The sequence below is a fragment of the Eublepharis macularius genome, chromosome 1, assembly GCF_028583425.1.
Source record: "Eublepharis macularius isolate TG4126 chromosome 1, MPM_Emac_v1.0, whole genome shotgun sequence".
NCBI lineage: Eukaryota > Metazoa > Chordata > Lepidosauria > Squamata > Eublepharidae > Eublepharis > Eublepharis macularius.
In genome coordinates, this window is record NC_072790.1 from 87666392 (window position 1) to 87810570 (window position 144179).

At 40.2% G+C, this 144179-nt stretch overlaps 1 protein-coding gene across 1 annotated transcript; it reads left to right on the forward strand.

The window, feature by feature from the left end:
• The first annotated feature begins 33392 nt into the window (after positions 1-33392).
• Positions 33393-107847, forward strand: FUT9 (fucosyltransferase 9). The gene is made up of 2 exons (XM_054992535.1): positions 33393-33534; positions 106763-107847. Exons 1-2 carry the CDS (start codon positions 33393-33395, stop codon positions 107845-107847), a joined length of 1227 nt encoding a protein of 408 aa, XP_054848510.1.
• Positions 107848-144179: the final 36332 nt, after the last annotated feature.

Below are 144179 nucleotides of genomic sequence, written 5' to 3' on the forward strand. Positions count from 1 at the left end.
GCCTTGAGAACCAGATAATTTAGGAATTTAACAAAATTAAACAAATATGCTTGAAAAAAAGATGTGCAGTGTGGAAATTTTGATGCACTTCTTAATTTTTAAAAATTTATTTATTTATGTCATTTATAGTCTGCTTTTCTCGCTGAGAATCAAGGTGGATTACATAGTGTGAGATTAGTATAATCAGTAGCAAACACAAGGGCAGGCATTTTCATACAGTGTCAAGAACATTTCAATAAACAATGTCAAAGGGTAAATGAATACAAGTTTACAAAGATATAGCATTAGCAAGGATTCAATATGGGGTTGAAGAATTGCTGAAACAAAACATAATCAAGTCTAGGACTGACATTAAACAACATGAAGCACAGGTAGTATATAGGAGTACATATTTGTTAAAAAAATTTATTGGTGAGTACATAGTTATTTCATACATTCCCCATCATACCTAATTTATTTCAACCCCCACCCTTTCCCTCCCCCCTCCTTATAGACTTCCAACAGCTTTCCAACCCTTAACCTATCTTATTACTTAACTTATTTTCCATTAAATTCTTCTAAATCATATATGTATTATATCTCTTACTCTAAGCATATTCAAATTCTCTTATATATACTCTATCAAATCCGCTAATATATCCATTCTCTACATCACTATTTAAACTGTATATTTTTGATAAAGTCTCTTAATAGTAATACTAGCTTAGGTTAATTAATAGCTAAATTTTCCCATTAGTGGTAAAGTTACTTCTCTCTTCTATTTAAGAAATCACAAATTAATAGTTCTCAAACTGCCACAGTCATCCTTTCACATCCCATTTTTTTTCTAGATATTGTTTCAATTTCCCCCAGTCTGCAATATATTCTCCTGGATCAAGGTCTTTGAGTTTTCTTGTCATTTTATCCATCTCAGCCATGTACAGCAATTTGTAAATCCAATCTTCTGCAGTTGGTATTTCTTGTACTTTCCATTTCTGCGCATATAAAAGTCTTGCTGCTGTAGTCATGTAAAATAACAATGTTCTGTACTGCATTGGAACATCTTCCATTCCCAAGTTCAGTAGCAGCAATTCGGGGTTCTTATTTATTTGGGTTTGCAAAACCTCATTAATTACTTTAATTATATCTCTCCAGTATTGCTTAGCTACCTCACAAGTCCACCACATATGGTATAATGATCCTTTATGCTTTTTACATTTCCAGTATCTGTCTGACATATTAGCATTTCCTCGCGCAATTTTCTTTGGTGTTAGATACCACCTGTACATCATTTTATATACATTCTCTTTAATATTTGTACAAGTTGAAATCTTCAGTGTATTTTTCCACAAATGCTCCCAAGCTTCCATTGTTATTTCTTTATGAAAATTTATTGCCCATTTCACCATCTGGACTTTAACTGTTTCATCTTCCGTGTGCCATTTTAGAAGTATTTTATAAATTTTTGAGATTTCTTTTTTACCTTCTTGTAAAATCACTTCTTCTAATTCCGACTTTTCCAATCTTATTCCTCCTTTTGAACAGTCCGAGTTGTAAAGATCTCTGATTTGCCTATATTGAAACCATCCATAATGAGGAGATAACTCTTCTTGCGTTTTTATTTTTAACCTTTTATGTTCCATTATTGTTATCTCTTTATAGGTTAAACATTGTTGTTCATTATAAACAGCTCTCGGATCTATTACTTCGTATGGTACCACCCATGAGGGGATACCATCTTCCATATAGTCCTTGTATTTCTTCCAGATTGTGAAAAGGCTTCTTCTAATATAATGATGCAAAAACATAGAGTCCGCTTTTACTTTGTCATACCACAGATATGCATGCCATCCAAACAGTTTTTTATGTCCCCCCAAAGCCAGCAATTTACGGTCTTTTAGCATTATCCAATCTTTTAACCATACCAAACATATTGCTTCGATATAGGAGTACATATTTAAAGCAACAGATAATATGTAAGGCAGCATAATGGTGAAGTCTATGGTTCCTAACTCATTAGCAAAACATCTGAGACCCCCTCCCTACAATACTGCCCTCCTATCCGGGGAAAAAGCCTTTTTGAATAATTTAGTTTTGCATTGTTTGCAGAAAGCCAGGAGCATGAGGGCTCTCCTGACCTCCTCAGGCTGTCCACAGGATAGGGGCCACCACAGAGAAAGCCCATGTATGGGCTGCTGTTGATTTCACCCATGTGCAGGCTAGCATCTGCAAGAGACCCTGTTCAGATGAGCGAAGCTACCGTGGAGGAACATAGGGAGGGAGGCGGTCCTGTAGGTATGCCAGGCCAAGGCCATGAAGAGCTTTGTATGTAATAATCAATACCTTGAACTGAGCATGGTAACTGATAGGAGTGGAGTGACTGTAGGATGGAAGTGATGCTCCTGCTCCTGTTCACTCCTGCTAACAGTCGAGCTGCAGCATTTTGCACTAATTGGAGCCTCCTAGTTAACTTAGATGGGAGACCAATGTATAGGGCATTACAATAGTAAAGTTTTGATGTTACCATAGCATGGATCCAGATGGCCAGATTGGCTGAGTCGAGATAAGAAGCCATCTTCCAGGCTAGAGTGAGATTGTAGTAAGCATTTTTTGCAGCTGTCATTTTTATCCAAGCTAAGGGGACTTAAACAGTATCTGAAAAACCTTTTCTCTATTAGTCGTACTTCCATTATTTTGTCTTACGTGCTCTGATTGTACTGTGACTTTTGTACTGGGAAGATGCCTCCTACAGCTTTAAGCACAAATGATCAGCACCATGAAGACAAGTTTTTAACCCATATCTTTTAAGTGTGACTGCATCTCAGTTTTCTCATCTGGTTAGTTAAGAGAGAGCAGAGCACCACCAGAAACGGTGACTGACTGAGAAAAGAAACTTAACTGGCTTTTGTGTGTTTAATAGCAGCTTCCATAGCCATTATCAACAACTAAAGCCCAAATAAAAAGCCACTTATGAAGGCAGACACAGCTACAGAAACCAACTAAAAGTTAGCTACCCTAATCATCAGGAAACACTTTGAAATCATTTTCTGAACTATGGAAAGGATGCAAGTTCTTAAATATATGTCTTTTAGTATGGAATTAATGCGGATTTACTATATATCACTTAAACTATTCCAGACAACAGAAGAATCCACTTGTGCCACTTTATTTTACATCACATCAAAAGTGCATAGCTAGAAATAACAGGTTAATATTGCAACCTTGGCATCACGAGCCTTTTGCACAAGTGGAACCAACTGAATTCTTGTATTTATCTTGCACACAACCCAGAGGACTGTACACAGCACAATAGCAGCAGATATGAATGTGAAATGATGCTTATCAGGAGGAAGTTATATTGCAATGTAAATGCAGTGGGATGAACCACAAAACCAAACCACTGTCTACAGCTGCAGTAGTCAACATTTCAGTCACAGAATAGTCACGCAAAACTACTTTCAGGTAGCTATGCCAGACACTTCCTCTTACATGTGGACATCCTGCAACAGAGAGAAAGTGGTGGTGATGGAAAATTATCTCCTTTGAAGACATTTTTGTAACTGTACAGATATCCCTTTAGTGCCAGACCTCTTGTACTGATGGAATGAGTTCAATGCCTTGCTGCACTGATGTGGAAGAGTAAAAAAGAGGCATTGAAACAAGGGGAAAGTGGATACAGGAATGGGAGATCTTTTTATTAGCAAGTGTAACAGAACAAAATGCTTCAGTGGGTACAATTGAATTTCCCAGTAGGTGGCAGTGAAAGTGGCAAATTCTTAGCCATTCAGCAAGTGATCCTTCTTCAAATTGTACAAAGTTTCATAGCATTACATACTGGAAAGATCTTTTTTCTTTTTAAAATGTATTTATTGCAAGGAGGAGGAGTATAGGACTTCTAAAAATGAAAGATGAGTCATCAGACATTTGCCTGTAGAAAATGGAAAAAGTCTTTTTAACATTTGGCCTAATATCCCTACTTCCCTTCTTCTAAGGGAACGGCTACCCTAACCTAAATGTTCCAAACTAACCCAATCTTGTCAGATCTCAGAAGCTAAGCAGGGTCAGCCCTGGTTAGTACTTGACTGGGAGACCATCAAGGAAGTTCAGGGTCACTAAGCAGAGCCAGACAATGGCAAACTCTCTCTTTTGTGTGTTTAATAGCAGCTTTGACTCTTGCCTTGAAATCCTTCTGAAGATTGCCATATGCTGATGGCACTTCACACACAAGGGACCTGCTGATTTTAAAGGGCCTGTGATAAATTTAGGCTACATTATGTAGTCCTGTGAAAATGCCCAGTCTGGATGGATGGAATGGATAAAAGGGAAAAGGTGCCTCCAGCTTAGTGGACATCCTGATTGGTATGCTGTAGTTCCATTTTCATTCTGAACCTTCTGTATTCTATCAAGACAGTATTATCATTCTGAACCTTCTGCTTTCAAGGGGTCAATACTACTGGGACAGAGACTGTACCTTCACAGGTATGAGTTCTAAGTATTAAGAGCAGTGAAAACCAAAAGAAAGAGGGACAATGAGGAAATTCTTGTGGGATATCTACTGCCCCTGGAACTCCACATACCCTAATGCTTTATTTCTCTTGTTCTCTTAGTGCCAGCAAAAATAATAGTCCTCTTTTTAATAATACAGAAGGGGATAAATTGTTGACTACTATATTGCTTTCTAAATCATTGCCTTCTTTCAATATTTGTCTACTGTATGCTTGAAAATATACTGAATGCTAAAAAAAAAAAACCCATTCGCTGCTACAATCCAATCTGGGGAAGCTTCATCATTCACCATTTGCACTTCAGAATTTTTTTCTATGTTTATTCTTTTTTATTTTTAAGTCTATGCAAATCCACAGGACAAGACATTGCCCAAATAAACCACTGGTCAGAGCCTGGACATCTTCCAGATGGACTTACTGCCATGATTGGGATGCCTATCTTAATTGAATTATTTTAGAGCTTCCTTGTAATTTTGTTTCTTGTCTTGCTGTCCTGGGTTTCCCCCAATGTTTTTCAAAGCTCCTTTGTGCCAATGTTCCCTCTGATATGAATCTAAGTCACTTTTGTCCCCTTTCTGTCTAATCCATTTTGAAAGGAGCTGCCCACCATTAGGGGAAGGTGCCAAGGCAAACTTTTTTTAAAAAAAATATTGTGATATATGAGTATAACAGTATGCTGTAGTAAAGTACTTAAGTGGTTGGGCTGTGAATCAGCACTCTTCTGATTTGAATCCCACTACTGCCATGAGCTGATCAGGTAGCCTTGAGTAATACAGCTCCCCCGCCGTATTACTCAGCTGTTTTTCCTCCTGTTTTTCCCCTTCAGCTGAGTTTACTTCTGGGTATAAAGCTTGGGTGAGAGAACAACAATGGTTAAATATGGTTGGAGGTGGAAAAACTAGTCAACAATGAATTAGTAAGAATCCCAACCCAGCGCTAGAGATGGGCACGATCCAAAAAAAATTAACGATCCAGCTGATTGTGGATCGGCGCCAGCGACGATCCCGAATTAATGATCCACACTGAGCATCTCCCGTTCCCAATCCATGGATCGTGGATCATGGAGGCCAAGGCAGGCCGCGCTGCTATTCCTAGCTATGTGGGAAGGTGGGTGGTGGCGGCGGCGGCCGGGCCTGGCGGGCACGGGGAGGCGGTGATGAGCCGCCTCCCCTCAGGTTCCATTCAGCAACACAGGGGGTCTGTGTTTGGCCGTCAGAGCTGCCTATCAGGGTTTGCAGGGATGAGATTGAAGTGCCCATGGCTACAGAACACCCCCTTCCCCCTCCCTCCCCTGGGTGTCTTCTCTCAAGTTGTGATTGCTTTGTTGCTCTGTGGTTGGAAGGAAGCCCTGCTGATCAAGGAAAGCTGGGCTTCCATTCGGGTTTCCAGGATGACAGAAGGAGGGCAAACAGAGCTCAGGCTTTCCCCTGGCTCCATTGCCAGGGGTATAGATTGCTGGTGCCTGAGTGTCTGGATTCCCGATCCTAGCCCGAACGCAATGACCCAGGCCTCTCCCGATCGCTGGATCGTTGGCCATGGACGATTACAATCCTCTGGGTCACGATCGCACGATCACCATTACCGTGGGTTTTTTCCGATCATAATGCGGATCGTGCCCATCTCTACCAGTGCCCCCCCCACTGACTCACCAATGCACTCCTACAAATGTCTCCATCTCCCTACTTTACCCTTATAAAGATTGGGAAACCCACAGTTTACTCATAATACATATTTCCATCATAGACGTGCATTGGGAGGGAGAAATGGTGGGAAAGGACAGTTTCAACACCTTACCAAGAGAGGTCAATCTCTGCCTAATTACACCCTTCTGGAATTTAGCAGAAGGAAAAGTGGCATGGAGAAAACAGAAGCAGACAAGTGATGAGCAAAGAAAGGTTAAGCCGGCAGATGGTTGTCCGGCCCTAATGGTCTCTCTTGAAGATGCTTTACTCTGTTTAAAAAATAGAGTTCTTATACATATTTCCATGTAATGAATTATTTGCCTCCATGTAACATTTCGCTCAATAATACTTCAAAAGAATTTGGGCAGGTAATATTTTAATGCAGTGACTTTTAAACTGAGCCCTGTTGTGGGGGGGATGTAATATTTATTTTTTCTTCATCACTGTTTGCTGTTAGAAACTCTGGTAATGTAAAACGAAAATAAATGGTTGCCAGCTTTATTTTCCTCAAAACTACAAAAACCACCAGAATTATGATTTAATTTTAATTATGAAAATACGAAAGTGCTGTGCAAAAATGCAATACTGGTGAAATAACTTAATAACTACATAAATAGGTGTTCATATACAAAAAGTGAGTCCAAAAAGTGAGACTCACTTTTTGTATATGAACACCTATTTATGTAGTAAGTTATTTCACTAGTATTGCATTTTTGCACAGCACTTTCGTATTTTCATAATTAAAATTAAATCATAATTCTGGTGGTTTTTGTAGTTTTGACCTTTTGGTCCACCAGACTTGCCTGTTTTTGTGGTAGCTTTATTTTCCTGGCAAGAATTCAGCGCCTTCAACATATAAATGACTGGACAGGAAAGAAAACTTTGACTTGCTAAATGTATGCCTCTCTTGCAGAATGAACAGTACAAGAACTATTTCTGGATAGAAGTGGACCGCAGAATGGAAAAGCGGGCTGTAAACCTCTATGAATGTATGCTCATGACTGACACTCTATGGAAAGGGTTTAAACATACTCTACGGAGCTCATTTCTACAAAATAACTGGGAAGGTGTTAATTATCATTATGTGTTCTTCTATCTCTTCAGTTCATTTTTATTCTGTCCTTCTTTCAAGGAGCTCAGGGCAGCAAAAGTGGTTCTCTCTTCCAGCATACGTGGTTCTCTTTTACCTTCACAAACTGTGCAAGAAAGGTTACATTGAGAGAGTGTATGACTTTCCCAAGGCCACCTAACAAGCTTCATAGCAGAGTACAGAGCTGAACTTAGGTTTCCCAGATCCTAGTCCTTCCTGATCTGTTAGGTCTTTACTCACCTGTGATATCTATAATAACTCCATCAAATGGTTATCTAAGAACTGCCACAGCACTTCAAAGAACTCTACTGAGAAGTCCCCCAAAAAACTCATGCTCAGAGTAAAGCCACTATTAATTTCAACATTGCAGACAGACACTCTCCAATCCTAGAGATAACAGTGGTGATTCAGGTGACTCTTACAACTTTTTGTTGAATCTTTCCACAATTTCCCATATCATAATGAACCAAATTAAAGCTACTTATTTCCAGTAAAACATTTCTGAAGCCTATCCTTAAGAAAAGTTATCTAAGTAGTAATGTTTGATTAATTTCAGGGTAGGTAAGTAATTGAAACACAACAGCCTTCCAATTTTAATAATAAATGAAGAAAGTGGAATGAAAATGATGATTATGTTAACATTTCCATAAGTAATGCCTTTCTACGAAAAAATTCAAGATTATTAAGTATAAGATGGTATTTGCAGGCTTCTTGGTTGCATAATTGATGTGATCGTTTGTGGTGGCTTTATTTCAAACACAGATCTATGTGTGCATTAGCTGACTGGCACATTATAGCTTATCTTTAAATTAAATGCAAAGCAGACATACACCTGGATATAAAATGCAAACCTTCCAAATAAAAAGAGGCATGAAAGTCTTTAGCATCATTACAGTCTTTATCTATTGGATACAAAACATATTGTTATCTTTTATAGATAATTTACCCCATCCAGGCAATGAATTTCTGGTCAGATTTTCCAGCTGGGGCTGCCAACAGTTTTTACCAGCCTCTGCTTTAATAAAAGCATGACCTACTGATAGCAGTGATTGATAATGCTCATCACCATATTATGAAAAGCTTCACCTGGCTATTTCTATCGATTAAGTTGCTGTTAAAAGGCACAGAAAAAGGCAGACCATTTTTTCTGATCCATTGTCAACCTTAAATTCATCTTTATATATGCAAAATGCAAAGTCCTCAGTTGGGCATTAGATAGATCCTGCATTTATGGATTGTAATAATTCAGTACTGCAGGGTGGCCATTCAGTTTGTATTTAGACATGAAAATAACAATGGGATAAGCGGGAGTCATCATTCGATCTATCTTCACTCAACAGGGCACAATACATAATGTGAGGTCCTTTCCATGCAAAGTGATCGAGAGGGCAATAGCAGAACAACTCCAGGCCTTCTTGACAATTTTCATGCCTTGGACCCTTTTCAGTCTGGTTTCACGGTGGGCTATGAGATGGGGATTGCTCTGGTGGCTTCAGTTGATGTCTGAATGTAGACAAAGAACATGTTGCTCTGTTGCTCCTCTTAGATCTATCTGCAGCCTTTGAAACAGTAGATCATACCATCCTGTTGAGGCTTTTGGAGGCTGAAGTAGGTATCAGGGCCTTTGCCTTGGACTGGTTTAAATCATTCTTCATGGAATAGACTCAAAGGATTGTGGTCTTCAGTGTGGGAAATATCTTACAGGGTTCCACATGGTACAATATTGTGTCCCATGTTATTCAACTTCTACATAAAGCCTTTAGAAGAAATCATTTGTATGACACCTAGTTCTGTATATCTCTATCCAAATCCTTTGGTGATGTGGGAGAGGCCCTCAGTCATTGCCTGATAGTTGTGGTCAATTTGTTGAAAGTGGACAAATTGAAATGGAGCCCAGGCAAGATGAAAATGATGGTGGTTGGGAAGCCAGAGATCTTGAAAGACATTGTGCTTCCCACTTTTGATGAGTTCAGTTTACCCTTGCAGACTCTGTTAAGAGCCTAGAGTTATACTGCATGCATGCATTAACTTGCTGCTAGAGAAGCAAGTTAAAACAGCTGCAAAAAATACCTTCTTCTAACTCAAGTCAGCCCAGAAGATGCCCCCCTATATTGATACAGCTGATCTGGCCACATTGATCCATGCTAGAGCAACATTGAGACTAGACTAATGCACTCTACACAGGTCTCCCCTCAACTTGGAGACTCCAGTTGGTGTCGAACACCACAGCTCCATTATTATCAGGAGTTAGGCAAAGCATGCATATTACTCCCATTCTGCAGTCACTCCAGTCACTGCAGTCAGTTACCAGACTCAGTTCAAGGTGTTGACTGTCACATACTAAGCCCTACATGGCCTTGGTCCCTCATAACTGCCTCTCTCTATGCTCTGCTATAGCAGCTTTGCTCATCTGAGCAGAGCCTTCCACAGGTGCTACATCAGCAAACGGGCAAAATCAACAACTGCCTATACATGCACTTTTTCTGTTGTACCCCACACCATATGGCCTGCCTGATGAGTTTAGGAGGCCTCCCAATCTCCTCACATTCTGAAAACTATGCAAAACTGAATTATTCAGAAGGGTTTTTTTACACAGGTAACATAGGTACTCTGGATAGCCTAGGCAAGCTAAGCAGGGCTGGTCTGGGTTAATAATTGGATGGGACACCTCCGAAGACCAGGGTTGCAGAGGCAGGCAATGGAAAACCACCTCTGTTAGTATCTTGCCTTGAAAATCCCAACGGGGTCCGCCTAAGTCAGCTATAACTTTTCAGCACTTTCCACCACAAGAGGGCTGTACTGCAGGGAAATTGTTCAAAGAGATACATTAGTAAAAGGATAGGGACAGCAGACAATACTACTGTGTACTGGGCCGATTCCAGATGGCCCTCCCCGTCCCAAAACGTTGTGCGTCGTTGCGCGGAAAACGCGAAATATCACGTTTTCTCGTGCGAGTTTTGCGCGATGTCGCGAAAAACTCACGCGAGAAAACGCAGTATTTCACGTTTTCCACGCGACAATGCGCAACGTTTCGGGATGGGGAGGGCCGTCTGGAATCGGCCCTGTTAGTTGCTGTAAGTAAGTTCCTACTAGGTTGTTTCTGCATGTTTAATATGTTATATTAATTTGCTTATGCTTTGTTTCAACATTGTTTCAGCTCTGTAAAACAGTTCTGCTTGTTTTCAATTTTTTGAAAATTTTCACTTGCACCCCTATTGCATTGTTTATTGAATATCCAAGCTGTTGTTTTTATTTACTTACACTATGTAATCCACCTTGTGTCTCAGATAGAAAGATGGACTATATATAATATAAATAAATAAATAAATCTGCAAGTTACTGCAACAAGACCTATGAAAAACAATCGAGGATGTGTCCAATCTCTGTTGTGTCATCTCACATAAACTATCGTTAGAATACGTCTGTGCCATGATCTTTCACTGTTGCACTACATAAGCTGAATTCCAAGAAGTATATCAAATTGTATACAAAATTTTGATAAAAGCAAAAAGCATGTTTATCCAGAATGCCTTACAAGACATTTCCATAAATATATTAACAGTTGGCTCCTACCAGTTTTTTCACTCCATCTTGGCCAATTTTCCCTTTGTATTATGTGGCTCTTGTATCCAGCATAGCCTTTTTTGGAGGTCAAAGGGGGTATCTCTTCTGTCTTTTGCCAGCAGGAAAGCTTTTAGGATTCAACACATAGATCTGAGTCTTACCCATTATCTGCCCACCTGAAAGCTAGAGATTTTTGCAGTTCACGCGTCTTCCATTTTGCATCTATTGAATATATGAAAGTAATGTTTCTGGCTTGACAATACTCATTGCCTGCATGCATTTTCTCTCAGTCTGGAGAGAAATTCCATTGGGATAGTATTTTATGAAAGAAATCGAAACAGTAAAATATGAAGAGCTTCAGGATTATTCAGCTAATTTTAAAATCAAAGGAGCTTCCATTCATTTTACGATCATTTAGAAGGCTATACAGTCCAGATAAAATAATCAAAATATCAGTATAACATCAGAGTTTATTATTGGTTTCGTTAATATTCAAGTAATCAACATCTGGAGTATTTTCTTCTACTGCTGAGCTGTCCAACTTTTAGTAGCTATGCTGTAATATTATTATCCTTTAAACTATTTGTGCTGCCATAGTTAGACATTGTATATTATTGCAATTCTTCTGTGGCATCTCGGAATAAAAAGGTCATTCTTTTTGAATTATTAAATATTCCAGATTTAAGGAAATTAATTTTTGATGTTCTTCATGGTTTGGTAAGGTCAGACTGGGAAGATTATGGCCTGGATCCAAAAATTGTTTTGTGTAGCAGCAGGATCTGTGCAAAGATTGTCCTTCTGAGCAGATGATTGCTAGTGTCAGCTTTGACAGGGTTGATCACCTGGTTGAGGGTGGGAAGAAGCACCAGTTCCATATTGCCCTAATAAGTGATCTGATTTGTCTGACACTGGATACAGGATTCCTTTCTTGGCATACACAGGCCTATTTGTAAGGGAGATCGACACCCAAAAGCTTCAGTCTTGCTGAGCAAGAGTGATTATTTTTAATGAAACCTGCTGGCATGCTATTCCAGTGTGCTGTAATTACTATATTTCTGTTACCACCATGTCAAGAATCTCATGAATTCAAAACCACTGCACCATATTTTGATATAAGTTCCTTTGGTTATTTATGCAGGCTGTTAAGCATGATCAAGTTTTTCTAAATACTTGAAATACTTTTCTAAATACATACAGCCAAATGAAATAGGGAAACACAAGAAACAAAAAAGCAGCTATTAATGCGTGTGTAAAGTCCCATCAAGTCACAGCTGACTTATGGCAACCCCTCCTGGGATTTTCAAGGCAAGAGATGAACAGAGGTGGTTTGCCATTGCCTGCCTCTGCATAGCAAGCCTGGACCACCCTTATTGATAGTCTGTATGGGACTATACATGCCTTTCTTCTATCTCTTGCTTAAAGTCTCACAAGGTTTCCATCCATTTTCTTTCTTCTACACACTTCATTTGCATTTGAGTTTGCTATGGGGTTTTGTAGCATTTTGTAGTATTATATTTACTTGGATGTAAATCCAAAATCAAATTCCTTTGCCCAAAATCAGATTCTTCTTCCAAATGTTACTAATTTGCATTTATGGAGCTAGGTGATTAATTCCTAATATCTTTGATTTCTTATTCAGCCCCTCACCAGGCATACTGCTGTCAAAATCAATGAAAGATTTGCCTAGTTTTTACTGGGATGATAAGCTTGTTTTTTACTATAACTATAGCATGTAGAGGCTCACAGGGCTGGATGCTGCTGCATACAAAAAAACCCCTCTCCTTGTAGAAAACTTGGGTTATAATTCTATACATAATAACTTGAACTAAGTGGTGTTTGCTTCCAACTAAATGTGCATAGAAATAGGCTGCCTATATCAGGGAGAACAGTTCAAACCTTCCTTCTGATAAGGCTAGTATTCAAAGTTTATAGGTTTGTTTTTCACTCTACTGTGTGAGCCTTCACCTGCAGTCAGAAGTGGATGCCAAACCTACCTCCTGAGTGATATATAGACCAATGGTTCCCAACCTTTTAGATATGGTGACACATAAGTCCAAATTTCCTTGGTACAGTGACTCACCCAAGGTTTTCTGATGCTATGAGTGAAGTAGTATGACCTCCATGCCCATCTAGTCCTGCATTCCATCATCTACAGCAGCCAACCATATGTTTGAAACCAACAAACATCACATCCTACTTTGAACCTCAGGCAAGCGGCATTCCAAAGTACACAGCCTTTGCATACGAGGGCTATGCTCCAGCCTTTAACCACCCTCTTCTCCATTACTTCTTCTAATCTAAGAAACTCATTCTAGTAATCATCAGGGTGCATTTTTCTTGATTCTTAATCAACATGCATATGCAGTGAAGAAAAAAACACCAACGAATGTATGACATGGACGACACTGTTTCTAGAGTCAGGTCTTAGTTTACAAAACACACCTCAAAGCTTTGCCTCAAATTAAGCACCAAAGTTTGTTCTTATATGAGTCACTTCACACATTATGATTTTCCTGCAGAAATATTATTCTACATAGGAAAATATATATACCCGTAAAGTTGCTAGTTGCTAGATGGCTCTCCTTGCTCATTATTGTTGCAAAGGGTGGGAGGAAGCAACAATGTGAAAAGCTAGCATGGAGGTAGAGGAGAGAGAGCAATGCGAAAGGCAGGGCAGCCTTTAAAAAGTGGCTGCAACCCACTCCAGAGGCTTCAAAATCCATTTCTGAGTCCTGACACACATGTTGGGGAAACACCAATATCGACCATACACATCCACTTCTTATTTGGCCCATTCAGCCCTCATGATTAAGGCCACGGCATCCTTGCCAGGCATAGGGGTGCTCCTAGTGATCTTGGAGCAGGATTCCAAACTCGAGGTTGGGAAATTCTTGGAGTTCTAGAGGTGGAGCCTGGGGGTGATGGGATTTATGAAGGAACTTCAGCAGGGAACAATGCCATATAGTTTACCCTCCAACGCTGCCATTTTATCTAGGGGAACTGATCTCTGTAATTATAGTGCATTCACTTAGCAAAATACAATATGATCAACAGTTAAGACATTCAATGAACAGATATAGTATGGTATGGTTGCAGAAAAAAAGCTTAAGAGAGTTATGCTTTCTGAAACAAAGCATAACTAATTAACACATCTTTAGTAATGTGGAAACTACCAAGTGGGAACATAATCTATATCAGCAGACAGTACCTTACCAGGGTATCTGTTTGAGCTATCTCTCATGACAAAGCCCTATAATATGAATAGAAAGCCTTCCTAAATCATAACAATTCAGTTTTGTGTAGTTTGCTGAAAGCCAGGAGAGTAGGAGCTTTCCTGACCTCCTCAGGCAAGGCTATTCCATAAGGTGGGCTACTACAGAGAAAGGGCATGTTTGGGCAGCTGTTGATTTTGCCCAACTGCAGGGTGGTATCTGCTGAAGACCCTGTTCAGATGAGCAAATCTGCTGTAGCAGAGCATAGGGACAGCAGCACTTACACAGATATGAGACACTACGTAGCATGCAGCCAGGCCTGGGTGAGTCACGTAAGTCACAAGGTATCAAGTTGCTCAGTGGTTGCTGTCAGGCCTGGCTCCAATAAGTCCTCTCTCAAAGACCAAAGCAGCCCTGGAAAGAGTCCTATCACTCTCCCTGCCTTTTACGGAAAGAAGCCAACCATGGAAGATTGGCAATAGTGTTGTGGTTGCCTAGAAGCTGCCACTGGGGGCATTTGTTTCTTAAAGCTGCAGGTGCTTCTATCATCTGGCAGATTTTTAAACCTCCCAATGTGTTTTTTACTTAGATTTCAGACTTTTCTCTAAATCTGGAATTTTTTCACTTTTAAATTTTTTTCTGTTTTTAAAATCTGCCATGTCCATTCATGCCTCCAATCACCAGATTTAAGTATCCACAGGTTTGGCTGGGTAGACAACTAAATAAATTGATGATGATGATTACAATGACAACAGTGATGATGACAGAACCTTGTCATGAATGGCCTAGTTTTGTTGCTTTGATCACCCACATGGGGAAGTCCAGGGCTTTTTTTTCTGGGAAAAGAGGTGGTGGAACTCAGTGGGTTGCCCTCAGGGAAAATGGTCACATGGCTGGTGGCCCCGCCCCCTGATCTCCAGACAGAGGGGAGTTTAGATTGCCCTCTGCACTGCTCCAGCGGCACCGAGGGCAATCTAAACTCCCCTCTGTCTGGAGATCAGGCGGCGGGGCCACCAGCCATGTGACCATTTTCAAGAGGTTCCGGAACTCCATTCCACTGCGTTCCTGCTGAAAAAAAAGCCTTGGGGATGTCAATTTACTATTAGATTTGTCGTTATTTCTCTGACTAGCAAAGAACCACAAATGCCACTGTCCCCTCTAGAAAACAGCTGCCATTTCCATAATTATAAATTATAATTTATATGTGTTTATAATTTGTGTTGTTAGACACTTTAAGGCAGATTTTTGAATATATATTTGAATCATTATTAGAAGCTGCCTTTCATGCAGATTTTAGAAGCAGTGTACACATATATATTAAATGAATAAATTACTACACATTTTTGCTGAATCTTCCCTCTTCTCTTTGTCTCATGAAAAAAGGCAACAAGCAATGTGGACTGAATCATCTTGTAGGCAACTCCGGACACTTTCACATTTTTATTTTAACTCTTTTTCTTTCTGTCTCTGCTCCTACTAAGTAAGACAAAGGGTTATTTGGAGTAGGGCTGCCTGTTCCAGACTGGAAAATTCCTGAGGATTTGGGACAGAGCCTGGGAAGGGTAAAATGGGGAGGAAGTTCAACAGGATATGATGCCATAGAGTCCACCCTCCAAAGCGGACATTTTCTCCAGGGTAACTGATTTCTGCAGTCTAGAGATTAATTGTAATTCTGGGAGAACTTCAGCCCCGATCTGGAGGTTGTCAACCATTATTTAGCATCAGGAAATCAGTGCAGGGGAAGGGATGAAGGCTCTCTTCCCCCCGCACAATGGTCTTATCTAAATCGAGCCCCTGAAGCACTTCAAAATGGAATATTCTCAAGGAACTTGCAGCTGCAGGGTGACTGCCAGTTCCTATGGCAGTCAAGTGTTAAATGTCACATCTAGCTGGGATCTTGGGCAAGTGAGTGGACAGTGGACAGAGGGATGCAACAGTTGCTGTTGCCTGCGGTTGGTCTATTTGGCAGTGGAGGAAAGGAAGAGCCACTGTCCCCAGTTATGACCAGTGGTGAGAGAAAATCTGGGAAAATTCAATCCTCCTAGGGGTACTATGTCCCTACTGTCAGAAGCCAGAACAAGATGGCAGGTTATGACCGCTGGTACTGCATAGTATTGAAACTTCCCATTGAATGTTGACATCTACCCAAAGATCTCTACCCATGATGACAGTCTCACAGAGACATTGCACATTATTACAGATATTTTGAAAAAGTTATAACACAGCTCCCAACCAAGTGCCTAAATGTAGCATTCTAATCAGCTAATGAAGATGAGTGTGCAGCCATTTAATTACCATTAAAAATCAATATCTTCTCATAGATGTAGACAGGCAGGTATTATGCCTTTAGAGAAAAGTGGGAATATAAGAGTAACATATGTTAGAGATGTTCAGTGTTACCAGAAAATGAAGTAGGATAATCAATTAAAATTGCAATTTCCTAAGCCCAGCTTTGATAAACTTTTCTTCAGCTTAATAAATTGATTTCACAGTTATTAAATTTATACTCTGCAGTTTGCGACTTAACACCCAGATTTACTTTACCTAGAAGACCCATAGCTCAGAAGATAGGACATGAGCCATGATACTACATCTCTCTGACTCATACTGTGCAAAGCCCTGAACTTTGGCGGTAGGATCTGCACCTGAAGGGCACTTTAGCACCACAGACAGGGGACTTAACACAGATAGCCAAGAAGGAGAACAAACATTATATTGTCGAAGGCTTTCACGGCCAGAGAACGATGGTTGCTGTGGATTTTCCGGGCTGTATAGCTGTGGAATGCCAAGACCATGGCAATACAGCCCAGAAAATCCACAACAACCAGAGAATGAACATTGTTGGTGCATATCCCTAAGTTGGGTTTTCTGCAACTGTTGTCCCCTGCCTCCTCATGCCTACTCTGTGTTTTGTCCCCAAAATCCTGGCTTCCACAACTATGAAGCAAAATGGTGTGACAGCTGGCAGATATTCTGGCACCCCAGTACCATGCTGTCACCACAGTTCCATGCCAGGGTGGCTTATTCTTCTGCCAGTGGGAGACATAATGACTACCAGCCACCTCACTCTGAGGTGTTACTGTTGCACAAACACCCATGAGGTTTTACAGCAGCAGAGCCCCACAAAGCAGCCCCAGCAGATCATGTAGACATAATTCTGTTGCAACTCTCCACATAGGATGGTAAGTAGGGGCTCAATGGTTATGCTACATTTCCCATAGGAGCTGCTCACCATGTGGGGAACCCCTTTAACGTGGAGGGAGGAACTACAAACACAGCCTGAGCAACCACATGCAGAACTCTGATGGTCACTTGCCCAGGACATTACACATTACTCCTCTTGTGTCTCTTTGGTCTCTCTGAAGGCAGCCATCTAACAGAAGAGGCCAGGGAGGATTGCATTATCAGGATGATACCAACCTCCTGCCAAGCCCACAACATGGGACACGGCTGCAGAAAGCTGTGTGGCTCTTGTTGCTCTTCTATGGGGTTGCCTGCCAGCTCTCTTGTTCCACATCACTAGCTGTTCAGACAGCTGTTGGCCAGAAGGTCACTCCTCTCGTGGCCATGCAGTGATTTCAACAGCTTTATTGGTCATTCCCTAGTCTGTCACAACATCTTGCAAAGGCACAGGAAGCTTCCTGGAAGGAGGGAGTTGATAACCTCTGCCATTTGACTTGGTTCTAGTTTCCTGGGACTGTTCAGTAAGTGTGTAGCTTGTTCTCCAGAAGTGTCTCGATTAGACTGGAGTTCAGCAATTTAGACTTGGTTCCTACTCCCTGCTTATTCCTAATCCTCAACTGTTTTAAGCATTCAGTTCACACTGGCAAGAGGCTTCATAACTGCTGATATCTTATTAGCCATGCAGCTTGAATACGGGGGAAGGGGCAGGCAGGGATGCTTAGCATACACAGTCTCCGGGGTGATTATGAGTGAGCAATGATAATGAGCCTGTGAGAAGCTTGGGCTGGGCTTGATTGGACTGTCACAGGGAAGGGCAGCCATAGAAATGTGGTTTGGTGCAGCTGAGAGGGGTACTGCAGCAGAGCAGGAAGAAGCTAAGCCCAACAGCTGGAGCCTCTTCCTGGTTCCTGGCTGGAAATGGGGTCTGATCCTCCAGGCCCCTCAGGCCTCACATGTCACAGGGTTGTGCTCACCCAAGTCCTGCTCCTCCTCCTGTTGGGGTGCTCTCTGCTTTTCCCCATCTGGCCCTCTTTCTGTCCAGCTCTGGCAAGTACCTCCTAGGCCTGGGGCGGTGAGGGTTTAAATAGACACTCTGAGGCTTTATCCACCTCACCCCAGCTGGGACCCCACCACCTCATCCCCTCCCAGCCAATCAGCTCCTCAGCTATGCCTCCAGCTCTTGGGTGTGTGGGGCTCTTGTTGCACCCAACTGCACATTCCTACCACCCATCTGAGCCATGGGGACATGCAATTCTGTCTTCTAGCCAACCCCGCCCCCCCCAGCCAGCTGATTCTTGGGAAGGGAGCTGGCCTCTGCTTATGGGTAGCTTTTTGGACCCCCCTGGGTTGACCCACTGCAGGAGTCTTAATTCAGTAAATGGGGGCACTGACTAGGATGGGGAGAGGTGTTCTGCCCAATCCCAGAAAGAATCCCTTTAGCAGTAGAAAAGAGCAAGAGCCCAGCAGCATCTGTAAGACTAACAAAATTTGGGGTAGTGTATGAACTTTCATAAGCCACAACACATTTCTTCAGATATGGTATGTGAAGAGCCCCCTTTAGTGAGTGCTAGTGAAAGAAGTCTTGCTGATCAAAATGATGGATGTGTGGGATAGCCAATCAATTTTTTTTTATAATTTATTTTTATTTTTAATTTCTAACAAAAACTACAAAAAACTACAGAAATATAAAGGGAAAAAAGGGGACTGGGGAAAAGGGAAGAGCAACATATAAACAGAAAACACACACTACGTCTACATGTCTTGTATTCCCTTCATGCTGCAATTTTTCTTTAAAGTTAACTTTCTAATATGCTATCAGATTGGTAGATCTTATAAAATACAGACTACATTCAGGAACAGGTCTTCTCTCCCCCCCCCCCCCGGCGTCTCGGTCTCAGTTCTCTCTGCGCAGCTACAATAGCTGCACTCGTTCCCTCCTCCCCCCCACTCTCCCCTTCAGACTCTGAACTTTCTTCTTGCTGAAACTCCTGATGGTTAAACAAAAAGTCTCTCAGCTGTACTTCCGATATTATCTTGTAGGTTTGATCCTTGTATCTAAACCAAATGCCTTCCGGAAACAACCATTTGTATTTTACATCACTTTTCCTCAGGAAAGCCGCAAGTCTTTTATACTTAAATCTTCTTTTACGAGCCAAAAATGGAACGTCCTTCAATATCTTAACCTTATTGCCCAGATAGTCCAAGTCCACATTATACGAATTATATAAGATGGTGTCCTGAGTCTTCTTAGATGAAAAGTCAATAATAATCTCGCAAGGCAGCTGACGCTAAATTGCATATTTTGAAGATGTCCGATGGACCTCCAAAATATCGCTTTTTAACTCTTCTTTAGTTGCCTTTGCGAATGACGCCAAAAGTTCCGACACCAAATCTTTTAGATTTTCACTTTGCTCCTCTTTTACATTCTGGAGATGCAGTACCGTTTGGGCACGGTCCACTTGTAATCCTATTATTTGATTCTCCAAGAGCTTCACTTCTTTACTTGTTGCTTTCATGAGTACTACGTTTTCGCGTGCAGACTGCTCTGCTCCAGACGCTGTTTCTTTAATGGTTTTCACTTCGCTTTCCACTGAATCAGTCTTTTGCCCCATTTCATTTAACTTCGCTACAAAGGGCTGCATAGCTTCAAAGACCACTCATCTGACCATCTCTTCCAAGGTTTCCCCCTTCCCCTGTAACATCGCCATCACCGATTTACTCAACGCAGGGCTCTGCTTTTTCGTTGCCATCTTAGGGGGGGGGGTGCCAGCTAAGTTCCAAAACTCCGTGAAGGGGAAGAAATCCACGCCTTCTTAGCTTCAACTCCCACCAATCCTTCGCATACGCTTAGAAATCAGAAGGGATTCGCTTACTTACAGGTTTTCACCTTAAATCTGCTTATTGCCGTTCTCCATGGCCTGGCAGCACGTGAAGTGCTGTGCAAGTCTGCCGGCCTCCGTTGGAGCAAACGGGCAATTTACCCCCTGCATTGCTTTCAGGGGGTTCTTCCCGCCACGCTCCGGACCCTGCCTCCCTCACTGGGAGTCCTGGAGGTTAACCCTTGCATGTCAACCGCCCGGTCAGGCTGCTCGGACATTTCCTCCCAGACCTGCAGAGAGGAGCGTCCGACATGGCCGGGAAAACGAAACTGAAACCCGGATAGCCAATCAATATGAGAGGGTTAGTGTTTGATGTGGCCTGCCCCTTTTGAGGCTCTCTCCATATGAGAATCAAATCAGTGTCCTTGAGTATACTAACACGAAGCCTCTGCTTCGTGTTTTGGTGGTGCTAGGCAAAAGCCGAACTTTGCTTCTGGCCAGAATCCCTCTTACTGGGAATCAAACCCATGCCTTTCATTTTGCATCATGGGTGCCCTTTCCCATTGAGCTATTGTGGAGTGATGTGAATGCCTCTGATGAGCAGGCGGTTGTGTTTTCCCTTGCCTGGCAAAATGGTGGTGCTTCTGCATCACACCTGGCTTGGATCCAAAACCTTGACAGAAAGGGACTTTGGTGACCCACCACAGTTGTCTGTGGTAGGTGAGCTATGGGAGCATGTGGGTTCTGTGGCTGGATAGTCTATTTTTCCTCCCCTGTGAGTCTGCCTGGCAAAAGGGAACTCAGCTGCAGAAGGGGGACTCAAATCTGCAGATACCTCTTAACTCCTGGACTCCTGCTGCTGGTGCATTGACCTCCTTGAAGTACAGGGGCCAGCAGTGCCTCCTTCCTGCTCTCTGACCCTCCCCGTATGTGAGGCAGCTGTTTTAGCCATGGTGAATGGCAGTGCACTGTGTCAGAGTATTCCAATAACGGGGGTGTCAGTGGCATGATGCTCCATGATGGGGCGGTAGGGATCTCTGTGGCTTCTTGCACCATCACTATGTTGTCTATGGCTTCTCCCGGGGTGTTTCCGTTGGCTATTTTCCTTCTGTGGAACAGCCATAGGATGTCGACTAGTTTCAGCAATGCCACAGCAGGGCTGATCGTGGGGGGTGGGGCTGCACCACTGACACTGGGGTCTTAGGATGGGGCAGTAAATAACTCAGATCAAGTTTCAGAAGTGCATGAGAACCCTTATTTAATTCAACATTTATTTTACAAAATTTCTATAGTATGTCTCCAGAAAACCTGCTCCAGGCTGCTCACGAAGCAAAACCAGATAAAATCATAAAACAGCATAAAATATTTACAATTAACATAGTATTAAAACCAGGTATTAATAGCCTAGCCAAAACATAAAAGCAATATAAAACATGTAGCAGTTTAAAATGATCCTTGTAAAACAGTCCTTGAGTTAGAAGCAGACTGCATTTTAAATGAGCAAACCCTTTATTTATAAGCCTGAGCAAAAATAAGTGTTTGGGCCTGATGCCTAAAAGAGAGCAGGCTCAAGTCTCAGAGCTTGGAGGTGGGATTAATGCATTTACAGAATCATTTTTCCTGCCAGAACAGAGTCTCTGACTCATACTTGGTTGGGTTTCCTATCAGAAGTCCATTGGAATAGGATTCATTCAGATAGCTGACAGAGGAAGAGGGGACCCTGTTTTGATTTTAAGCCTAATTTGAGCGACTTTGAAATCAAGAGGTATCTGCAGATTTGAGTCCCCCTTCTGCAGCTGAGTTCCCTTTTGCCAGGCAGACCCACAGGGGAAGAAAAATAGACTATCCAGCCACAGAACCCCCATGCTCCCTAGCTCATCCCAAAGTCCCTTTCTGTCAAAGTTTTGGATCCAAGCCAGGTGTGATGCTTTATTTGCATCTTATTTCTTCGTAACCTGACATTGCACCAAAGCGTCACAAACCAGAAGTTCCTAGAGGATGAGTAATTAAGCAAATAAAAGTACTCATATGTACAGAAATGCTGAGCACACACAGTTCTGTTATATAAAAGTATTCCCATATCATAAATCAAAACACAAAGCTATTTATTGAATTTATGTCCCATTTTCCTTCTGTGGAACCCAATAAAGTTTACATCAGGTGCCAAAGAAGTCTCTAAGCCAGAACCTGTCCAGAGCTTCAGCCAGATGATTGGACTATGGGTCTTCCTACCATGTCTTGTAAGTCAATGTCTCACAAGACATTAATACTGATACACTTCACACTTGGGCCTTTAAAAGCACTCTGCTTCATCTTTCAGTGCTACATAATATGTTAATCCAACAGCACACTGCCAAAATTCACTGTAGTGATATACTTCAAACCAGAGAAAAAGTCTAGCATTTTCCTGTGTCTTCAAAAGGTTCCAGAGGAAGCAAATCACTAGTATACCAAAATACAGCTGTAGATGGAGTGGCCAAAATAGGTAAGGATTAGATTCTTGTGTTTATTGTATTCTAGGCTTCCCAGTAGCCACGTATGGCAGTCCTCCAGGGTATGCTGGGGCTACAAAATCATAGTGGTTGTGAGCTCTTGTGAAGTTAGACTACATGATGACCAGACTATATATGAATCAGTGTGTCACAAAATTGCTATTGATTTGTTGTAATTTCTTTGTGTAGTTTTTATTGTTTTATATATCTTGAGCATACAAATAGAAAGTCAGGACAAAAATATAAATAATAACATTGCCTTTGGTAATAGCATTATGTAGTGGTTAGAGTGTCAGACTAGGATCTGGTTGAACCAGGTTCCAGCTCCACTCTGCCCTGGAGGCTTGCTGGTTGACCTTAGGCCAATCACACTCTCTCAGCCTCACCTACCTTACAGGATTGCTGTGAGGATAAAATGGGGAGGAGAATTATGGAAGCCACCTTGGGTCCCCACTGGGGAGAAAGGTGTGGGAATAACTAACTAAATAAATAAATAGTTTGGACAATCAAACATCTATGCCTCTGTTAAGCAGCTGCTCTGAAGAATAACGGCCACTATTCCAGAAGTGGGAAATGATTCAACAACAGCAATCCTCTGCAACCATTCTAGTGTACAAATGACACAATACTGGTTTCCCATTCTAACTAATGATAAAGCTCAGTTTCAAAGATGTTTTGTGAAGAGGTGAGCTGGCATTAGAGGTGCAAAGTGAAGGCCGTCCAATATTGGCTGGCAGGTTATCGAGCAGAGGTGTTGCATCTCCGCGGAGATGAAGCCACCAGAGGATGTAGCAAGTTCACCCGCCACACCTGCAAAGACCTCAGACTGGGAGGGAGAGAGTTGAATATTGATTCTGTTCTACTTCCCCCAATTGGGACTTTCCCTTCACTCTCCTGCCCTTCTCTCTGAGCTAACCCTGACCATGATCTCCTTGGCTCTGGGCTGGAGCATCTTAAAGATCTAGTATGGTATAGACAGACAGTGTGGTATAGTGGCTAGAGTGATTGACTAGGATCTGGGCAATCTTGGCTCAAATTCCTGTTCAGCCGTGGAAGCTCACTGGGTGACTTTGGGCCAGTCACATACATTCAGGGTTGTTGTTGTGAGGATAAAATGGAGGAGAGAATGACAGAGACTTTGGGTCCCTGTTGGGGAGAACGGTGGGATATAACTAAAGTAAAATAAAATAAATAGCTCCCCACAGTCCCTGCAAGTCCCACCCCCTATCTCTGGTTTGTGGGGAATCAGCCAATCTCAGGTGTTGCCTACTATCCCTGGCTTGGCAATGGTTTGTGCCAGATTTGTTCCGGCCCCTTTTTTTTCATTTTCTGTTTTTTATTTTGAACAGTTTTCACAACAAAACAAGCAATACAACAGGTTATCTAATTAGCATAATTACAAACAGTGAGTAAATCCAAGTAACAACACAAGCTTTATGACCTTTGGACGTATTATGCAAAAAGTAGGTAACCATTGTGTTAACATTTTTTCAACCATTTTCAACAATTATATTGACCAAATGATCAAACAAGTTCAATATGACTTCTTTTTTCACTCAATATATTAATCCTCTAAGCATTTGAAGGACTTCAAGCTCAGGAGGATCCCCCCTGCACTTGTCTGCATGAGTTTCTTGATCACACAGCAAGTTCTACAATAGAAAAGGGCAAGAGTCCAGTAGCACTTATAAAACTAACAAAATTTGTGGTATGGTATGAGCTTTCGTGAGTCACAGTTTACTTCTTCAAATACATCTTCAGATACATCTGAAGAAGTGAACAGTGACTCACAAAAGCTCATACCCTAGCACAAATGTTGTTAGTTTTCTAGGTGCAACTGGATTCTTGCTCTTTTCTACTGCTACAAACAGACTAACACAGCTGCCCATCTTGATCTGTCTCCAAGTTCTACAGATAAGAGCTGCTGCTGAATACATACTTATTACTTCTTTGATGGACTGGAACAAGTTACAAAGCTGTTGTCCACTACAGTGTTGCATCCTGTTGTGACCTAATCAAAGTTCGTGTAGTCTAAGAAAAGCATGAGAACTGGGGTGCATGGACTAGAAAGAACTGTCACATTATGGGATCAATGCAACTGACTATTTAAAAAGACTCAGGCGCAGATGTAAATATTAATGGATTGCCATCAAATTGGACAGAGGTATTGAGTGGCATTTCTAACTACTTACTCCCTTAGCCATACTGTTCAACAGCTTTGCTAATGGCTGGATGTTGAAATGATGAACACTAAAACGAGAGACTCTGCAACACTTTCTTGTGACATCCAGCCCACCTGGCTTTGGGAAGGTGTACGACCCTGCAAGCCACAGAAACCACAGTCCTGGACGCGGCTGCCGGGAAGACCTTTGCATAACTGTTTCTGATAATTTACAAAACAGAGGCCGGCTCTGTCTGCATGTCAAAGTGCATCCCTATCTGATACCCACGGGACCTGACAATATTCCACATGAGGCAGTATTTGCACCTTACATTATAAAGGTAGAAGGGTTTTTGTTGTCTACTGTCTTGCTTAGAATTCCATTTTTATTATTTCATGAATCCACTGACAAGTGTTTAAGGCTTTAATTAACTGACTGCTTGGTCAAAGGCAGCCTGTGGTTTAGGCAAAGAAAAACCTAAGAGAGATTACTTGACATAGTCAGCTACAATGGCTTTGTTTGTTTGTTTGTTTGTTTTCTACTGACTAGTGTTTTCTTTCTTAGTGGAAGCAGTCAGAGAACTCCAGCTCGGCCACTACTTATCATCGGGGCCCATAGCTAGTGATGCAGAACGGAGGTGCTCCAGAAGGGCTTGGAACTGGAAAATAATGTCGGTAGCAGGGCTGATAGTTGCTCAGTTTTAAAATCTTCTAAAATTTCATGCCTCTTTATGGAGGACTGCTCTTAGCATAGCTGTATTATCTTGTCTGGTTAGTTTTGTATATAGCGTAACTCTGGGATGTGTTACAATATTATTTTGACCCACAGATCCTACCCTTACCTCCCATCCTTTCCAAAAGATGTGCGTACTAAATCTGCGTACTAAATCTGCGTATTCAAATCTGCGTACTAAAGAAACGAGACAACAACTTTAGATTTTTTTCAAAAGACAGAAGCGTTCAGTAAATGAAATATCTGAGGGGTACTAATTGATCTTAAGACTCTAAAGCTTTATTACGATATTGAAAGAGCAATAATTCCTGATTGCAATCTATTCTCAACCAGAGGACTCAGATCTCAAAGAAGATGTCTTACTGATAATTCCCAAACTGCCAAACTGTATACATATGTTAAACCAGTGAGCTGGCTGATAAAATATTTCTTCAAATAATTTAAGCATTCTATTGATAAAATGCATCTTTTGTTGAAAATATTTAATATGGCAAGAGAAAATAAACAAGATTAATGACTGCCATAGAGGTCTACTACTTGTCAATTTGTAAATGTTATCCATTAAGAAAAGCATTGGTACCGTGGTGAAATGTGCTGCCTGGCAATGTGGTGGAGTCTCTGTCCACTTTGTCTTTTCCAAGAAAAAATGTGTTTGGGCACCTGTCAGGGTTGTTTTAATAGTAGCATGTCCTGATTCAGGGAAGAAGTTTAGAACAGCTATCCCTTGAGTCTGTTTCCCATTCTAAAATTCAAGTGGTCTGTTGATGACTGCTGAATCAATCTGTTCTTCTCTAGAAACTGCAAGTACACTTTATATTTTCTCAAATATGCCATTTTTTCCTTGCATGATAAACAAATATAGTCTCTGTCCAGAATTGTTTTATTTCTTATTTTTTTAATTCTTATTTTCTTAGAATTGTTTTAATTCTCATTTTTTTATATTGTGGAAATCATGCTCTGTTTTATTTTGAAAGCTATCTTGAGGCCTTTCGGGGGGGTACAAACTTTAAATAAATATGTATCTGTGCAGCAGATGCATTTATACAGAAGTTTATACAGAAAGTAAGTGGCTGACACTCAATATGATAGCAGAAGCAGCACAATGGAGCCACCCACAAACAAGCTTGATGTTTCTACATTCTTTGGGAGTCTCTGTGGAATGCAGAAAAATACGTTATTGTAAATTACAAAAAGATTTCCTCCTCCCTAAAACCTCTGAGCGTGCTGTAGAAGACTTTGAGTACTGAGAGCAGTTGAGAGGCAATTAAAGAGAAAAGAAAATTAGCCTGTCAAGCCCCTAAGAGCATATAGTATCTAGGAGCAGCAGCTTTGGGGGGATAGAATTCCAAATTGCACCCATAATTCCTTATGGAGCCACAGATTGTAAATCCTACTTAGCTAATACACCAATGAAAGTATTTGGGACTGCAGGGTTAATCAATTATAAGTTGCAGAACTCACAGACAGTTCTTCTATAGGCTCCCTTTCTTCTTTTTACCATATCTGCTTTTCTTCAGGATGTGACAGACTATTGTGGTCAGGTGTGTGATTAGACAGAGGCTTACCTGCAGTTGTGGAAAGCAATATTCTCTCTCTTTTTTTTTTTGGTACAGAGACATTTGCATGCAAATTCAGTTTTATTTCTTTCATCCTTGGAAAGTGTCCCAAGGAAGCATATGGCTATTTTTTTAAGAAACCCAGAAAACTACAGTAAGCCATAGAAGAAATATATTCTTAATTTAAAGAGCTTACACTCCAAATCCAGTGGGATTGCTTTTGTTTTGTTTGGTAGACATAATTAGCACACAGAACCATTTAAAACTTCCTTAAACCCTTCCTTGAACCATTCATTCAAATAAAAAGGCGGATATGTAGATTTGTGGGTGGGAGGCTCTTATCATTTCCCAGACTTTGCAGATGTGGATCAAAATACTGGCCATTAGAAACACAGGAAATTCTATTGGAGTAGCAAGACAGCAACTTAACCTAGGAAAGATGAGCCAAGAAAATCTGGAATTTCAAATATATAAATGTTTCTAAAATGATATGGAAGCAAGTCATGGAGAACTAGATCCCACTCTGCAATAAATTGATTGCACCACACTCTTAATTCAGTCTAAAAACAAAAAACCCTGTCCCCATCCAAAGTCATGCCATACAAGCATACAAGCTTGACTTAGAGTGAAACATAATGGTTGCTAAACAAGTGTAACATTGTGAGCATGATCCTAATATTCTGGGAAATTACATACTGCAAAGCTATAGTAGTGGAGAATAGTGCAGACACCACTCTTAGTTCTGTCCAGCAGGAAGAGGCCCCTGGAAAAGAAAGGCACCTGCTACCGGAGATCCTTTAACTGGAGACCCTAGAAATCAGACTTGGGGCCCTCTGCAGGTAAAACAGATGTGCTACTAAGCTAGTGCTGCTCCTGAAGGTGCCGCCTTTCTCACCCCTGCATATGTAGCTCTATCCCAAAAACTCTCTTATCTGCAACATTGTTAAGATATAGGAATCTTGTCCTTTGCATCTCATTATTCGTGCTGAACACAGCCTAAATAGACACCTGATTAAAATACCACAGGGACCTCCTAAAACTGCTTCAGCAACACAACTCCTGCTGCCAAGATATATAGCTATATAGATACAGCTCATTTCCTTGCCTATAAGCTCAGTGCCACCACTATCACAAGACAGGATCTTTCTTGAGCAGTTTATGTGCTGCCTCAGGCTCCTGTTATCCTGCATGTAAACATAGAATTTACCTTCCAGATCTTTGTTTTCAGTACTTTGGTTAGCAGAAGTGCTATAAGGCACAAAGATAAAATAGCTTTGTAGAACTGTACCCCAGAAAATCAGTGCTGATGGTAACACATAGACTGACTTGGGGGAGGATTTCTCAAAAAGATTCAGTTTTGCGTTACATAACAATGCTTGTATCACAACTATCAAAATCCTTATGATCTTTCACAGCAGACAGAAATGTGAAGTTTGGCCCCCAAACCTGGAACCAGGTTCCTGCATTCCCCTTTGGCCCATTTTCCTGAGCCAAAACAGCCCCAGGGGAGAAATTTGCCCCATTTTGAAGCAGCACAGAATACCCCATGCATGTGCAGCTTCAAAATGGAGCAAATAACTCCTCTGAGACCATTTCATCTCAGAAAATAGACAAGGAGGAGGCAGGTGACCCTTTCTCCCCACCCCACCCCTGGCCACGGTCCTGAGCCCCCCAGGCTTTAATAATGATGTTCCCCATAGCTGCTGTGAGGCTGAGGGTAAAGCAAGTTGGTTTCTGGAAGATCTGATTTGTTCAAAAACACATTGTGCAGTTTGGCCCTAAGACATAACTATTTCTGGAAAGGTTTGAAGATATCTAACATGAGATACGCAGTGTGTTACACTTTCACATCATGTGATCATTTATCACCATGTAATCATCTCTCAATCATTCAAGAAGGGGAAAAAATCAAACACTTTGAAGTGAATCAATCTCCACTTATACAGATCTCTGGCCAAACATCCCTTTGAGAGAGAAAAGGCTTTTATTCAGGTCACTGGGACATGCCTTCCAGGTCTCCTACATCCCCCCTCCCCCCCACACCTCACTTAGGTCATCATGTCTCTACACAAGACATCTGACACGTGAAGAACACATGTTGGGAGAGGCAAGGTTAGCTGGGAAGGGTAGTTTGAAAAGACAGCGCTGGCAGCAGAGTAAAGGCTTTGCTATACACTGGACCTGTGTGAAGTGGCTGTGAAATGCTAGACGGGAAACTTCAGCCCATTATAACCTCTTCAGGTCCAAGCCTGGCTGTGGAAGGCAGCTCCAGCCTGTTTCCATTCCTCCCTGCTTTCTGGTTGCAATTCCACCCAGTTTCAGACCAAAGAGGTGAAATTGACAGAGCCTTCTGGAAGCCAAAGGTGAAATTAACAAACCCTCTGAGGAGCAATCTCCACGGTCTCTGTCATTTTAAACTATGCTTCCTGGCTAACATGCCCTGAGGCATCCCGTGTAGAGAGACTCTGAAAGACTCTGAAAGAAAGATATTTTCTGGAGTGACACCCATTCCTAGGGACACTTTCTCTAGTAAACTTATCAGGTTCGTTCTGTTAGTAATATTGGCATTCAGGGAAGAAGGGTTTGCTGCTCAGTGCTTCTCTTGCTAGAAAAAAATAGTTATAACCAACAAGATTGTACCACCTTCTTTCCACTTTTATTACTATGTAAAAAATGTGATACAAAAGTGCAGGAAGACAGAACTTTGAGGTCTGAAAAGTTTAAACTACCAGAGACTATTTACTGATCCATTTCTGTTTACTAACTTCATACAACAACAGTATGAGTTTTATATGTAAGAGCCTCACTAGAACATTCTGTGGAAATCTATTATAAGAAAGAGAACAGAAAGACAGAGAAGAAAGGCTTACAGGTTGCAGACATGCTTCTATCCTGCAATCATGCTGTCATTTTAGGGACACTATACCCCTTTCAAGAAGGAGCCAACGAAAAATGATTCCAAGCAGCACCTTTCCAGCATAATATTTAAATCTTTTTGTTGCATGAAAAGTTCCCTCTTTATGCTGTTTCTTCATACACATTTCCTTCCTTCCTTCCAACCCTACCTTTCTCCACCAAAGCAGCTTATGTCTTTTTCATTCCTTTATTTTATACTCACAACAACTCCGCAAGGTAAGTCAAGCCGAGAATGCAAGATTGGCCAGGGTCATCCAGCAAGCCTCCATAGTGGCCAAAAGAAAACAAAAAAGACTCCATGTCAGAGTGGAGATTCATGATCACTACACCTCTCTGGCTCTCTCATACTTTATTTGACTACTTGTATGGAAAATCAAAAAGAGTCCAGTAGCACCTTTAAGACTAACCAACTTTATTGTAGCATAAGCTTTCTAGAATCACAGTTCTCTTCGTCAGATGCATCTGCCGAAGATTATGCTCGAAAGCTTATGCTACAATAAAGTTGGTTAGTCTTAAAGGTGCTGCTGGACTCTTTTTGACTTTGCTACTACAGACTAACACGGCTTACAACTCTGGATCTACTTGTATGGAGACATTTCATGAGTACAGGCCAGTGCCTAAGATACAAGGCTTTTAAATACGTAATAGACTGCATCCAGCATGGGGAAATAATCTGCATTAGTCTCAGGGTGGACTAGCAATCTTTATAGCAATCTGACTTCCACTGATACAAGCAAAAGTAACTTGGGATTTTTATGAAACAACCATTGCTTTGGAGCTGGCATAAATCTGGCTGGTTCTCATATGCTGTCCCTCTCTTCCCCTTTTCTCTGTCCCATCCTATGAAGCATATAATTGAAAAGCTTCCTTGTTTGGGAAGCCTTCACTCAAATTCATTTGTTTGTTGTGCTGCCTGGATTTGGAATCCCAGACAAATGATAGTGTCTCCTCCCCACCAACAAGCTTTCAAATCCCAATTTGTGTGAATTAAGCCCTCAGGAAATTAAACATTTTCCCTGGAGGCAGCATGTGTTGTTAAATCAGAATACAACCAACATCTGAGAGCCGGTGCAGTGTACTGGCCAGTGTTGGACTGGGAGGCCCTGGTTTTAATCCTTCTTCCATGGAATTTCACTGGGTGGCACTGAGCCAGTCAGTCTCCCCCATCCTAATGTACCTCACGGGGTTTTCCCCACACACTCAATTTATTCCAGATTTTCTTAGCAGTTGATCCTCAAGCATTGGAATCAGTTTGGGTATGGTTCTTCTGCACATCTGCCCTCCCTTTGCATTTTTACAGTTGTGGGATTAGTTTGTTCTGCAGGGGAAAGAGCGGGGCAGGGGATTTTCAAGTGAGGGTGCTGTCACCATCAGAGGCTTCATCAATGATGTCGCAGCACCCCCGCCCTTCATTTTTCCTGCATGTTTATATCTATCAATCAATATATAAGGGTTAGATTTTTTAAAAAAGGATTGAAAATGAACACATGGGGAAGTCTTTGTATGAGGAAGCCTATAAAAGGGAGCCGCTCTGCCACCCATACCTAACCCCTCTCCCAACTATCCAAACCAGAGAGCCCTCCCCCGGGCTAACTCGGAGCCAGGAGGCAGAAGTCCCCAGTGGTGAGGCAAACCAACCTCTGTTGGGACAGAACCTAGAGCAGCAGCAGAGATGCGCTTTTCAAACCACTCTGTTTTTTCTGCTGCCAAAGGTCGCCATTGCCCTTCCCCTGGGCCACCAGGGATTTTGCATTTTTTAAAATAGCAACAACAATTTAGTATCAATAGATTGACTTATCTTTGTAATACAGATGCAGCAGCATCCTGAATTCCCAGCTCTCTCTGCAAGGGAAGGGGCTAGGGAAGGAAGGCTAGTGCTTTCCTCAGCTCCTCTACATCTCAAAAGGAGCTGGCAAAGAGCTCCAGGCCCAGAACTATCCCAGAATAGAAGACGTTCCGGGGGATCCCTTTCTTTCATAACCCCGTCATTTGCACTCTGATTTATCGTCCATGCTGGCCTCTTTCTGCCACACGAGGCAAACGAAAGGGAAGCACCTACTCTAATGCAGGTAAGTGTGCACCCTCCAGTTGAAGCCGATTCATGGTGACCCCAGCAAGGGGCTTTCATAGCAAGTGAGGAGCAGAGGTGGTTGCCAATACCTCCCTCTGAAGAGCAACCCCAGCCATCCAGAGTGGTTTCTGATCCAAATACTGACCGGCTGCCCCTGCTTAGCTCCCAAGATCTGACAAGATTGGGCTATGGAGGGCCGCCTTTCCTGCCACATACTTTAACAGACAGATTTAAACATCAATTACTCTAGGATTCAACTATCCAGAGGAGGATACTCTAGGATTCAAATGAAGATTTGTGATCAATAGCCTCCTCAGTCCCTCGAGATGCGCTGTACAGCGTGGAAAGCTCCACACGAATACTTAAAACAAACAACACTCCCCCCCCCCAATTCTCCCAGTGTAGGACCTTTATTTCCTTAAACACCGTCTGTGATTTATTCATTTGTGTTGCAGGCTAGAATCCAACGTTTCATATCACGACCCGTTCCGAAGTCTGATGCTGTGCTGCCTCTCGCCCCTTCCTCACTGCCGAGAAACAAATATGAAACACGTGCATAAGACGGGAATCTGGCACGCTCGGCTGAACTGCCGGCCGCGTGTTTACTTATTGAGCGAGGGCATTTCTGCTCTTCTGTGAGCCGCGATGGTCTCCACTCCCCCTCCCCAGCCTAAAGCCGGCGTGCCCGATACTGCTCCTGCCTCCCTCCCAGCCCTCCTCGCACACGCGTTTCGTTTCCCACATGTGAACAAAGGTAGCCGCCGCGACTCTTTCACGGGGAGGCAACCCCCAAACGACGGCTCACTGGTGCAGCGCTGCAAAGGAAAAAGCAACGTGACACGCTCGGGAGGGACGCCCGGCTTTTGTTGGGTTTTGCATAACCCTGATCTCCCTGCCTCTTTTGCAGCTAGTAGCAACCGGGAAAGGGACTCTTTTGTGTGCGCGCCTGTGCTGGAGAATTGGGGAGGGGAGGGTGGAGAAGGGGACACCTCGCTGCCCTTCGCGGACTGAACGACCTTCCCAGTCGAGCTGAGTTGCGGCGAAGCCCAAAAGAGACAGGGATGGGGGGCAGGGCGAGGTGATGCAGGCGAAGAGCGCCCTTTGAAGCTGCCCGACAAACGGGAGCCTCGCTGCGAGCGAGCCGAAGAGGCAGCCAGGCTGGAGGGAAAGGGAGAGCGCGCGCAAGGCGACGGCGCAAGGCTTGCTGCAGGGGAGAGAGCGCAGCAGGAGCCGGCGGCGACGCTGGCCGAGCTTTCGGAGCAGCGCAGCCGGACGCCGCACAGCTCCCCTTTCGCCGCGCGACCCCCCGAGCCTTTTCCACCCTCGCCAGCCTCCCCCTCCCCGCGTCGCCAGCCGCGCGCGTGCGCGAGCTCGAGGCTTTCTCTCTTCTGTCTGGAGGAGCCTTCTCCATCCAGCACCGGCGCCGGGGATGGGCAGCGAGAGCGCGCGCAGGAGCAGCCCGGGCTCCGCCGCTCCCCCCTGCGCCCGCTCCTGCTCCTGCTGCTCTTCTTGCCCTGCTGCCCCCAGGGCGGCGCCCCGCCTGCGCTCCCGCCTTTTCCCGCCAAGGACGGGTGAGTGTGAGCTTCCTTCTCGAAGCACCTGCTTTTGTCGCGGGGCGGGGGGATGCGCTTTTTGGAGGTTATCCCGGAGGAATGGGTGGGTGCGGGGGCACTCGAATGGGAGGGCTCCGCTGGTTGACATTTCTGCCCCGGGAGAAGGTGCCTGACTCCGCGCTGGAAAGCCTCCCCCTCTTTGTTCCTGAAGGACCGGTGCCACTTCTGAGGGAGAAAGAAGGGGGGGGGATTCCCTTGGCATGGAGAGAGAAAAGGTGGCTCTAGCTTTGAAGGCTCAGCGCGCTAGAAATCTCCTGAGGGCTGCCCCCTTTTGATGCATCGCCCTATATGAGTCCTACTTGGTCGCCCCCTTCTTTCAAGCATATCCATACCGGCCACCCCCCACAACTCAGCCGTTCTTCCCTCTCTCTCACCAAAAGCCACCCTTTCAAAACCTTCCCTTCTTCCCCTGCATTTCTGTCTCTGTTGCTTTCCAAACACATTTTAACTTTTTGAAGGATCCTTTCATTTTTTAAAAAAATAAAGGGAGGGAGGTGAATCGAAGCTGGAGGTTTCCCCTAAGCAGTCACTCATGCCCTTGCAAGCTTCTCCCCTTTCCCTCCTCCTCCTTGCCCATACAATGAAGTCTTTAAAGAGATTCTTGGTCGCCTGTTAACATGCTGGGGTTGTGCCAGTACTTATCCGGTGGCATGCTGGACCATTTCTCTGAACTGAGCAAAGAATTTGATCTATGCAGAAGAAGAGGGCACTCTGCACCTGTTTTGCAAGTGCTGCTGTAGTGAGATTTTTTTGCTATAGGTAAGCCTTTAAATGCTGGAGGAAAATATGCAGAAATGGGATCAAGATTAACTTTACAGAACTAAAACTGTAATATTATAACCCCCCCCCTTTGCTTTTCTTGCATAGGTGAGGAAAAGAGATAAATGCAAGATTGTATTACTGCAATGTTTTCTCTGGTAGGCTGTGTAGTATTTTCAGCATTTTCAGTAGTTCTCTGTTGAAGGGTTGTTATGACAGCAGTTTCTCTTTCCCCTCCCTTCTCTACATCACCACTTCGTATATAGCACTACTACATTAGGAACAGAGGTGGTTGAGCCTGTTGCCGAAGTAACTCTGCAGTCTTACTCTTTGAAATATGAGCATACTTGTGCTCCTGAGTCAATGTTTGTTCCCTTTCCTAAAAAATGTGGTAATAACAAATGTGCCAAACTGAAGAAACTGGAGTTTGCTATGTGTTTGTGTGTTATGTGCTGTCAAGTTGCCTCCGACCTATGACGACCCTATGAATGAAAGACCTCCAAAACGTCATATCATTAACAGAAGCATGCTGTAAAATATTTTAATTATAGACTTAGTTTTGTGTTTTTTTAAAAGCTGCAAATATGAAAAAGTGTTCTTTTCTGTACTACCAATTAATAATGGACCAGCATAGATTTGATTATAATGATACTATTTGGATCATTTTATATATACACACAAATAATATTGGAAGTATATGCAGGCTTAGTGCAATGTCTTATTTAGATACAGATGCTTCAGGTTGTAAGAGACATTGATTTCTTAGTGTGGATAGCAACTTTTCATAACTTCTGGATTGTGTGAATCTGAGTAATAGTCAAACTATTGGATTTGTGGGTTGTTATGGAGATCAATCAACCTGACATTAACAATGGTTATGTCATCGTGGTTTAGTTGCTTTATTGCTATAAGAAGATGTACCTCAAAAGCTCCTTTTTCTTTTTCTTCCTAGATAATTTACAGAAAAAATATAGTGTGTGTGTGTGTATGCAGTGCTGATTAGTGTGAGAAAAAGGAAAGGAGTTCCTACCTTTGCCTATTTCTCCTGAGGACAGCATTTCTGCAGGAAGAGCTGTGAAGTAATTATGAAAGTAAATAGTAACGTCCAAGTGATAATCTAGGTGCTTATTATTTCCCCTTCCCCCCCCCCACAGCTTTTTATATATGTATCTCTTGGTTTGGGACCTATGCCAAGTTTACTACTGTGGACTACACAAGGTTGCTCTACAATGCTTAGAAAAGATCTACAAAAAGGAACTGGAGACAAAGAAATCAGCATGATGAAAAAGACAAAACAGTGCTGTTTATATAAAATTAAATGTTTAATATATTGATTGCAATATATGGAAGAACAAATAAATGTAATAATCCCTCAGTACGTATAATAAAGACAATAAAATAATCGCTTCTGTATAGAAATAGGAATCTTTCAGGCTTAAATGAAAGGAAAATCTGATTAGAGAAAGGCTTTTATTAAAAACAAAATTTTTTCAACAGTTTGTTATTGCATTGTTCACAATATTAATGTAAACATCAGCTAGAGGTATTTTTACCCTGAGCTGAAGCTGTAGCAGGAATAGACACCATGATATATGTAGCCTCAGAAATCTTATCTTGTAGTTTAATCTAAGCGCACTGCTTGCTCAAAGAGTCTCTGTACTGATTCTGTTCACATAGCTGAACTACAGGCACTGGGCCTAATCCAAAGATCTGTAATAAGCAGAAGGAGAATCCATACTTGGTGCTACAACTGAAGTTCTATGTACATGCTCCTATGAAACAGGTAGTCAGTGCTATCATTTCTGAAAATGCATACTTCATCTAGTTGCCACTGGAGGAGGGAAGCTGTATTTCAGTCCTCTCACTTCTTTAAGCAAATATACAATTGGTGCCGTCAGAGCAGTCTCTGTTAAGGGATGCACGTGCAGACCTTATCTCCCAAGAATCACTGTGCATGCAGCCTGGAGTACTGAATGGGAGAGTTTAACCAGACAGAAGAGCATTTTAGATAAGTGCCATAGTGATCTGTGCATAGATTGAGGCTGGATCACAATGATTTGTATTTAAGGAGTTATTGTAGCTTAAAGTCAGTATTTTTTTCTGCAATGGAGGATAAGCTGATGTTTCTGTAAGAGATTTGGTGCTATCTTGCTCTGTCTCCTGACTAGCACAATCATACCAGAGACTAAAATAAATTGTATTGTTGTATAATTTTAAGATATAACAGTCTCATAGCTACAGTGACCTCTTACGGCTTATTGTCTTTTGAGAAGGCTTTTGTACTTGTGTGCATTATTTATTTAGATATCTTAGATGTAAAAGGGCAAAGATGTTGAATGCTGCCAATATACACTCATCATATTTTGTTTTAACAACTTCCTTATGAGCTAAGATAAACTGTGAGGTAGTAGATGCTCCAGGCCAGCAAGTAAGCTTCATGGTTGACTGAATAGTCATAAAAGGGTTTATCAAATGTCTCACTAGTATGACTTGGTTGGTATTAGAAAGAAGACATGCTGGATAAAAGAAATGTATGCTATTAATAATCCTAATGATAATCATTATCAACGGAATTACATTTGAAGTAAAAGGAAACTCATATTAATTAAATACATATTTTACCTAATATCATGAAAAAGGATTATATAATATTTTAAGGTTCCATATGTTACTGATATTTAAAATATTCCTAGGTCCAAACTATATATCATGGCATCTACAGGTCCAACCTGTGTCCACTGCCGTTATTTTAGGGGTGAACTTGGGCCATATAAAAATGCTGTGAGGTCGTGGAGAAACACATTCTGCCAAGTAACGAATCAGTCCTTGCTTTTGAAAAACATTCTGGGCATTTAAGCTGCGATCCACAAATCTGCTTATGCTCCTACAAAGGAATTGTGGTAACCCAATGGACTTTTTCTTCTTGGAACACATGACTCCTATGCCATATAAAAGAAACAACTTTTGAAATTCCCTTGTTTTCAATATAGCATGTGTGTGTACGCTAGGGTTATCATATGCTGGCTGGGAGCAGGGAATCTCCCACCCCAGCTAGCATTGCCTGCTGGCATTCCAGCGGCCACTGGGAGGAAAAAAATTTAAAATGTCATCAGTGATACCACACCTCTCTAGGAATTGCAGGAAATTAAACTGTAGAGTTTCTGTCGATTCCTAGAGAATTATGGTATCACTTCCAGCTTTTTCTAGGAAATGATGCCGCACCATTGCCGACAACTGCCCCCTCATGTCCCTGCCCCCCCAGTCTATTACTGGTTGCCAGGCTGGGCCTGACAGCCTTTGTGTACATGCACACTGTTAAAGAAAAGCATCATAATACTCCTAATACATATGGAACTAGCTCAATGATTCTTTGATATGCAGCCTGATCTTGTGATCCTACTTTGCCAGTGGCTACCATGTGGCATTTTACTGACATAATTTTGTTTTCATGTTTGCTCTATTAGAAACAAATGAGAAAGCAACACAATACCAGTATAAATATGCAACACCAATAGTCACTTCCCACACTGCATCCATCACAATAGCAATCATGCTTACCACTGTCCCTCTACAGTAGCCAACCTTTCTTCAACATACACACATACAGTGCAAAGCCAGAAATACTATATAGTACCAACCCTAGTGTAGTCTTTCATAGCAACAATTTTTCTGAGGCCACTCGGAGAGGGCTTTGATTTACCCAGCAGCCCATATACAAAGATCAGCAGCTTGCACATCACAACCCTTTTTGCTCGGGAGCAATCCAAGGCAAAGAGGTAAGCAAGAAGTGCTATTTTTCAGTCACAGTAGCCAGCTATCTCTTAAGCCTAGTGATTAGCAGGAAGTCTGAGCAGAGAAGCCATCGGTGGAAAACCTTCCAGGAGAACAGTTTGAATCCTACAGCAGTAGAAATGATCCCACATAGACACTGTACACAGATTAGCTTACATTTGACAGGGACACTTCTTTTATTAGAGAGAAGACTGCATGCACCACAACAGCAAGTGTACAGTAGACACAAAGAACAAGAACAATGCAATGTAATCAGAAACAGTAGAAGCAAGTTTAAGTTTTGCTCTGGGATGGGTCCATGGCGCAGTAGCAGATAACTTGCTTTGCATACACAAAGTATCAAGCTCAGTTCCCAGCAACTGATTCATTATAAGGCCACTTCACTTGTCATATGCTGAATTTATTTCATCAAGGCAAAGTGTACAATTTGGAAATTCTGAAAGCATGTACAATATTAGATGCAGAAAAGAGGGTGTACAAACTAGAACTTAAGCCTCCCACTATACACCCTCCAAAAATTCTGAAGACTAAACCAAAAAGCACATTGAAGATACGTTCATGGTAGAGCCTTTGTAGCTTCCTCGGTCCCAGCCACAGTCATGCCCCAACATAGCAAGGACATCCATATTTATTTTAACGGTGGATGTGCTCTCTGTTGCTTTTACTGGTGAACGAGTAGAGATTACCTGGTTTAAAGAATTTTGACCATCAGGTAGATGCTGTGTAAAAATACTTCTGCAGTCTGTTCTGCCAGTATGTATTTTCCTCATCTTACATGAGAGATAGAGCGGCAGTCTCTAAGTTAAGAGTGTTTTGCACATCCATATTTTTATTTGGATGTTTAAGAAAGATGGATAAAAGAGCTACGTGTTATACTCCAAAGCATAGTTGCTTTCTCCCTAGTATACCCACCCTCTGTTGCTTACATGTGTGGGGTGCTGTGTCCATCCATCCTCAGTTGCTGCAATGAAGTTGAGATTGCTGTAGAAATGAAAAAATGAAAATGTTGATTTTGTTCTGGAAAACTGTAAATATATGCAATATTTTATCTCTCATTAACACTAAATTTACTGCACTGCTTAAAAAACATAAAATGTATCAATTTATAATTTAGTATATAAAATTATACAGTTTGGAATATTTGTGAAATTTAAAAATATAAAAAGTCTTAGTTTTCTTTTCATAAAGAAAAATTGCAAATACAAATTTTGTTGTAAACAAAAGAAAGTGTGTGATTTGGACAGAAGTGGTGTGAAATAGGCACACTAGGCACACTATCCAAATTATTTTCCTTTTTTGTCCCCACTGTCCGTATTCTAACTCATCAAAGTTCACACCTGTTTCTCTTTGCCACTTGCTTTAGTTATTTGGTCATTTGATGCAATGCATTTGTGTGATTACTGGTTGAGTTCAAATGGCTAAAGGACAGCAGGCTTTTTGCTAGGGGAATTTAGGAATGGTAGAGTTTAGGAATGTGGTTGAGCTTTTTCAGAAAGGTGAAATCTCAATTGGGTATGCAAATAACAAGTTGGGGGTAAAATGTGATTTGTATTGCAAGGGTGTTTTGCGGTAGTCTATAAATGAAGTCACTAAGTACTACAAAAGTGCTGCAATGCTGTGCTCTTAAAACAGATGGAATCATATGTTTAGAGGGCAATATGTTTAGACGGCAATGTTATTCAAAAATGTACTGATATCTCCCAGGGAGCTGTGGACTTTTCCACCCAGCATGCATGCAGTAGGGTTACCAGCCTCCATGTGGTGGCTGGAGATCTCCCAGAATTACAAGTGGTCTCCAGACCACAGAGATTAGTTCCCCTGGAGAAAAGGGCTGCTTTGGAGGATGATCTCTATGGAATTATACCATGCTGAGGTTCTTTCCCTCCCCAAACCCTGCCTTCTTCCAGTTTCACCCCCCCCCCATCTCCAGGAATTTTCCAACTTGGAGCTGGCAACCCTAGCATGCAGCGACCTCCAAGGTTGTGAGGTCATGGATACTGCACTGCCCAATGATGGCATCATCTTCCAAGGGAGTCCCACCCAAGAGAATCACCTGATCCCTGGCTTGTGCTTGCAGAGTGAGAAGCCAGACCCCAAAAGTTGCTAAGCAAGAGAAGAAGAAAAAGAAGACTGGCCGTGCTAAGAGGTGCATGCAATACAACTGTTGCTTCGTCAACTTTGTGCCAGGCTTTGGCAAGATGAAGGGTCCCAATGCCAACTCATAAATAGCACCATTACCTAATAAATCTGATATTTGCTTTGAAAAAAATTACTGATATCTCCCAAAGAAGTATAAACAAATCAACAGCAGAGAAAATGAAAAGAAATATACTTTGTTCTCCTGGAACTGCTCATATGTCATGTGCAGGCGGCACGCACAGTTTTTCTCCTAATTACTAAAGTTGACTCTTCTGCAGTATGTAATTTATGCAATATAGCTTATCTATCCAATATGAAATATAAATCACATTTCAAGCACACATTTAGTCTAGTGTACTAGATTCTATCTTATCAAGAAGGCAACAAAGTTATTTTTCTGAGGATATTTTTGTTTCAACTTTCCCGATAGAAAAATGAGATATTTTGTGGAACATTGAAAAACCTCCAGTAAAATATTTTCTCCTTTGGAATTAGATCAGGTTTTACAAGCTCAAAATATATAGTATGAAACAGTTTCTGTAACACAATCTACAACATCAGATAATGATAATTCCAGTATATACTATAAGCATATACAACATGAGTTGGATACTATGGAACATTTCTGCTGATGGATTTCTGTCAATGGAGTGTGATTTTCAAATATCTTCTCTCCTGTTGCATTCCCAAATACCTTCTAAAATGCTGTTTCTAGGGATCAGGACAGTGCGTCATAGATCATCTGGGGGTGCAACAAGAGGTAAACTCTCTATCAATAGAAATAATATGGGGGAATCAAGCCAACATTTTCAAGGTCATCTTTAATTCTGTATTTACTCAAATGCATGATTGGTTTTTTCCCCTATATATGTCATCAGAAAAGGAGAGGGCCATCTTAAATGTGCACATAAGTTACAGTTATAGCCAATAATAAAAACTTGTTTGAGGTATAACATTTAAGGAGGTGGGTCACCTTGCTTTCAGGCTTCCTTTTGAGTAAATATGGTATTTAAAGTGACTTATTTTGACCACCAGCATTACCTCTGTCTTAGGCAGTGACAGCCTGTAACTGCAAGCATTAAAAAGGATTTAAACCACAACTTGAAGCCATAACTAGTTTAAAATTAAGTGCCTCAGTTAGGCTTCTCTTGTGACTTCCTGGAGACCCAGGTCGCCGTTCTTTTCTTTAAAACCCTACCTGTACAGAAATACAATCTTTGTTTTTATTGAACCTTCTGTTTTAGTGATTTCTGTTTCTTCACGTGCAATACAAAAATTACCTCACAACAGCAAACCCAAAGCCTTTACTCTCACTACCAAAAGAACATCTAGTAATGGAGGGGAAGGCCTTGCCATGTTTTAATTTGTTTTAATTTGTTAGGTGCCTTGGTGGCCCCTATGAGGGCAGAAAGGTGGAGTAAAAATCTTGTAAATAAAATAAATATTCTTATGATCAATACCACTCAACTTAAACATATCTTAAGCATTACAGTGGAGAATGAACGCTGCCCATTCATAGGGATGTACTTAATTTTGCTTTAAAATTTCATAAATTATTTAATATTTGTATTTTAACATCAGTATTTGTATTGTATTTGTATTGTATTTCATAGATTATTTAATATTGTATTTTAACATCAATATTTGTATTGTATTTGTATTTGTATTGTATTTCATAGATTATTTAATATTTGTATTTTAACATCAATATTTGTATATTTCATAGATTATTTAATATTTGTATTTTAACATCAGTATTTGTATTTTAACATTAAAAGGATGTGGCTTTAAGTACTTCTATTTATCTTTAAACAGCTTCCCATGACTATTTTGGCACTTGAAAAGATACAGGGGCGGAGGCAAGATCACATGATGGCATCCATGGCCACAAGTTGAACCCGTGCCCACCATAATGTATAGCTTAGCTCTCAGGTGATGCTGCGAGTTTTTGATTAGTTTTGAAACCATTCTGAAGGGCCAGGTAGAAGAAGAAGGTATCTAAGAATGGAAGTAGAATGGCATCCTATGAACACATCTTCGCTATTTAGTTTGTAAAAGAAGTAGAACTGCATCCTGCTGATATATCTTTGTTATTTAGGATTGTAAATGGTTGTGTGTATGCTTAATTTACTGTATAAAGAACATATAGAAAAGAATGAAGTGTGCATCTTTCTCATGTCAGCTAAATAAATTCATTATTTTGATTATATTTGACGCGCTGCCCACAGGCACAGTATGAAAACATCCACATTTTTTTTCAGTGATCCTAGGGAAAATTGCAGCCATAGTGGCATATTTAAACCTCTTCAAAAGAACTCTATACCCTAACAATTGTAGCCAGAAGGTTGAGAGGACAGAAAGGAAGGAATATGTTATTTCTTTGGTCTTTGTACTTACTAACTGCTACTATCCTCTTAAGAAATGTAATACATGCTTAAAATGAACTGTGAAGGTTTGAGAAGGATTATCCGTTGCCCACCAGTGGTGGGCAATCTCCCAGGGGTTTGCTCCATTGCTATTGGTGGAGCTGGCAAAGCCACGGGCAAGCAACCTGGCCAAGCATGCAGTGGGCGCACTCCCAGTGGGGTGCAACGATGTCACTTCCTCAAGTGAAGTCATTGAACTGGTGGCGGGCATGCTCCTGTCCTTTGTGCGGGGTGAGTTATGGCCCCAAATGGGCTGAATTGGCCCTGTACAAAGCATGAGTATGCCCACCAGTGAAATGATGTGCACAGGCTCAAGGAAAACCATCCTGGAGGGTAACCCTAGGTATGGATAGTATGTAAAATGTTTTTAAATGATGCATTTATTGTATGCTTTTTATCTATGATAATTTTAAGATTTCCTTTATATTGGTAGAACAAAAGTTGGAAATTAAGACGCATTTCTTATCTGTTAGCTGAGGCTATGATATTGAATAGTTTCTGCCTCAAAAGATGAAGAGCTTCTAATTTTCACACAGCAAACCTTAGCAAAACTTCTTTGAAGGGCCTTTATGTACATCACATTTTTTTTTTTTACAATTTATGTATTAGTCTTTGTGTGATTAGTCCAGGATTATATTGCTATGTTTCCTGCTGAAGGTGTGTATTCTCATTACCATGGTGGCAGTTAAAGTGATCTTTCATGTCCCTAGGGTAACATGAAAAGCCCTAGATCTAGGATTGCCAGTCTCAAGTGGGACCAGGAGATCTCACCAAATAACAACTGAACTCCAGTCTTTTCCCCTGGAGAAAATGGCTGCTTTAAAGGGTGGACTCTGGCTTCATGTCCTGCTGAGGTACCTCCCCAGGCTCCACCGCCAAATCTCCAGGAATTTCCCAAACTGAAGTGGTCTACTCTACCTGGTTCATAAAGAAAACTGGCTTAATGGAGACAAGGGGAGGACCCTTGCATGGTTCTGCGCTTCTCAAGTGATACACTGCTTTGTGAAGTAGTAGTACTTCTGCTGTTCCCATGCTAATGACTAATGCCAGGCTGGAGTAGTGATCAGCAAAAAAGGGTCTTGAGTGATCAGTAGCTGCCAAGTGCAGGGAGAAGAGTCTGTTTGTAATGGATGCTCTCCCTTACCCCTTCTCCATACCTAACAGGTATGCACTGTGACTAGTTGGGAAGCCAGAATGGTGGGTGATGATTTTCTTGAAAGGTATGAAAACTGTGTTGTGTCTCTCAGCAATTTTATGGTGTTTTCTCATTCATAATAATAGTATCTCACTCCTCTTTCTGCATTGACTTCTTGGCATTCTCAGATAGGAAGATATGATTGTCTATGTGGGACTATGATATCATCAGACTGACTTCATGGACTCCAGGCTACATAATCCCCAATTCGTTGTCCAGAAATAGGAAGAGGACTTTTTTTTTTTAGAAGGGTACATAATCATGAACAGTTTTTTGGCTTAGAAGCAAGTAGAAGGTAGGTATTTCTGTGTTCAGAGAATATTTCTATCCAACTGAAAGTGTACTTGTCATGCAAAAAAGTGTTCAGCATTGAAAAATCAGAAACAGTTTTAATTGTGAAGCATTTAATTCAGAAACTTCTCACAATGAGATAATATTGGAAGATCTGTGTTAAGCTGCTTTTGCTGTAACAGAGACTGTTCACTCAATATTCAGTGTTCTTTTAGAGCACAAAAATAGCAATGTGTGTGCACTCTTCTCCTACATTCATGCTTCTATGGAGTGGGGAAGTATGAGCACAATTGTTCTGAGTTCTCATGGACAGTAGGATACCACTAAAGTATGTGGTTATTGCCAGTGATTCTTCTAGTAATCTTTAAACACCAAGAGTAACTCTCAGAGATCGTACTGAAATTATAGAAGTTAACTTGAGTAGTTAAAAACCTCTGGTATTCACTATGGTAATTAACTCATGTTGCTTATAGAAATTCTAACTGCCAGTAGTACAGTTGAGTAACAGCAATATAGTAAAATATATGAAAAGCTTGGTCATGTAAATTCCCTCTCTATAAATCTTATTGATGTATTGTCGAAGGCTTTCACGGCCGGAGAACGATGGTTGTTGTGGATTTTCCGGGCTGTATAGCCATGGTCTTGCCATTGTAGTTCCTGATGTTTTGCCAGCAGCTGTGACTGGCATCTTCAGAGGTGTAGCACCAAAAGACAGAGATCTCTCAGTGTCAGGCACTGTAGTGACACTGAGAGATCTCTGTCTTTTGGTGCTACACCTCTGAAGATGCCAGTCAAAGCTGCTGGTGAAACGTCAGGAACTACAATGCCAAGACCACGGCTATATAGCCCGGAAAATCCACAACAACCATATAAATCTTATTGTTTTTTATCATAGCCTTTAACTATTCTACTTCATAATTATGCAGATGTTTCCAATAGGATTCAATAGGATGTGAAATGTAAATGATGTTATAACAATTTTCAAAGGCATTTCCTTAGAAAATAGTGATTATAATTGGGAAAAGGTACTGCAGAATCTTCTTTGGGGAGGTTGTTTGATTTGTTTTATTTATCGTATTTGTATTTGACTTCAGCCAAAATCTGATGGGAGGATAGGGATTCTCAGCTGATCGGGTTTCAGGAACAGAAGGACTGCTGGGCTGTTTCCTGGTGTCTCTCTAAAGATAATGAGAAACTGGAGAGAGGATGTACAATAGAGACACACCTTGCTGCTTCCTTCCCTCTGTTCAGGGATAGTAGGCGTTCTTTTGTTTTTTGTAATATTCTTTTTTATACACACTGTGTCATTTATTTTCTTTTTGTAGTTGTGTTAGAGTTTTAGTCATTAGTGAAAAGTTTTCACATAAGAAATTTTCTTAGAGATGGTAGACCTATGGACCTAGTCTAGTACGGTCTAGACCTAGGTCTAGTATGGTTTCTTAATCTATGATACATGCTGGACAGCAGTCTTAGGTTTCCTGAAAAAATTCACATAAAGAGATTACACATTCTTTGCAGTGAGTTCATTGCACTACTATATTCCTGTTACTGTAAGCTAAATGGATTTGTTTGTTCTTTATTTTGTTTGTTTTATATATCACATTTTTGTCCAGAGAGTTCAAGGTGGTATACACTGGGTGATCCCGACAATACTATAAGGAATGATTTGCAGTGCTCCCAGTTCAGGGCTAAGCAGGAATTTGAACTCAAGTCTTCCTGGTGACATGCTTTTTAGATATTTGAAAGTTGTCAACAGGTTTCCTTCCGCCTAGGCTAAAATTGATTTAGTATCTTGAGTTTTTCCTCAGATGAATCAGAATCTGCTATAGTCTACACCCACTGGGAACAAAAGCTCTGTAATTGCCATGTGTGTATTCTCCTAGGACATGCCTGATCTTTGACCTTCTGCTCAAACTGCTCTTTAACGGCTTAGGAAACGTGTAGTTTTGTTCTGTTTTTACTTCTGCAGACCTCTTTTGCAGTACAGGAACAGTTAACATTCATTATTTGACTTTTTTATTCCTCAGAATGAAACATACATTAAACATGAAATTACAATCCCAAATTAGGAAAAATAATCTACACTGATTTTTTAAGATCTTTTTTTGAGGGCATCTTAGAGTAGAAGAGTAAATGTCATAGAAATCATAACAAACAAAAACATTAGGAACAATAATTATATGCCGTTTTCTGCTGTCTCTTGAGGACCAATATTTTCTGCATAACAAATAACACTTTAATAGTCAACGGAAAAAGAATTCTAGCATGATTGCTTGCTGACTAAATTGAAAAGTGCCACAATTAAATTTGGTCTTGGGAGTCTTCAGATCAATTGTTAATACTTGACTAATTCAGTTTTATGTAATCAGTAAGATAAATATGGTGATTTGAGTAGATGTAGAAAACTGCATGAATGAGGTCAGGACAGTTCAGCTTTGAGGATAAGATTTCTCAATTGTAGTATATAGTCATATGTATATGGAGAGAACATTTAATACTATGTGGCATAGATCATTGGGGGAAATCTCCAACTTTAAAAGCAAAATATGTATTCAAATGGATGTGTGAGTTAACAGACAAAAATGGAACAGAAATACTTTGATTTGTTGTACAACGTGTTCAGTTCAAGGGGTCACATATGTACACACTTGTGTGAGACTTCAGGAAGATCTGTCCTAAAAAGACTGGATTCTGTTCTATTGAGATTAACAGAATCCAAGACCTTGAAAGTTTAGATAAAAGTTCATTTAACATTTCAGCTTTTGCTGTTTATGATGGGTGCAGGTAGTAGGATAAAATGTTCTTCATTATCAAGTGATTCAGAGCCACTCTTTAGCACAGAGTGTGTCATCCAGAATACAGGCACTTTTGTATAAAAATTTCCACCTCTGTCAAGGAAGAAGGTTTTTTTTACGTTTTGAACTGAGAAAGGGTTGAGAGAATAGCAACATGGACTGTGCCTACTAATTCCTGCCAAAAGACTGTTTAATTATTTTCTTCCTTAGCAGATCTACAGAGGCTTCAGTTGTATTCTTTCCTTCATTCAGTTCATTTACTTTAACATAGGATTGCCAACCTCCAGGCGAGGCCTGGAGTTCTCCCAGAATTATCACTGATCCCCAGATGACAGAGATCACCTCCTGTGAAGGAAATGGCAGGTTGGGCTCTGTGGCATTGTATCCTTGCGAAGCTCCCTCCCCAAAGTCTGGCCACCTAAAGCTCTGTCCCAAATCTCCAGGAATTTACCTACCAAGAGTTGGCAACCCTACTATAAGATCTAAGATCTCTTCAAACTTTCTGAATGATGAATAATAAATGCATGTAGACGTCGGGAGTGGGATAGTGGTTGCAAGTCACAAACAGCCAACAACAAGCTGTTGATTTGCAATTGTTGTGTGACTTTGGGCGACCTGGACCCAAATTGTCAGACCTGTAATTTGGAAGTGGAGATGGGTTAGTTCCGATGTAATGTGAAAACATGGTTTATTTTAGGTGTAGTTAATTAGTAAAACCAGGATTGGGCCTGCTGATAATCTGTAAATCTAGGCTTGTCTTAGAAAATGCTGGCTTTATTGATGTCACTCTTTTTATCTTTCTCTCCACGAGAGATCCAGCTACTGTCCCAGCCTGCTTCACAGCAGCAATTTGCTTACTGTTGGCTACTGGCAACAGAAGGACTTAGAAACTTCAGCTGTTCTTGGTTGCTGAGCCACCTCCATCTCAGTTCAGAAGCTAGCCAAAGCTTTTACGTTAGGCCTGTCCTCATTAAAATGTGAAGGAAATAGACTTGTGCTGCTCACTTCAGTGCAACTGCCACACACACACTCAACCAGACTCCTTCCCCAGTGTTTTAACTGCTCCAAAGCACACAAGATTGCATGTCCATCCTCTGGACTTATCCATATGCCTGACGTGTTTCCATCTCATACACCATCCACCCACTGTGTACCTAGAGAATTTAGTACTGAATTCTCCAGCTCAACAAAGGCCCCTTGAAGAGCACATATATTGACTATCTGATTCCATTCACATAATAAGTGCACATATGAATTGTGTAAAATGCACTTTCTGGAACAGAATACAAGTATGAAAAAAGTTATAAATTATTTATATTTATTTATTTACTTTGCATTTCTATTCCGCCCTCCCCACGAAGGAGGGGAACTTAGTTCTATCTATCTGTCTAGTACACCTCTATCCTACTCTTCTTCCAAGGAGCTCAGGGCATTTTACATAGTTATCCGTTCCTAATTTTATCTTCTCAACAACTCTGTGAAGTAGATTAGGTCGAGAGTGGCTGTTCTAGGATCACCCAGTGGTTTTATGGCAAAGCAGAAAATATCTTCACAACATTAAATATAATTGTTTGGTTTTGGGATTGCTTTGAGATTCTGTGAAATCTTGGTTATGAAAATAATGTGAAACTTAATTAGATTATTTTTGGTGGAGTAATTCTTAACTGATGAATTGGTGTCATAAATGTACCCTGGCATGTTGAAAGCTATATTGACTTGCTTGTTTGTTCATGGGAGTTGTAGATCTTTTGTTCGGGGTAGTGTGTGTATATCAGATGCATGTGGGTTTTTTTTTCATTTCAGTTATAAATAAAACATACCATGGTTTGCCTGAAATCTAAATTTATACAAATGTATTCTTCATGGTTTACAATGAAATCCAAACTTATCAATATATCTAATTCCCAATATGTTCCCCTCTGTGGCTACTTAAATCAGGAGATTGGGGCCAAGACAGCATTCCCTACAAGCCTGAAAAGCCCTAGAAAAATCTGTAAAAAGAAATTCTGAAATCAAGAATAATATTATTGGGGGGTGTGCCCCTAAATATAGAAGTAATGCCTGTAGTTTTAAAACATAAATACCCTCTTTGGGGCCATTGATAGGCAACCACAACAATATTGCCAGCATTCAAGCCTTGTTTTCTATCAGTAAAAGGCAGAGGGGGACGGCCCTTTCCAGGGCTGTTTTGGCCTTTAAGGGAAGACTCATCAGGACCAGGACTAACACCAACCATTGAGTGACTTGCTACTGCACAACTTGCAGGTAAATAGTGTGCAAAACTGGGCCTGTAAACCCTCCAGAAAATCATGCAAAACTCATGGCACAGCAGCGTCTTCATAGTGCAATTTCCCGTTTAATGGTATGATGACATCAGAAATCACGCCATTAAATGGGAAATCACGCTATGAAGATGCTGCCATGCCATGAGTTTTGCGCGATTTTCCGGAGGTTACAGGCATGTGAAAATGGTAGTGACCCCTTATATGCTGCCACACACCATAAACCTCCCTATATAGATATGGGGCTTCACAGGCAGTTAAGGGCAGTCACAATATGCCACTTGTCTAGTCCCAAATTATCAGGCAGAGAGCCCACCCTAAACCAAATCCACACTGGATCCTCTTTGTACTCTTCCCAGGGACTTTTCCAGACAGGCAGCCAGCTCCTTATATTCACTTTCCATCCCCTAGCTACTGCCCAGGTTTATTGGGAAAGGGTTTTCTTCCTCTATATTCTGCCTTCATTTATTTAAATGAACCCATTGGTCGTGAAGGTGGGGGCTCTCCTGACCTTCTCAGGCAGGCCATTCCACAGGGTAGGGGATGCTGTTGATTTCGTGTACGGGCTGCTGTTGATTTTGCCCATGTGCAGGGTGGAACATGTAGGAGACCCTGTTCAGATGAGTGAAGTTGTCATGGAGGAACATAGGGAGGGAGGCGGTCCCATAGGGAGGTATGCCGCACCCAGGCTATGAAGAGCTTTGTACATGATAACCAATACCTTGAACCGAGTTCACTTGCCAGAAGTGTAAGATGGTCAGAGTTTTGGAAGAAAAGGTTCAGAGCCTGGAGGAAAGGATCACCACCCTTCAGGAGATCAAGGAGGGAGACAATTTTATTGACAACAGCCTGGGGGCTCCGCACGGCCAAGAAGAGGAAAGTCAAGGAGGAGGGGAAAGAGCTGATCTCCCTTCTGAGCCTCCTCTCAGATCTACAGTACAAACCCGAAGGCGTCAACGAAGAAGATGCTCTGGTCCACTTGAGCTCAAGAATCGCTTTGAAGTGCTAGGGATGGTGACAGAGGTGACAGTGGAAGGAGAACTGCAAAGATCTGGAAGAGGGAGTGCAGAAGACATGGGGCCTCATGGAAGTGGGAAAAAACGGAAGGTGGTAGTCGTCGGGGACTCCTTGCTCAGGGGTATGGAACGCCATGTCTCTGGGCCAGATCCCCTATTCCGAGAGATATGTTGCTTGCCGGGAGCCAGAATTCAGGATATTACCGACTGGCTGCCAAAACTCATCAAGCCTGCTGATAAGTACCCGTTTGTGCTGATTCATGTGGGAACGAACGACACAGCTTCGAATACTGTTGCAAGAATTAAAGAGGATTACGAAGCCCTTGGAAGGCAGTTGAAGACATTGGGGGCTCAGGTGGTATTCTCTTCTATCCTTCCAGTCACAGGAAGAGGAGCATGCCGGGAGCGGACCATACTTGAGGTGAATCGCTGGCTGAGATGGTGGTGCCGGCAGGAGCGCCTTGGGTTCTGGGACCATGGGATAGGTTTTCTTAGAGAAGGCCTTCTAGCACATGATGGGCTTCACCTCTCAAGGGCAGGGAAGAAAACATTTGGAACGAACCTGGAGAACTTCATCAGGAGAGCTTTAAACTGATGCCGCAAGGGGCAGGGGACGATCGACATGGCGACTTCAATGATGAAGTGAACACAGTGGGGACCCACCTGGGTAGGAAAGGTCAAACAAAGGTACAAGGCTACAAGTGTTTATATACCAATGCCCAAAGTATGGGCAATAAGAAAGAAGAGCTTGAGCTTCTATTGCAAACAGAGGGCTATGATATAGTAGGAATTACTGAGACTTGGTGGGATGATTCCCATGACTGGAATGTGCTAGTGGATGGGTATGAGTTGTTCAAGAAAAACCGGAAGAGTAGAAGAGGAGGTGGAGTGGCGTTGTATGTGAGGAGAGGGCTTGATTGTCAAGAAGTTATGAGGAATGGGGCGGACAGCCCGGTGGAAAGTATATGGGTAGAAATAAGGGGAAGAAGGACAAAGGGTATTGTTGTTGGAGTCTGCTACACACCACCCGACCAGCGAGAAGAAATGGATGCTGCCCTCTTTGAACAAATTGGCAGAGTATCCAGACATCAGAACCTTGTAATTATGGGTGACTTCAACTTCCCCGATGTGTGCTGGGAGACAGGCTCAGCAAAGCGTCATGAATCACGCAATTTCCTGACCTGCCTGGCCGATAACTTCCTTTTTCAAAAGGTGGAGGAAGCTACAAGGGGTTCGGCCATACTAGACTTGATATTAACCAACAGGGAAGAATTGGTAGATGAGATGAAGGTGGTGGGGACCTTAGGGGGAAGTGACCATGTCCTTCTTGAATTCCAGTTGCTGTGGGGAGCCAAGGAAGTTCGTAGCCAGACTCGTAGGTTAGATTTCTGTAGGGCCAACTTCGATGAACTCAGAGGCTTGATGAGAGTCATTCCATGGGGGAGTGTGCTGGAAGGAAAAGGAGCGAGTGAAGGGTGGGCCATTCTCAAACACGAGCTTTTGCAAGCTCAAGCCTTCACTATCCCAGCAAGACGGAAACTTGGTAAGGGCTCCAAGAAACCGATGTGGATGCACAGAGAGCTCCAGAATAAGCTAAGGGAGAAAAAGGAAATGTTCAGGAAATGGAGAGAAGGACAGACCTCTAAAGAGGAGTATATGAGGGTTACTAGGTACTGCAGATCAGCCATCAGAGAGGCCAAAGCTCAGTATGAGCTGGGTCTGGCTGGGAGGGCTCACTACAATAAGAAAAACTTCTACAGATATGTGAGAAGCAAACACAAGGTAAAAGAGGCAATTGGACCACTGTTGGGAGTAGATGGAGAAACTCTGGTGCAGGACAGAGAAAAAGCAGACAGGCTTAATGACTTTTTTGCCTCTGTTTTCTCCCTGAAGAACTCAGGCACATCTAGAGATAGTAGAAAATGTGGCAGGACACCTGAGTGGCTAATTGACATTGACAGAGAGGTAGTGGAGAGGCATCTGGCTGCACTGGATGAATACAAATCCCCTGGGCCGGATGGGGTGCACCCAAGAGTGCAGAAATAACTTTCCAGAGAACTTGCAGAACCCCTGTCCATCATCTTCAAGGCCTCCTGGAGGACTGGGGATGTGCCACAAGATTGGAGAAGAGCGAATGTTATCCCAATCTTTAAGAAAGGGAGGAAGGATGACCCGGGAAACTACAGGCCGGTCAGTCTGACTTCTGTTGCTGGGAAGATATTAGAACAGATTTTAAAGGGATCAATCTGTAAGCATCTGAAGGACCGCTCAGTGATCCGGGGAAGTCAGCATGGTTTTGTTCCTGACAGATCCTGCCAGACCAACCTGGTTTCCTTCTTTGATCGAGTGACCAGCTTACTGGATCGGGGGAACTCTGTTGACGTGATTTATCTGGATTTCAGTAAAGCTTTTGATAAGGTCCCCCATGACATTCTGATGGGCAAACTGGAAGACTGTGAAGTAGACTATAGGACAGTTCGGTGGATAGGGAACTGGTTGGAGGACCGCACTCAAAGAGTGGTGGTCAACGGCATTTCATCAGATTGGAGGGTGGTGTCCAGTGGGGTGCCGCAGGGCTCGGTTTTGGGCCCGGTACTTTTCAATATTTTTATCAATGATCTGGATGAAGGAGTGGAAGGGCTGCTCATTAAATTTGCTGATGATACCAAATAGGGAGGGGTAGCAAACACCCAAGAAGATAGAATTAAAATTTAACAAGACCTGAATACTCTGGAGAAGTGGGCAGCTGTGAATAGGATGCAATTCAACAAAAACAAGTGCACAGTATTACATCTGGGCCACAAAAATGAGAAGCACAAATACTGGATGGGGGATACACTTCTGGGCAGTAGTATATGTGAAAGGGATCTTGGGGTAAGAGTGGACTGTAAACTGAATATGAGCAGTCAGTGTGATGTGGTGGCAAAAAAGGCTAATTCAATCCTGGGTTGTATCAAAGGGGCCATAGCATCGAAATCGCAGGAGGTCATAGCCCCTCTCTATACTGCCTTGGTCAGGCCACACCTGGAGTATTGTGTGCAGTTCTGGAGGCCTCACTTCAAAAAGGATGTGGACAAAATCAAGAGGGTGCAGAGGAGAGCGACAAGGATGATCAGGGGTCTGGAGACTGAGCCCTACGAGGAAAGGCTGAGGGCCTTGGGAATGTTTAGTTTAGAGAAGAGGAGGTTGAGGGGGGACATGATTGCTCTCTTTAAATATTTGAAAGGCTGTCACTTGGAGGAGGGCAGGGAGCTGGTCCAGTTGGCAGCAGAGGGTAGGACCTGAAGCAATGGGCTAAAACTACATGCACAAAGGTACCGACTGGATATTAGGAAAAACTTTTTCACGGTCAGAGTAGTTCAAAAGTGGAATCAGCTGCCTAGGGAGGTGGTGAGCTCCCCCTCACTGGCAGTTTTCAAGAAGAGGCTGGATGAATACTTGTGAGAGATGCTTTAGGCTGATCCTGCACTGGGCAGGGGGTTGGACTAGATGGTCTGTATGGCCCCTTCCAACTCTATGATTCTATGATTCTATGAGTATGGTAACTGATAGGTAGCCAATGGAGTGACTGTAGGATGGGAATGATGTTAACAACAACAACAACAACAACAACATTCGATTTATATACCACCCTTCAGGACAACTTAATGCCCACTCAGAGTGGTTTACAAACCGCTCCTGCTCGCTTCTGATAACAGTCAAGTTGCAGCATTTTGCTGCATTTTGCAGCATTTTGCAACATTTCTTTCTATATATTATATATGTAGTATGTAGCTGATTCAGTTCTAAGCTCTAGAGCATGGAAAATTTTATTTAGACTGGAAAGAACAGAATGATTATTAACTTATATGGAGCCTTCTGTATGCAATTTCATTAAATCTCAAACAATCTCAAAGTTTTCTGTATAAAAAACTGTAATAAAATTTGCATTATTAAAGTGAATTATTTCATAAATAAATAGATGCATTGTAAATATCTTCCAGTTGTTTCTGGCTGTAAACAGATCTTTAATTCTAATTATATCAAGCTGAATTATAATGGTAGAATACAGCTAAATCATTGAATTAAAAATAAGTTTTCATAAAAAGTCCCTTGTGGGTTTGATTCTTGGCATATATAAGCAATAGCAATATATTTTTATTCCTGCAAATTGCACTAAAATTAATTTCGCATATGTTTTATGCACAAACACACACACACAGACACACACACATATTTCTGCAGATGACTGAGCAGTGGGAATATTAAAAATAAATTACAAAATTATGATCCTTGATGGCTCTTGCTGGACTACCCACAAAATTATGGCTCTTGAAGGACTACCCACAGTTCTTATATGGTACTGGTTCATAAGTAACTGGAATTGGGGAAAGTCTCTGTGGCTCTACTACCTTATTCTTTGTTATTATCAACAGTCTCAGGAAAACAGGCCTATGAGTGATCTATCAAGCCAAATGTACCTAAACCAGGTATGTATTGTGACCTTGCAGCGTAGGGCTGCCAGACCCCCGGTGGGGGCGGGGTATCCCCCGCCCCCACCCTGCCACCCCACCCCTCCCTACCTGGCCAGCGGGGGGGCGCGCACCTTCCATGCTCACCCTCCTGCGGTGCTGCACGCCCCCGCGCACAGCAACCGCCAGTATCAGGCCTGTTTTGGCCTGGATCAGGGCCCCTGTGGAGTGCGGGAGCATTCCTGTGCTCTGCAGGGGCCCACAACGGGCCCAATCCATGCCAAAAAGGGCCCGATCCGTGCCAAAATGGGCACAGATCAGGCCCGTTTTGGCATGGATTGGGTCCGTTGTGAGCCCCTGCGGAGCGCAGGAACGCTCCTGCGCTCCACAGGGGCTTAAAACGGGCCCAATCCACGCCAAAATGGACCCAATCTGTGCCAAATTGGGCATGGATCAGGCCCGTTTGGGTGTGGATTGGGCCCGTTGTGGGACCCTGCGGAGCGCAGGAATGCTCCTGTGCTCCACAGGGGCCCACAATGGGCCCGATTCGCGCCCAAACAGGCTGCGTGGTGACGTCACTTCCCAGCAGTGACATCATCACGCTTGCAGGAGTGCGCACGCGCGCGGTCCGCATGCACACACCCCCTTCCAGGTAAGAGCCAGGTCTCAATCTCCCGCTGGGAGATCAAGAGGGCCTGGCAACCCAATTGCAGCGAGATTTCAGTTTCTGCAGTCCTGAGCCTGCTCGCGGGGAGGGTGTAATACAAATACGAAATAAATAAACAAACAAACAAGCATACATACAGTAACACAATGGGAGATTTATTGAGGCTCTAGTGGGTCACCCACCAGGCATAGCTGACAAGTTGCACTGGGACTGTTGAATCACAAATTGTGCAGGCCTGTGGTACAATATACATTCTAACAGTTATGGATGCAATTCTCTGCTCCATTTACCTCCAGACCCCACTTTTTTGGGCCTTCTCATATGACTCTATGGCCCAGTACTTTTCTAATCTGGTATCCCCCCTCATCGTAGAGCTTTCATGTTAGCCAGGTTCAGTCTCTTTCCCTCAGCTGTCTTAACTGGCAGATATAAGGGTATCCCCTATAAGGAAAGAGTTTGTTCTCGCTCTTATAATGAACTCGATTCTGTTCAACATATTCTTCTTCATTGTCCCCATTACTCTTCGTTACGTTGCCATCTCTGATTTGCCCCCTTTTGTCTTCTGCAAAATCTATGATTGATAAAGAAATTATTTTTTTGTTATCTGGTAAGTCCCCCGAAATCACTGTATCTGTTGCTGAGTTTCTCTCCCATGGATGTAAGTTAAGGGTAGGAGTTTACAGTACTTAGACTTTACTGTATATCTTTTTACTGTGTTTTTTATTCTATCATTGTTCTTGACCGCCTGAGATTCTATATTACCCTCTTGGTATCTAACTTTCAGTGTTTTTTAAACCTTGTTTTTTAATCTTTAACCTTTTTTAACCTTTTATTTTATGCCAATAAAAGGTTTATGATATGATATATATATCATATCATATCTATATCATACATATATGAGCCCACTGATGCGGGGAGGGTGGAATATAAATGTAATAAATAAAATAAAATAAATATATATTACCTCCATAGTAATATGTGAAATAAGAGAACATTGTGTCAAATAGTGTGATGTATATATCATGGGATAAAGAAGACCATTTTAATTTTGGGGACACCACATTACAGTGGTGGCTTGTTTTAAATCACCTTCATATTTATATTTGAGTTGTTTCCTAAATAAATTGCATGTAAGTAAAAAAAAAAACCAGCTTTTATATTATGAAGGGAATCTACAAAGACTCACAGAAAAGGGCAGTTCCATTTTACTAAGCCACTCGACCAGTTTTGTAATTCTTGTTTGCTTCCCACTCCATCTTTCTTTTACTTCCACCCTAGGCTTGCCTCCTTGTCCTTGCCGGCCTCAGTTGCCATCTTCTCCTTGCCTTGATCTTCTTCCTCAACACAGCCAGTGTTCAAGCACCTAAATATTACTGGTTTACATTTTTTGAGAGAGCTGTGCATGATTTTGGGGGGATCTTTAAAATAGAGTTTTTAATATATATATATATATATATATATATATATATATATATATATATATATATATATATATATATATATATATATATATATATATATATATATTTCTGCAGACCCGTGGGCTCCCTTGTATTTGCAGACTTGTAAATATAGCCTTGGTTGGCCCCATTTTTACATATTTAATTATCCATGAGGGATGAGGGGTTGGCCTTTGGCTATAGTGACCCTGGAAGGTAATAAAAGAATTGTGTCTCATATGCAATGTGTGCTGTGATTTTACCCTTGTTTATAGAATGGTGGATATAATGTTTTGCATGTGATTAAGTTGGAGTATTTTGTTTCTACTTTCTAATGTGGGGTTTCTAATATTGTGGGTTTAAATTCAAGCCTCTGGAAAGAAGGAAGGAGGCTGGATGGGTGAATGGAGGGCAGAGTGAACGGCTGCTTTTAGTCTGTGGGTATCTCTAAGTCAGGCAAACTATATGTGCACTTGATTCAGTCTTTGGGTATCTCAGAGGCAGGATTCTGGCTAAATCAGCCAAACTGTGTGAACGCCTGAGAGCCTAATTCTGTCTAAGTCAGACAAATTGTGTGTGTCCCTAGGTCAGTCTGTGTATATCTGAGAGATTATTCTATCTAGGTCAAGCAAGCTATGTGAAAAGGTCTGAGTAAATCTATGTCTGTGTAAATAAGATTAGAGCTTATTCTGTTAGTTAAGACCTGTGTGGAAAATTACTTTGCGACTATGAATATACCTTCAAGAAGATGTTACTTTTGAAACGACCAAGCTTAATAACTATTCTGAAACCAATATGCTTATCAAAACTCTGCAACCATCATGCTTATATTCTTACAAATACATTCAACATTTGTTTTTTAAAAAATCCTTTTTTAACCACCACCCTCACACTGACTGCTTTGTCAAACTGCCATCTATTACCATTTAAACCAAAAGCCTTTGGTGGCAGCAAAAACTTTTTGAGGGAGTCAGGGAGACAGCAATGTGAAAATCACCCAAACGAAAAAGGGAAGGTGTTGGTAAGGTAAAAGCCTGGGTAAAGAATACTTGAAGCTCTGTGTGAGTGGAAATAAAGTGTTGTTTGTGACCAGAGCCCTCCTGAGGTGTAAGTTTAAGCTAGTAAGGAGGAACTGAATCGCAATGGCAAAAGTTATAAAAAAAGAAAATCTGTACAGTAGATAACAGAAACTGTGAAATCAGCAGATTTCTGATTGTTTCTCTTCCTTTGAACATTAAAAAATACAGCTTATGGATTTTTAAAAAATCTTATATATACATTATAAAGAACTAAGCAGAAAAAAATTTAAATATTTAAATACTCCTGTAAATGATTTTATAGATATGTGCTTTTATCATATGGAAAGGTAATACAAGGAGCATATGCATTTTCTTTTCCTCAGCAGTAATGTGGCATTTTGATTTGTTTTTACATCCTTTTTAAAGGCTCAGTGCTTGTGGAAAGTATAACTAATCACTTTTGATGTCACTCTTGGAAATCTGAGGCACATGTACTTGTATTCAGTTTTGTTCCACTTGGCTTTATCCACTTGTCAATACCTAAAACTTTTCAAGTTCCCAGGAAAACAGAAACTCTTATGAATAGATGCTGTAGACAATCTTTCTTTTGTTTGAAGATGTTTCATTCAGTAAAAAGGTTAAAAAGCGAACAAGTCAGCAGTAAAAAATATTTGAGTTCTTTTTGTTAAAGAGAGGAGCAGTCACAGGAGTTATGAAAGAAGAATCTGTTCAAACCATTGGAAAACTGATGTTAAAGTTTGCAAAAAGTGGGTAACAGTCTGGCTTCCAAAATGAAGACAAACTACATTTACAGTGTAACCCTGAGCAAAGTTACTCCAATGGGTTTATACTGGAATAACTCTGTTTAGGATTGCACTGTTAGCAAAATAATAGGACACTGTGGAAAGTGCTTTGAAGAAGGAAAAATTAAACTGAATTCCATGTGGTGGTGGTAGAAAGTGCTTCAAGTTGTAGCTGACTTATGGTGACTTTTGCTGGAGTTTTCAAGGAAGGAGATTAACGGTGATTTGCCTATGCAGCCCTGGTCTTCGTTGGAGGTTTCCCATCCAATTTCTAACCAAGACCGACCCTGCTTAGCTTTCTAAATCTGACAAGACTGGGCTTGTCTGGGCTATCCAAGTCAGGGCAAATTCCATATAGTAAAGCAATATTCATTGCTGCATTAATAAATTTTCTATTCAGGAACATTAACAGTGCAATCCTAAACAGAGTAACTCCAGTCTAAGGCCATTGATTTAAATGTGCTTATACTGGAGTAACTCTGCTTAGAATTGCACTGTTAATGAAATAACATTTAACATTTTAAAGTTCTGCATAGCAAGACAGGCTTTTTCAAAGTGAGAGCAGAGGTATTGTTTAGAGGTTTTATATCTAATTAGAGTCAGTGAGACCTGAGTTCAAGCCCCCAGATAGCTGAGAAACTCCCTGCTTGGACTTTTATTTAGTCACTTTCTTTCACCCTAGCTCTATCTCACAGGGTGGTTGTGGATATTACCAGAGGAGAGAAGGCCTATGTACACCTTCCTGAAGTCCACTTGTGAAAAATGAAAATGCCTTGTCACTAGGCTGAATGTTTATTTCATGAAAGGTTTAATTATCTTTTTATGATGTAAAAGAAAATTATATATTACAAGCTCTGTCCTGCTAAAGTGAAAATGCTTTTATAAAGAATAGACTAATATATGAGGACCGCAGAGATTAATTAAACAATAGAAAGGATTTCAGTTAGTCCAAGGTGTCATCATAACCCTGTCAGCCAAAACACCTCTTAGAAATAAGTTCTTCTTTCAGTAGAACTAGCTTCCATATAAACATATTTAGGATTGCTTCCTCATACTACATCTTCCAGATGCTTTATGTGCATAAAAATATTTATATTCATTTTAATGGATCTTGCACAGCCAGCCATTCAAGTCATGTGACACATAATACTCAGTTTGCATATAGTTTATGTGTGACTTCTTGCTTTTACAAAATACAGTTGTTATGGCTATAAAGTGAAGCAGAAGATCAGTATTGGCAGGATAGGGGTCGCAATCTTTACACACATGAACACATGAGGCTCCATTATTCTGAATCAGACCATCGGTCCATTACAGTCAGTATTGTCTACTCAGACTTGCTATGGCTGTCCAGGGTCTCTCAAGTAGAGGCTTTTCATATCACCTACTGCCCAATTCTTTAACTGCTAGGGATTGAACTGATACCTTCTCCAGGTCAGTCAGATGCTCTGCCACTGAGGCTCCCCAGTTTTCCCTATATGCATTTGTCCACAAGGCAAAACATATAATTAGGATGTCTGCTGAGGAAAATACAGTGTTGGGAGAGTGATTTTTAGGTCAGAAAACAGTACAAGTGGAGAAAGATTAAGAATATTCTCCTACCTCATACTAAACATTCACATCAGCATCCTACTATAACTATTGTGTTAACAATAACCTGTGCATGATGGTGGAAGGTCAATATTGTATTTGCTGATATTGTTCCATAGTTATATCTGACTTCTTTTATTCTAAGCTATTTTTGCAGTTTCCTAGTGCAAAGAGAGACCGGCAAATGAAGAGGCAGTCTCAAAAGGTACAAAAGAAAGAAATTCTGTTTAAGTCATTCCAAATTGTCTTCCCAAATCTGTTACATACTATTCATCAGAGGCAAACTAAACAAATTAAAGTACAAGTATGTTGCAAAATCAGATGGTTTTTCTGCCTACCTAGTTCAGTTGAGCACACAGACTCCAGTTATACCCTATGGAAAAATGAATGGCAAAGATAGTGACAATACACATTAGAGGTTACAAACATAGGTCAAGCGTGGTGAGGGCGTGAAATCGTGATCCTTCACCATCACCATGCATACAGTGTATACACAGAACATAGTTACTGTACCACCATAATGTCCTAATTCCCTCTAGTTAATCTGTAAGGGCATCTCCTGAACCCTTATGTAGCCTTTGTATCTCATTGAGGTAGCGAATGGAAACACAATAGTTTATCACCGTGGAATCAGGAATCCAGTTTTGTTCTAATCTCACTTTTATTACAGCAAGAACTATAGATCTGTACAAAAACTGGCAACTTCCTACCACCCATAACCATTCAAAAACAAAACTGTGATCCTGCACTTGCTGTCTGAAATGATACAGCTCACTGAATCACCTTTTACCATTTTATTTTGCTACATGTCTATATCAGGTCTGAGACTTGCCACCTTGGCACTGCTCAATCAACCTAAGAATTCATTCACATCTCTCTTCTTTCTTGGTGGAGGTGTTATTAACCTTTTCCCCTGCACTCAGGGGAAAGGCTTAAACCTCCTACCACAGTGCCAGTCTTGATTTGGGGTTTGCAAAATGAAACAAACAATCCAGAAATACACCTGAAAATCACTGTTAAAGCAGCTTCCATAATGGTGAACCAAATCTGTGAAAATAAATTGTAACACTGCCCCACACACACCAAAAAGTTTGTGTGTTTCAGTTCAGTTCTTACCTCATAAGTGGAAGCAGCAGCAGCAGACAGGTTGCCCACATGGCAGTATCTTGTTTTCCTTAACGGCATTCACTAATTGGATCCCAAGAGGAGAGAGTCTTTACCTTATTAATTAACTCTCTTGTTGGGAAGGGAGAATGTGTGCAATGTGCTTGAGTGCATCTCTCCCCTCCTTCGCCATTGCTACCCAAAAAATGGTCACTGTCTCCCTGCCAATTGGGTCCTTGCAAGGGGAGACCCTTTCCCACATTGGCTTTGGGGACATTTGGAAGGAGAAATATGCAGATTTCAATCATAGGCTGCAATTCTAAAGACACTTCCTAGGGAGTAAGCACTATTGAATAACATAGGACTTATATCTGAGTAGACATGTTTAGGGGGAATGTCCATCTTGGTTTGTTTTGCAGCACTACCCAGGCACTGGTTTGTTTCCTCCACTCCCATTAGGGCACTTGGATGGTTGGTCACTGTGAGGAAAAGTTAGGTGGAGGGAGGGTGCAAGTAGTCTGTTCAATCAAACATGATAAAAGCCCTGGAAGATATCAGTCATAGGCCGCAATTCTAAAGACATTTCCCTGGGAATAAAGCATTATCGAATAACATAGGACTTAAACCAAGGACACCTGTTTAGGATTGCCCCCTCTCCTTTGCCAGGCAGTTTACTGCCATAGTGTGTACCCATTGGTACTTGCCTTCTTCAGGGACCGTTGCTGCATCCGTGAGTGTGCATGTGGTGTAACTGAGGAAAAACTTAGTGGATAAGAGAAAGGAATTTATTCTGTGTGATTTTGGTGCCATTAAGTCCAAAAAGAGTTGCCCCAAAGAGCCTGGAAGCCTTCATTGCAAAGAGCTGGGCCGAAACTTAGGATAATGAAAAAAACCTTATTAGATCCAAGCTATCAGTGCCCCATCTGGAAGAAAACCAATAACAGTATACAGTTTTTCAGAAACACCAGATCCGAAATGGAAACACATTTTTTCAGTGCACACCCCTGCTTTTGATCCAGTGTGAGTGACCTCACTATTTAATAGAAGCTTTAAAAGATGGGTGATCCAATAACTAGGTTAGTCTAATTGTGTTCTGAGAGGAAACTGCCAATTCAGTTACCATAGCAATCAGCAGTTTTCTTTGGATTGGAAATGTGGGCTAGTTCTCTGGTAGAGGGAGGGCAGGAAGGTTCGTATTGTTACTCATTTGATACAATCCTTTATGAACAGGTCAATGGTTAACTGCATGCTTAGATACAAAACAGTATTTTAGTGATTAAAATTATTTTCATATAGTTCAGTGATGATTAAGAGTTGTAAAACAGCCTATGCTTTTATGAACCTGTTGTTACTAAGTGATCCTTCTTGTTTGCAGTGGAATGAGGACAAAAAGCTAAACAGAATATGTCCTCCTCATTGTCTTTTACCTTTCACATTGGGAGGCAGATTCTACCTGTTATTTAGCTTCTACCTCATCCACCCAACCTTACCTCAAGAATAGGACCAATAGGAATATTGTCTGTTTAAGGGACAATTTATACAAGCAAAGAGAGCTGGAATATAAGAAGATCCCTCATGAATCAGACCAAGTATCTACTCCATACAGAACCCAGTAATAAAGTAAGCATACGATCAGGGCATCAAGGCAACATACTATGCCAGTTTCATGACCCCAGGTACTTATAGACAAAGGCAAGCGGCCTCTGAACAAAGAGGTTCCACTTAGCTATCAGCAGAGAAAATTCTCATAGTATGTGCCACTTTAAGCAGTAGTAGCGAATGGATGTTTTCCTACATAAAAATCTTTCCTGAATAAAAGAAATAAATAACTAGGAAGAAGCTCTTAGGAATGTTGCTCTGATGACTGGCAAACTGCTGCACTCTATGCAATCTTCCATATTTCATAGTTTTTTCTGAGAGGTATGTAAAAATGGAAGTTGAATTTTTTAAAAACAACAACAACAGAGATTTGAACCCGGATCTCCCAGATTCTCACTCTAACTACTACACAACACTGGCTCTCTATGATACAGATAACTCTAATCATGCAACTATATGATGCAACTAGCCCTAAGCATGCAAGCCCTCTCCATCTGTACCTTCAGTCAACATGTAGAGAGGGGGAGGATTATGGCTACACCTCCTGCCTCCTCAGAATTGAGCAGCCATTGCTGGTTTATTTGTGAGAGCCCTGTTCCTCTGCTGGGCATAGCCTGGATGACTTCAGTGCTGCTGCTGTAGCCACTTGACTAGCCTGGCAGCCACTGTTGCGTGACTTGTCTGGTCCCAGCCGTGGAGGCCACCACTGCACAATCCATCCGCCCCCAATCCTGCTGCCAGGCAGTTTTATAATTTGCTCCTGATGGCCATGGCTACCTCACCTGCCTGGCTGGCTAGCCCTGTGACTCTGGTGTGGCCAAATGGGGTGCTGTACAGAACTTGCCTCGACTGTGTCCCCCCTATCACGGGGAGAAGTGGTAGAGGATGGAATGGGGCAGGGAGGAAGCTGGGACTTTGGTCTTCTTGTCCATTCGTGCAAGTAGATTTTGCTGTTTGTGGTCCCAGAAGTGAATCCCCTGCAAATAGGTTCTCCTTGGACAGAAACAGTCTCATACAGTTACAGTGGGACCAGCAGTGTATTTGGATATTTAGTTAAAATATTCAATTTTGTGTTAATATATGCATTAATACTGATAGAGGACAAAATTAATCACATTTAAATAATAAAGATATTCTTGAATATATCTTGCATATATGTAGCATTTAAAGGGATCTGGGAGACCAAGGTTTGAATCCCAACTCTGCCATGTATACTGGGTGATACTGGGTCAGTCTGCAATCCTAAGAATGCTTTCCTGGGACTAAGCCCTATTGAATAAAATGACACATATATGAGTAGACTTGCTTAACATTGCTTCCTCAGTCATTCTCTCTCAACCTAACCTACCTCATAGGGTTGCTATAAGGATAAAATGGAAAAGAGGAGGGCAATATTGTAAGTTGCTTTGGGCTCCATTGGTACCCAATAAATATGTTTACAATACATTAATCTAATGTTGCATCCCCTCTCGTAAATACACACCTTAACATGATGTGTCAGGGAAACTGAGAGCAATACCATCAGGAATGCAGGCTTGGTCAAGAGTCTAAACTCCTGGAAGAGTAACTCAAGGTGGAATGGTCAAAGCTGAGACACCAGACTAAGATGCATCCACCCCCTTCAGGAATCAATGGCCACATCATCAGAATATAATTGACTTTTCCAATGGTGGCAAAGGAATTCTTGAATGCTAGCTGCTGGGCAGCTGCAGTAGTAGAAAGTGACACTAGTGAAGGATCTTTCACAGTAGAGTCACTTCAACTAACCCTGATTAGTGCTGCGCAGAAGACGACAATGGTCTACTACTTCTGTTAATCTCTTACTTTGAAAACCCTATGATAAGACAATCCAAAATGAAAGAAGATATAGTGCTGGAAGACCGGACCCCCGGGTCATTTGGCACTCAATTGGCTACTGGAGAAGAGGCAAGGACAAATACGAATAGCGCTGTTCTTAATGGTGGGACTGAGTTTAAGCCAAAAGGACGTTGTGATGGATTGCACATTTTAAAACAAAGCTGGAAGTGCTGTACACACAGCTGCATCCTATTAAGGGTTAATGCCTCACAGAATCATAGAGCTGTTGAATGACAGGTTACTCCAAGGCATTTGATTGGGTAGCATGAGTTGTAAAGAGAAGGGCTTTTTTTCAGTCCTAGCAGAGAGAATGGAATCCAGTGTGAAGAGTTGGGGAGAAGGAGTCCTAACAGACAGCATTTTGAACACTGACAGGAGAACTGAGGAAAGTTGACAAAGAGGTTTCAGAAGTGAGTGCAGACTCCCAAATGGGCCAAGGAAGAAGAGAGTGGAGATTTTCCCTTCCCTGTCAAACAAGGAGGTATCTGGAGAGTGAAGAGATCTCTGGTCAGGTGTGGTTGTAAACTGCCTGTGGAGACTTACAGATTGAGAGCAGAACCACAAGTGACAAAAGGCACAGATTGGACACTTGTCTGCTTCCCTCAAGTTTTGATGGGAAATGTAGGCAACTTGGCGGAATGTTGGACAAGTGACAGTTGAAAAGTCCATTGGACAGCAGTCAGAGAGCGAAGCTGCGAGACCAGGATGCCTACATTTCCCATCAAAACTTGAGGGAAGCAGACAAGTGTCCAATCTGTGCCTTTTGTCACTTGTGGTTCTGCTCTGAGTTAAAGATTGAAGGAAAGCACTGGTATGTGGAGAGAAGGGGATTGGGGTACTAGAAAGTGGGTACCAGCATTCCTAATTCCAAAAGTGAAAGAAAATACTAAAAGAAAGTATACCAGAGTACTTGAGGGAAACCAAGGGAAGAAAAGCCTCAGAACAAAAGCATTTTATGTATCAGTAGAGAGCATAAGAACGGAATACTGTGCGTATTCTTATTTTACCTCATATATTTTCAACCCCTGATTTCACATGGCCTTTCCCTTCTAAAATAAACAAACTTGTTAGTGCTTTTTGAATTTTAAAAATGCCTCAGGTGCTATTTCTGCTGTTTAAGGATGAGGGAATGTCATAGACATCCAATTGTGGATGTGAATAGATACAAAAGGAATGTCCAAAGCTGTTCAATACATAGAACAGGAAGATAGAATGTGAGACATTGCGATTCTGGGTGTGAGTGAACTAATGTGGACTGAATCAGGACATTTTCAGTCAGAAAATTACAATGTGTTTTGCTGCAGAAATGAAAAACTCAAAAGAAATGGTGGTACTCTGATATAAGGCAAGACATAGCATGCTCAGTCAAGAGATATAACACTAGGTCTCACTGATTAATATCAATCAGACTTCATGGAAAGCCTATTAACATAACTATTATTCAAGTTCATGCCCCAACTGCAAATGCTGAGGAGGAAGAACTCAAAACTTATATGCAAGTGTCCAAGAAGAAATTGAACATACATCTAAATAAATACAATCATAGGTGACTGGAACACAAAAGTAGGAGTCAAAGCAGAATAAAACAATGTTGGAAAATTTAGACTAGGATCATGAAATGAAGCAGGAGAGCAACTCATTCAATTTTGTGAAGGCAACAACCTGTTCATTGCTAACACATGCTTCAGGCAACCAAAAAGATGATTGTACATATGGAAATCACTGGGTGGCCAATACAGGAACCAAATAGATTATATAATTGGATGCAGAAGATAGAGAAGCTCTATTTGCTCTGCTAAAACAAGACCAGGAGCTGAGTGTGGTACATATCTTGAGTTGCTAAAATCAAAAATCAGAATACAGCTGAAGAGAAACACTAAAAGAATCATAGTGCTGAAATATAATTTAATAATATTCCTGAAGAATTTTAAGACCATGTAAAGAACAGATTTGCAATACTTAGTTCAATTGATTGTGAACCAGAAGATAGAAAAGAAAAAGGTGACAGAAATAGAGTCATAATTCTAAATGCAGCTTTTCAGTGACTTTCAGTTCAGTCAGGCAGTGAGAGCCAGTTTGGTGTAGTGGTTAAGAGTGCGGGACTCTAATCTGGAGAGCCGGGTTTGATTCCCCACTCCTCTACTTGAAGCCAGCTGGGTGACCTTGGGCTAGTCACGGCTCTCTGGAGCTCTCTCAGCCCCACCCACCTCACAGGGTGTTTTGTTGTGGGGATAATAATGGCATACTTTGTCTGAGTGGGCATTAAGTTGTCCTGAAGGGCAGTATATAAATCGAATTTTGTTGTTGTTATGATTATTATTTCACACAGAGACAAAGAAATCTATTATAATACCTACTGCAAAGAATTTGAAGAGAACAACAAAAAAGGAAGAACAAGAGACCTGTTCCACAAGATCCAGGAAAACAAAGGGAAATTCAAACTATGGCTAGGGAAGCTGAAAGATCAACATGGAAGTACGGTATTCATCCAGGACAAAACAAAGGAAAGATGGAGTCAATACACTTAAGAACTATACAGAAAAGAAGAGATTCTTTAAAGAAGAAATTTTTGATAAAGAACCTGAAATCTTATAAAGTGAAGGGAAAGCTTAACAAGACTATGTCAACAAATATGTAAAATAAAACAATGGCCCACAAACTGGAAACATACAGTCTACATTCCAATTTGAAAAAGGGAATGCCAAAGAGTGCAGCAACTATTGGACAATCATGTTAATTTCCCATGCAAGCAAACTGATACTCAAAATTCTACAGCAAAGACTATTACTGTATATGGAATGATGTTGAAGCTGGATTCAGAAAAGGAAGAGGCACTAGAGATCACATTGTATATCTACAATGCCTAATGGAACATATCAGAGAATTTTAAAAGAAAATCAGCCTGTGTTTTATAGATTACAGCAAAGCTTTTGACTGTGTTGGATCATGAAAAACTATGGAGAATGTTAAAAGAAATGGGGGTTCTACAACATCTGATTGTTTTGATGTGCAACTTGTACTCTGGGCAAGAGGCTACTGTCAGGACAAACATAGGGAAACAGAATGGTTTCCAGTTGGCAAAGGTGTCAGACAGGGATCTGTTCAACATCTATGCAGAGCATGTTATAAGGAAAGCTGGATTCGATGTAGAATAAGGTGGAGTGAAAATTGGTGGAAGAAACATTAACAATTTGAGATATGCAGATGATACCACGTTACTGGCAGAAAATAGCGAAGACTTGAAATGACTACTGATGTAGGTTAAAGGAGAAAGCGCCAAAGCAGGATTACAGCTGAACATCAATAAGACAAAAATAATGACTACTGGGGAATTACACAATTTTAGAGTTGACAGTGAGAAATTGAAATGGTTCAAGATTTTCTGTTTCTTGGCTCAATCATCAACCAAAAGGGAGACTGCAACCAAGAAATCAGAAGGGGATTGAGACTTGGAAAAGCAGCTGTGAGGGAATAAGAAAGATCCTTAATGATAAGGTGTTGGGGATTGCACAGTAATGAGATATAAGTTAGCAGAGTCTGATAATAGCACAATGGAAATAAGTAGACAGACTTCTGTGATTCTAGCTCTATAAAAATACTTTACTACATAATAGGGTAAAAAGAGTACATTTGATAGGAAAAACTACAAACAGTTCCTGACTACATCTTGATGTCTAAACTAGGTCCTAGAGAGAGAAAAGCTTAGATTGCAAAGAGAAGTAGACTGAGCTTAGACTGCATGGTCTAGTGGAGCAGTAGTAGTAGTTGTAGTGAACAAAGAGCAATAAAACCTTAGTATACGTTGCTAGCTAACTGCCCCCCAATAAACTGGCTCATCAAATAGACATTCCTGGATTCCCTCATTAAGACTAAAGACGCCCACTTTCTCTGGTGGGAAGATATCTCGAAGCCTAAGTGGTCCTCTAGGCTAACTAGCTATCTGACTAAACAAACAGAACAACAATTTAACTCTTTCATGACTGAGCGTAGGACACTTGTACAGATTCCAGCATAAGGATGTTTCTCTGGGGACAAATATCAAGATAATCCAACTATAGTATTTCCCATTACTATGTAAGGATGTGAAAGTTGGACAATAAAGAAAGCTGACAGGAAAAAGATTTGTTTGAAATGTGGTGCTGGAGGAGAGTTTTGCGGATACCATGGATGGCAAAAAAGACAAATAACTGGGTTATAGATCACATCTAGTCTGAATTCTTCATAGAGACTAAAATGACAAAACTGAGGCTATCGTACTTTGATCACATCATGAAAGGACTCTCTAGAAAAGTCAATAATGCTAGTAAAAGTTGAAGACAGTAGTAAAAAAGGAAGACTGAAAATGAGATGGCTTGACAACAGGGGCGGCGCAAGGGTTTGTGGTGCTCGCGGCCGGCTGTCTGGGTACCCCCCCACACGCGCACACCAGCCTGCGTGATGACATCACGTGCGACATCATCACGGGAGCACGTGCGCCACCACCGGGCCAATCGCTGCGGTGGGCAGCCTCCGAGCTCTCCTGCTCAGTTGCCTGCACTGCTACAGACGCCCGCCCTGGCGGGGGCTTGAGCTGATGGTGGCGGTGGCGTGGGGCGGGAGGGATAGGAGGCTGCTGCTTTGTGGCGTGCACTCCCGCCCCCGCGCCTCCTCCGGCGCTCCCTCTGGCACCCCGCGCCTGAGGCCACTGCCTACCTGGCCTCAATGGGCAAGCCAGCCCTGCTTGACAAAATAAAAGAAGCCACGTCCTCCATTTTGCAAGATCTGAGCAAGTCTGTTAATGATAGAACGTTTTGGAGGTCTTTCATTCATAGGGTCAGCATATTGTCTGAAATAAAAATCATTATATTATAAATTTGAAGAGAAATCGTTTCTAAACTATTTCACCCATTCTTTAAAAAAAAAAAGTGCTTCACAGGATATTTTTTTTTTTTTAGTAATCTCCAAAATTTCCATTTTTTCCATTGGAAAATCTGAAGAATTAATCTGGTGGGAGAATGGAAATCTTCTGCTTCCCCCCTGAATGTTTCCATTTCGTCTCTTTAATTACAACCAAATCACATGACTTATTCAGAAATAATTGCACTAAAGTGCAGTACCGATTACTACCAAGAAAGCATTCACAAGATTGCACCTTTAAAATGCCATTTTAGCTATTATAACTGATGAATGCACATTTTCAACACAAAATATATCATGTACAGCCTCAAGTGTGTCCTATTTGCATAAAGGCAGTCCCATTTGGGAATCAGCTGTCACCTCAAAAGGTCAGGGGCTGAAACATTGTATTAATTTACAACGTTATTTCTGTGCTTTATTTGACCAGTCATCTTCCACAGTCGCTTACATAATACAGCAGTAAAAGTTATATTTAATAATTCAAGAAGTTATTTGGATCCTCATGGGGACTATATGGGCAGTGTTGTGGGTTGTATATCTCCTGACTGGATTTGTTTTTTTTTCATAGCAGTTTATGAACTTTTTTTAGATAACACAAACATTGAAGTGTTATATATATATAGCTTGCACTACTTTAGAAATTACAGCGTTTGATTTCTCTCTCAAACCCAAATCAAGCTAATGCAGTCATTATTAAGCCCCACTGAAAACAAGGTGAAGTCATATACTCCAGTCTAAGCAAAGTTATTTAAATATGCTTAGACTCATATGTGAAGCAAGGACAAATTTCCAAAATGGAATTTCATTGCTAAAGGTTCATTGTTTTATAGAATTAATAAAAGTGAATTGATGTTATTGCCAATGCAATACTAGACAAGCTCTGCACTTTTAAAGTAATCATTTTTCCAAGTAATTTATCCATAGGTATTATGTGAAAGCGTACATGTATGTTTTATTGATATGTAAACTTGGATTGGAGCGGGGGGGGGGGAGCTGCAAATAATTATTTTCATGTAAATAAAAATCAGTCATGACTTTACCTTCATGCCTATGCAAATCAAACCCAAACCCAAAGTTAAAGTTCTTATGTCTCCTGTCACCGGTAGAAGAGATATTACCATCAATTTGATATAAAATGAACAAGTAATGCAGGTAATGTCGCTGTAGCTAAGGGTTAAATTCTGTTCAAATATGAGTGGACAACTATATCCATGACACATCATACACAGTTCCTTGGATGTGATAAAATTAGTGTGAATTGTTTTCTGTCCTTTGGGTTTGTCATCTTAAATTTAACAGTGTAAGGGAAGTACATGTTGTTATTGCACTCGATCCAGCAGAAGAGTTGACAGGACGGGTTGGTGGAACAGATCTTCCCTTGCCTTCCCCGGGCAACCAACAGTTTGTTTCAAAACTCCTCTCTGAGAATCAAGAGAGCTTCACAAACAAAATGTGCTATAGGATGGGGGAGATGCAAGTTATAAACCGAAGACTGAAAAAGAGGCAAATTCTTTTTGTCACTGCAACCACCCATTATGTGATGCATTTTTGTTTGTGAGATTCTCCCAAATCTCAGAGAGTAGTTTTGAAACAAACAGCAGCTTGGGGAAGGGAAAGCAGGAGAACTATCCACTCCACCTGATTCCTCCTTCCATGTACTCTTTGGCTGGAGGCGAACCATTACCTTTACATTTTTACAGTTTTTTCCCCAACAAAATAATTTGCATATATGCAAAAATATTTGCATAAAAGGTTGTTTGTGCATGATAAAATGCTCAAATGGCTAACTGAGTAGAGATGAGTTTCCTGCACACAGATAACTGTTTTACCCAAACTGTCAGGAAGAATGAATATTCTGTCCTGGGCAATAAAACCAGGGTATATGTGCTCCAGGATGAATGGTGGAAATCATGCCAAGGGTCCCACGAGGGCACCAAAACCTCAGGATTGGATGGCAGGAAATCCATCTAGTGCTGTAAGGGTTAAAAGATCTATGTACCTTGAATTTGAGTAAACCCCTCTTACTAAGAAAATATGAAGAAAAATGTTTTTATTAGTTTGATATGTGTCTTAAAGCCAGTTGCTAAATTTCACTAACTCAAGACCAGATTTCTTCTGAGGTGTCACAAAGTATACCTCTCCTGTTGGGGGAGTATTCCTTTTAAATTAGACACCTAGAAACAAAAAAGTCTGTCTATTTTAAACCATTAATCCACACTACTGTATTGAAAGGGTTGTTCATTTCTTCAGCCTCTAACAGTCTGACAGCCTTCAGATTAAAGAGAAAGCAGAACTTTTTTCCTGGTCTACAGTGAAAAGCATGCATCCCAGTCAAAAATCACTCTTTGTTGTCTTTTAAGACTTTTACTTAAAATCAGTCTAATATGTAAATCCTCTAGAAGAACTCATTCATAGCTATGGAATTGTTTACCATCAATATGCTGATGACACCCAGATTTATATCTTGCTATCAAATCACCACGAGATGCAGTAGATATTTTATGTTGTTGTTTGATAGCTGTAGTCAAATGCCTGAGAGCAAACAAATTGAAACTGAACCCAGACAAGACAGAAGTGATTGGGAAGGAAGAGATCTTGAAGGACATTGTATTCCTCACTTTCGATAGTTTGTCTGACCCTTGCAGACTCAAGAACCTAGAGGTTATACTGGATCCAGTGCTACTACTAGAAAAAGCAAATTAAGGCTACAAAAATGCTTTTTGCAAACACAGCCTACCTGGAAGATGTCACACTACCTCGACATGGCTGATCTGGGCACCTGGATCCATGTCATGGTAACATCAAGATGTGACTACAATGCACTGTACATCAGTCTCCCTTCTAAGTTAACTTGGAGATACAGTTGGTGCAGCTTGGCTATTATCGGGAGCTAGGAGAAACACGAATTATTACTCCCATTCTACAGTAATTCCATTGGCTTCCTATAAATTATTGAACCCAATTCAAGGTATTAGCTATCGCCTACAAAGCTCTTCATGGCTTTGGTCCATCATATCTACAGGACTGCCACTCTCCTTATGTTCCACCTCAATAACTTTGTTCATCTGAATAGGGCCTTCTGCAGGTACCACCCTGTACATGGGCAAAATCAACAGCTGCCTTTACACAGGCATTCTTTGTGGTGGCCCACGCTTTATAGAATAGTCCCTTTTCCTTCCTTCCTTTCCTGGTATAGCTCTTTTGACCATAGCCTTAAGCCTGATCCCACATTAACAAAAAAAAATACTAGTACTACTATTACCAATAATAGTGATAATAAAGAATCTCACTCCAATCGCAAAAATTTTCTAATTTTAGACTGGATTACTAAAAGGTAGGATTCCAGTGACCTGGTAATGTATGGATCCTTATCTTGCAAAAGAAAGGCTCTGGTTAATATTTGTAAGCTCATTTTAAGTATTGAAGTAAACCATCTTTGTCTCTCCTCACTGAAATTTGTGCATTATGGAATATGTCTGACGTTAGGAAAGCTCCCATTCACCTGGCTCTCTGTAAATGATGCAAAACTGAATTGTTCAAAAGTGGTATTTGCTCAGATAGAAGGGCTGTACTATAAGGAAGTGGTCTCAAGAGATTCATCAGTAAAGGGATAGGGAACCCATCAGTAAAGGGAAAAGAAGGGACCATAGACTTCACTATTATTGCTGTAAACAGCAAGAGACCATAGGCTTCACTACTACTGCTTTAAATATAATCCTACTGGATAGTTTCTATGTTGTTTAATATATAATATCAGTCATGGAATTTGCCTATGCTCTGTTACAACATCGTTAAATCTTCCTTCCTTCCTTAAATCATACAAAATTGTATGTGTATACCCATTATATGTATATTGAAATGTCTTTGATATTGATTGTACTCTGCCTTGAGTCTCAGTGAGAAAGGTGGACTCTAAATGACATAAATAGTCAAATATTCAAGGGTCACAAAGATACAAAGCGCAGATATGCGGACATATTATCATCTTAGATCTAAAATATAAAATACATTTTTAAGAATATCACTAAATTACTTTCTGAAAGATTAGATAGTATCACACAATTTCAGTTTGAGATTCAGGGGTATTTTGGCCGTAGCTATCTAATATAGGCTCAGTGATGTGAAACCCTCGTGACCCTACCAAAATCCTCTGATTTGTCACTTCCCTATGGTATTCCTCTTTGAGCTGAAGACTTTTCTCATGTAAATGAATGTAACAAATGTTCTACTTGTTCAGAACAGGCTGTTGAGATTAGTCTGCTCATCTATCCAACCACTGCCTTGCCTTATTCAAAGATGTACAGCAAGGTCTTAGCAGAAAAAAATTGTTTGCAGATATGATACCAAGCAGTTGTCAAGCCTACTTCCTTTTTTAAAAAACTGCTATCTGTTTTATACAAAAGTCTGCAACAGACTCTAGTATATCAGGAAGAAATCTAGGCTGAGATCCTTCTTCATGTCTAGTTCAGCTTCTCAGCTGGTAAAGTACTACAGAGATAGAAATTCTAGCCTGCCTGTAAATCTAGTGTTGATCAGTCAGGCAGAGTGATGTGGTAGAAGTTTTCAAACAAATTATGTCCCCCAAGCCATCTGAAGCACTCTACTCATGAGTAGTACTTTGCCTTAGGCATCTCTGAACATTACAATTTCTCCTCTGTGAAGTAAATCCTAGCCTGCTTTAAATGGTTTGGGGATTGCAGTCTCAAAATGTCATGTTTATTATTAACAGAAAATAAATTATGGAATATGGCATAGACTGAAAACATCAGCTGGGCTATTTTTAGTAATCACTTTATTGGAGTAAAACATCAAATATAACGGGAATGGGGAGGGTAGCTTCATATACATAACATAACACACTAAAGTATACCAATACATTTAATTTTACAGGATGAATAGTTTCTTTCTTTGTAGGTTATTCTCTGCTATGTCTTACTAATGTTCCTTATGCTGCTTCATTGCTGAAATGAGATTTCCTTAACCCTGATATAAAATAAAAAGTGCAAGCCTCTTTGGAAGGCAAACATTTTAAAAAATGGGGCATATATTCTGAACTTCCTTCTGAATAACAGCTATTGTATTAAATCTCTTCTTGGGTACCAGAAATTTTTATATTATAAGCCAAAACTGAGATGCTATACTAAAATGTTGCATGTAGTGAATACATTACACAGAAAGAAGACTGTTTTTGCTTCCGAGTCTAATGCAAATATAGAGATGTTTATCTTTCTTGTAACAGGTGCATGTTTTGTATCCATATTAATAAAACAGCCCCCTCCCTCCCTTTCCATGAGACCAGAAATGGACAAAAAATGTCCAACTCACTAACTCTTTGTTGCCACTTTGGTATAACTACTAATAACTGAGGTGCCACCCTTCAGAGACCCTTGAATCCCTAGACCCTCCACTCAGACTCCCAGAGGCCTGGATAATTATACCACCCAGATATCTGTCTTTTCCCCCACATTTAGACCTCCACACATCTCTGAATTCAGCATCCAAAATTCAAATGATGGGAAACCAGACATATGCTTGGTTCAATCCCGCTGTTAAAGTCTAGCTACTTCAAATTCTGTAAAAAGGCATCTCAAGCCCCTCCAGCTTTGTAGTTGAGTCTGCAGCCGAGCCTTCTTCCCCAACAGCAACTAAATTGCATCCAGAATTTTGTTGTACTTGCTCCTGGACCTTTGTTCCTCACTTGGATGCTCCTGGACCTTTGTTCCTCACTTGGATGCTCAACTTTGTAGCTGGTTTTCTACCTGGGCCTGTTTCCCAGCCTCACGCTTGCAAACTTTGTCCTCTCGTTAAATCACTGAACCACTCACCTTGGATCCCCAACTTCTTAGTCGGTTTCAGTTTGGATTTTTCCTTTGTCCTGGACCAGCTTTCCTTCACTTAAGGACAAAGTCAACATAAGTTTTCCTTTTCACCCTTTATTTCCCCTTAGATTCCCCATGCACCCCAATCAGACAACAACCAAGAGTAGCATTGTTAGGACTGTGTGACTGCATGGCGGTGTTGTTTTCTGTTTTTGCCTTCACTTGTATTTCATCTTTTCGAGCCTAGTATTTTGTTAGAGAAATAAAGATTATTTCTTTTTGAGATCCTGTCTTTGTCTCATTTTTCCTTTCTAATTGGAGGGCTGTGTTGAATTGAGACCTAGGTAAACACCAGACAGTTTGACCTCCCCTGGTGACACAGTCTATCCCTATGTGTGAAAAGGAAATTTTGCACGTTGGACCTGTTTGGTAACAAAACCATTGAATATAATTATTCAAAACCCAGATACAAATGTTGTGACCTGGTACTTCAATATGGAACAAAATTTGAGAGTTCAGTTTTTTTCCTTTCAAGGATCCAAAAGCCAGAATAAAAGTAGTATAGATGGCTGTTGTGGGTTTCCGGCCGTGAAAGCCTTCGACAATACATCAAAGTAGTATAGAGTTCTAACCTACACATGCCACATTACAGTCTAATTTTCATTTGTGTTTGCTGTCCCTGATAGGACATATTTGTAACAATGGTTGAATAATAGCAATAAAGCATACTGTGACGTTTCAAATCATATGACATCCCAAATACTGGTGAAATGGGAAATGTTATCTTTGTTGATGAATGTTACCTTAACATGATAAAGCTTCACAATTGATATTGAAATACCCAATTATAAATTGTCAAAGGATTATTAATTCTAAAGTGACAAATTTGTCTTTATTATGTGTATGAACTATAACATATAAATGTGCTGTCAGAACATTATAGTGCAGTTTCAATGGACTGCACATTCTCATTTAATAATAAACTTGAGTCCTTCATTGGGATATAAAAATGTAGCTAATTTAATAAAGTTGCTCTTGTTATCATTAATTTTTTTTGACACACCATTTCTTAAAAGTCCAGGTTATATTCATGATTTTAAGGTTGTGCAGCTTTTTAAAGCTTAGTCATAGAGAGTAAATTCCATCTCTCATAAAATATCCAATTAATTTCAATTTAATAAATGTGATGTTGTTGTTCTGTTACAATAAGGGAATATTGACACCTGCAGACAGGAAGCTCTAGGATGATGATAGAATTTCAGCAAAATTTTATTCAAAATAGTATAAGCAGCAGAGTTCATTTTTAACATGAGCACACTATATTATTCATATCAGTATTGTTTTAGCCTTGATCCGCAAATCTTCATGTATAATTTTAAGAGCACTAATAACTTTTTGGGAGGGTGGTGAAGGAAAAGGTTCATATGTTTCTGACCCCTTATACAACCATCAGATAGGTGTTCACTGTTGTCTCAGAGCTGGCAATGCCATTTTCTTTTAGCCAACACATTATGAAACCTCTGTTGTCTTAGTGTAGAGGACAAGACCAAAGACAAAGTGAGCACTTTCTGTAGTAGATTAGGTCCTGCAGATGATTAAGCACTAGGGGCGTGTATCTAGAATATTCTTGTTGTTGTTTCAGATCCAGGGCTGTTGATATGATTGGGTATTTTCTGGTGGGATGTTGCATACAATCAAATACAACCTCTGTTCTAACAGCAGGCCACAAATGTCTTCCAATTATAGTATATCAACATTGGAGAGGAGAGAGTGCCCTCAAGTCAGAGTTGACTTATGCTGACCACTGGTGGGGTTTTCATGGCAAGAGACTAACAGAGGTGGTTTGCCATTGCCTGCCTCTGCAGCCCTGGTCTTCATTGGAAGTCTCCCATCCAGTTACTAACCAAGGCTAACCCTGCTTAGCTTCTGAAATCTGATGAGATCAGGCTCAACTGGGCTATCCTACACATGTCCAATAATGGTACAAGATTCCGTTGAAGGCATCATGAATTTCAGCTGGGTTATCTTTAAGCTTTATATCTAACAATGACAAATTATCTCAAATATCTCTGTTTTGTCTACTTACACTTCCATTAACTTGAAGAGTTAGATAAATAGCTGTTCCTAGATGGTGAAAGTTACAAGCTGAACATCCCAGTTGTTGACACACGGCTGTGCATGCACTAATTGTGCCAGCAAAGTTGCCAGTGAACATACTGGTCATGGACAAGCAGTAGATGTTTCTCTCTGTCACTGTTCCCACAGAGTCAAAGTCCAGGGTGGAGGCCCCTTCTTGGGGTGCCTCCTTGTCCCATTCTGAAGTCTGGAAAGGTCTAGCAGGCCTGAATGGGGCAAGGAGGGGGATTGAACTCTCCCAGTTTCCCTTCTCTGCTCGCGTGTAGCAAGGGCCCTCCCTCATTGGTTCTCTCTCAGCCTTGATTTTCCTTTTAGAGGCAGCCCCTCATTGGGTGGTCCCATCCCAGCCTCTCTTAACTGCCCCTTCCCCAGTGTGAGGGCCCTCCCTGAGATAGCCAGGAGGTGTCCAATACATTCTGCCTCCTTGGCTCCCCCACATCCAGACCACTACCCAGCATGGCCCACTACCTGGGCAGCATTGCTTCTGCCTCATTCCAGTTCTGTGTAGCAGCATCCTGCTCGCACCAATCATTCCACTCTCGCCTCCACTATTGAGCTTGCCTCCAGCTGGCACTGCAAGTTCTAGCTGGCTTCTGGTCATGGCTGTGTTCGTTGCTGGCTTCTAGGTGGGACTGCTTGCTGGTGGCCCTGTGGCTGCCTCCATTGCCTCTGCTCGGCTAGCCACCTCATCTGTCCCAGCTGGCTTCTGTGCTGCTAGAGCAGAGCCATTCCTTTGGGATGGTGAGATCAGGATAAGGGGCTCTGACTTCAAACAGGTTCCAATAGTTCATCCTTGCAATACATAGAGCAATCAGGTGCTTTACCTACAGCTGCATGATACTCCTTCAATACTTTTCACTCAAGAAAGGTTCACTGGTAGGGGGACTTCTTGCCATACTGAAAGTCCTAGCTTTGATCTTCAGAATCTCCCATTAAACGGATCAGGTAGGAGGTAATGTGAAAGAACACTGCATAAGGCCCTGGAGAACTTCTGCCAGTCAGGGAACAGTACTGACTGTGACAGACCAAGGGTTGGACTCAATATAATGCAGCTTCATGTTCCCACAAATCCCCTACCAGCTAAAAATGATATGCTTGTTGGTTTCAGGAGCAAGATTCCTAAAATAATCTTTGTCATGGTTGTGAGCTACTTCTTGATTTTTTGTATGGGAAACAGTTTAGGCCTGTGTAGTGTGCAGCAACAGTTGACTGAAACTTGGGTTCTAAATTGGAAAAGATTGGATTTTACATTGATTGAACTGCTACAGATGGTGCTTCAGCTTATGAACTATAGATCATAAGACACTGAAGATAAGATGGTTTTCTCTGAAGTGTGTTCTGAAGAAATATGAGGTGGGGTTGCTGATTTAGAGTCTGATTTTGGCTTAGGTGCTACAGAGGCAGAAACAGTGCAGATGAATAAGGTTATTTTCTGCAGTTGTTGAGCATCTTTACACACTTAATATTGTCTGTGTGCAGTATGCACTTGTAACCCTAGAAACTATGGCACCTAGTAGATGCTTGGGATGAAAGGGATTTTTATTCCTCAGAGGGAGCCATAATAATTAGAAGAGAGAAGAGTCAGTACATTTTTGTCTATGTAGCAGACTTGGGGACAAAATCCCTTTGCAGAGCAAAATAAAACTACTGTTGCCATTTTTCTGCCCCTGGAAGATACTGGAGGGCAGGGAGATAACTCTCTCAGGAAGCCTTCTTCAGATAAGGCTGGAGGGAAGGGGTCATTTTTTTTTGGTTGTATGGTTGTCAGTCTCCAGGTGGTAGTGGCTGGAAAGACCTCCCAGAGTTACAGCTGAACTCCAAGTTGCAGAGATTAGTTCCTCTGGACAAACTGGCTAGTTTGGAGGGTTGACTATACATCATTATACCCTGCTGAAGTTCTTCCCCAAGCTCCACTACCAAAATCCCCCCTCACGCCTGCCAGCTGATAGTTTAAAAGGCCGTGTCCTGGCAAAAACAGTAGTGTCTGCTGGCAGCTACTTTGAGGGGTTACCAACTGACCTTCCCAATGTCCAATACCCACCAAATTTGCAGGGGACATAGTCCTCACTGTCCTCTGAAACCCCCCAAGTTTCAGAGAGATTGCACCCTGGGAAAGCATGATCCATGGGTCTCCCCTTTGGCTGTCATTTTCTCTTCACAGTGGCAAAACTGGGACTCTCTGCTGGAAGTACTTTGAAGGGTTAAAGCCAGAAGGAAAGGCAGAAGGAGTTCAGACAGAGTTCAGTCCCTGCCTCCAGTTGCCAAGGGGATTGATTGCAGGTACCAGACTGTCTGGCTTGACCAATGGCTGCTGAAGGCAGCCAACGAGGCTTGCAACAACCACCTGTTCATTGAGGATGGGGCCTCACGAACAGCTTGTTTGCAAACAACAGGTTGGGCTGTTCGTGGGGGTTTTTTGTTCGTAATGCTGTCCATGCCCATGTCTATTAATAACTCCATATTAACCAACAGAAATGATTGATAATTAATATTCTTTGATTAATTGCATGCTTTTCTGGTCTCTTCCCTTCCCTCTTCATTTTCTAGACTTTGCCTTTACATAGCCTGCCATGGCCGTTTCCACACAGCTTACCTGTGCCCGTAATGTCCCGGTAGATAGCGCAAAAAACGCGGAAGATCGCATTTCCTCATGCAAGATTTGCGCGACATCACGTGACATCACGCAAATCTTACACGAGAAAACACGATCTTCCGGTTTTTTGCACGATTTACCAGGACGTTACGGGCACAGGTAAGCCATGTGGAAACAGCCCGTAGCTTTTTTTTCCCCAAGTGCTCTACTTTTCATCACACATTTACACAAAAATGAAATTGGGGGATTATTTTTTACATACGCAACTTTTCTGGGATTATATGAACACATGAAGCTGCCTTATACTGAATCAGACCATTGGGCAGAAGTTCTGAGAAATGCATGGGCAGACATCAGTCAGCATCCCATGGTTTAAGAACAAGTGAGAATATTTTTATCAGACAAATCATTATTTATATTTCAGCTTCACAAATGAAACTTCAGGTGTTATTAGTGTCACTTGGAAAATTCAGTCAATGGGAAGCAAAATGTCTTCCAAGATATTAAAGAAGTTAGTACAAGGAAAACTCACTTTGGACAACTTGAACTCACTACAGGTGAGAAGGTAATGGGTATTTTCAAACTTGGTTTAAAATGCTGTATATGAAAGCTACTTCCTCTGCATGTATAGAGAAAAAATATTTTTAGGTGGGTGGCTGTGTTGGCCTGCAATAGAACAGGATTTGAGTCCAGTGGCACCTTAGAGACCAACAAAATTTTCAGTGTAAGCTTTTGAGAGTCTGCGCTCCCTTCTTCAGACACAAGTAGGAATGAAGATCCCTGAGCCTTATATCCCAGCCAAAGGTGGGTGGGGTGTTACAAGGGAGAGCATCAGGATGTAAAGGTACAATGCAGCTTAATTAATACAAGATATGTAGCAAAGGAAGACGTCAGGATGTAAAGGAGGGAGACTTTGAAGGGAAGGGGCTAGAGTCTCCCCCCTCCCTCTGGCCAGCTGGAAGGAGGGAGACTATTGGTTTAAGTATGTGCTCCTATGTACTAACTGTTGCTTTAAGTATGACCCTACTGGTTAGTTCTATGTTGTTTAATGTCAATCCTAGAATTCCTTCTACATTTCTTCAACTTTGTATTGGATTTTTCCTAATGTTATGTCTTTTTAAACTTGCATTAACTTATGGCATTTTTATTAAAATGTTCTTCATACTGACTGTGCTAATCTCATTCTATGTAATTCACCTTGGTGAGAAAGGCGGATTATAATTGACATAAATAATAATTAAGTCTAGTCTCTTAATCAGATAGTCACTATTCTTGAGGGTATCAAAGATTATGGGATAAGTGTTGCTGACATTTAATTTGCACAATTTTTTGATAAGAAGTAGGTCCTTTGGTGAAAAAAAATATAGAAAATGTATTCAGGAAGATGCATTTCTTGACTTTTCCATGGAGCTTTGTACTTTCTGTATATAATGTGGCATGCAAGTGTTTCACACTGAAGGATGGTGATCTGAGCACCATCCTCTGCATATAGTGTGGGACAAATTAACTTAGATGGATTGCTCATATGCTAAATACATATACAAATTTGACCTAAGAGACAAGTGATGTCAGTGTTTTCAACAGACAAACCAGATTTCTCTAGGCTGTGCCAAAAAATAGCAGAATTAGGTAATTTAGGAAATGAGGTTTCCTCATTTGAATCTTTAGCGTATTTATAATTAAAACTGTAGTTAAAATCAAAGCAAAGCATGAGTCAAAATTCACCACATATTTGCCACATATTTGTACAGTCCAAAATTTAGAAATCGGTATTAATAACGTATCTAGTTCTCTGTATTTCAAAAATACTTAGTTTCTTCTCTTTTTTAGCGCTCAGTTTCTATTTCAATCCAGTTGAAAAGATCACTGGCCTTCAAAAAATGACTAAACACAATGTTATAGAGAAAGGGAAGGGAAGAAGGCTGACAGTGCAGTTCTAAGAATGGTTTTGTGGGAGTAAGCCCCATTAAGTAGACTTCTGTAGGAGTCTGGATAGACACCGTGCCCTTACAATTGCTCCTGAGTATACTAACTGACAAAGCTGATGTCTAAGTGACTTGCAGTAAAAGGATAATTTAAATCATTATCAATAAAACCTATATGTTTTCACAAAGATCAACCAGTTATCAGGATTGTATCTGTGAAAGAAGGGAAGCTATTAGAGCACTGTAAGTTAAAGACAAAAATGATCCGCTACAAAAGAAACCTGGTATAAATTTCACTGTTCATATTTTCAGAAGTGAAATAACTGGCCCTGGGATTCTGGTTGTTTGCAGGAGATGCACAGAACTGAACACAGCTTGATACTCTGTGTATTTTAAAAAGGCAACTATTGTCCAGGAGTTCTCTTAGGTCAGGCACAGTACCATTTCAGTGTGTTGATCAAGGTACATGTATCATCAGTTGTGTGTGCTGCAGGTTCTGTTTTAAAAAATAGCTCGGTACTTAGAAAACAGTATGGTTGGAGTTCAGAGGACTATAATTCATTTTCTCTCTGTGTATGGAGAATTTAAATTTTCCCACTTCTAGCATCAGACCTATGTTTCACTCAAAAAAGGCTCCCCCAAAACCTTTTGAAGCAGTATTCCATGAGGCCACCAAAAAACCCGACAAATCAAAGTACATCCAGACATGGAGGGATTTGTGTTTGCCTGAAAATACTTTGTGCATATTTACAAAATAAGCATACTCTTCTTGGGAAATTGGCCCCGGTTTTTAAGTTGATACTTTTTATTTTGTACTATAAGGGAATGGATAGTAGTACTGCTGCTTTTCTTGGTATTCTTTTTCTACATCTGATTTATAAAGGACCATCATAGAAGGTAACTCTAGCTGTAAAATGGTTTTATCTTGAATTGCTGCACTAGTGCAATATCTCAGATGTTATACTGGGTAGAAACTACAACAAAACACACCATGTTGCAGTAGTACAATGACACTTCCACCTGAATCTGTCAACTTTTTGCCTTGAACAACAGGTAACAGGAACAGGCTATTAGACTGATTGACAGATTTCACTCTGAAAGTGTATTGTAAAATCGAGAGACTGAGCATGCATGAGAAATTTAGCACTTGGCAATGATATGGACTGATAAATCCAGGTCTTCCACAGATGGAACAAGTTTATAGAAGTGATTTTTTTCCCATTTCAGCCATTCCCTATAAGTCATTAGCTTTATGAAAAAAGTTATCTCTGCCCCAACTCAAATAACAACTACCCTTCCTTACTGTTTACTATCCATTTCAGTTTCTCCTTTTTTATTTTAAATGAATTTTATTAAATAAATGTTGATTACACAAGGATAACAGTACATATGTAGTAACAAGCATAAAAACATTATAAACTATGTACAGAATATTGGAGTTATAATGATAAACTTGGTCTTTAATATTTGCTACATTCAGATCAGAACAACGATAAGTGTAGTATAGCATTGTGGTCTTTTGTTTTCCTTTTCTTATTTATTTTGTTTTAGGTAGGTTATGAATCGGATATAGTTTGGTATAGCTGATTAGCTTCCTTTAGTTCTTTCTCTATGATATATTTAAAAAGGGCATACATTTTACAAAGAATTGTGAGTTGTTTGAAGAAGTCTTGGAGTGGTGTAGTTTGTTGGTTGTCTTTTCAATGATTAAATAATCACATATTTTCAAATACCATTGGTTAATTGTTGGTTGTTTGGGTTTATTCCAGTTTAGAGCTATTAATGTTTTTGCAGCAATTAAAAGTGTTTTATTAAATCACGTCTTTTCATAGGAATATCAACGTCTAGCCATAGGTCTAGGAAAATTAATTGAGGTTTAAGTGGGATCTTATAATTGGTTATTTTATGTATTTGGTGTAATATGTCTTCCCAAAATTTAAGTTTCTCCTTCTTCAAATGAATGAGTATTTCATTAAATGCCAATCTATCTGTTTCCACAAATAAAACCAAGGGACTGCTGCTCTTATTTACAGACTTCTGTTTCAGTGAGTTGTAGCTTAGTCTTAAACCTTGGATTACAGTAGCGTCATCACAGCTACTCAGTTGCCCCCCCAAAGGGGGGAGGTCTAGGCCACAAGGGAAGAATGCCCCAGGAGGCACTTTTTACAAAACAAGGGGACAGTGACACTAGAACAGCAACAAAAGAGCACCCAGCTGAATATTCACAAATTTAATTCTGTCATCTTCCCAATAGTTCGGGGGTGGGATCACTAATGTGATACTGTGAAGTGAGAGAGTTTGAATCCAGCTACAATGGGAAGCTGGAAATAAACTGAGATTCTGCACCAGTGGACCACTAATGATTATTGGTTGGCTCAGAACAGAGTTATTTTTACTGAGCATCTTCCCAGTCATCTGTCCCTTCTCTGTCTCTATTAAGCTACTGCCACTGACTAGTATTCATACCACCTATTCTTGTTCTGCATCTCATGTCCCTGTCATACAGCCTGGTTTATCATACATCAGCAGTTATCAGTGGGCATTTGAATCTGGAGGAACCTCAATTTCTGACTGTGTTTTATATATTTAGGAGGGTTGTGATTAGCTATGGGCTTGGTAACTTAAGCTGTTGTGCCTGTCACCATGTCAGGAGACATGGGGAAAGACTATTTTTCAGCTGGTGGGGGCAGCCAAAGCAGGGCTTCTGAAGATGAGCAGAGTAGACAGGTTGGTTCATATGGGAGAAGGCAGTCCTTCAGGTATGCTGGCCCCAAGCCATATAGAGTTTTACAGGTCAATACCACCTTGAATTGAGCCAAGAAGCAAATTTGGAACCAGGGCAGATGGACATGAGGGATACAATCCCTATGACCCACTCTAGTCAGCATTCTAGCCTCAGCATTATTATTATTAGATATTATCTCTGGTGACTGCCATGCAACTTACTCTGTCTAAGTTTAGGAGGAGGAGTTGAAACTGCGTTGCTTGTTCTATTTCTAGGCTACCATCAATGATAAGCAGCCAGGAGAAAAATAATGGTTATGGGGGGAGGTCTCTGAGCTGAGAGACAAGATTTCCAGGTGTATTAACACCATCTGTACTCCAGACATCAATATTGCCTGCATGCTAGGGACCCATGAGGTATATGAGGAAGAAAAGGGGGGGAAATCACTCCTGAGCTATTTCCATTCAAAGAAGTATTGGACCCAACCCATACTGTAATGAAAAGAAACTTGAACATTTTATATTAAACATAGAAGTGTTACCTTGTGTTTTTTTAAAACGATAATTCCAAGGAGTTAAAAAGCAACCACATTCTTCAAAATGTGTCACTCTTGTAAAAGTCTTTTTGAAAACAAAAAGACTTGTAGTGATAAAGTTCTTTGACAGATAGAATCTTTCTGAAAATCAAATTAAAGAAACCTCTTCACAGGACAATGATTGCAGGTTCAAGTGTATGCACAAAAGATGAAAGGAACTATTTTTATCATTTGAAACTGATTGAAAAAAACACAAGAAGGAAATTAATTCTGGATTTTACTAAGTAAAGGGGATGGAGATAAGTTCCTGATGGGGATGTGAAAGAATGATGCTGTAAAGATAAGAACATTGTATGTTCTAAGTATATCAGCATGTAAAATGATGTTAGAAGAGTATCTGCAACATTTTATTTCCATTTTGAAGTTAAGTGTGGGATACTATATAACACTGAGTTACAATTTTATGTAATACTAGATTGGATAAATTAGAAGGTTGCATAAATTGGAATTTTAAAAAATCTTGACATGAAACTTTCCATCTTTAAAGATTAAAACTAAAACTTGATACATGAGTTTCTAAGGGAGCAATCGTTAGTCTTGTCTGCAAACTACTAAGGAAAACTGCTGAGTTTCACACTGAATTGTGCTTGCTCTTATAAGCAGTTTACAAAATGGCCGTAGGCTTGAACTGTGGCTCATCTCAGCAGAAGTATGAAAATGAGAACAGAGGACAATTGGGTCTGCTAGAACAGCACAACATAATAAATATGGGAGATGGGTTAACTGAGAGGGATTGTAAAATAAACTTATAGAAGGAGTGGTGGCTGTGCAACTTCAGTGATTCCTAAATGAATCTGGTTATTTGGATCTATTCCAATCTGATTTCAGGCTTGGTTAGGGGACTAAAATGGTCTTGGTCACTGGTGGATGACCTGTGCTATGAGATGGACTGGGGAACTGTCTGCAACCCTGTTAACTCTCTTGGACCTCTTAGTGGCTTTTGATAACATTGATCATGGCATCCTTCTAGACCCCCTTACAGGGTTGGGACTGGAAGGCAGCATTTTGTGGTGACTTCAGTTTTACCTCAAAGATAGGTTTTAGGGTGTGGTGGCTGGGAATTGCTGCTATGGTGCATGATAAGGACTGAGCATGTGCACACTGAGAGCAGTTGATCGTTAGCTAAAAGGGAGGAGAAATTAGCTCACTCAGGCTCCTAAGATCTTATAGAATCCTGAAGAGGCAATTGGGAGAAGCATCTGGGATTTCCAAATGATTTATCAATTCTTCACAATTCCTTTAAGCATCTCGTTTGTATATATCTGCCTTGCTACTTATGAACACCTCTTTCATATTTTCTTATATATTATCATGACTACCTTCCCTCCCCACCCCCCATAGTCTTTAGGAAATATTACAACAATCTTTGTGTTGTCTAAATTTCAGTTAGCATCCAAGTGATCTGAGTGTGTTAAACATTGACAAATGATACATTTATTGTTGTTTATTTTAGCTTTTTTGTAGTGGCGTTTTTTCATCTTTCACTTATAATGAGGGCTGAATTGGTGGATTTTAGAAGTAAGCTTTTATAATTATGATGAATCTTAAATCTTTAAAATTACACTGTTTTAACCGTTTACTTACTTGATTGGGCAGCTTTTAAGGTAGTGATTCTCTAATCTTTCCATTGGTTTTCCTAACTGTTATGACAAAGCAGCTTTAGAGAAAGGAGCTCTAAAAGATTACTTTGAGAAATTAGAATTTCCATCTCTTGACCTGGAAGGTGAATTCTGTAGAAATTGACAGTTGTGGTTTCTGTCATCACCTTGGGAGGTATTAAAAGCTGTTGACTATTAGAAGAGTTTGCAGCTTGCATTATAAATGCTATCATTTTTCAATTATTCTACTGCAGAGATTCTCAAATTCTGTCTTATTGGCAAAGCCTTCCCAAGTGTAAACCTTCAGGTTAAACAAAAGAAAAAGAACAGGATCAAATAAGAATATTGCATGGTTTCACATCCATAAGCATTAGGTAGAGGTATAAAAGAGGTATAAACGATAGGCGCCCATACAATGGGACAAGCCAAGAACTCTCACCCCAAAGCCTCAGCAGAGCACAGAATACCAACTACAGCTTCAAAAAATCACCATCTCCCAACCATACCCCCTCCACCCAATTGCTGCCTCCCCAACACCACCTAAATTGCATCCAGGAAGCCCCGTAGTTCAGAATGTAAGGCATGCAGAACATGACTCTGCCTCGGAGGGCACTTAGCACCACTGTAAGAGTGATTAGCACTAAAACCCAAGAGGGAGACCAAGGTCCATGCCATGTAGCTAACAAGACTCATTTCAGAATCCTAAAAAGTACCCCAGCTACAGACATTCAACCCAAAGGAGTGACAGGTGCTCAGGGGCAGAAAGCCAGCTGCCCCAGGCCAGGAGTCCACATCTGTCTCCCCTGTACTCACCTGAGCCCCGACACTGCCTTGACTGTGCTGGCTCCCGCACACAAGGCTAGGGGGTTGTGCATGTGGGAATGACCCAAGCCAGGCCCACCCAGCACAATGCCCCGTTTCTCACAATGGGGCATATGCCCAGGACAGCTTATTATGGTATGGGGTAGTGACAATGGCAGCCCGGTATCGGTCAGTTGGCACACTCCTTTGCCCGGGTACCACCTTCCCTAGGTAGGTCACAAGGCACATCTGTGGTTTGGAGTGTCTCTCAGCTGCCCCATTGTGATCTGTAAGCAGCCATTGCCTTGCAGGATTGGAGTCTTACGTAGCAGCATCAGTGGATAGAGCAGTTGCAGTTGCAGAGTACTACCTCATGGGATCAGAATCACTTGGATGGCTACAGCATGCATCTCAGGGTGAGAGAAATGCCTGGCAAATGCCCCCACATGGGGGTGAAACTGCATGGCCCTAGCATATCTGTGCTGTTAGCTGTTGCTGCGTATGTTTCTGTTTAGCATCTGTGCAGGTGGTGATAGAACAGGGAGATGTGATATCATGACTGGAGCCATCACCAGTTCCAACCCAGCTCTCTGAGCATCCTGTAGCTTTCCAATTTACAGGTCCACCTCACTCAGATGAATGCTGTGTTAGGGACAGTTCAGCTTGTCTTCCCATTGCACCTGGGAGCAGCTCACGAACGCACTGGAGCCATACTGGAAGTTTTATTTATTTATTTATTTATTTATTTATTTATGCCATTGGCAGCCCAGTTCATTGGACCTCCGTGTGACAGCAGTTTAATAAACTCTAGGGTGTTCTACAACTCCATCCCTGTTTGTCTGTGGGCGGATGAGATGAGCTCCATCCTCCCTGCCCCATCCCCATCTATGACTTCCCCTTAGGACTGCCCTTCACACATGCTGGGTCACTGTTGGGCTTTCTGGTGCTTTTGTTCTTCTGTTTTGTTCAGCTGCAACATATAGCAGAGCATGGAAGACTGACCCCTTGTATTGGTTCTCACCTCCTTCCCACACATACTCCTGCCTGCTATGGGCAGCTTGCAGAGGGAATGGGCATGTAGGTCATCTGAGGGAGAGGTGGCTATTCTGGCATTGGGGTCTCTGTCTCTGGGTCCCATACTCTACCACTGACTTGGCAATGCAGGAGCAAGGGACCCAGGATGGACACAAGGGGGCTGCTGCCATGGGTGCAGTATAAAGGGGTTGTGGAGCAGCATCCCAGCCAAAATGATGAGTCTCCAAGGTGGCCCATCAGCTGGGCCATCTTTTCCCTCTCTTGTGGTTTGGGGGGGGGGATGTCAGCCTTGGCGCTCTTGTCTGACCCTCATCTCTCTCAATATGGGGATCATACCAGGAGCCCTAGCCAAGCTATCCCTGGTGCCTTTCGACAGAGCCATGCTTGTATGTTCAATAGTCTCTGCCTGACCCCATGTGGATGGTGGTGATGCCAGTGGGGCGCCTAATGCCTGCTGGCCTGTCTTGATTAAATCTTCCCTTTGGCCCAGCAATTAGGATGCAGGTCTTGGGTCTGGAGGCTATGAAGTTTTTTACTTCCTTCCTTTCTTTTTTCTTTGTTTACTTTTTATAGGAAGGGGTATGAGGCTCAAAGCCAGGATGGTTGTATTCTTTTGCTGCCTTTAACCTAATGGACTATACTTTTCAACACTATTTATGCCATTTCTTACTCTGTTAATGCTATTGTATTTAGCTGGTGTTTGACCACAATAAAATAATTCATTCATTCACTTTTGCTGCCATTCAGGCCCTTGCTAGGGAAAGGGTGGGCATCCTGACTGCCATACAGGTGCCTTTCCACTATGGGCTGGAGGGGTGCTTGTGCCATGCACCTCTGTTGGGGTTGTGTTCTTTTGGTTGCCCTTTTCTCCTGGGACACCCAGCTTGAGCTGACACAGCTGTTCTTTTTCTACACCACGGCATCTGGGCTAGAGGTAACTTCTGTGCACATGTGGCTACCTGAGTAAAATCCACGCCATATTCTTGCTCTTTATCTCTCCTTTCTTATCGTGTGTGGTTCAATAAATCCTTTTGAATATACTGCAATGAGAGTAGCGATTTGGGGTTTTTGCCACAAACCAGCATCCTGCTGCCTCCTTGGCTAGGGTCTGATCAACCTGAGTCCTGGACAGCAATCAGGGCAACTTGGGCTAGCTGCAGCCCCCCTTTCATACATAATAGCTAGTGGAAAATGTGACATCTGTTGTTTCTCTCTTGGCACTATTTTTTCATGGGAATGGGATGTGAAGCTTGAAGCAGAGATGGTTGCATTTGAGCAGTGCTTTTGCTTTCAGTCAGGCCTATGCTGGGGAAGGTGAGCATCTTTGCTGCATGGGTTGGGGGGCACTTGAGCCATGTACCTCTGTTAGGGTTGTGCTGTTTCGAGGTCTTTCCTCCCTGTTCACTGGCTCTCCATTGGGGGAGGAAGTGCCATCAAGGGATAGTGGCCTGATCAGCAGGTAGTAACTGGCTACATCTGTGTGTGCACCACTCGAGGGCATTATCAGCTGGCTTTGTCTGGTGGATGTTGCCAGTATTGCTATGGACTCTGGTGTGCTTGCTGTGGCATCTGTGCCTTGCAGAGGAGCACATATTGTTATTCTCCCCTGGAGAATGCCCATAGGAAACAGACCAGCAGCACCACTTTTGCATCAGTAACTGGCTGCCACCACAACCCTCAGGATTGTGTTGCCCATGTCTTAAATAGACAAAATCACAGGATGAATTAGTAAATCAAGACATAACCAAAATACGTTGGGATGGGCAAGATCAGCAAACAGCTAGTGCTAGTCTTTGCAACTTCTTTGTGGAATCAACCTTGCTTTTGAAGCTGCATATCTATTGAATATAACTTTATAAGACTACATGGCAATGTAATAATATATTTTTATATATTAAAGTTGTGAACATTTCAAATAAAGCTAAGATGTTCCAGCCATTATTGTATTTTTCTTTTATTGCTTTCTTTATAGATTTTGCAGTTCTACATAAGATACTTGTGGTTCCCATATTAAGCTCGAATGGTTGGTTTCAGTTATTGCAACAGGCACAGATTTGAGAAAGCCAATATTTTTTGCCAGCTTATAATAATCAGCTACATATTTACAGAACCAGTGGACAGAAGTCTGCATTCAGATACATTTTCATATGTAAAGCTAGTTCTTTTAAAATGAAAGTTTGAAAATCAGAAGAAAGATTTTCCCTCTGGGTCTAAATGCATATTTATAGTCATTGCCTAATCAGGAGATAGTAGTACATATGGCACATGTACAACTGTGTGGTTATCATTTGCCCATTTGTTGAAATTTTGTATGAAAATACTTCACTATGCAAACATATTTTGTAAAAGTATATTATCTGTCTTACATAACGCTGTCCACAGAAGCTTGGATTCAGTGGATTTTTCAGCCATCTCATCTTTGATACACTGGAACTGGGTCATGGAAGGATCTCACTTTGAATTGTGGATCTCTTAGGCAAAATTCAGACTGTTGTAACATGCATGCGATGATATTTTCTGTGAAACAAGTTCATATAAATCTAATCATGAAGCAGCTGGGGCAAGAAAATACTTAATCATAGTAGAAAAAGTTCATTTGAATCTGCCCTAAAACTTAATGTATGAATTATTATGATGTGTAGATTTTTAGACATTGATAGCTTCCCCATAGATTTGCATTAAAATTCAAATCCTTGTCTAAAATTCAGTAACTTGGTAATACACTGCACAACAGTTCTATAAGCAGCTTTTTAAAATTAATTTTATGTATGGTTTTGTTCTGTGAGAAGTATGAAGCAAGCACTTGCTGACCTTTAATATTTAATCTTCTGGTTGCACATCATCATATTTTCTTCTTAGTACTTTTCTCTTTTTTTAGCTCCAGCACAGAACAGATTCTAAAGGAAAATGGAAATTACCCTTTTATTGAAATTCATCAAAGATGCTTCACTCCTCCATATTGTCATCCTAAAAAAGCATATTAAACAATGTGATGAATCCACTGAGACTGTGATCGCTCAGATTTACTATGGAAGATTTCTGAATTACTATAGAGCAAAACAATGTACAGCATTAATGGACTACCTCCCTGCCTAATCAGTGATGCAGCACAAGTAACACCACAGCAGAATAAGTTTGATTTGGAAACATCAGTCTATCGTTTATGAAAGACAAGGCTTAGAGAAAGGTGAAAGAAAAGAATGTCTAATCCTTAAAGTACATGATCACACAGAAGATATTTGCCAGAGCCATTAGCTGTAATGCCTTTTAATTTTTTCTTAAATTGATGAATAGCATTATAAAATGGTCCAGAGGGCTATCACTGAAAAAGTGGGTGCTGTGTTGCCCAATAGCCTCATTAAATCCTTCTCACTTCTGTTATCAGTATTGTTCAGTTGCTGACAGTCCATACTCCCATTGTTTTGTAGTTATTATGGTTTAAGGACACTGCACCAACCTGCTTGATTTGACAGCTGATTTGCCTACCATAGTTCTGCTGGAACAGACAATATAATAGTCTCCTCCTCTCTCAGTCCATTTAATTTCCTGTTAACAAAAGAAAACTGTTGGATGTGTGATATGTTGTGCAAGTTCAGAGATGCACGTACAAAGGCTGCAAAGAGTAGCATAAAACTGGCAAACTTGTCTCACCACAAGTCTCTGCAGCTGTCTCAGCACCTACCCGTTCCTGTAAAGTCAAAAATTACAAGATAGTTTGCAAGATATTGTCAATTTCATACTACAAGTAAGAGGCGGGGGGGTGGGTGTTATCTGCTTCACTATTTCTGTTTAATGGTTGTTGTGGGTTTTCTGGGCTGTATTGCCGTGGTCTTGACATTGTAGTTCCTGACGTTTCGCCAGCAGCTGTGGCTGGCATCTTCAGAGGTGTAGCACCAAAAGACAGAGATCTCTCAGTGTCACAGTGTGGAAAAGATGTTGGCAGGTAATTTATATCTACTCAGGAGGGGTGGGGTTGAGTTGAGTCATCCTGTAAGAGTTTCCCAGGGTGTGGAATGCTAATGGCAGCAGGCTTCACTGAACAGAGCATGGTTTCCAGTTCTGAAAAACACCAGGCTAACAAAACACTCTATACCCAATAATAGCCCTGCAGAGAAGATTAGCACATCAAGCACCAATCCATATGCAAAAGAACCTCCTCAGGATACAGTGAAGCCTCCCGCCATTAGCATTCCACACCCTGGGAAACTCTTACAGGATGACTCAACTCAACCCCACCCCTCCTGAGTAGATATAAATGACCTGCCAACATCTTTTCCACACTGTGACACTGAGAGATCTCTGTCTTTTGGTGCTACACCTCTGAAGATGCCAGCCACAGCTGCCGGCGAAATGTCAGGAACTACAATGCCAAGACCACGGCAATACAGCCCGGAAAACCCACAACAACCATCGTTCTCTGGCCGTGAAAGCCTTCGACAATATTTCTGTTTACTTCCGTTGTATGTAGCTTTAAGAATTTAAGAACAATTATAATTCAGAATTATCAATGCACTTTTTAAAGAAGTGCTAGAAGTGCTCTATTTTGTAAACAATGAATATAATAAATACAGTTTTATGCATACAATATATAACAGTAGGAGTTCAAGGAAGAGTACAAGAGCAACTTAACATTGAACACCAATTTCCAATAAACACACCATACATAGTATTATAAATCTAAACAGCTTGACACAATAAATACTAGTTCTTGTACATGAATAATCAAATGCTAGACATAATTTTTGCAGGTAAGTAACACCTTTTTCAGTCCATGAATATGTTGTTATTGTTTCTTCTTTCTCTGTGAGTCCACATAGGAAAAGCTGTGATGCCTGACTTCTTCTGGAGGAATTACTTGTACAGAGTCTTGAGGAAGAAACTGCCAAGATGGAGCCTAATGGGCATTTGCCAGCATTTTATTTTTCCCGTTTCGTGATACCCACTTTCTCAAAGACTCAACATTATCTAGACCGAGAATACGGATTCTCGGTCTAGAATACACACCATTTTGTCACTGAAATTGTTTGGCAATATGATGTTCTGATGGTCTAGATAATGTTGAGCCATGAGAAACTATTTCTTCATACAACGTATAATTTGATGGTTTTAAAGGGGGATTTGACAAAGTCATAGAGTAGAAGGTTATACAAAAGTGGGAGGATTTGCTTTTGTGAATTTCCTGTAAACTTCTGGCAGCTGGTCGCTATGGAATACTAGGGTAGACCTATTCTTATGTCTTCTGTAGCTAAGCACATAAGATGTTTACATTGTTTTGCCTTGTAATGTAGAGCCTGAATATTGCAAGCACATGTTTTTCATTATACAGGTACATTTGTTTAAGAAAGAATTAGTTGTAGCTACCGATAGAATGTCCAATCTGTGAAAAAACTTCATTTGCCCTCCTTGATCAGTACTTGATCAGTACTTACTAGGCATTTTATGATGAGAAGATTGTTTGTTTGTTTGTTTATATCATATTTGTATTCCACCTTCCCCGCGAGCAGGCTCAGGGCAGATAACAACATTAAAAACATTCCTTATTAAAACATTAAAAACATCATACAAAGTGGATGCTACTCAAGGTGGATAACAACATTAAAAACATTAAAAACATTCCATATTAAAACATTAAAAACATCACACAAAGTGGATGCTACTCAAGGACAACCTGACTGCCATTACCAACCTGAAGTGCATAACTGCTGGAAGTATAAGTAGGTCATCTTAGCGTGTGAGACAGCAACTAGGCCCAACAGACTAGTGGTACCTGAAGCAATCTGATGGCCACCTAGATGAAACAGAGGCAGCCATGTGTTTTCAATATTCATGTATAAAACAGAAGATCAGGGTCTATGTTACATGAAAAGGGCCAGGACCTAAAGCCCCTCCTCCTCTTCCTTATCTCACCATACCATTTGGCTTTAAGAAAGTTTCTTCCCAGCCTGGTTCATTTTGCGTGACAGAGTTGGGCTAAAACAAATGTACTTCAAGTAACAGCCCAGTGAGGTAAGACAAATGAGAGGCTTTAGCTCCCTCCATTTTTCATGTAAGAAATAGACCCCAGGCCACCTCCTGTTTTATATAGGAATAACAAATGGCTGACTAACGGTGTCCAATTTAGCCGTGGGAATGAACCCCTACTGTGCACACAGATGTTTTCAGAAAGTTGCAAGGGTTCCATGGCAAGAACAGGAAGCATTTCTACATATGAGGAAGCTTGAGATCCAATGCCATTGAATAAATAAATACTTTATTGCTTGTTAGACATTCAGCAATATTGTGTCATCCATACTGATACTAAGTGAATATGCAAATTAAATTATTTGTGTGAACATAATCATGATAATATTGTATAACTACATTGCATTTTAATGTGACAAATACAATTTCCTTGTCAAAGATAAAAATGGAGACAATCTCTTATCTAAGCCAATTGCTCTATTGAGGCCATAGCTGATGCAGGACTGTTTTCCATGTGATCAGATTAGGTTTCATATACAAAAAATAGACACCTTAGATTTGCTTCTGTGTTTTGAAAAAGTCATCCCATTCCTAAATGAACCTTGCTGAACCAGTTACATTGTCTTCCATGCTTCTTGCCAGCACAAACATATTTAAGAACAGAGCAAAGAAGATTCTATACAATTTTGCAAAGTTGTAATTTGAAATTTATTTATTTAAAACATTTCTATGCCCCCTTTTCACCCAATTAACCCAGGGAGGCAAATTAAAATATTAAGAACATTTCAAACATTAAAAAAATTCAAGCAGACACATACATATAGAATATTTAAAATGAATAAAACATAATATAAACAGACTAAACATATACACACAAAAGCACACAAAAAGTATGTTAATGAGGGAATGCCAAACAGAACAAAAAAAGTCTTTGCTGGCAGAAGACAATAATAGAGGGAGACAGACAAATCTCCCTGGGGAGGAAGTTCCAAAGTTTTGACACCATGACTGAGAAGGCCCATTCTCAGGTTGCCACCTATGTAGCCTTAGACAGCAGGTGCACCTGAAATAGGACCTCCAAAGATGACAGAAGTTGATGGGTATGTTCATATGGGAGAAGGTGGTCCTTAAGGTATGCTGGTCCTAAGTCATAAAGGGCTTTAAAGGCCAATACCAGCATCTTGAATTGAGCCCAGAAGCAAATTTAGAGCCAGTGTAGATGGAACAAGACTGGGGTTATATCGTCCCTATGACCCATTCTAATCAATGTTCTGACTGCAACATTCTGTACCAGTTTTAGTTTCTGGGCCATTTTCAAGGATATCTCCAAGTAGAACACATTACAATAGTTGAATGTGGATGTTACCAGGGCATTCACTATGGTGTCAAGATGTTTCCCACCCAGAAACACCAACAGCTGGCTCACTGGCTGAGGCTGGTGAAAGGCTCCTCTGGCCGAGATGCAGTAGCACTCCTAAGTTATAAACTTGCTCCACTAGGGAAAGTGCAACCCCATTCAGAACATGAAGTATTCCAGTTCCCGGGTCAGATCTTCTCATTATCAGTAGCACTTCTGTTTCGTCAGGATTAAGCTAGCCCTCACCCTTCCCAAAACTGCTTCTAAGCACCAGTTAATGGTTTCCGTGGTCAACTGATACTTAAAATAATATTATCAGAAGATCGAGTGTACTTTACTGGTGCACAATGTCAAATATAGCATAACAGTTTAGGAAGTATCTGGAGACCAAATAATGTTCTATGGTCTTTCTGTTCTAGGATAGTTGAAAACTCTTGGTGATATCTCAGCTTTACTGACTGTGGTAATAAAATACTTTTGATCTTGGCATATTCTGCATTAGTTTCAGAAGTAACAGAATAACATATATAATGTTTTCATGCAGTATAACATCTCTTATTTCTGTATTCCTGTTATATTACTTCTTATTCAGACTCTTTGGGTCATTTCAACCCTTGAGGTGGCACTGCCCTCACATATGACTTACCACCTCAGTTTTCACTTGGGCAGTCATGTGCTGAAATGCCGGTGTGAAAATTATGTATCCACATTATTAAAACTTACTATTTTCTCTTTCTGAGGTGGTTTCATATGCTGCTAAAATGTTACATGAAAGGCATTTCCAAATGGGAATTAACATACTTCACAACTATGCATATTGCAAGGCCTATTTGTGTATAGTATTATTGCTTGTTTATGTAATGGAATGCCATAATTTTCCAGTACACATATATTGAATTCACAGGCAGCAACTTGTATGGATGTAGAATCATCATATGTGAGAATCTTCACATGTCACGAGTTGCCACAACCAAGGACACATGTTTTCTGAAGGCATGCTGTGAAATGAACTCAGACTTTAAAGCAAAGATTTTTTAATAAAAAACTAGCTACACTAGTTAAACTAGCTAAGTTTTAAAAAAACTTACGTGGGGTGATATTCAGTTTGTTATATGAAATAATATAGAATTTCAGTTAGTTATTTAATCTTTTGAACACTGATAATATTAGTAGCCTGGTGTGTGTGTTACATGCCATCAAGTCGTCTCCAACCTATGTTGACCCTATGAATGAAAGACCTCCAAAATGTTCTATCTTTAACAGACTTGCTCAGATCCTGCAAACTGGAGAACGTGGCTTCTTTTAGCCTGGTAAGCCATCCTTAATTACCTTTAAAATATTTAGGACAATAGGTGTTAGATTTTTTCATTCACAGAATACTTTACACATTGGCTTGCCTGCCAAAGAACTGTCTCCCGCAGAAGCTTTATGCACTGCATATCATTTTTGAACATGTTACAGGAGCCAACTGTAATTTGGTGTCTCTGTGTTTCCACATCATCTTGGTTAAACTAAGTTAACAGTTAACAACACACCTATCTCTTCACTGCAATTGTTTGTAATTGTTTGATACTGATCAGTCATCTGTCTTTCAAGGAAACTTGTTTGCCTTTACTGGTCTTATTATTCAGGAATGCCTGAAAAGGGGTGAGGGCCATGAACTGATTTTCTCAGAACTTTTAAAATGGAAATAGCAGCCACATGGGACCCTAGTTTGGATCAGTGAAGGACATGGGGCCAGATAATGCAACCCTTCCTCCCCCTGCCTCCCTTTTTTTAACGGATCAGCACTGACTATCCCAGTCCCTGCATTAGCCTGGGAAAAGAAAAAGAATTGTGCCCTTTGCTTTTTGTTATAAAAATTATGTTCCAATTTTCAATGAGATTCGATCCTCACCCCCATGGTTTTCCTGATAGAAGCCCCACCCAAATGGCTGCCGTTAGTCCTTGAAGGGAACAAAGTCAGGCACAGAGATGTCTCAGCTGTCTCTTTTTCTTTTCCAAGACTAATGTGTGGGTCAGGGATAGTGTAGTTTCAATCTACAAAAACCTGTTATTTGCAGGCTCTGCATTCACAAGGAGATTTTTAAAACTGGATAATATATGTTCATTTTTTATATGTAAACATATTCTTTCCAGTGCTATAATGCATACAACACAATTAATTTTCTTTATAAGCAAAAGTATGTAATAGTGCATCAATATTTCCATAAAACAGTAATAGAATCATGCAATTGGATGAGGGAGTGCAATTAATATTTGGGTATGAAATCACAAATGCCCAGTCTATTTTTCTGAAGATTTTTTTTTAGCAGGATATTTTAGAAATTCCTGTGTTTCATTTCTGTACATTATAAAACCCCGGATCATACGATTCTGTAATATGAAAAAATAAAAAATGAAAGTTACTATGAAACAAGCAATCATAGTAATAGTGAACACAGGATCATTGTTCAGATTATACCACAATTGCAACTCACACTACTGCTTTCCACCAATCCTGTGTCCATTGTTCTCCTACCTACCACTTTCCTTGTCTAAGCATGGTATGCAGACTCGGACTGGAGACATCGGAAAAGTAGAGGTTCTGAGGGTAGGGGAGAAAAAAGAAGCAAAGTCCCATCTCACAACACTGATCATGGCGATGCCATCCACCTAAATTAGCTGAGACTAGTGCCTCTGTCTTGCTACGTGCAGATGATGCCACCATTTTGTCTCACACCAGAGTCAGTCTGCAAGGGACCTTACAAATCTTTTGCAACTATTGTCTGTATGAGAGTCTGGTGATTAACAACCTGAAATCTAAGAACCTAGTCTTCACCAAAAGTAGGAGCTAGTCCTTGTTGGAATGATCAATCAACAGATTTAATATTGTGCAAGTTAGGACGTTCTATTGTTTGGGGATTCTGTTTTCAACAGATTTATCTTGGAATCCTCAACTGAGAATGGCATTTAACAAAGCAAAATCCTGTGCATATGCTATAAACATGTTCTTCTATAATAAGCGGGGGGGGGGAGTACATTTCTGGATCTGTGTAGGCTTTTAACTTGAAAATGGTTCCCCTCTTTACAGTTCATCTATTTGGATTAAAGCCACATCCAAAAATATTGATCAGCTCCTTGCTCAGTCTCTAAGAAAACTGCTGAATGTACCCTCTTATGTCTCAAATGTTGCATGGTGGGCAGAATTTGGCCAAACATCTTTGGAAGTAAGACCATGGCTCTCCGCCTTCAAATTGAGAATAAAATTGTTTTGTTTTTTTTACTGAGGACATCCTATTGGCTGAAATGGGATACTTTCAAATTGATTTGGATGAAAACTTTAGATGAGAAACTGTCACTAGTCGATACGACAACTAACCTTATCTCTAAGATGGGTAAATCGAAAGCTCTTTGATTAAAAAGCGTGTTCTAGAAATCAACCATGGAAGTTTGTGACATATAGAGCTTGTTGTGTCTGTTGCCGCATCCTTGGCATTACTCCTCCAAAATACAATTTTTGACTACTCCACGCTATTGTAGAACTTTTTTATTTGCAAAGTTGAATATTTTACCTTCTATGGGTATAGAAGAAAGATTTTTAAATAGGCCTTATTCTGATAAAATAAAATAGGATCGATACATCTTTACATGTCCTGCTTGAATGCCGTTTGTGAGAATATCAGATACTATCACATTAGACCACTTCTTCCTACACCTTGGAAACACTATTTTATCTGCTTAGAGATAACAATGCTAAGATTACTTCAGTGATAGCAAAATTTGTTCCAGTCCTCCTATCCCTTGAGTCTAAAAACAATGAACAAGAACTTTCTGCTTGCTCAAGATTTGATAATCAATGAGCTTCTAAGAGACTAAAAGGAAGGAAAGGAGACTTTTCTTTCTGATTCATTTCCACAATAAACCCTAGGGCTCAGAGCCATTGAGTTCTTCATCTGGAGGTAGAAGGTCAGATTTGAGATAGAAGGAAACAGCTTAATCAAGCACATTCCAGACCTTCTGGTCCCACAGAGTAGCTATCTCATTGCACAAGCAATTTCTTTTGCTCTTTTTTTCTTTTTCCTTATATGGCCTAGAGGATCCAGCAGGTAAATTGAAAGGTGGGGCCACATTGTCTTTTACCAAAGCTGACACTCAGAACTCTCTGTGGGAAGACAGATCAGTTGGGAAAAGAGAGAAGAATATGCACAATACTCTTGGAATGTAATTATAATTTAATCTGTCCAAAGTTGGCACATTTGAAGTCAAGATTTTTCACCTTCGCCATTCTAACTATTGGGAGAGGAAAGGTGGTTCTTCTCCAGGCAAGACATTTTGAATTTACCTTTTGATTATGGTAAGTATGTTCAGTACAGTGTTTCAGGGGCATTCTTTTCTTTTACTTCTCAGTGAACAAAGTGCTTTGACAGTTCTGGGACCTGTTTTGTGGAGATATTAGGATATGGTGAACAGGAACTAAACCTAATAAATACAGTCTTTCCTGCAAGACAGTGACAGAAATTCTTTTTGAATTGTTTCCATTCTGTAGTTTATTTTAAGATTCAGAAGATTAAAATTCCTTAATCTTAAAGCAGTAGTGATTATGGTATATATGCCAATAAACATAACATATGTAACCAAGTTGAAGTAAGTGAAGAATCACCATTTGGAGGACTTAGGGTCCTCCAATAAGCAATCTGCTGTGGATTCTTTTACAGTTGTGGGAACCACCCAGCTTTCAAAACTCCCAGAAGGGGCTGGGCAATCTTCAGCATATGCCAATGAGATGTAGTACCCATGATAGTTCATTCTGTTTAAAAGTAGGGCTCTAGTCTGGATCTCAGAAAGTTGCTTCGAATGTTGTCACTGTTCTGTGCCCTTCAAGACTTCTTTAGAAGGGAAGACTTCCAGTCCAGGGAAGTCTATCCGCAGGTAGCGGACAGATCATGAGGGTCAGCAGATGGACAAAATATGTTTTTGAGGTGTGAATAATTTCTCTTTCCTCTTCAGGCTTCTGTACATTTTTTATTCTATCTAGCACTGCCTTGTTTCTTACTTTCAGTAAAGAAATACAGCGAGGGCACAATTTTTGTTGTTACAATAATGTATGTTTGGACTCTGGAAAGCCTATTTTCAGATGGGATTATTTCATATTGATAGCCACTACTCTGCTTTCTCTTCTTCCTAGAGTTTTACTAAAGTTCAAAGGAAGCTTTATTATTTTATATGTGATCTTTTTCTTTGTTTAGCTTCAGCAGTTCTGTTTTGTCTCAGTCATTTACTTGATGGTGAAAACTACCCTCTTACACTTTCATCTTGTTCAGTGCAAGACTACAGTGCTTTGTATATTCTAAGAAGTTTCAAAAATAAGTACTAGTATCTTGAAATGGTTCAGGATACAAATTGGCAATCGATACAGTTGTTGCAGGATTTATATTCTTCCTAACATTTACCAAAAAGTAAGCAGCAATGTTCAGTATAAGATGGAGCTTCCAAGTCATCTTTATAAAGCCATCAGAATCCTGCCCAATGAGAAATAGTAAACTCTATATGGTGTGGGACCCATGATAACTTGGAACAGCACCAAAGTTGCTATGGAAGCCAATTGCACTGCTTAACCATTTGCTTCATGGATCAATTCAAGATGCTCTGGATGTTTTTGAACTTGCTGTCCTGAAAATGTCTGCATTTGTGTTTGGGACAGCTGTTGTTGCTTAATGCTTACTGCATTAAACACTGGCATAGGTCAATGGGAGTTTTTCAAATGGGATGAGGGATTGGGGAAGGAGAGAGAGGATAATACACTGCAGGTTTTTAGTAGACATTTTGCAAAAGGTATAAATTGTATGTGTTCTTATTACTTTTCAGCTCAGTTCCGCACTAATATTTTGTGTTACTTTTTGCTTGAGCCGATTATTTATTGTCTCATACAGTAGTTGGTCATAATTTTCCACTATTGAGTATTATTAGCAACATTGAATTCAATTGAAATTATGCTATTGACTTCCATTCAAATGTTGATTTCACCCATTGTAATCAGTAGTGAACGGTCTGGTTTATGTGACTCATTTTCAGGATAAGCATAATTGATTTTGTTTCTCCAGAATGTAAAACACACTTTTTAATCTCTGAATGTTCTTTTTCTCTAGGAATCAATATAATTCTTTATAAGCTAAAAAGAATTAACCAAAAGTAAGAATTAGCCAATTCGTGATCTTTTTAAAAAAATCACAAAAATACTTCCCTCTTTAGCCAGTATGAATGGTACGATTCTAGACATGTTGAAAGCATATATGTTATTGCTGTTATAATAACTTGGAGGAGAATATATAATAAAATTGTCCTGTATGACAGTTTAGAAGTCTCCTAACCTAGCTTTACCATATTTATCATTCATTGAGATTAATTCTTTGCTAACAGGACTACAGCCATGAGCATTCCTCTTGGTCTTATCTCCAGGCCTAGCCATGGTATGATGGCATTAACTAGAGTTTGTGGAATATATGAGACATCTGTTGCTTTTGACATAAGGTTGCCCCTAGTTTCACTATGTCATTTCACTATTCATTATGTCTCCTACCCTGAATTCAAGATAGGATATATCAATAATGATATGATGTAGAAAAGCTAGGGGCAAACATGTCAAAAGCAACAACCATCTAAAACATCTCATAAGTAGCTAACCACATTATATAAGAGTTGCCTTGCATGGTTTATCTTGTCTAACAATAGGCCACCAGATATACCAGGAAAGCACACTAACAGCACATGAAAGCAACAGCATTCCTGCATCTGGTGAACATGGAGATTCTTTTTCATTATTGTGGCTAATAGCTGCTGAGACATCTGTCCTCCATGAATTTATCTAATCCTTTTTCTTAAAAGCCATATATTCTTGCTGACTTTTGATGTCAAAAGAACATTTAAAACACATGAAATACGCAAAAATGGTAATTGCTCATTTTTAAAAAAAACTTTCCCCCAATCTATTACAAAAATAACCACCTGATTTCCAGAAAATGTAGAATTAATTTATAGTGTGTCTGTATCCTGGTCATCAGCTGTTTCTCCTGCTTAAAACACTGATAATGTACTTCGAAATAAAAAGAGCAATTGCAGCAACCTTGTTCAGGCCAACAATTTCTCCTTTAATACCTTCTTTTCAAGAGGCATATAAAGCCACTGCCTACCTGAGGTAGAGTTCCAAACCTACAGGTGAGGTCTGGAGTTCTCCCAGAATTATAACTGATCTCAAGACTATAGAGATCAGTTCCTCTGGAAAAAATGGAATCTGGGGGTGGGGGCAGACCCTGGCATTACATCCCTCCCCACACTCTACCCTCCTCAAGTACTGCCCTCGAAATCTCCAGGAATTTCTGAAGCACCATTGGCAACCCTAATTTGAGGGCATATTTTGTTGTTGTCAGTTTGAGAGCCAGTTTGGTGTAGTGGTTAAGAGCAGCGGGACTCTAATCTGGAAAACTGGGTTTGATTCCCCACTTGAAGCCAGCTTGGTGACCTTGGATCAGTCACAGCTCTCTGGGGCTCTCTCAGCCCCATCCACCTCACAGGGGGATTGTTGTGGGGATAATAATAACATACTTTGTAAACCACTCTGAGTGGGTGTTAAGTTGTCCTGAAAGGTGGTATATCAATCGAATATTATTATTATTGCTGCTCCCATGCTTTCTAATGCTCTTCCATAAAGCTATAACTTCTTATTCAGAAGGCCTGTAAGGTTTTTCTGTTTGTGAGAGAGTTTTGTCAAGATCTTTTGTGAAGAGCTTGGCATTTATGCTGTATTTTGCTGGCAAAACTGTTGATTTTGTTGTTCTTTTGTAAGACACTCTGGGCTTTATGGAAGGGCTAATACAAATCTATAAATAAATAAATAGACTCAAAAGGGCCAAACTGCACAGCAAATGCAAATGTATGTATTAAAATCCCAGTGGCTACTTCTTGTACTCAGAACTACTTTGGGAGGGGGCAATTTTCAGAATTCAGTGGTAGAAAATCAGCTCTCTCTCCCCCTGTAAAGTTTTGCAGATACTTGTCCAAAGATTCACAATGGTTAGTAGAGGTGGTTCTTTGCTAAACACCAATCTATGGATCCCCTTGAAAGCTGGCACTTCAATTTGGCAGATCATTTCTGTTCAATTAAATATGTTTATTATATTTATATTTATTTACCAGAATAAAATAATCACTTTATAATTAAAACCACAATGTATAAAAATATGAGAGCATATGTATGGCAGAGAAAACAGGAATGTGGATGCTCTCTGTAGACTATTCCTATTTGGGGGTCCTTCCTTCCTTCCTTCCTTTCTTCCTTCCTTGCATTTAGAGCTAGCTTGTCTAGCCAGTCTATTCTTTCTGTGCATTTATAATTAAAGACAATTTGATTTTTTAAAATTAAATACAAATTCTGAAGACACACTCAGTATTTTGTTGACTGCAGAGATACATAGCAACATTCTTCTATTACGCCAGCAGAACTAAAGGAACTGGTGCTATCAGGTGCACATAAAGATCATGGGGAGTGGAAAATTAGTTACCATCTTCCTTCCAGTTGCTGGTGGCTTTAAAAGATTGAGCCCATTAATGTTAATGGGCTGATAAGAGTTTTCATTCAGAAACACAGCCCAACAAAAACCAGGCATTGTGGTTGACTTTCCTCTAAGAATCCAGTAATTATTACAGTTGGTCAGAACAGTAATAATTCCAAAATTAGGCAACTACTACCTGTGCCCTGAACTAGTCCACACTGCCTTAGGCTGACTGTGCAACCTAACTAGTCAATCCAGTTCAAAAGGAATGCAGAAGCAATCTAAGCCAATCTATTCCAGCTTCCGACAGATGCTAGAGTAATATGTGTAAAATCGAAGAGTCCAGTAGCACCTTTAAGACTAACCAACTTTACTGTAGCATAAGCTTTCGAGAATCACAGTTCTGTTTGTCAGATGCGTGGAGGGTAAGAAGAAACTGGTCAGATATATAGGTGGAGAGGGGAGGGGGGAGTAGATGCAATCAGTGGCTTCTGATAATGGGATCATTTGGCTTCTGATAATGAAATCAGTTACTTCTGATAATGAGATAACCATTCATAGCCTCTATTCAATCCAAGCCTGACTGAATCAAATTTACATATGAATTCCAATTCAGCAGCTTCCCGTTGGATTTTGTTTTTGAAAGGTTTCTGTTGAACTACAGTGACCTTTAAGTTCTTGATGGAATGTCCTGGTAGATTGAAGTGTTCTCCCACTGGTTTCTGGATGTTGCCATTTTTAATGTCAGATTTGTGTCCATTTATTCTTTTGCGCAGAGGTTGGCTGGTTTGTCCAATGTACAGAACAGATGGACATTGTTGGCACATGAGGGCATATATCACGTTGGAGGATGAGCAGCTGTAAGAGCCAAAGATAGTGTAGTTGATGCCATTGGGTCCTGTAATTGTATTTCCTGGGTAGATATGAGGGCAGAGCTGGCATCTACTCCCCCCTCCCCTCTCCACCTATATATATGATCAGTTTCTTTTTACCCTCCACGCATCTGACGAAGAGAACTGATTCTTGAAAGCTTATGCTACAGTAAAGTTGGTTAGTCTTAAAGGTGCTACTGGACTCTTTTTGATTTTGCTACTACAGACTAACACGGCTAACTCCTCTGGATCTAGTAATATGTGTGACGTTCTTTTGGAGGGGTAAAGTAAAATAAATGACAAGAGGAACTGAGAATGTACAAGTTATTTTTTCAAGTGTGACATACTTTGGGGACAATCTCACTGGTTTTGGGAGCATCTAAGTCATTCCCTTTATTTTTTTTCACTCATTAACCCCCTTTCTTCTGATGCTGGGCCTTCCCCAGAGAAACAATGTCTTGTGAGAGCTTAAAATGATCTTCAGAAATATTTACCGTGAATCTATAATGTATTTAAGATGCCATAGGGAACTGGTCTATTTAATTAACTGTAAAATCTAGCCACCCTCCTTTCAATAGTGTGCTTCTTGATAGTACCATGCCAAGAGAAATAATGTTCAAAATGCTTATGTGTGGCTTGCAAGTACTCTGGATAGGGAATTGTCTATTGTCATGAGAAAAATAACTGTGCTTTCTAATTACAGCTACAGAATAACTAGAGGCAACAATTCCGGAAAAAGAAAAGTCATAAAGTAATAATGCTTGCATGTCTTAAGGCTCCCCTGATCCTAGAAGATCCAGTCAAATTTTGTATTACTAGATCAAACATAAAAGTACACTAAATAAGCAAATCATTATATTGATAGAATTATATACATCCAGACTATACACACTTCCTTAAATTACCTTTCAGAAAGTGAAAAGAAACATTATCGTTCTACCCAGCTATTCATTATGTATACTTTTGTGTATCGTGAGTGGCAATCCATGAAAAACACTATGCAGTTTTGTGTTCACAAAATAATGTTTAAAATCACACACAGAGAGACATATTTGTATGTGAAAATAATTGAACAGTTATCAGTAAACAAGTTATGACTTTTTCATCTTTTTTCCCTCCAGATCAAATTATGACATCATCATCCAAAGGAATTTTCCGGCCATTTCTAGTTATCTTCATTGTGCTGGGCTGTTTCATGGCATGTCTGCTTATTTACATTAAACCTACAAGTAGCTGGATCTCTGGTCCCATCGAATCTGCCAGCTCTGTTCTCAAAATGAAGAGCTTTTTCTCCACCAAAAGTGACTATGTTAATGAGACGACTATTCTGATATGGGTGTGGCCGTTTGGTCAGACATTTGATCTGACACTCTGCCCAATGTTCAACATCCATGGTTGCCATCTGACTACTGACCGTACATTATATAATCGATCTCATGCTGTTCTTATTCATCACAGAGACATCAGTTGGGATCTAACTAATTTACCTCAGCAGCCTAGGCCACCATTTCAGAAGTGGATCTGGATGAATTTAGAATCTCCAACACACACTCCACAAAAGAGTGGAATTGAACATCTGTTCAATCTGACCCTCACTTATCGGCGTGATTCAGATATTCAAGTGCCTTACGGCTTCATGATGGTTAGCACAAGCTCCTTTCTGTTTGAAGTGCCGAATAAAGAGAGGTTAGTGTGTTGGGTGGTAAGCAACTGGAACCCTGAGCATGCTAGGGTTAAGTATTACAATGAGTTAAGTAAATACCTTGAAATCCATACTTACGGGCAAGCATTTGGAGACTATGTGAGTGATAAAAACTTGATTCCAACTATTTCCACCTGTAAGTTCTACCTTTCCTTTGAGAATTCTATCCACAAAGACTACATTACGGAGAAACTTTACAATGCTTTTCTGGCTGGGTCTGTACCAGTCGTACTGGGTCCTCCGAGAGAAAACTATGAAAATTACATCCCAGCAGATTCTTTCATCCATGTAGAGGATTTTCTGTCTCCAAGAGACCTTGCGGAATATCTTCTGATGCTTGACAAAAATAATAAAATGTACCTTAGCTATTTCAACTGGAGAAAGGATTTTTCAGTGCACCTTCCTCGGTTCTGGGAAACACATGCATGCCTTGCCTGTGACCATGTAAAAAGACACAAGGAGTACAAGTCTGTAGGTAATTTAGAAAAATGGTTTTGGAATTAAACTTTTATTCCTTTATAGTGCACTTTGTCAAAAAGGAAAAGAAGATGGAGAAAACCCTCTGAAGACATTTCTGTTTATCATCTGTCTTTTCCTGGGTTTGATGCATTCCATTTATACTCTCTCTTCTTAATATGAATCTTTCATTCATCCCCCAAACCTGGATTTGTTTACCCACTCTCTCTTTACTCTCCTTTGAAAGATGTCAGGTGAAAATAATCCAATGATGTCACTCCCTGTATTGCTGACTTGAGGTTATCACCATTCACCACCTCAGAATTTTATATTATTTTATATATTTAGATGTGACTTGAAAAGCCATGAATCTGGAGAGGTGTTGGTTACATTGATAAAGTGATTACTTGATCTATTTGAATTAAAGTACTCCATTTTGGAAACCTACAGGTAACCAATTTGGCAGCGAAATTAAGAAGGTAACTCATGTGGTTCATTTTGAAGAGTAATGTGTATCTGGTACACCATGGCTACACAGATGATTCCTTATGAGCCATTGGCTTAATCCTTATTTATATTTTATTGGAAATCCTGCTATGTATGTAGCTGGTTATATGCACTGAAGAGTAATTTATTGTTTACCATATCTTTTTAAATCATATTTTTCTCATTTTTAATTATCACTGGCCAATGCATAAGTAGTGATGTTTACATTGAATCAGATATTTTCCTCATTGGGAAAAAGGAGGCTAAGAAAAAAAATTAAATATGTAGCTAATGCACATTAAGTAATATGCTGTTTAGAAAAGTGTATGATGTGATTTACCTGTTACTCTTTACAAAGTGGAGTACAGATATTTTGATCCAGAGTTCCAGTGTGATCCTCTGTATCATATCATATATCATATCATATATCTCATATCATCATACGGTTCTTAACATGTGGCATGAAGAATTGCTGTTAGAGGAGAAACTAAAGCCCACTTAGGATTATGGATCTAGTTTCATTGTTTTTTGGATTCTGGCCATAATTTTTAGCAATGTTTGTAAATCTAAAAAACACCATTGATACTCTAGCATGTATTTTTTTTAAAGCTGTATGATTGACAAAGTGATCAACCTCACCCCAATTGACAAGGAATTAAAGGGCATGCTAAGAAAAAAAATATGTAATTAAAATTAAAATATGCATGGAAAGCTGTTTGGAAAATAAGATTTCAGAAGGCAGTGGATGAAAACCCAACTCAAATTCTTGTTGGTCCAGTAGAACCAGTATTTCAACCAAATGACATTTTTGAATACTAGCAAATATTGAGAGATTAGTATGTTATCCACTTCTCACATTTAAAAGACTCGGCTATTAATTGTGTGTTTTTCTAGACAAATATTTAAAGCAAGCATAGGTATATTCAACATTAAAATTAACTGTGTATGCCTAATTAAAAGACATCATCAAAACTGTGAAATTTATTACATACAGCTATTTAGTATGCTGTTGTTTTTCACTTGATCCTAAACCCATAGGATGAAGTGCATCTATTGTAACTTTAATATACCATCAAAAACCATGAGACTATGATACTATTACAGCAATGTTGGAGAAACAGTTACTATTGTACAAATATTTAACTTCAGGAAGTTTGTTAATTTTCACAAGGCCATACACAAGGCCAGCTATTTTTTCTACTTCCAAAACAAAAATGCTTTTCAGTACAGTTCTGGTCTTTTTTTTAAGTTCGTAGCTTTATGATTTTTACAATGAATACAAAGGCACTAGTATAAAGAGGTGTTTGAGTACTACAGACAGCTGTAGGAACCCTGTTCTCTCTTCACCATGGTTATTTCCTCACTAGGACATTTGTGCTGTACAATCATTTCTTTTCTGTAATCAGTTGTAAGTGGAATTAAAACAGCAATCATAGTACTTAATACCCATGCAAATACTGCAATGTCCATCCCCATATGAAAAATCATATTGGCTTGGATCCACCAGAGGGTTTCTGCAAATAGCATGAATTTCCTTGCTTCCTCCTGCTGCAGCCTGAAATGCTGCCTCCAATGCTGGTCCTGAGGGACAGGGGACCTGTCTGTAGCAGAAGGAGGGGAATGGAAAAAATAGCCCCCTCCCCTTTCATTTGCAGAAATCCTTTGCTGGATCCAGGTTACCATGTTTACATGGAAATAAGTCCCATTCTGCAAGATTACTATTATCCCTGCAACTTCCTTTAAAATATTTCCTTTCCCTGGTAACTTCTGTTAATTCATTAGTTAGGTTTAGCTCTCCTTACATTAGCCACAGCATACCTAAATTGATCTCAAATCTGTTATTGTAGGAAGGGGAGTTTGGTAACTACCCTCTGTAACCAAAATGATTCAGCTTTATTATTTTTATTATCATAATTTGTATGATTACAAAATTGAGCAATTACTTTGGCTGCAAAGATGAAATCAGCAATGAATGCCTCTTTCTCTTTTCCAACCAAACAAGAACTAATGATTAACAGTGCAATCCTATGGAGAGTTACTCCAGTCTAAGCCCATTGACTTCAATGGTCTTAGACTGGAGTAACTCTTCATAGCGTTGGGGTGACCAGGCCCCACGTGCTCTTGGCGGAGCCCAAAGTGCGAATCCGCTCTGAGTGCGGCGCTGCCTGCAGCGCCCGAACTCCCAGGCTCACACGCTCCTCCGGCCTCAGCCTCCCCGGCACCTGGGATTACAGGCGCGCACCACCGCGCCCAGCTGAGTAACTCTGGATCTTCACAGAATTGCATTGTAAGAAACAATTTCAACAGTCACTGCAAATGAACAGGGAATAGTTAAAATAAGAAACAGCAAAGAGTAAAGGAGCAAAATTTGAAGGAGCAGTACTTCTAGGAAGCCGCAATTTCACTTGGTCACCGAAAATCTGAGAAAGGATGGGGAAAATTAGACAGGCTCAAAAAGGTTATTAAGGGCTGTATTATCCAGAAAAACTGAATATATTAATAATGTCCATTCCAAATGAAAAAGGAGTTATCACTGCTAGCTAAACTGGTCACCTATTTGCAGGAGTACAGGAAGAAGCAAGCCAAGGACCACTGTAAAGACTAACTTCCTAATTATCTGTTCTATAAAGTGTTTATTGTTTAGCTGTTGATTCTGGATGAAACGCTACCAACCTGCAGGCATTTGATTATCAGCATGAGAGAACCATGAGCAGAAGCTTTTTTTCAAATTGTGTTTTCCATAATTAAACAGAATTCTGTTTCATTTTGTTTTTAAAATAAATAAATATACAAGCAGAGGACTAGGTTTGCCAGGTCCCTGGGGTTCAAACTGGGGGATGGAGGAGATGGAGGGGTGTGTGCAATGGGACTGCTTACCTCATGCAGTGCATGCATGATCCAGAACATTTCACATCTCACCAGGAATAACGTTGTTCCTCGGTGCAACATGGAAATGTCTCATGCCAGGAGCCAATTTGGTTAAAATTAGCTACTAATCTAGCATTGGGAGCTGCTTTTTACCCCACCAGCACCTGACGTGACCATATGTAATTCCTGGCATGATGCGGAAGCATCCCAAAACATGCAGGAGTATGCTCTGGGGAGTTCCTGACCGGCTCCCACACCTCTCCTCCTACCCCACACCTATGGTGTTGTTTGTATTATTTTGGGGGGTTTCAATGCCCCATTTTTTTTAAGATTTCATATTTTTCTGCAAACTTGGATCTTCCCTCAAATTTGTAGAGAACGCCCCCCCATCCCTAGTTCCATTTTGCAGATGTATGACCTAGTTCAGAATTAGATACAGGATGACTGCTGTGTTCTGTGTTCTTCAGAATGCTTAACAGACTACTGTTATAAATGGAATATAGAACTGGAATTATATCGTTCAACATCAGCAAGTAGTTTTCCAGTTACATAATAGTATTTTATTTGATATAAGTCATGGTGATTTTAATACACACCCACATACACATACAATGCTGCTATAATAAATTTAAGGTGTGTAGTTTTTAGTTGGGAGGAGAGCTTTTTATTTCACACTTTTTTCACTGATTCAGAACTTTGTGGCTTGATCCATTTATGACTTTTTGTGAATGTAGTCATTGGGATGATTGTTGCATATTTAATTCTAGATGAATTTCATGAGAAAGAAAAGTTTAGGGAGGGATTTACTTCCGTAAAGCTTTCACTGAAGCCATCAGAGGAGGATTTTGCTGGCATGACCAGATTATGTAAATGTACTGAACTTTAACAAAAAAAAAACATAGGTATTAGAAGAAGTTGGTATCCTTTAAATGCACTATAAGGTAATTCAGCATCTGAAAACAAAATTTTGAAAAATAAAGTTCACCTTATAGGAGCCTGCTTCAATATTACATACAGCAGCACTACAAATTTGGTGGCAAAATATGGTTTTGTATATGAGATCTTTGTTGGGGACTCAAGATTCTCCTTGTGATACTCACCAGTGAAATCCAAACTTAATAATGTACTTCAGATTTTCCTGAAGAATTTGGATTGGGAGGTCCAACATTTGGAATTCATGTTAGTGTTGGTGCAATTGGGCATTGAGACATTTATATTTCTGATTTGATTTTGAATTTATTATTTCTGTTTCTATTAATACACAACCTAGCAATATGTAAATTCTTGTAAACAATCAGTGCTTTAATACCAAGAAATTTCTGACAACAGTAATAAGTGTGCACGCACATATGTGTATAATATATATAAAAGTGTTGGAATAATGTACGAAAGAACCTCATCTGAAATCTATTTATCCGAAACTTCTTATAGCACAAATTTACTGTGAATTTCCAAAATATCTTGGTTTCATTTAATCCTATGTAAGCTGTATTCATTGTTATCTGAACTTTCTTCCTTTAAATTACATGCATGTTCCACAGAACATTTAGGTAAATGGATCATGTTGTACGTCTTTTCCATTTTTCTTTCTCTAATAACATAACCAATCCAGCAATTGTTTACAGACAATGGAAGTCTAATACCCACATGGAGCTACCTCTGCCTACAACAGCTTCCCCATTATTTTTACTGGAGGAAGCAAATCCATGTGTGTATTCCTGAATGTGAAAACCTTCCTTTAATAAGAATAGTGTGTGATGTGTATTCATCAGAGATTTCATGTGGTACTCTGGATCAGAACAAAGCCCTTGAAAAATTTGTCAACTGTAGCTACAAAATTTGAGGTAAAAAACTGATTTCAATGTTTCTTAAGCTACTTGATTGTTTCAGATATTTGTGTCCTTTATGTATGTTACCCCCTCCCTTTTTAAAAAAATGCTGTCAATAGAAAACTGTGAATCCCCTAAATTCACCAGCACTTGCATTATGAAACTGAAAGGGAAAGCTGATAGTATGCATACATGTAATAGAAAGAAAGTTAGTCTTTGAATGACATTATAGAAGAGGGAAATAATGTGTTCCTGTATATAGATAGCTACCTGGGTCATGTTTGCTGTAAAGCAGAATTCTCCAAGGCAAACTTGAGGCTAAATTTTTCAAACTCTGCTCTTTGTTGGAGAAAAGGAAGTTCAAAAGAACAAACTATGTTCAGTTTGTCTTGGTCCTCCTCTCTTGAGTTGTAGAACTGTCATTGCATGGTATACAATGACAACTGATATTGCTATATATCTTTATAGCATACATTTGCCTCTTTCCCACTTAATCAATACTAAGTTGTTGCTTATTGAGAAAGTTAAATGTTGCAATTTGTTGCAATACTAAGTTGTTGCTTATTGAGAAAGTTAAATGTTGCAATTTGAAGTTGTATAGTTGGTCTCAGTTCTTTGCTTTGTGGCACATAAGAAATGCATCACTTACAATTGAAATGCATCACTTACAATTCTGTTCATCCCTGGCCACCTCACCTGATTGATCCATGGTACTTCAGAAGGTTGTCTTGCTGCTGATGTCTGGAGTGTGTCCCTAGAGGGGTGCTGAGGGGTAGCTTCAGTGTACAGGAAGGGGCCACCAACAGGTCTCATCGTTGCCCCATGTTAGAGGCCCTCTGGCCATTCTCCCTCCCAAGGGCCTTAGACATATAGGGGAGGGAATATACAGCACCCAACTCCATCTCTCCATACAGTCTGTCCCTTACATCAGGGAGTAGTCTCATGTGCATTCTCCTCAACCATCTTTCCCCGTGTACCCTCAATAAGGCCCTGCATCTCTCATAAATAATAACAATAATAATAATAATGGTCAAATCCACATTCACCCATTACCCGCATGTTTATCGGGTATCTTCCGTTTGCCTCCAATCCGTGATTTTTTCCTCTTCGTTCACATTCCTGCTTCCAATCCGTCTTTCTCGCGCGTCCCTCCGGTCACACGGCTGCTCGAAAACCGCTTTTTGGGGCGGGACCTTTTTTCCCCACCCATTTTTTTTTATTTTTTTAGCACACTTTTCCGTTATTTCGATCGTGCCTTATAAAGAAACACCATTGAAGATAATGATCCCTCTCTTTCCCCCACTGACAGCACTGACGGCTCTCTTCCGTTTCTTTTTTGGAAATTTGGAAGCATGTGGGAAGCTTTCGTGGGCATTTCCTATGCAGGACAGTTCAGTGCCTGAATTTTACTGAAGTTTCACTTCCTTGGAGTGTCATTATTTCGATATTTCATAATTTCGATATTACAGTAATATAAAATAAAAAAAATAAAAAACAGTTAAAAAGGAAGTTTCGCGAGTCCGTTCTGAGGATGGATTCACCCCGAAATGATTTTTCAAACTACCAGATTTGATTCAGAAACAGCATAATCAATAAATCCAATGCTATGAAGTCAAAAACAGTCTTTGCAGACTACGGAGCACTTGCAAGTTGAATCAGCCAATAGGAACTCTCAGAACGGCCGGAGAGACAGGAAGGGGGGTGGTTTTTAAAAAAACCGCATAAATTGCGCATTGGCCCGTTCACGGCCACCGTGAAACTCCCGTTGAAAACCTGTGACCACATATTCGGGAGAAATGTGAATGAAATGCGTCTGTTTAATGAGGTAATGTGACCGGCACTCGGGATTGCGTGGGGAATGCGGGGAACATGCGACTTAGAATGAGTAATGTGGATTTGCCCAATATTTGATTTATATACCGCCCTTCAGAACAACTTAACACCCACTCAGAGCAGTTTACAAAGTATGTTACTATTATCCCCACAACAAAACACCCTGTGAGGTGGGTGGAGCTGAGAGAGCTCCTCGAAGCTGTGACTGACTTTCCAAGGTCACCCAGCTGGCTTCAAGTGGAGGAGTGGGGAATCAAAGCCCTGTTGTGTCCCTGTACTCCCAAAGGATCAATAGCCTCATGGGAAGAGGGGATACAAAGTTGATGGCCCTTCTATCTGCCAGGGTCCGCTGGCGGCTTCCAGTTCACACCAACACAAGCTCAACCCTCTCTTGGCCATGCCAGCCAAATGAGTTCCCTGCACTGCTCATCAGCCTGGTGGCACTGCTGCAGCTCTCCCCTCACTCATCCAAGGGGCTGGCACACCAAAAGACTTTGCCAGGGTTGTCCTCACAGCCTCCCTACCCTGGAGGAGCCACCACTCATCTGGGGGGAAGTTGCTGCCCCCAAACAAATCACAAGAGTTTTGAAATAACAAGGTTTACATTTCCATGACCAAAGGCCTCACAATCATAACTTTAAACTTGTGTGGGAAAGGTTACCACTTATTCAATGTTTGCATTCACCATCAGTCTAGTGTGCTCCTGCAACAGAAAAGAATGCAACGATTAAATAAAATGTGGACTTAACACCTTATTAATACTAGACTTTCCTAGGATTCACAAAAACTTCTGTGAAGTCCCAATTCACATTTTTCCCAAGAAAAATAGACCATATAGAAATATGATGGTTTGTATTATTAATCCATAGTGCACAAAAGAAGGCTTGAATGTAAGTTTATACATACTTGGATATTCCTACTAGTTTTCACATTGAGAATCATATTCACAAATTAAACTACAAGAGGCTTATTCAGATTGGCCATGCCAAATAAACCATTGGAGAAAATTTATTAAATTTATGTGCATCATGATGAACTAGATAGAAAATGTATGCTTTACTTAATGCTGCATTCCTGGCTGGTGGCAACAGCCGCTGCAGCCAGGTGCAGTGATTTGCCTTCCTGGAGGAGGGAGAGGCAGCAGCGATTTCCCAGCCATCCAGGTACGCTGCAGGGGGCAGAGCCAGAGGCCTTGTTAGGCTGCTCCATCCCCTGACATCAGTGTATACACTCTACAACATAAGAGAATTCCAACAGCAATTCTAACCTCCAAACTCTTTGTGTGTAGGGAGCTGCAACCCATGTTGCAGTGAATGTGGGGGGGAAATTATGCATTTGTGGAGTGCTGTTTTGGGGGAGCCTCTTCATAAAGTTGGAAGGTAATTGCAAACAAAACCCAATTTTTGTCTTTTTAATAAAATAATTGAATCATGTTAAAAGGAAAGTTTTAATTTGAAGTGGTTTGGTTAGGCCACTTGAGAGATGTAATATCCCATGCTCACACAGTATTTCTATGCATAGAAAGAAAGTGTGAAGAGTTATCACTACTGAAGAATTCTGATATTTGACTTACTTAGGTTTGGTCTAGGTTTCTAAAGTTTTAGAGGTGGGCAAAAAATAAGGGTGCTGACTTTTTAAATATACTTGTATGGTGACGATGTCATTTTAAATCTAATCTTCTTTAATCACTTCTTTTTTTCTCCACATATATAACATTTTTAAAACAAAGATTTTTAAGAAACTGACTGAAACATACCCAATTTAAGTGTACAGCATATATGCCAAAAAGAAAAGTCAGCAAAACAAATTATATCCATGAGCTCAGTCATATATCGGTTCCATACGTCTTCTGTATTACATATAAGCCAAAGGACTTGAAATAGTTAATACTGCCATTCTGTTCAGCATAACAAACAGTAACCAGATCATTCTAAAGGAGTTTGTTTTGCTTTGTTACATAGCTATTCAGAAGTGCTGCAGTACAAATGTTTAATTAAATGTTACAAGAGACAGTACTACTGCCACTCTGTGCCCCATCGTGAATGTAAGTAACCTCTACACAAACACAATTGATTGAATCTTATAAACTGTGAACAGAAAGAGTTCATAGATGGATCTCTTCTTCCTTCTCCTTGCAGCCTACTGGAGCCTTCCACTCAAAAAGCTATTCATGAGAGTCAGGGGCCCATAATGAACAGGGCAGGTTGTAGCACAAGGGACTGCAACAAGAAAGGTGAATTGACAGAAATTTCCTAATGTGTATGTAATGTGACATCTTACTGTCTGAGCAACTACTAGTTATTTAAGACATAGTAGGCAATACACAGGTTAGTGATGATACCATATTGTAGTGTAGATTTAGATATAAACTCAGCAGGGAAAAATAAATACACATGAAGTGGTAGTAGGTGTCCATCTCTTCTAATGTCCAGTTAATCTCTGAAAACCACATTCTTAAGAGGTTTATGTTTGTAAGCTGGTCCTGGTGTTAATTTTTCCTCTTGCTATTTAATTTCCATACATCTTTCTCATCTTCTAGCTCTGTGGAATAAAAAGCCCAGCGGCACCTTAAAAACTAACTTACATTTATTCCAACGTAAGCTTTTGTGAATGAGAGCTCACTGCATCAGATGCAGGAGTGTAAATCAGCCAGGCCATTATATAAAACAACAGCCAGGTGGATTTTGTGTATATGAGTTAGTCTACACACCTGTGCACCTGATGAAGTGATCTGTAACTCACAAAACTGTATGCTGAAGTAAATGTTTGTACTTTTTAAGGTACCATGCAAGGTATCCATCTGCAAGTACCAGTTTTTCAACTTACTGTTCCAATACTGATTATTTCACATTTTCTTGTCCAATATCCTACTTACCCATTCATGTTTTCTCCCCAGAAAAAAAATCACAATTGTAAAATGGCATCCTTTTTCCTTTTACCCTATATATTTATTTCGTCAATCCTAAACTGCCTTCATATTGTACATCTTATAATGAATTCCCAATAAGAAGTAAACATACGAAGCAGAATAATGGGTTTGTGGCATGACTTAACACAGTTATATTCACTATAATGAAATAGATTTGGGGGTGATGGAAAACATTAGACCCTAATTAAAACTACTGCAGCATATCATCCATGCTACAGACTTTTAATTATGTGATCTGAAATTAATTGTGAGCTTGTGTTAATGTTCCTTTGTTCTCTTTACAAGAAGCTCAAGTACCATTGTATACGTATTCATAGAGGACCGAGCAGCATAGAAATTTGAGGAAAATACAGGAAGTCTTTTATTTATGGTCTGCTAATCAAATTGAGAGCATACTGCCTTTGACAGCTGTTTTGAAAATAAATAGCCCGTAACATCTAGAGATGCAGGTCATAGAACTTTCAGCCTATGGAAGAATATTTGGAATACCATGTATTAATTTTGGATTATCAGTAATTGCAGATCCTAAGTAATTGCTATCCTGTATCATTAAAGCAGATGTGAATCACCACTGTACCTGCAGTGGAGATACATACCAGACACCTGGACATATATACCAAAGTAGGTGAAAGTGTATTGTAAAATGATATTAGTACTTTTAAAATATATTCAGTAAAGCAATCAATTTTGACAATTATGAAATAGGTTTTTTGTATATCCACAAAGGCTTTGCACAACCTTAACATGTTTCTAGAAATCTTCCCTTCCCCTAATATGAGTATCTTATATCTTACCATTTTTTCCACCCGAGTTACTCAGTGTGGTAAGGCTGTATAGTGAGAAAATGTTTTGTTACTAGAAGATTGTGTTTTTAGCATACATAATTCGAAAGTGCACAAACTAAGTCATCTTTGATCATTTACTATATCTCAGGTGTACATACAGGGCCTTGATACTCTCAAGTTAAGACCAGTGTAACTGGTCCCATTAAGTCTCATTAAAATAAATGAAACTTTAAAATGCTTTTGGGGGGCTCTGTCATACTTCTTGCTATTAAATCTACAGTCCTATTCATTTTCTAACCCAGAGGAGAAGCATGGAGTTTATTTTAGTTTTGGAGAAACAAACAAAATGCACGCTTTGGCATATGTATTTAATCGGTACATGTGTAGGGCCCCAAATAATTTTACTTGTCTAAGCTATTGGGATTCTGGGCACCACCAAGGCAAGATGTAAAGGTTCAGCACCCGGGCAAAATCCTTTCCAGTCCTTTTTTACTCTGTGTAAAATAAATCAGCATTTTGCTTTCCTATATCATATATTGTTTAATTGACACGTTACCCAAAATTCAATACAGAACTATTATTTTCTTTCATGCACTGTTTCAAGGAGCAATCAGTAAAGTGTGTGTAAGGGGATGTTCTATGTTACAATAAAGTCAAAATGTGCCAATTTGTTTCCAGTGAATTAGCACACATTGAAAATTGGCAAAATATTTGCTAAATAAGACTTCTGATATCTTGTATTAATGCACTGTAATTTTGCACTACTTTGTTTTTTAAAAAAACCTAAAAATCAAAAACATGCCAAATGTACAGTATGTAAAATAATATTTGTTGTCATTATGCTGTTTTTTCTGACTGTGTTAATGTGAACTGAAATGTCCAATTTTGACACAAGCCAACAATAACAACATCCAGCGTAAAGATATATCACTTCAATTTTTATATTGGCCACTTTCATAAATCATAAATTGCTTTTTCTACCTATTTTTGTATTTTTCCACATATGAGAAATATCTGATCTTAGCTAATATTGAATAAGCATTCATTTATTCCTAGAGAACATCTCAAAATATGTGTATGTCAGCAATTGAAATCATTAGTCAAGGTGTTTTCAACTTTAGAATCTCTAGTTTGCCAAATTATTTTGTCTTGCAAAATAGAAAATGGTGTTGCTGGTCAATCTTGCCTTTTCATTCTGAAAGTGCTGAAATGGAACAAACATATTGACTAACTTTCCAATAATTGACATTTTGCTAAAAAATTGACAAAAACTATAATCGAATAAAATGCATCATAAGAGAAGCAGGATTGAACTTGTATATATTACCAGCAAGAATTATAGAGAAAGGACCATTGTCCCCTGTACAGCCTAAGCACTTACCCAAGATTAGTTCATGATGATGTAACATCCAGGCTTTGATTATGGAAACTGAAGAAGGAGCTTGGTGAAATCTCACCACAAGGATACAGTTCCACACCACTTTGCATGTATTTATGGGAGAGTTGGGCTAAAACAAGTACTCATTACAATAACTACCAAATCCTAAGAAGGGAGAACGACTTGAAACCCAATTCTCCTTTGGAGGGAACTGCTCTAGACTTGCAAAAAAAAAGGATTCCACCCATTCAGTTAGCATCACCCACTATCCAAAAGTGGAGTTTGTACTTAACATGCAGAATATTAAACAAGGACTGCTTTGTTATAGCAGAAACAAATATTGTGTTTATCATACTGTTTAGTGTGGATAAATACATTCCCAATGGTGATATAAACTGCAGTAGACAATTATAGCTCACTTGTAAAATACACATTTTAAGAAGCCATGAAAAGAAAAGAAAAACTCTGTAAAAATGTGTATATTTTTGTTAATTACAATCTGAAAATCTTTGTTCTCCTGAAGTATAACCTAAACTGAAGCCAAGTTTCCCATTGTTTGGAATATCAATTTTCCTACATAATATGTGAGAGTATAAATTATGTATTTGTACTTTTTCTGCTTATGTTGTGAAATTTCTGTCTCTGGTTATCTGTGTTCATAAAGACATATTACATTTGCCTGCAGTCCATTTTCTGGAATGCTAGGGAACTGAAACCATATCAAAGTCTTCAATAATGTGTGTGAAATTTTGTGGCACTCCGTTATTTTTTAAAAATTTATTTAGCACAAATTTCTCCAAAAGATAAAAAACACTGGATATGTAAATAAGTGTCAATAAGTGCATAAAGTTGTTGTAATAGATATATTTAAAATAAAAAGAAATAATCTAAAAGCGTTATTGTTGCAGTTTGGTTGGGGGTGCTGTCCATGGTGCTGATACAGATTGCAGTCAACTCAAAAGAAATGTTGTTTTATCCAGTTTAAAAGTATGTTTCAGCAATCCTCAAAATAATTCTGTAATGACCACAACTTACTTCATTTCGTAATTATAGATGCCAGAATGGTTTTGAAGGGGTGGTAGATGTCTTCATTCCAAGCAATCACCATATTTGCTTTCAAACGCTGACCAGTTACTTGCAGGAGCTTTATGTGAATATGAAAATGTCAAGAAAAACATTTCTTAAAAGTGAACATCTGTTCACTTATGATGTATCTCTGTTTGAAATGAGATTCTTGGCAGGCAATTTACACAATCATTTTGTGACTTATTCTACTAAATATTTACCTCACATGGCATTCATAGTAAAATTCTCTTTGTTAAAAGGATAATAAGAATGATCAATGTAGCCAGGTTCAGAGACTTCATGCCCAGTTTCCAGACCGTTGTGACCTGAACTGAAGACAATGAACACATCAAATGAGTTGAACTAGGATTTATTAACTAACAACTTAAGCTTAAGGCTGTGGCCAATAAACCTGTACCATTAAAGGAAAGGAATTATCAACTGAACAGCACAACTTATTATACCCTCCCCCAGTGGATTTTATAAAAGTCTGCCCAACTGGGTTGCCAACATTTGGGCAACCTCATCCTGACTCCAAGTTCAATGGGGACAGCTGCTAATGTTCCTAGCCTCCTCTAAATGTATGCTGAGAGATCAACCCTATCACCCCACATTGGTCAGTGTACTAGTTCCAGTGATGATGCTAAGTTATCAAGGGCTATCTGTGTCTTCACCAGCTATCTGTGTCTGGTCAGCCATGAATGTCTGGTTTAGATGCTTTCCCCCATTTTCTGATGCCTCAGGCAGTTCACCAATGTATCTTAATTAGGAATACCTCAGCAGAACTAATGCTGCTAATGCCAATTAGGGCCTAACAAGTCTATTAGGCTAAAGGCCTATCTAATTGACTTTAGGTCAATGTCAAAAATAATGAAGCACAGGAGGAAAAGGCATGTCTCATATACAGTTTGAGAGCAACTTGAAAAATCCCGCTTGGTCTCAAGGTGACCAGCTAATCCTATATTGTTAGACAGGTGAGAAACTCCACAGCAAAAGTGCTGCGCAAAATATGGCTTGCCCTTAAACAGACACCCCCTTTCCTCAAAATTTTTGAATAAACTGCACAAAGCTTATCCAATGTTCCCAACTCCTTTACATCTTGTGCTTTCATCTCTGAATGGGGATAAAACAGCCCCCGTGCCAGTTGAGCAAGCAGCATACTTGTTTGCAAATCCAGGGTTTGCAGACAATATCCAGAATAAATGTGTCCTCGGTTATATCTAATGCTTCATCTCATAGCTAGCTGTGCATTTGAATGCAATTGCAACATGATTTTCTTCGCATTCGCCTCCTTAAGGGAACTATGGGAAGGGGGATGGGATGGGATGCATGGATTATGTAGAATGGACAGATAATGCTTCCAGGTGTGATCAAAGTTGAATTATTTTTGAAAAAATTAACTGAACTGTAATATAATTACATCGTAAATAATAGTCTCAGCAGCAGTCCTCAAATGCCTTCTCCTCCACTTCAAATGCCGAACCTCCTTTTGTACTAGGAAATTTTATCTGTTATTTGTATGGTTCAAAACACATCCTCTTCCCTGTGTGCTCTGAGAGCAGTATCACTTAACATTATTACTTGGGCCTCTTAGAAAAATTGCAAGCACAGCCTTAATCTTTGAGGAGATATCATTCCCATTATGTACTTTGTACACTGTAGGTTAGCTTTCTATACCAACAAAAATGATTTTCAATTGAACCCAGAAAGAATAGCTTATTCTTCCCACAGAAAACTGGTTTATTCTTTTTTTCCCCAAATACCTAGATACTTTTTCAAAATGGTGATGTAGCATCAAAGAACGGCCTTATTACTAGTAATAATATGTATTATCAACTCAACATGATGTTCACCACGTGGAAATATTACAAAACACATCAGTGTAGTTCAGAAATGTAAAATGTGCAAGTGTAAACAATTTGCAGATTTCTTGCCAATACATATGAAATGGCTGGGCAACTGTATTTGTTTCCCAGCAACTACCAAACAGTCTTCTGTCCACATCAAATCTTTAGTGTATGACTAACCATTGCCTGGCTCCCATTTCTCCCATTTCACTAGGCTCCTTCCTGCTTCTTCTGCTTTGGAGCTATTGTGGCTGCCTGCCTTGGTTTCAACAGGCATTGGCAAGTAGCAATGATAGGACTAGTATGTTTTCTAACTTGAAAACATGCACAGCCAATGACTAGAGCAGTAAGTTCATAGGAGATTAAATAAAAGCATGTATGTGGTCTTTTATCCATTCATTAACACAAATTACGTACAGCATAAAGCACATGTTCTAAAGATGTGGCTTGTAACATCACTGTTCTTAATTTCTTACATCTTTCCTATTCCATAGATAAAAAGAACAGCATTTAAACATGGGCCGAATCCACACTTCCCTACCTTCCACTTTTCATGTGCATTAATTGTGCTGGATTCTATCCCGCAATGTGCCAGTCTGTGTTCACATCCCTTCTCTTACTGCCGCTGCCTCGCACTATACTTCATCCACATCCCAGGTAGAATTGCGTGATACGGGGCGCAATCCCAGGTAGAATTGTGCAATACGGGGTGCAATGTCGCCAATTACAACATTGCATTCATTTTTTTTCATCAGATTTCCGCTATAGCATTATTTTTGCTAAATTGCTATGGTGAGGCCACACTCCTATGATGCCTGTGATTGGTTAATGTTATTCTATGCCTTCTTCTTTGAAATCCATTGGACCATTATTCTGGTGGGTTAATTTGAAGTGATATTGGGGGTGTGGGGGTGATCCAAACTCTCCAAACGGGCAGACTAATTATTTGATGCTTGAATGTAATGTTAGAATGATGGATTTCTGCTATAACGGTAATTTCAACAGTTAAAAAACAAATTAATTTTAACAGCCACTGATATTTCTGACTGTTTGGCATCCTAAAAATGACACGGAAATGGAAATGACGCCACCCTTTGATGTCTCAGCGGGGATTTTGGAGCATCCAGATTAAGATTTATGGCCAGAATTGTGCAACAGCGCTGGGAAAGTCCCCTTTTTATTTTATTTTTTAAAAAGAGGGGGGAAAGGGCGGGCAGGCAGGCATGCTGCAGAGAGAGTGGAAGAGCTTGATAATTGCACAGCAAAGAGGGATGGTGTTCCGGAAAGGCTGCAAACACGGAAGTGGGGTGGTTTGAAGGGGGCAGTCTCCTTGTGAAACACTTCTGTGTGTCCACATCCACGGTGAGAACCACGCAAGAGAAGCGTTCGAACGCATGACAAATTCATCTGAGGCGCAACGCAAAAGACATGAAAGAATGGTGGAATTGAGGTAAGAGTATGTGAACAGCCCTCTGAGAAGCGAATAATGGGTGGGCGGAAAGCTGAAAACTTGAGACGTGGATTCAGCCATGAAGTAATGTTAGTGTATCAAGAAGAGTGAGTCATCAGTGCACTGATTCACTCACCAAGATCCTCAAAGCTAAACAGAGCGGTTATCCTGCCATGTCAATAAAGGTGTGTAAACAGAGGAGCAGCAGCTAGTATTAGGCCTGGTACTCTGGTCATTTTATAAAGACCAGAATAAAGGAAACAGATCCTTCTTGTTTAAACTTTTCCCAGTGCTCTTATTTGCAAACATGCACAAGTCTCTATGGTATCTGGCTGTCTCTCTGCTAGCAAAAGAAGCCTCCATGGTCCATATTGATTAGCACATTCATATTCCTGACCCCAGCACAGAAGCAGCCTGGTACCACTGAAAAGTCTTATGAATGTATCTGGAGTATATCTTATTACCACAGTAATTAAAATTGTCCAGAACACATATCAACTTCAAGTCCAAAACATTGCTGATTACATTGTTCCAGACCTGCAGTGTGGGCTAAAATGTGTCATATTACACTATTCCCAAGCAAAATTAAAATAACTTAATAATTTGTGTTTGTCTTTTGTGAAGTTCATTATGTTTGCCAGTGTTTTGCCAGAAGACATATCCTATTTTCTACTGTATTTCTCAAAGATATTTCCCTCTTGAAGCTATTGTTCTCATAAAATATTATTGCACCATCCTCATTCCAGTCTCTATCTAGCCCTGTTAACATTGTATCAGAGCAGAATCTGCCCATTTCTGAGCCATCATTGATTTCATTCTTATAATGCAGACTATCTTTCCTTCTCTGTTTCTTTCACAGCTGCAGCAGCCAAGAACAGAACCATTTTATGCAATGCTATAAAGGACTCGCCCTGACTTGGATAGCCCAGGATAGCCCATTCTCAACACATCTCAGATGCTAAGCAATGTCAGCCCTGTTTAGTACTTGGGATGGGAGACCACCAAGGAAGTCTAGGGTTATGATGTAGATGCAGTCAAAGGAAAACCACCTCTGAATGTCCCTATGGGGTCATCATGTTAGATGCAACTTGAAGGCAAAAAAAAAAATTATTTTGACCCAATTCATGCTGCTCCTGTTTCATGCATTTGCTCCTCGACACACATCTGCAATGGTGCTTTTTTATAGTGTGGTCCCAGAGGCTGTAATAAGCATATATATATACACTCACATGGGGCCTTTTCCACCCAACTGCCACTGTCACTCTTTGGTGACCATGACTGGGAAGGAAAGACTCATGCAAGTATGCAATACAGAAACACTACTTGTAAAAACTTCCTCACCTGAGTAGGTAGAAAATCTGGAAAAATAAGAAGGAAAATGGATGGGCATCAAAAAAAAAAAAGGTCTTTGACCTGGAAACTATTCTTGCTTAATCTTTTGTATCTTCTTATGAGACTTTGCAGTCACATATTGTTTTTTCTCTTTCTTTGTCTTTCCCCTATTAAGTAAATGCTGTAGTTACAGACTATTATTAATTGTCATGTGTTAAACATCAGAAGTGACTCCAGTTTGGTGTCGTGGTTAAGAGCATGGGACTCTAATCTGGAGAGCCGGGTTTGATTCCCCGCTCCTCCACTTGAAGCCAGCTGGGTGACCTTGGGATAGTCACAGTTCTCTGGAGCTCTCTCAGCGCCGCCCACCTCACAGGGTGTTTTGTTGTGGGGATAATAATAGGATACTTTGTAAACCACTCTGAGTGGGCATTAAGTTGTCCTGAAGGGCGGTATATAAATCTAATGTTGTTGTTGTTATCATCTGGTACTCTCTCCTATCCATACTGGATATGACTTAGCCAAAGAGATTCCTTTTGATTTCAATGAGTAAAAATAAAGCATAGGCATAACTTTGCCCAATAGGGTCACAGAAATTTCATCTGAATTCAGACTGGAGAGATGTCAGATCCTAATTTGATTAGCAGGAGAGTGTATCTATGAAAATGGAACTGAGCTGTAACTACTTATTTTGGCTTCAATTGACTTCTCTTCTGGTTTAGAGAGATATCAGAGATATTTGAACTTGCTTTTGCTATGGAGAGTAATCAATTTACTGTCTCTTGCTTGGAGTAACTTGAAACCAGCTCTATTTGAGACTGCTCTCCATCCAACACACAATGCAGGCCTCCTGCTGTAATCTAAAACCATGGGGTATTAGAAAAGGGCCATCAAGTGGGGAGGGGATTTTCATCTTACTGCCAGAGACACATATCTCCTGAGCAGATGCATGTCTCTGGCACTAAAATGAACAGACTGCCTCCAACAGCCTTCTTCTATCTACAAAAGTGTGCTGGGTGAAGGTGAGGGCAGTTAGACATGGGGGTGTGCATTGGGCAAGGACAAAACCACTGCTCACCTACTCTTTGCATTGGACATGGGCAAAGCTCTTTCCTACTCCTGGTATCAATCAACCTAGTGCTTGATAATTGGAATCCAACTGGCAAGAAGAGCACCTGCTGAACCAGAATGAGAGTGCTCCATATGATTTGACTAATCATACAGACAAGCCAATCAGGCTTGCTTACAGACAAGCCAATCAAGGACTAGCTACCTGGTGCAAACATGGACTAAGTATTTTAGTACGATGACACGTTGATTGGGAACACATCTACTGAGTCAGTTTCTTGCCACACTCCCCTCCCCTTTGCTGCTCCATGAAAATGGTATTGTTAAGACAAAACAGGGAAATAGGCAATGAAAGCAATGTGCAGCCACAGACTTCATGGCACCATGAGAAAAATGGTCGGATATAGCCTAGTCCATTTGGGTTTGAAAGTTGGAGGCAATTTCATTTGAATTAGTACCTCAACAATCCAACAAGCATATCTGATCAGATTTTGTTGAGTTACATTACAACTAACATCACTGTGGAAACATCCTTTACCCTTTCTTAAATTTGACTGGATTTATACTTTTTCTGAATAATGTAATAAAAGAGATTTATTTCTATATAACATGCTTAGGCTCATGGCTTTAGCTTATGGTTCTGACCACATTAACACATCAAGGCGACCAAGAGAAGGGGACTGTGGGGACAGAATTCCCAGGGTGCAAAGTCAGATAGTGAGCTGCCCTGAGCTGCAGCTCTTCGACAACCAACACAGTACAATTTAGCTCCTCTGGGTTGACTCTCCTCGCCTCTGCCCTTTCAGCTGCTGCCAGAGTGCCATGATTGCACACACACAGAGGGAGAGATGGATGCTGGGAGTTGTCTCAACTTCCCCTTGCTGCCCCCATCTGGGGCCTGCATAGCCAGCCAGCCTCACAGTCTTGGCTGCGTGCTGGGAAAGCAGCACAGGCACCACACATTCCTTCCCCCTCATATGATGATCAGCAGTCAGTTGAGTCTGCCTTGCAAAAAGCCACTGTTGGCTGTTTGTTCCCTGACCTGTCTCCTCTGCTGCGTGGAGAGGCTTCTCGACTCTACACACGGGATTGTCCTCTGGTAAATGAGCCCCTAGATGGAGGAAGTGGAGGAGGTTGGGGGAGGGAGAATTCTCAATTATGCCCCACCAAAGAATATGATGGAGGGGACAGGGCTGTAAAACCCTCACTGTGGTGATGCGGAGGCAAAGAGGTCTCCAAGTAGTTGCTCAGACCAAGAAAATTCAGACTGGTTCTCAAAGGCAGTGGGAGTTCCATATTATGTCCCAGAATTGTTGGTTACATGTTGTCCAATTTACATGTAGCACACTAACCTGGTGCTACAAGTTTAAAAGTGTACAAGAAAAGAAGAGGCAATACTTTCATCAGGAAATAATGGCCACTGAACCTTAAGGAGAGTAACAATTCAAGATAACATTTTTCCCTTGAAATTTTGATCAGACTAAATCTCCCATGGACATAATCTCTAATATAAGCTCCTTTATGTTATTTCAAAAGTTCTTCTTTAGAAGTGCAACAGAATTCTTTGAATAGTGCAAAAAGCCAGTTGAATTTCGGTTAAAATTCTTGCAGGACAGATCGCTTTATCTCCTTTGCTTACAATCAAAGCAACATCCCTAGGTCAGCAACACAAGAGAGATCTTAATCTTTTATAAATGAGGAGACTGGGAAACACCTCCTCTCCTCTCTAAGGAATTCATTTATTAATTTCCACTTGATCTCTGCTACAAGTCTATTCAAGCGCTGGTTTTCCTCCCTGCTCACAAAGAACAGTCCCAATCAATATAATTAAAAAGGAATGGGATATGCAGGTCATATTTCAAATATATTGCAGTCTATGTACAATTAAAGATAATACTAGGTTATGTTAATAAAAAAGGAGAAACTGTTTGCCACAGAGAGTCCATCAAAAGGCACCAGTATCAGAAGCCCTCCCTACTTCAATTTCAGGCAAAAATCTAGGTGGAAGATAACAGTTGATGGCTATGATGTAAGCCCCACTCACTCCCCACTGTTAGGCAGATTTTCCAACCCAAACTGTCCAGATTGCTTGCTGTGGCTGGGCAGCCTCTAATAACGTGTCTCTGGGTGTAATTTAAAGGTCTTTTTGTATCACATTTTAAAACAGATGTATTTATGGCTTATATCCCAGCCCAAATAATTCTAAAGCATTGTTGATTGTAATGTTTTAATCCTGCAAGGGTATTTAGGAATCACTTTACTGTTTGCATATCTACCTTCCACCATAATTAGAATCCCACAAATATCAGTTCCCTGTAGGTCTTTCTGATATGGTTGATTCTTTAGACATTTTTCTTTTTCCTTCTTTCTTTGTGGATTTTAGCATCCTTTTCCTTCCTTGGCACCTGTTAATCATGGTATCTTCCCATTCATCAGCCTTTTTTAAAGTCTCAATCATTTCCTTGACTCACCCCTTTCCCCATTTCTGAAGCAATAAGCTCCGTACCCTCTTATAGGCAGGCTACAGAGGGAGGAAGTTTTCCCATATATCAATAAAAATATTAAAGGTAATACCCACATGGATCCAATACAACCCCCACTTCTCATCCCAGAAAAGTATCCTGAGTGAAAGCCAGAGATCTTTTGATATTTCAACCGGGTTTTTTCGCTCCAAAACAGCATTAGGGAAAACATTTATACTGATTAGACAGAATGTGTAAAATGGTCCTTAGATGTTTCATATTACACTATCTCCTCAAAAATAATGCCAATTTTTTCAAGATGTCTGATATTTGGTGTAAAATGTACCTTTGTGCAGGTCTCCCAGCTTTCATCTAAAGATGAGCCATCCAGTACAAGTCATTTTTCCATGCCCAACGGTAGTTGCTTGTAGTTATGGGATTAACAGTGGAATCCTAAGCAAAGCCACACCCTTCTAAATCATGAGGCTTAGAAGTCACTATGTCTGAAGAATGTAACTGACACTGTGATTTATTAACCCACAATAATGCTGCTGATTATGCTTAACAATGCTTAATACTTGTGGAGAATGTGCTTTGCTTTAAGAAAAGAGAAATTTGTTTGCTTAAAATATTTTAGAACCCTTTCCCCCACAATTGCTCAAGACAGTTTACATTTAAGGCATGATAATTTTATTTATTTTACTTTATATTTACGCCACAGATCATTCTCCTCTATTTTATCCTCACAACAACCCTGTGAGGTGACTGCCCCAGGGTCATCCAGCAAGCTTCCATGGCAGAGTGATTCAAACCTGGGTCTCCTAGAGCCTAGTTTAACACTACACAACCCTAACACATCATATCACCAAAACTAATAATAGCTTAAAACCATATGTGGCACCTAAAAAAATAGCATAAAATCAGCAATATAAAATTATTAAAATGCTATTGGAAGAAGGAATAAATAGTCCTCACTTGTCTCAGCAGTCTATTGCAGTGCATCAGACCAACCACCAATAAAGACTTGGAATGGGCTGCTGCAGACCTAACCTCCTTGTGGGAAAAACATTGAAGAAAACCTGATGTGATAAACAAAGCTGATGCACAGGTTCATACAAGGAAAGGCAGTCGTTCAGGTATGTAGGCCCCAGGCCATGAAGGACTTTCAAGGTTAAAACCAGTACTTTAAATTGAGTCAGGAAATATACCAATGATCAGAGTAGATGCTTTATAATAGGTCTAATGCAATCAATATTGCAGCAATATTATATGTGCAAAATTGGAAGAGTCCAACACTGGAGAAATGATGGTTGTTGTGGGTTTTCCGGGCTGTATTGCCGTGGTCTTGGCATTACAGCCCGGAAAACCCACAACAACCATCGTTCTCCGGCCGTGAAAGCCTTCGACAATACACTGGAGAAATGGTTGATAAAGGTGAGACAGAGAGAAGACAATTATGTTTGTTGTTGAATGGAAACCTCTTATAGACTTTACATGAAATAGACAATAATAATTTGAAGATCTGTGGATTTATAGGCTAAGGAATTTGGACTTTTAAAAAAGAGAGCCTTTATCTTTAACACAGAGTAAGAGAAAATGTGTGGTTTATTTAGTTTTTGTGGTTTATTTAGTTTTTTTCTTTCTATTTTTTTCTTTTTTCGTTGTTGTTCTGGCTGTATGTTTTGTTATTTTTGTTTGTCTGCTAGCTGATTTTCGTTTGGTTAGTTTTTGTTTTTTGTCTTTTTTATTAAATAAAACTCTATAAAAATGATAGATGTAATGTAGTCAAAAAGACACTCGAGTCTATTTGGAATGAATAGAAGTTCCCAAAGTTTAAAGGCACCCCATGTTAATTGCATTACATTAATCCAAATGCAAGTTTCCACTATACATCAGATTAGAAGTCACTAAACAAAAACACCAACCTGCTCCTCCATCAGCAAGGCAAACCTCAAAGAACCCTTGCGTACATTCTGCCAGTGCAAGGCATACCCCTCCAAATTCAATAGCATCAGTCTCTCAAGACTACCAGTTTTCTGATCAATTTCATTTTACCTGGTGTGAGCTTCAGTTTGATCCTCCTTAGCTATTTGGCCACATTGTATAGGTATAAGGACAGAGACAAAAGCGTCTTGTTAGTTAATGAAATGTATAGCAAGGCATCATCACGATATTGATGACACCCATCCCCAAAGTCATGGACATTCTAATTAAGTAGCCACCATGGCAGCCAATAAAATCAGCAATGAGGCATTTCTTTTAGCCACCTGTAAGCAGGCACAGTTTATCAGAATAACAAATGCCATCTCCATGCCTTTTTCTCTCATTCATTCCATGGAGCACTAGAGATGAAGCTGACAACTCACTTAGATTCAACAGTTTCCAGAAATAAAGTAGACACGGTGTCATGGTGTGTGTCATTGCATCATAGAATGAGACATTGTAGCATGATGCTCACTGTCATTGCCCCCACCCCCACAATCAGAATGAAGAGGCAGAAACCAAAGTTGAGAGTAAAGGGCCGCTTTATTAAACTTGCAACAACATATCTGTCAACACAGCAAGGGGCCTAACTGTGGTGCAGGTCAGGCCCTGGGGTCACTCATGGACATCCACCATGACCTGTCTGGGTTAGTGACCTGCTCCCCGGGTGCGAGTCATCCATCATATGGCTGGGACCCAGCCTGGCCAGGCAAAGTAGTTCACCCCCTTAAAGCTCCCCTGCCTGGCCATAAAGCTGGGGGAGGACTGGCTTGTCCAAGGGTTTCCCACCAGGGCATCTGTCCTCACAACTGGGCCATAAAGCAGCCAGCTGCTCCTGACAGACTCCAATTCCCCACCAATGGGGATATGCCAAGGGTGGTCACCGACCCGCTCATTTTCTCCAACTTCTAACCTGCCAAGGGAGAATTAAATCGTCCCACCGTAGCCAATTACCTCTCCCCTTCTATAGTGCAAGGTATGCAAAAAAAACTCCTCGCCCTTTGCCAATTGTGGGAAAGGAGAAACAATTCCGGTAAACAGTGACCAGCCAATCCTGCACTGAAATAGGTTGAGGTGGGTAGGCCAAACATGAGGCTCAACCGGAGCATCGAGGGCTGGAGTGGCCCTATAAAACCTCCGACTCTGCCCCTCGCCACATTCTCATCTGTTTGGGAAAATGCTGTCTGTCTCCCTTTCCTCTGGGGAGGCAAATTATGGGGCCCTCCCAACTGCAGCGGCTGTTGCCTCTGGCCCGGGGAGCCGTGTTGTTAATTGATACACACGACCCAAGAATATTTTTGCCCGCCTTCAACTGCTCCAAAAAGTTATTGGAGGGAAGTGCTTTTCATAGGCAAGGAACATTTCACATGCAGTGTCTACAAAATGTATACTTACACCATTTTTCCCTAATAAAAATACTTTCTCAATCACCTGTGTTAGATCTTGTGAAGTTAATTATAGTTCAGCTGCTAATATTTCTACTGGCATCTTGTTTCTCTGATAGCATCTGCTGAAACACCTTGTTTCTGTCATTGTTAATTTTTTAAAATGTTCTAATAAGGGTTGTCTTGATTTGAAAAGAAAGAAAAAATGGCAGGATTCTTTGCATCCTTTGTTTTTGTTTTTTTCAGGCTCATTAATGTTCCTTTTGCAAATGGGGAATAGGGTGCAAAAGGACTCCACTGGGTTCCAGCATAACCTTATTCTCCTGAATTCTGCCACTGCCACATTAGATACACTGCAAATATCCAGGCTATTCACTTTAATCTGAGGCCCTCCTTCATTGCCACACACATCACACATCTACTGAACTGCTTTAACTCTGGCCCTGTGCATGGTGCCTTTATTACTATTTCTGAAATATCAACTAGACATTCTACTTTGTCTGTGGTTATTTTAGATAACTTAAAAGTGACTAGCATTGGTGTCAGGTGAGCCTCAAGAGGAAGGGCATCCTGCAGGTGAGACATCACAGTGCTGCCAAGCCCTCTCTCTGGTTACCAGTTGCCTCACCTCTGAAGACTGACCACAGACAGCACGGTTCATAAGGAAGATCTAAGCTAGTGGGCTGGCCAATGTGGGATAATGCAGTCCATGGAGTACCCTGGCCCCAACCCAGTTAGGACTTTAAAGGTAAGAACCAGGACTCTGAATTTTGCCCAGGAACAAATGCGCAGGGAACATACTGAAGTGATATGATCCCTGTATCCTATCCTTAACCTTTTCTGCACAGGGTTTTTTCTCTCCTGGCCTCATACAACTTCAGTGTTTCTCCTAATTTCTACACACTGCTTCAGCATTTTCCTTTCCTTCCCCTGACTTTGCCATGCATTTTTGTGCCTTCAGTTTGCGCTTTGGCTTTTTTTGTTTTTCCCTGGTTTTTCCCCACTTCTTTTGTGACCTCCATTTCTTTTAAGAAGCTGATTTTGATTTTTTTCCCCTGTTGAGCATAATGTTTCTGTTGCTTTTGTTTCTCCCACCATTTCCCACCCACTTCCAACCCGCTTTTGGATGATTGGTCTTATCATCATCGACACCCTCTGCGCTTCCCCCTCCCCTCTTCTGTTCTACAGCTTTCTATTGCTTCCAGCTATTTCATTTAGTCAACTACCAATCAGAGAATCACCATCATGGCAATTCTCATACATGAGCATCCCTTTTTCTTGTTTCTCAGAACCCCTAAGCAGCATGATTGGAAAGTTTCACTCTGGGGCCTGTTTTCAGCTGGTGAAGCTCTTGGATGGATTCCAATATGATTATTTGGGTGCTTACCTTTTAGCCTGGCAGTTTTTCTCTCTTCACCTCTCCCTTTCAGAGTTTGGTGAGAAATTTGGTTTGGAGCTACCAGAGAATCCACAAAACTTTGGTTCCCCGCTCAATTTCAAAGGGAGGAAGTGCTGAAGATGGTGAGGGGGGAATATTTTTCTCCCCTTGTCTTGATTGGATTTTTAAAAAATTAGTCCCTTATATCCCTATAAGCATGCGCACACAGTTTAAAAGGGTGTGCTGCTAGCAATGCCATCTTGGATCATCAAACAGGATCCCTGCTTGAAAGTCCTGATTATTTAAGGATGTGCAGAAGAAGATAAAACCATGCTTTCTGAGGAACAGCCATAGCTGGCCTACTAGCTGAAGCTGATAATGGGAGGATCTATGAGCCTCTAATCATTGGCCCACATCCATCCCATTTCCTTCTCTAGGCCCTGTTCAGGACATTCACAAATTTACCTGAGTCAGCTGTTAAGGAGAAAGAAAGCTGGATGCTGTCCACATTTTGTTGGACTTCACACACACACACACCAATTATCTCTCCCAGTGGTTTTATGGAGATTTTAAACAACATGAGGGCAAGATGGAACCTTGCAGTACAATATACAAAAATTAAAATAAAACAGTGCTCATGCACAAGAGTAGTTATAATAGGAAGACTGTAATATCACCAGTTACTACTACTTTGAATATTCACTGCTCCTATCTTATTTCTGCCTTGTATGTATTTCAGTTTCTCTCTGTGAATAAATAAATGCTGCAGAAGGGATGGAAGGTCAAAAGAAGCAGATGATCATTTAAAGGAAAAGGAAATCAGCCTCCTCAGGGCCCAGAGAGCTTAGATAATATTTGGTGGGGATATTTTGGATGGTGAGGGGAGGTATTTCCAAACTGTCCCACCCTATGATTCCTCTCTGGTGCCTATCTTGTAATACTTAATGATAAAACTTAGTATTTATAAACCTTTCATATGTGTTATCTTATTAAGCACCTGGAACATTCTAAATAGTAAATATGATTATGATAAATTATTACTAATAAGTCTTGCCGTACTCCCAGTTATTAAGACTAAGGAGAAATTGGACTGCAGATGCTGACTTCCAGAGACAAGCCAAGATTTTGATGAGCCAATTGGCAGATAGGGGCTGTTCTTCAAGAACATTAAAATGAGCTTTCTTTAGGGCTAATAATACATCAAGAATAACTTTACTCACCCCATGAGCTAAAAAACAAAGTACAGATAGGATGATAATTCCTCTGACATATCATAGTACATATAAGTCAGTTCAGGCCATTATAAAATATATTGGCACCTTCTGTCTAACATCCCTAGATGCCAAAATCCTCCTCTATTTACAGCTAAAAGAGGAAAAAACCTCCGAGACTTATTGGTGAGAAGCAAGCTTCCAGATGTGAAGGACAACAGCTGTGGGAGTGGAAGGACAACTTCTAAAGGCCATTTTCCATATAATAAATTATTATTCAGTATTATTATTGGAAACATGAATTAGTAAGTGTAAAACAGAAGACAATGATCAAAGGCTAGTGAGGATCATTTAGGGGAATCAAAGAAATAAATATTTACTTAAATAAGAAGAGAAACCAGATATTATTCCATTTGTCCTGTTACTTTTTCATTGCTGGCTGTATCTGTTATTTACTCTGCCATGTCCCAAGATAGTGGGACAGCTTTGATTTATTTATTTTAGATGCTCTTTGTCCATCTTTCTCCAACTATTGTTATTTAAAACTATTAAAACTAGAAAAGCATAACAACCAATCAATTTTCAACAAAACGCTTATCACAAAACATTAAATCATAAAAAGTTCTTCATCCAATTGAAAAGGCCCTCTTTCAAAATGCTGTACAAGGTTTTCAAAAAGTTAAACAAGTGAAGGTCTCCATGACATTTTCAGAAAGTCCATTGCACAATATGGGAGTCACAACAACAGAAAAGGTCCACAACCAACCCCAGCCATTCTAACATGCTCACAGGAAGCCATAACAAATAAGCACTGATTAGAAGAATGAAAGTGCCACACAGATTCATAAGGGAAAGAGGCCCTTTAACAATGTTGGTCCACAAGCATCTTTGTTGGCCCACAAGCATCTTTGAAAAGAGAAAGATGTTGAGGAAGACTTCACCATTCAGCAGCTGCTTTAAGCAAGTAGAACTAAGAGCTTAGACAGGATTGCTCTATAGCAGCAATGTGGTTCCCATGTCAGATTTCACTTTGCTAAGTAAAATTAGTTACAAAAATTGGCAGGTTGTTTCATTTATCAGAGGGGAAAAAAACAATTTTACAAAACAAGACTTGTACAAGTTACTCCTTACAGAGAAGGCAAAACTCTCGCGTAGAATAATTCAAGTTGATTGACACTAATAGAAAGAGAAGCTCCTTTAACCTGGTTAGGGCTGGTCTGTTACAATATGAAGCTTTGCCAATAATGAGAAAGATAAGGATAGTTTATTTCTGAAGGTCTGAAAGAACTTGGTTGAAATAGCCTGTCTGGTTTGGGTTCTCTGGCCTCTATACTGAAAATGTGCAAAAAAGTTATTGTAGAACTGACCTGTGGCCTCTCCCTGAAGAGGGAAGCAAGATTTGAACCCCCTGGTCCTGTAGATGCTACCTGAAGTCCAAGACCATTCAGATTTTTATTATTTTTCCATATGATAGTAAATATAACCCCCCCCCCCAAAATCTCTGTAACCCTACCACCCACCCTCTCCCCTCCCTGTTCCTTAATATAGCTTATCAACAAGAGAACAAATTAAGAGTTGCTTAGGCAGCTAAGAGTAGAGATTAAGAAAAGGGGAGATGAGAATGAGAATGAGGTGGGGGAGGTATGAGGCAGTAATATTGTTTTAAATGTTTTAATTGTTGTTTTTATGTCTATATATTTTAAGCTGTTTTAGTGATGTGTTTTGTTTATTTAAATGCTTTTATAATGTGATTTTTATTATGTGTGTTTGAATTTGTTAGCTGCCTTGGTGGCCCTTATGAAGGCAGAAAGGTAAGATGTATATTTTTTAAATAAAGAAAAATAATATGGATGCAGTTGAACAAAGAGCGGACTTATTGCTTTACTACTAATGATGCCTGTCTGCTTGGTGTTGTATCCCAATTATTCCTTCTTGCCAGTACACTTTGTAAATAAACAGTTTTTGTTTTTTAAAATTGTAAGCTCATTACTCCCTCCTCCAAAAGTTGCCCTTGATTTTCACTACTGTGAAGCTGGGTAATAGATGAGCAATACAGGAATGGTTCCGGCCTTTCCGTTTTTTCAATTCATTTATGTTCATTTAGGCTCCAGTTTATGAGACTGCATTCAAACATCTGTTAATGTAGAGTGGATATGTATCCAAGAGCTAGAGGGAGCACTGTGGACTTTCCATTTTTCAACAAGCCTTTTCATTATAAATCTTAACTTGCAAGTGAGAATGCCTATGTGGTCCCAAGGGGTAACAAATGATTTATAAAGAGTATAACAATTTCTCACTCTGCCGGCTTTGCTAAATTTATTCCTTTCCTGATAATTAATAACTCTCATTCTAACCTAACAAATAGTTCTAAGTGTATTTTAGGATTTATTTACCTTTCAGGTACTCACTAAAGAGCCATTTGTCTATAGGATCCATTCTCAGCTGCTTTGTGTTTCATTAAGAGGTCTGGTTGCTAAATTAATCAAAGAAGTTAATCAGTTCAATTGCTGTTTAAGTCAGCAGGTCATTTTCACCTACTTATTTTACCTAGAATCATAGCTGTAAAAATGTTTTAATTTACAATCATTCAAGGAACATTGAGAAAGTGTATTTCCCCCAGTGTAGGAATAGTTAGCATTCTTTGGGACCATTGCATTGACACAGAGATCAGCAATGGCACCCTTGAGGCAACTCTGGCTTCTTGAGAGGTGCCATCTCCACCACCACCACCACCACCACTCTATGCAGATGAGCAATAGCAAGGCAATAGCAGAGCAGCAATCGGTTTTGGTACCATAATATCACTAGAAGTAAGGTTTTTTTCCCCCATAATACTAGAAGTGGGGGTCGTCCACTGAAGCTGAGAGGTGGGAGTTTCAGGCCAAACAAAAGGAAGTACTTCTTCACACAGTACATACTTAAATTGTGGAACTCACTACCATAGGATGTGGTGATGACCACCAACTTGGAAGGCTTTAAAAGAGGATTGGAAAAATTCATGGAAAACAGGGCTATCAATGGCTACTAGTCATGATGGCTGCTTGTCATGGTGGATATCTAGTCCCTCCAGTACCAGAGACCTCTTTATATCAGTTGCCGGGAAGCATGGGCGGGGGGATACTGTTGCAGTCATCCTGCTTGTTGACTTCCTAGAGGCAGTCAGACACAGAGGTGTGCCCCGAAAGAAAAAAAAACCAGGCAATCTGGATCTGGGTTTCAGGTATCCCTCCCCCCCCCCCCCAAAATCAGGATCCATGAAATCTGGGTAAAATTCTCTAATGTGGTTCAGAAAGATTAGAGAATCCCAGATTTACCTAGCCATTATTTTCTATAGGGAAAACTATCCAGGGAACTGGGGGGGGGGGGTTGTTTTTTTTTTATCCAGGGAACTGGTGTGTGTGTGTGGGGGGGGGGGAGAATTTGTAGGTGCCCCCAGCCACTCTCCATTGTTTCCTATGATAGGAAAGTTTCCAAGCTGGATCTCAGGCATGGGCAAGGCTGCCACTGGCCAAAGGTACACTCCCAAATGCAAGCTTAACCTAGAGAAAGCCCAACAGAACCAAAATGACACAAGGGAATGGAATCCACCCAGAACCAAAGTGTAGCAAGGAGACCAACAACAACCAGCGAATGCCACCCAAACCAAACTGAAGCAAATGACACTGTTGCAACTTAGTCCAATTGAATCAGTGTCACTCACAAAAGTGAGGGCCAGTGAGGGAATAGTGCTTCCTGCCTCTGATTCACTCCCCTGTCACACCTTTCCTTACTCACTTGGAAAAATCATGAGAGAAGCCCAGGAACCAGCCAGCCAGAGGCTGAAGCCACATTTCCCAGATTAACCCAGATAAATCCAAATTTATTCAGACTTCTTGATCTAGGTACCAGGATCAGATCAGGGATTCTTTGATCCAGGAAAGGTGGATTTCACCAGATTGGCATAAATCCAGCTTTTTTACCCAGTTCCCAGACCCAGATTGCACAGTCCTGGTTGATCAGCCACTGTGTGAACAGAATGCTGAACTGGATGGGCCTTTGGTCTGATCCAACATGGGTCTTCTTATGTTCTTGTATGTGCTGTTTGAGTTTCATTGTAAGAAATATGGGATATAACTAAACAGTCACTAGTGGAACATGGGACTACCTTATCAAAGTGGTATGTCAGCAAAGTGAATTGCTGCTTAGATTGTGCTATACTCTTTGGTACACTGGGGTACCTACACATCAAACTGTCTTCAGTATACCAGAGATTATATTCTGTGGCAGTTCTACAAAACAATGCTGTTCTTCATGGTAAATCTGCAAGAAGCTTTATGTTGGTTCTTTGCATGAAGGAAATCTATCTCATTGAAGTCAAGCGTTACAAAATGTATATGTGACAATGGTCTTTTTGTAAAAGTTTCCTTCTCCAAAATGGTAGCCAATGAAGTGGAGCAGAAAACTTATGGAAAGATGATGTCACATTATGAGTACGTCTGTTCTTGAACAATCCCTTCCTGCTTCCCAAGATAATTGGATGAGGCCATATTCCAGATTCTCTTATTAAAGGAAGAGATCCAGAGCAGTTAGCTGTGTTAGTCTGTAGTAGCAAAATAGTACGAGTCCAGCAGTACCTTTAAGACTAACTATATTGTAGCATAAGCTTTTGAGAGCCACAGCCCTCTTCATCAGATGCATCCATCCTTCCTTCCTTCCTTTAAAGGAAGGAAGGAAGCTTATACTGCACTAAAAACAAGGTCTTCTCAGTAGTTGCTCCAATGTTATGGAACTCTATTCCCCCAAATTGTCGAGTTGCATCTCTTACTGTGTTCTTTTCAGAGACAGCTCAGGATGAGCTTTTACAGTGCGAGGCTAGAGAAATGGCCCATTTTGCTGCTACTTATGTACTTCCGGTTTTGTATCATTGATACTATGAATTATTGTGCTGTTGCAAGTATGTATTTTGAACGCATTTATGATGGTTTTGTTTTAATTGTTGCACATAGGCCTATAAATAATAATAAAGGAGTATTGCTGTGACTCCTGCATTTTGATGGAGACGGTATCATGCTGTTTTTTCCCCCCAGGAGCAGCATTTTAGAGAGCATTTTGTGTTACATCATGACAGCAGAGGCAAGAAAATCCAGCTCTATTGATGGGAATTCCTTCTGTGGAAATTCTTGCTGGATTCGCCCCATATGTCCCATTGTATTCTTTGTGACTTGCTTCTGAGCTGACATCCATAAGCTGGCATTGACAGGTAAAACCTTAGTATGAAAGTGAGAGTAGGCTGAAAAATGCTTGTAAGAAAAAGGACTGTTGTCACTTTTTATTTGCCATTTTACCATAACAATATTTGCTATTTCATTTGCCACTAACACTCACATTTATCTAACTTCTACTCTAATATACCTATCATTTTTGTAGTAAAACTGCATCTGTGAAAGAAAAAAAAACACATACTCTATCCTAATAGATGTTTATTATCGAATCAATTAGGATTCATAATAGGAAACAGTATTTTCCATTCAATATGGAAATTCCATTTGTTTCATCACCATATTTAAATAGACTGTAACAAACATGTAAAAATCAGGTATTTATAAATGGCCATTGGGGGCTTTGGAGCCACACAAGTAAATGACAATAATTGAAAACAATTTTAGCTTTTTAATAGTACAAGTACAAAAAATACTGAGAAGTTAAATGGCATTTGTGGCTCAACAGTTTTTAACTCGGCAAACTGTTGGCAAGTATTGCTAAATTTATTGAACATAATTGTAAATGTCAAATGTGAACCATATATTTAAAAGGTAGTTCTGTGAGCCCTACAAAGAATGGATCATGGTATTTTAATAAAACAAATATACCATTTGGGTTTTGGAAGGTGGGAAAATATTATGATATGATGTTTGTGATGAGTTTGAGGTGGGTTGCTCAGAAAACTGAGCGACCACTACTGATAATGGCTTTTTAATACCCAGTTTTAAATAGCTCATTGGGTTTTGCTTTATTGCTTTAGCTGTATGTCCCTGGAGAAGCGACATACAAATGTTCTAAATAAATAATACTAAAGTAGGATTCCATATCCCAAGGGTCAGGACATAGTAACATAGTCATCCATGGCTACTCTCACAGCTCTGTGCTAGCATGGATAGAAGCATTCACTGCAGGAACAGTTTTAGAATCAAGTGAGTTACCATATATATCAACTCAGACCATTGTCCCCCACCCACCCCATTCAGTATCATCTACCCCAACCAGCAACAGCTGCCCATGGTCTCAGGTAGAGACCATGTGCCCTTCTTCCTATTAAACTAGAGATGTCAAGAGTTGGTCCTGGGAATTTCTGCCAGCAAGACTTCAAAATTCCAAAATTTTATCAGATTGTAAAATATTTGCAAACTTACATCAAAGCACTAGTAAAAGTCCATCAGTTCTAACATCATGGAACAGCTATCAAGTCTAAAATCTTGCCACAAACATCATACAGATAATTTATCTAATGGATTGCCCCGGGCACTAAATTCCTACCTTGACCTCTCTTTGTTTTTATTTCTTATTTCTGTTTAAAAAAAACTATGAACGATGGCTCCATTAACTGATCTCAAAGATTTAGGAAAAAACACATGAATTTGGGCTGAACATGTGCTTTATACCAGATCAGACTAACTGGCAGCAAAAGATGATTCCTAATACTTGCTGCCTGACCTCTTTTTTATTTTTTTGAATATGCCAACATGGGACCTTTTGCATGCAAAGAATATGCTTAACTGCTATATCCTTTCCATCCCTCTTTGTCGCAGTAAAGGGCTTTAAAGGCCACCTTGAACTGAGCCCCAAAGCAAGTATAGATAATACGGTCCCTAAGACTCTCCTGTCAGAATTCTTTTCTTGTTACTGATTTTTTAAGATTTTCACCATAGTTTCTCATGAGAGAAATCATCGCACAAATAGTATAAGAACCATGATATTGGTATTTCTTTTCAAAATGCAAGGCATGTGAGTGAACTTTTATTCTTTTCCCAGATTGTCAAATGAAGGGGAGAACATCTGGGTTGTATTGGGTTAATTTGCTTTACAAGAAATGGTGGATGCAGATAGAAAAACCAAAAGCCTACCATTCCTCTGCCTTACCTTGCTGCACTCCAGTGCTTTAAGCCCTCTGACTTCTATTATTAAAACCTAGCCAGAGAGAATATGCTCAGCTCAGATTGGTAGTTAATAAAGTGTGAGAAAAATCCTAAGCAAATCTACTTAGAATCCTACTCAAATCTATTAAATGGGGCTTACTCCCAGGAAAATGTTCTTAGGACATTACTGTGTGGCTCTTAGCTGACCCAATATTATCGTCTCCTGTCTTTATTCTTGGGATGTGTGAGGGATGTCTAGCTACCTCTGTTATTTGAGCAATGGATTCCTGCAACTACCCAGTGATGATTTGCAGACATGAGTCTACAACCATATTGTATCATCATTCTCCTGTGTAAATTCTTCCCCATAGATGCTAGATATTGAATTGGTTAATTCAGCAAGGAGGTCTGCAATCCACAAAATGACAGTTCAGTTAACTCCCATTTTCCCCATGTGCATATGTTTCAGATTTAATTAACTGCAGCTGCTATAATTATGCAGACAAATATCTGACTGACAGCTTTAAAGCTCAGAGCTCAACCAGTGAAGGCAGAGTGCTAGGATTTAAGCCAGTATAATTCCAGCAAATTTAGTGGGATGCAGATGCATCTAACATCAGTTTCTGTATCACATTCAAACCAATATTTTGCAATCCTGCAATGTGACTCTACACAAGACATCTTACACAGGGACACTCAAGCACAGGGAAACACAATGTTTGCTGGGAAGCTTAGTTTAAAAAGACACACAGCTGACAAAGATCACTCATCAGAGGGTTTGTTAATTTTATTGTTGTCTCCCTGTTTTTGGAAGACCATATTTGTTTCCATTAATCATAATGACTAATAGATATATTACAATCCTGTTGCCATTTGTTTTGGTAACTATACCTTATGGGTTTGGTTATGTTTATGATAATTTTGTATATTTTTGATCTGGAACCTTTTGTTTTTATTATTTAGGATTTCCTCAAAATGGGTCATTTGGGCTTGCATAATATCTTTTAACTTTATTTGATAAGCCATATGTTGTAGTTGCAAATATGAGAACCAGGGGATAGGGCTTTGTAAGTGATCTTCCAGATCTTTTTTTTGTAACAGACCTTTTTGGGAAGCAATATCTACTAATCTTATATTATCCAATGTTATGTGATGATTACAGAAGGATTTTTGGGTCTTCATAGGGGACCAGGCTTGTGAATATATAGTGGAAAATCTTGATATCATGGGAAACATTTTAAATCTGTATTTATCCCATGTAGAAAGAAGATTTTCTAACAAAAAGTTGTCAAATTTACACAATAGGCATGTTTTGCGTGTGCACCATATTTTTTCTTGTAATGTTAGTGGTTTACGTGATGGGTTTAAAATGCCTGTCCAAGCATAGTCTTCTTTGTTTCCTAAAATTTGAGTTATTTTAGTTAACTGAGTGGCTTCTAAATATGCTGAGACATCTGGGTAATTAAAACCTCCATTTTTATTACTTTGTCAGAGTATTTTAAATGCAATTCTAGGTTTTTTATAGTTCCAAAGAAAATTGTTAAGAAGTGTTTGTCATTGTTTCAATAGATTGTATGGGATTGATATTACCAATGTACAAAACAAAAAAATTAGTTTTAGGAGTATAAAGGCCTTAATTAAGTGATACCTGTCAAACAAAGAGTGTGATTTATTCCAATTTAATATATATTTTAATATCTTTAATATTTAATAGGTGGTTGAATTTTATAAGCTGATTTAAGTTTGATGTGATGTTTACCCCAAAGTAAGGTAAGTATTTATTTGCCCAAAGAAATTTATATTTTGATTGTAGGTTATTTATAACAATAAATAACGGGCAATTGTGGTAAATTAACGGGCAATATTATTGATTTTGTAGTGTTAATTTTTAGACCAGATATTTGAGCAAAGGTTTCAAGTGTGTTTTATAGCTCAGACAAGGTTTCTTCAGGTTTGGTAACATATATAAGCATGTCGTC

What these genes read in the sequence shown, in the direction of transcription:
- FUT9 (XM_054992535.1), top strand. Translation starts at nt 33,393, where the DNA reads ATGGGCAGCGAGAGCGCGCGCAGGAGCAGCCCGGGCTCCGCCGCTCCC. An exon ending in CCTTTTCCCGCCAAGGACGG is followed by an intron (nt 33,535 to 106,762) that starts GTGAGTGTGAGC and finishes TTTTCCCTCCAG; the next exon opens with ATCAAATTATGACATCATCA.